The 143,138-nt window shown below is 46.4% G+C and overlaps 2 protein-coding genes and 2 long non-coding RNA genes across 27 annotated transcripts; 2 read left to right on the top strand and 2 right to left on the bottom strand.

Moving 5' to 3' along the window:
* Positions 1–35,232: 35,232 nt before the first annotated feature.
* On the bottom strand, positions 35,233–102,644 carry LOC113903214 (guanine nucleotide-binding protein G(s) subunit alpha isoforms short). Of its 15 annotated transcripts, XM_027559029.1 has the most exons (16): positions 102,427–102,639; positions 101,494–102,188; positions 83,821–83,858; positions 81,602–81,669; positions 49,859–49,931; positions 46,838–46,882; positions 42,388–42,442; positions 42,182–42,301; positions 40,316–40,413; positions 37,153–37,207; positions 36,948–37,021; positions 36,768–36,826; positions 36,539–36,659; positions 36,252–36,382; positions 35,969–36,036; positions 35,233–35,744 (listed from the first exon to the last, which is right to left on the bottom strand). In XM_027559029.1, the coding sequence occupies exons 5-16, from the start codon at positions 49,891–49,893 to the stop codon at positions 35,598–35,600; spliced, it is 1,008 nt and encodes a 335-aa protein (XP_027414830.1). In that variant the 5' UTR covers positions 49,894–49,931; positions 81,602–81,669; positions 83,821–83,858; positions 101,494–102,188; positions 102,427–102,639; the 3' UTR covers positions 35,233–35,597. The 15 variants fall into 15 exon arrangements, with proteins under 15 accessions (XP_027414830.1, XP_027414818.1, XP_027414819.1 ...); XM_027559017.1 differs by lacking the exons at positions 83,821–83,858; positions 101,494–102,188; positions 102,427–102,639 and adding exons at positions 87,057–87,138; positions 87,403–89,661 and having other exon boundaries at positions 42,388–42,445; XM_027559018.1 differs by lacking the exons at positions 83,821–83,858; positions 101,494–102,188; positions 102,427–102,639 and adding exons at positions 87,057–87,138; positions 87,403–89,661.
* Positions 56,642–72,060, top strand: LOC113903217. 5 transcript variants are annotated; one of them, XR_003514054.1, is made up of 4 exons: positions 56,642–56,727; positions 58,465–58,749; positions 68,515–68,662; positions 69,301–72,060. It is a non-coding gene; the product is annotated as an uncharacterized LOC113903217 (long non-coding RNA). The 5 variants fall into 5 exon arrangements; XR_003514055.1 differs by lacking the exon at positions 56,642–56,727 and having other exon boundaries at positions 58,427–58,749; positions 68,523–68,662; XR_003514053.1 differs by lacking the exon at positions 56,642–56,727 and having other exon boundaries at positions 58,427–58,749.
* On the bottom strand, positions 83,835–102,469 carry LOC113903215 (neuroendocrine secretory protein 55). The gene is made up of 2 exons (XM_027559034.1): positions 101,494–102,469; positions 83,835–83,858 (listed from the first exon to the last, which is right to left on the bottom strand). Exon 1 carries the CDS (start codon positions 102,259–102,261, stop codon positions 101,536–101,538), a length of 726 nt encoding a protein of 241 aa, XP_027414835.1. The 5' UTR covers positions 102,262–102,469; the 3' UTR covers positions 83,835–83,858; positions 101,494–101,535.
* On the top strand, positions 90,024–121,537 carry LOC113903216. Of its 6 annotated transcripts, none has more exons than XR_003514047.1 (6): positions 90,024–92,156; positions 93,725–94,801; positions 103,954–104,087; positions 118,540–118,637; positions 118,838–119,369; positions 119,462–121,537. It is a non-coding gene; the product is annotated as an uncharacterized LOC113903216 (long non-coding RNA). The 6 variants fall into 6 exon arrangements; XR_003514048.1 differs by having other exon boundaries at positions 90,024–93,909; positions 94,631–94,801; XR_003514050.1 differs by having other exon boundaries at positions 90,024–94,801; positions 118,838–118,931; positions 119,213–119,369.
* Positions 121,538–143,138: the final 21,601 nt, after the last annotated feature.

Genomic DNA, 143,138 nt, shown 5'->3' with positions numbered 1-143,138 from the left:
CCTATAGATTTCCTGTTTTCAACTTCATTTATTTCTGCTCAAATTCTTCATTTTCTTCTGCTCAGTGTCATTTCTTTCTTTTTTTCTCTATTTTCCTAATTTGGAAGCTAAGATGATTGATTTTAGATCTTCTGTATTTGCTAATGTATGTATTCAATGTTTTAAATTTCCCCCGAGCTCTGCTTTTGCTGCATCCCACAAATTTCGGTAAGCTGTGTTTTCATGTTCACATATTTCAAATTATCTGTTGAGATTTGTTCTTAGTCCCGTGTGTTATTTAGAAGTGTTTTGTTCAGTCACAGGGATTTTCCAGTCATCTTTCTGTTCTTGATGTCTAGTTTAATTCCATTGGGTTCTGAATGTCTTACTGTATGATTTCTCTTCAATTTGGGAAGATGTGTTTTATGTCCCACAATGGGGTCTCTCTTAATGAATGTTCCGTGAGAAATTGAGAAGGAACTACTGTTTTTGGATGATGTATGTAGTCTGAGGATGTCAGTTATATCCAGTTGATGGCTAGTGTTAAGTTCAGCTGTGTCTTTTCTGATTTTCTGTTGGCTGAATCTATTTCTCATACAGGGGTGTTAAGTCTCCAACTATGATAGTGGATTTATCTGTTTCTCTTTGTAGTTCTATTAGTTTTTTCCTCACATTGTTTGATGCTCTGTTGTTTGATACACATGTACATTGAGGACTGTTACATCTTCTTGGAGAATTGTATATCATTATGTAATACCCTTCCTTATCCCTGGTTTAGTTCAGTTCAGTTCAGTCACTCAGTCGTGTCCGACTCTTTGCGACCCCATGAATTGCAGCACGCCAGGCCTCCCTGTCCATCACCCACCCCTGGAGTTTACTCAAACTCATGTCCATCAAGTCAGTGATGCCATGCAGCCATCTCATTCTCTGTCGTCCCCTTCTCCTCCTGCCCCCAATCCCTCCCAGCATCAGGGTCTTTTCCAATGAGTCAACTCTTCGCATGAGGTGGCCAAAGTATTGGAGTTTCAGCTTTAGCATCAGTCCTTCCAATGCACTCAGGACTGATCTCCTTTAGGATGGACTGGTTGGATCTCCTTGCAGTCCAACGGACTCTCAAGAGTCTTCTCCAATACCACACTTCAAAAGCATCAATTCTTCGGCGCTCAGCTTTCTTCATTGTCCAACTCTCACATCCATACATGACCATTGGAAAAACCATAGCCTTGACTAGATGGACCTTTGTTGGCAAAGTAATGTCCCTGCTTTTCAATATGCTGTCTAGGTTGGTCATAACTTTCCTTCCAAGGAGTAAGTGTCTTTTAATTTCATGGCTGCAATCACCATCTGCAGTGATTTTGGAGCCCAAAAAAAGTCTGACACTGTTTCCACTGTTTCCCCATCTATTTGCCATGAAGTGATGGGACCAGATGCCATGATCTTAGTTTTCTGAATGTTGAGCTTTAGGCCAACTTTTTCACTCTCCTCTTTCACTTTCATCAAGAGGCTTTTTAGTTCCTCTTCACTTTCTACCATAAAGCTTTCTTTAAAGTCAGCTCTGTCTAAAACAAATATAGCTACTCCTGCTTTCTTTTGTTTGGTGTTGCTGCTAAGTCGCTTCAGTTGTGTCCGACTCTGTGCTACCCCATAGACGGCAGCCCACGGGGCGCCCCCGTCCCTGGGATTTTCCAGGCAAGAACACTGGAGTGGGTTGCCATTTCCTTCTCCAATGCATGAAAGTGAAAAGTGAAAGTGAAGTCACTCAGTCGTTTCCAACTCTTTGCGACCCCATGGACTGCAGCCTACCAGGCTCCTCCGTCCATGGGATTTTCCAGGCAAGAGTACTGGAGTGGGTGCCAATGTTTAGTGTTAGCATAGTATATTTTCCTTCATCCATTTACAGTTGACCCTTGAACAACTTGGGTATTGGGGAGCTGACCTTCTGTGCAGTCAAAAATCCAGGTACAACTTTCCAATTGACTCACCATATCAATGAATTCGAACAGCCCTGGATCATGCAGTACTGTAGTATATACTTTGTGAAAGAAATCTGCATGTAGTGGACCCATGAAGTTCAAGCCCATGTTGTTCAAGGGTCAACTGTACTTTAAATCTGTGTCTCTATGTTTAAAGAGGATCTCCTGTACGCAACATATACTTTGATCTGTTTGTTTGCTTTTACCCACTCTGACAATCTGTTTTTTATTGGTACAGTGAGACCACTAATGTTCAAAGTGATTACTGATATAATTGGATTAATATTTACTATATTCCTTAATGTCTTCTATTTGTTGCTTTTGTTTTTGTTCCTATTTTTGTGTGTCTTTTGTCAATTCAATTGAGTATTTAATTCCATTTTCTCTATTTTCTTAGCTTATCAATTGTACTTTTTTCCCCAACTGTTTTCTGTAGTGGTAATAGAGTTTGCAACATATGCAGGTTTGATCCCTGGGTCAGAAATATACCCTCGAGTAGGAAACGGCAACCCACTCCAGTATTCTTGCCTGGAAATTCCTGTGGACAGAGGGGCCTGGTAGGCTACAGTTACAACCAATCCAAATTGTTTTTCAAATAACATCATACCACTTCACAGGTAGTACGAATGCCTTATAATAAGAAACTATTCATGATTTCTTCCTCCTAACCCTGTATTACTGCTATCATTCATTTTGCTTATACCTAATCACATATAAGCATATATGCACATTAACAGATATAATCAAATATATTGTTGCTATTATTATTTTGAACAAAGTATTATCTGTTAGCTATACTAAGAACATCAAAAATAGAAGTTTTGTAACTTCCATGGCAGTCCAGTAGTTAAGACCCCATTCTTCCAATGCAGGAGTTAGAGTTCAATTCCTGGTTAGGGAACTAAGATCCCACATGTCTCGAGGCCCAGCCAAGTTAAAAAAAATAGAAAGTATTTATTTTCACTATTTCTACTTCAGTGCCCTTCCTTACTTTATGTAGACTACTTTATTTTCCTTCTTTTCAAAGAACTTTTAATAATTCTTCCAAGACAGGTCTACTGGCAACAGAGTTCCTTACTTTTTTTGTTTGCTTGTTTCTCTGAGAAAATCTTTTATTTCTCCTTAATTTTTTAAGGATGACGTCCCAGAATAAAGAATTGTAGGTTAGTGGGGTTTTCTCTTAACCCTTTAAATAATTCATTTCACTCTCTTCTTGCTTGCATGAGAAGTGAAATATAATTCTTACCTTTTTTTCCCTCTTTAGTTAAGATGGGCTTCCCCCCCACCGCCCAACCCCTTACCCACCTCTGGCTTTTTCAGGATTTTCTATGCATCTTTGATTTTCTGTAGTTTGAAAATGATCTATGTTGGTATAGGGGTTATCCGGAGTTGGGGTGGGGAGGAGGGTTGGCATTTATCCTAATTGGTGTTCTGAGCTTCCTGGATGGGTGGCCTGCTGACATTAATTTGGGGAAATTCTTGAAAGTATCATTTCAAAATATCTCTCTGCTCTTTTTTTTCCTTCTCCTGGTATTCCATGCACATTACACAACTACAGTCTTTGTTCTCTTTGCTTTTCGGGTTTTCAGGATTCTGCCTGTAAAAGAATCCACTAGCCAATGCAGGAGACACAGGTTTGATCCTTGAGTTGGGAAGATCCTATGGAGAAGGAAAGGGCAACCCACTCCAGTATTGTCACCTGGAAAAAAAACCCATGGACAGAGGAGACTCGTGGGCTACAGTTCCGGGGGTTGTGAAGAGCTGGACGTAACTTAGCCACTTAATACAACAAATTGGTACATCCTACAGCTCAGAGACTCTTCCTGGAATCATGTTGTCTTCCAGTGAGCCCATCATCAAAGGTATTCTTCATTTCTGTTACAGTTTTTTTTTTTTTTTTTTAAACTCTAGCATTTCTTTTTAGTTCTTTCTTAAGATTTGCATCTCTCTGCTGACATCCATCTGTTCTTCCCTACTGTCTACGTTATCCATTAGAGCTCTTAGTATATTAATTGCTTTACATTCCTGGTCTGATAATTCCAACATCTCTGCCATGTTTAGTTCTGATGCTTGCTCCATCTCTTCAGATTGTGATTTTTGCTACTTGGTATGCCTTTTAAAATTTTCTTTGCTGCAGGTGTTTCTTTTCTTGATAGGCATATATGATGTACTAGGTAAAAAAGAAATGCTGTAAATAGCCCTTTAGTAACATGGTGGTGAGGAGTAGGGGAGGGGAAGGGTCCTGTAATTAAGTCTTTCCTGAGCTTGTGTCTCTGGACTGTGAAGTTCACCCGTGTTTCTCCACACTTGAGCTCAGTTCAGTCACTCAGTCCATGGGATCACTCTTTGCAACCCCATGGACTGCCACATGCCAGGCTTCCCTGTCCATCACCAACTCCGGGAGCTTGCTCAAATTCATGTCCATTGAGTCAGTGATGCCATCCAACCATCTCATCCTCTGCCATCCCCTTCTCCTGCCTTCTTATCCCAACATAAGGGTCTTTTCCAATGAGTCAGCTCTTCACATCAGATGGCCAAAGTATTGGAGTTTCAGCTTCAGCATCAGTCCTTCCAGTAAACATTCAGGTCTGATTTCCTTTAGGATTGACTGGTTTGATCTCCTTACACTTAGGCGGAACCAAATGACTCCAATGGACTACAGTTGGGTGTTTCCCTTCCCCAGGTGCTGGTACTTGCTTCCCCTGAAGGTCAGGCCTTGTTAAGAAGAACAGATCGTTCTGAGTATTTAAAATGGTTCCTTCCCCCCTCTCCATGCTGGTAGTCTGAGGGGATTCTTCTCAGATACTTGTTAATACTAGGGGGAACTGGTGGAGCTACTGCTGGTAAACCTCATGATATTTGGGCCCCCACCACCACCACTGCTGAGCTCCTGCTGGTGAATCTCATGATATTTGGGGGTCCCTCTACCCCTGTGGTCTTAGGTTTTTAAGCTCAGAGTTATCCACACCGAGCCTCCAGCAGTCTTTCAATTACAGTTCAGCTTTTCTTGCCTGACATTGGTCCCCAGGGTTTTGACCTGTGAGTCTCACTCTGGTAAGTAGTGATTGCTGCATTTGCTTCTTGGTCTCTCCAGTCTCAAGGCAGAAGTTTGTTCTGTGTCCTCTTCCATCTTAGAGATCCAAGAAGAGTTGTTGGGTTTTCTTTGTTTTTAATAATCTGCCCAGCTTTTTACTTGTTAGGACGGAGTGACTGTTTCTAAGTTCTTTACATAGGGACTTGGAAACCAGAAGTGGTCCACATTTTCTCTTTTTTCACAGTACTCTTTCTCTTTTTGGGTGGGGAAAGTGGGGTAACTGTGCATCTTGTGAGTAGGAAATGGTAACCCACTCCAGTATTCTTGCCTGGGAAATCTCATGGACAGAGGAGCCTGGTGGGGTATAGTCCATCTGGTTTCAACGAGTTGAATACCACTGAAGTGACTGAGCATGGGCATCTTATGGATCTTTGTTCCCCAAGCCGGGTTAGATCCAGGCCCACGGCAGTGAAAGCCCCAAGTCTTAACTGCTGGACACCCAGGCACAAAGTTCTTTTCCACATAAATTTGTAGAAGTGGGAATGCTGAGTCAAAATGCCTCAGTTGCCCCAACCCGCCATAATTTCTGTACTTCTCCAGCTTAATTTTCATGCTGCATCATGTACAATCATTCTTTTGCTAAAGCCTTGATTCCACTGCCCTGTTATCTTATCACATGAGCTTTCAGAACCTCAGCCCTGGGTGACTCCACCATGCCTGCACCTGGGTAGATAATTCCTATAGAGAAAAAAAGCACATACCAGGATCACCTGATTTCCTAGAGATTCCTAATCACCAGCATCAAGTAAGCCACCGGTCCTCATGTCCTGCTGCTTTGTCTGGTCAACATATCCTCCCCTTCTTTGCAGAGATATTTCCAACTTTATCCCCAAACCTCTGACTTCACCCTCCCCACTCACATCCTCACAGAGAATAGAGCGGCTATCCCACAATTGCCCCACCACCTTCTCCACGTTACAGGTATAGCCTTGTGAACACCTGGTTCTCTCCTACAGCACACCCTTCCTACACCTGATAACAAGGAAGTGGTCCCTCTTCACAGGTGGGCTAGCCCTCCACCTGTGTTTAGAACCGCCTCCACTCTACCGCATCAGGAACCTTACCTTATGGACACAGCCTCTTTCATCTGAATATTCAAGTCTCCTTTTAAAAAAAATGTATTTTATTTATGTGTCTGTGATGGGTCTCCATTGCAGCATATGAGATCTTTAGTTGTGACATGCGGGATCTAGTTCCCTGGCAGGGATCAAACCCAATCCATTGAAAAACTTACCCATGGACTCGTCCTATTTCATTCGAATATTCAAGTCTCCTTTTTAAAAAATATGTTTGGCTGTGCTGGGTCTTAGTAGCAGCATGTAGGATCTTCAGTCTTCATTGCGGCCTGTGGGATCTAGTTCCCTCACCAGGAATTGAACCTGGGCCCCCCCTACATTCACAGCATGAAGTCTTAAGTCACTGACCACCAGGGAAATCACTCAAGTCTCCTCACATGGGTATTTCTTTCCCCTCAGTTGTAAAACACACTCAGATTGCTTCCAGCTTAAAGAAGCAAAACAAAGACCAGCTGTCCTTGACTTACCCTCCTTGGGTCACCCCCTTCCCCGAGTTTCCTCCTCTCCTTCACAAGAGAAACTGCTTGTAAGAATTACCTACTGTCCCAGTTACTGTGGCTACATAACAAATGACCCCCAAACTTAGTGACATGGATTATTCTCATGGTTTCTTTGGGTCAGGAATTCAGACTGAGCACAGTGGCGCTAGCTTGTTTCTGCTCCAGTGTCTGAACTTTGGCCAGTGGTCTCTGGAACAGGGGCTAGGGACCCAAGTGACCTCTTCATGAACTACTTCAGGCTTCTTCCCAGTAGGGCAGCTGGGTTCTGAGGATGAGCATACTAAAGAGAACCAGAGGTTGTTAAATGCACAGACACAGAAAATCACATGGTGGTTGCCAGGAGCTAGGGAGCTGGGACAGTGCGGGGTTAGTGTTTAATGGGGTCCGAGTTTTAGTTTTGCAAATTGATAACAGCTCTGGAGATGGGTGCACCATAAAGTGGAAGGAGAGACACACAAAGGGGCCCCAGGACCCCTCGTGCAGCAAGGCCGTAGTACCTTTTCCAGCTTCTCCACGTCACAGAAGGGACCTTCAATCACAAACATGTCCCTGTCACTTCAGTTCATCAGAAGAAGCCAGACTTACACCCTAACAATCAATTTAATCAATTCTCAGATGCATTTTTTTTTTTTACATTTTATCTGAAATCAGAACTATTCAGTCTGGGGCATAGTATAGCTGAATATCAGTGCTTTTTTCTTCTTTCTTAGTGTTATCTGAAATAATGGTAAAGCTTCCAGTAGGTGGCACCTTGGATGATGTAAAATCTAGTCTTGACACCACGTGTCTCCTCAACCCAGCCTGTCCCCAGAGCTCTGGACCTAGTCATCTGACTGCCTGCTTGGCATCCCTGCTCGGATGTCTCAAAGGCAATGAGCTCGATGTGTCTGTGGTCTCCTCTCCCCACTCCCTCCCCACCTCCCACCAAAGCTGAATCTTTGTCCAGCTCCCTGTCCCAATAGACTGCACCACTGCCCACCAGTAACAGGTGCCAGAAGCCTAAAAAGTGACCCCTGATCCCTTGCTCTCTCCAACCCCATATAGCATCCATGACCATGTTTGTCTCTCCTCCTCACTTTTTCCTGTTTTTCCAATGTAAACTGCCATCATCTCTGTTTTGAATTATGACAGCACTCTCCCAACCCTTCCCTCTTCTTCCTTTCTAATGTCACACCCATTCACCCCCTTGAAGCCAGAAGGATCTTCTAAAAACCCGAATTTATTCCTGTCCTTCTCTTTACCAAGAATCCTTTAGGAGGGCCTCCTGTTGCTCTTAGGATAATGTCCCTAATTCTAACCTGGCTCTCAAAAGCTCTGAATGATCCACCCCTTGAGCATCCAAGGGACCCGAAGCAAGAGTATAAACAGAGGTACCTGGGTCTGCACCTTCTTCCGTCCTTGTCTAGGTCCCACCCTGAAGGGACTGGACACGCATGTGTCAACACCCCAGCCCACATCTCCAAGCTCTGTCCACCCCCTTGGCCACTCCTCGGGCTCAGAGTGTGCACACCAGGACTCCATCTGCTTTTGGAGGGTGGGCCTGAAGGAGGTCTGAGCACATTCGTATTTCTACCCAGAGTTGGCAATTTTTTTAAACTTTTATCTTTTTTCCTATCTTTCAGACAGCTTTTGCACTTGCACCATCACTTTCTGAATTAATTCATGTCATTTTCTCAGCTTTCCATGCGGCTGTCCACCTTGTCTGAATCTCTTAAGCACTCTTTGGCACATATGGGATCCCAATACTTTGACGTGTGGGTTACAAATGTTTTCCTCTCAGTTTGTCAATAGTCTCTTGATCTTGCCTATGGAGAGTCTGATTGTTTTGTGTTTGTACTATGGAAGTTTAGAAGGCATCAGTCTTTGTCATCATAGTGTCTGATTTTAGTGTCTTGGTTGGAAGGGCATTTGCTGAGCCCCTAATTCTTTCAGTCACCAGTATTATATTCTCACTCTCCTGTGGTTTCTTCCCATTCGCCCCAGTCCTTGTCCATATGGAATGCATATTGATGTAAGGAATGAGGTAGAAATCTGGCCTGGATCTGGTACTTCTGGGTTCTGCTTGTGCAACATGTCATCTCTCTCCTTCTGGCACGAATTCTCTCCTTCTTTTCTATGGGGCACCCTCTCATTGTGTCTGAAGTGGCTTATCCATCATCTACCCTGACCCCATATCTGACCAATCAGGCAACGCCATCCCACTGGCCACAGTGATTGGTTTAGAAAAGGGTGTGTCTTGTAGGTTGGACCAATGAGAATTCCTCCCTATGATGTGTTTTTACCACAGAGATCAAGAAAAAACCACTTTATGCTGCTGTTGTTAAGGTTCTATGTGTGTCTGGCTGTTGGAGACAGCCTACCTTGGAGAGAGCTTATCAGAGAGATGGAATCAAAGACGGGGACTGAAGACATTATGGGAACACGTGGATCTAGCTGTCCCATCCACTGGACTTTCGAGTTACTTGAACCAGCACATCCTTTTTTTAAAGCTTAGTTTCAGTTGTTTCTGTCATTTGCAATCAAAAGGATCTTGATGGATGTATGGCCTTATTTTTTATATCAAATGCCGATCCAGGGATCATCTGTTGTTTTGTCTGCCCAAAAGAAGATCATCCTTCCCTTCCTCTCCCCCTCAACCCTCCCCTTTATTCTGGGAAATTTTTTTTCTTCTGTTCAACTTTGTGGTTTAAATAGAAGTTGTCACTGTATAAGTCTCACCTTCTCAGCCCACTTCAATTGGCTCAGGTATGGCTTCTGATTCAAGCCTGTTCTATCTTCCTTTCTTTAATTTTTTTTCCCCGCAAAGTGTTGGGAGATGATAGGTGAGCCATTAAAATAATATGTAACTTTCTGGGGGGACAGAAGTATATTCACGTTGTTTAAATCCAAAAGATATTGAAGGCCATACAGTAAAAAATTTCTACCAGGAACTCTTGAAAATCAACAATAGAACTATAGTAACCCTAATAGGAAAAAAAAATAAGAAAAAGTTATGAACAAGCACTTTATAGAAGAAGGCATCTAAAAGGCTGAAAAGTATATGAAAAGATGCTTTAACTCATTAGAAACAAGAGACCACATTAAGAACAATAGTAGCTATCCCTTTATCCCTATTTGACTGGCAAAATTTTGAAAGGTGGTTATTTCCTCCACATCAGAGGGATGTGGGGATAGACACACTTTTGTGCCTGCTTGTAGTTCGGACTGCAACAGCCGTCTGGAGAATCGCCTGGTACTCCTGAGGGAAATGAAATGTGTGCTGTGCTGCCCAGCAATCCCATGCCTGGGCGTATGCCTAAAACAGTGGCCATGGGCCTGTATGGAACAAGTACAGGTTTGTTTCACATGTTTATCATGCCATTGTTTGGGGGAACAGGGAGCTGAAGGCAGCCTGAGTGTCCCTGGTGGTCATTAGGACTGTCCACAAATACTCCAGCTTTCTCTTTCCATGACCACGTGATGGGACTGAACTTCCCTGCCATGTAAGGTAGGTGGGACCATGTGAAATAAAAGTGAAAGGTCCTGAGAATGTGGGCAGAGTGGATGTCAGCTGCAAATGGAAGTCAAGGGTCGGTGTTTTTATCTGCAGTGGACGTGCAACATCTATGAGAAATAAGCCTTTGTGGTTTTAAACTATTACACAGATATACCTCAGATGCTGCACTTTCAGTTCTAAGCCACAGCAATAAGGCAAATCACATGAATTTTTTTGGTTTCAGGGCGCATATACAAATATGTTTATACTGTAGTCTATTAAATGTGTATCATTGTGTTTTAAAAAAGCAATGTACATACCTTAATTTTAAAATACTTTATTGCTAAAAAGCATTAACGCCATCTGACAAGACAGGGTTGCTACAAACTTTCAATTTGTTTATTTAAAAAATGCAGTATCTGCAAAACACAATTAAGCAAAGTGCAATTAAACAAGATATGCCTGTAATCTGGGGAGTATTTGTTACTGCAGTGTAATCTACTCTGACTGACTGATACAGTGTAACCTACTCTAACTCACTGATACATGTACACAGTGGAAGCTGTGGACCAGGCACATACACAGCATTGGGGATAGATCTTAAAAACAGCTGTTCAGTCATTGTTCAGTCACTAAGTCATGTCCAGCTCTTTGCATGCCCATGAACTGCAGCATGCCAGGCTTCCCTGTCCTTCACTATACAGTCAAGACATGGAAACAGCTTGCATGTCCTTTGATAAGACGAATGGATAAAGCACACAAGAGTGTTCCGCACATATTCAAAAGAATGAAATACCATCTGCTGAAACATGGATGGACTAGAGATCATACTGAATGAAGTCAGAAAGAGACAAATACCATATGATGTCACTTATATGTGGAATCTTAAAATCGGACATAAATGAACCTACCTATGAAGCAGAAACAGACTTATGCACAGAGAGAACAGACTTGTGCTTGCCAAGGGGGAAGTGGTTGGGGGGGAGGAATGGGTTGGGAGTTTGGGATTAGCAGATGCAAACTAGTATGCACAGAGTGGACAAACAACGAGGTTCTATATAGCACAAGGAACTACGCTCAATATTCTGTGATAAGCCACAGTGGGAAAGAACATGACAGAGAATGCATATATAGGTATGACTAAATCACTCCTATAGAGCAGAAATCAACAACATTGTAAATCAACTATTACTTCAGTAAAATACTTTTTTAAAAGTGTTGGATGAGATAAAAAACTGAAGGAGATCTGTACCATAACACCATTTATATAAATTAAACATAACATACCCCATGTTGCTTAGTGGGGTCAGAAGCAAGAATCAGCATCACATCCTCATGTCAATATGTCAAGGGCAGCTCAGGATAAAGGGAAGTTCAGAGAGGGCAGTTCTGACAAGCTCCTGATGGAAAGATATTTGATCAACTATTCTTGGTCTGATGTGAAAGTTCTGTTGAAGGTTCCTGGAAATATGAAAAATGGAATTTGGATACTATGCTGCTTCTCAGCAGAGCAACCATCCTGTTTCTACAATGAGTAAAATTGAATGACTGAAGGGAGCAATATACCAGCACATATGCACTCAATATGTCAGCAAATTTGGAAAACTCAGCAGTGGCCACAGGACTGGAAAAGGTCAGTTTTCATTCCAATACCAGAGAAAGGCGATGCCAAAGAATGCTCAAACTACCACACAATTGCACTCATCTCACACGCTAGTAAAGCAATGCTCAAAATTCTCCAAGCCAGGCTTCAACAGTACATGAACCGTGAACTTCCAGATGTTCAAGTTGGATTTAGAAAAGGCAGAGGAACCAGAGATCAAATTGCCAACATCCGTTGGATCATCGAAAAAGCAAGAAAGTTCCATTAAAACATCTATTTCTGCTTTATTGACTATGACAAAGCCTTTGACTGTTGTGGATCACAACAAACTGTGCAAAATTCTTCAAGAGATGGGAATGCCAGACCACCTGACCTGCCTCTTGAGAAATCTGTATGCAGGTCAGGAGGCAACAGTTAAAACTAGACATGTAGCAACAGACTGGTTCCAAATTGGGAAAGGAGTATGCCAAGGCTGTATAATGTCACCCTGCTTATTTAATTTATATGCATAGTACATCATGAGAAATGCTGGGCTGGATGAAGCACAGGCTGGAATCAAGGTTGGTGGGAGAAATATCAATAACCTCAAATATGCAGCTGATACCACCCTTATGGCAGAAAGCAAAGAATAACTAAAGAACTTTTTGATGAAAGTGAAAGAGCAGAGTGAAAAAGTTGGCCTAAAGCTCAATATTCAGAAAAGTGGGATCATGGCATCTGGTCCCATCACTTCGTGGCAAATAGATGGGGAAACAATGGAAACAGTGACAGACTTTATTTTGGGGGGCTCCAAAATCACTACAGATGGTGATTGTAGCCATGAAATTAAAAGATGATTACTCCTTGAAAGAAAAGTTATGACCAACCTAGACAGCATATTAAAAAAGCAGACACATTACTTTGCCTACAAAGGTCTGTGGTTTTTCTAGTAGTCATGTATAAATAGGAGAGTTGGACTATAAAGAAAGCTGAGCGCTGAAGAATTGATGCTTTTGAACTGTGATGTTGGAGAAGGCTCTTGAGAGTCTTTTGGACTGCAAGGAAATCCAACCAGTCCATCCTAAAGGAAATCAGTCCTGAATATTCATTGAAGGGCTGATGCTGAAGCTGAAACTCCAATATTTTGACCATCTGATGCGAAGAGCTGACTCATTTGAAAAGACCATGATGCTGGGAAAGATTGAAGGCAGGAAGAGAAGGGGATGACAGAGGATGAGATGGTTGGATACATCACCGACTCAATGGACATGAGTTTGGGTAAACTCTGCGAGTTGGTGATGGACAGGGAGGCCTGGCGTGCTGCAGTCCATGGGGTTGCAAAGAGTCGGACACGACTGAGCGACTGAACTGAACAGAACGAAGCTGCTGCTTCTCAGCAGAGCAACCATCCTATTTCTACAATGAGTAAAATTGAATGACTGAAGGGAGCAATACTCAATATTTTGTAATAACCTGTAAGGGAAAAAAATCTAACTATATAAATATAAATGTATATTACTCTTTAGATTCGGATGTATATAACTGAATCACTGTTCTGCACACACGAAACTAACACAATATTGTAAATCAACTATACCTCAAGAAAAATCTTAAAAACATTTGACCTATCCAACATGCATGCATGCTAAGTTGCTTCAGTCATATCCGACTTTTTGGGACTCTATGGACCATAACCTGCCAGGCGGCTCTATCCCTGGAATTGTCCAGGCAAGAATACTGGAATGGATTGCCATGCCCTCCTTCAGGGATTCTTCCCGACCCAGGGATCGGGAAGTTCTGTCTTCTGTCTCCCGCATTAGCAGGAGGGTTTTTTTACCACGAGTGCCACCTGGGAAGCACCCAATCTATCCAAATCTTTTTTTTTTTTTTTTTTAATGAATGAAGATAGGCAAACAGAGCCTATTGGGATTATTGGAAACTGATGCACAGTGAACTGTGATCCCTGAAGGAGAATAAAAAAACCAGAATAGAAGATTAAAAGTGAAATCTGAAGGAATAATGAGTGGTGGGTGAAGTCTGTTATGTTTGTGGTTAGTTTGGTGGTTAATCTGAATCCAGATTTGTTGTTGCTGGTTGATCAGAGTACATGTTGCCATACACCATCTAATTTGGGGTGACTAATGAGATACCATAAGATAACTAGCATAGTAACTAACATATTTAATCCTAAAGACATCAACTTGTTTGATGTTGGCCTACATGTTTTCCACTTATTCTTAGAACGATCACATTTGTCAAATCCAAAGTTACAAACTCATTGGGAAGGAGAGGGTGGGATGAATTGAGGGAGTAGCACTGAAACACATGCGTGACCATATGTGGAATTAGAAGCCACTGGGAATTTACTGCCTGACACAGGAAGCTCAAATCTGGTGCTCTGTGATAGCCTAGAGGGATGGGGTGGGGTGGGAGGGAGACTAAAGAGAGAGGATACATATTGATATAGGCAGAAAACAATATAATATTGTAAACTGATTACCCTCCAATTAAAAATAAATTAAAAAAATGAAGTTACAAACTCACTGGACAAATGCAAACACTGAGCAAATGCATATATTCTCTTCCAAATATTGCAGATATATCTATTAAGAAGCATGTTCAATACTAACATGCAAATTCAAGATAAGTGGCTTCAAAGCCACAGCCAATCATTTATAAGAGTTTCATTCGGTGAAGGTGCATAAAATGCAGAATGGGTCCAAGTAAATGACATCTGATATGCTGCTTGCTGTGATTGCACTGTTTTAATATATAAACTTGCTTCATTTTTTTAAAAAATGTGCCCCCAGACAATTTACACATTTTCCCCAAGCACACACACACACCCCAAAGGGTTGGACATCTAACATCCTGGAATTGCTGGCAATGGTGGAAAGGGAAATTGCAGGTAAAAGGGAGTAAGTAGATCAATAAAACAAGATGCACTGGCACAGACCAGTGATAGCCAGGCTGTGACCTGGGGACCGTCCTTAACGCTTTTCCTGAGGCCCAGTGAAGGGAAAGTGATTCTCACCTTGCACCTGCTCCCCGGAGGCATCCAATACTTCCTGTTTACTATGCATCCTGCTGGAGTGGGCATAGTTTAAACATACGCAGATACACATGCTCCCCCAACACCACACGCACGCGTGCTTTTCATACAAATGGAAGCGTGTGTGAAGGTATGCCCTTGGTCTGTTGCTTGTTTCTTGTTTCTCAGTCAAGTTTTGATGGTGAGATTGGAAGAACTGGGCCATGGGACAGGGTTTTCGCCATATGGGGAAAAAAAAACTGGGAGGATAAATCCAAGATGCAGATATCCGCCCTTGATCTTCCTGTAGTGTTACGAATCTCCATCCAATCCCTGCTTTGCTTCAGCTATTTCATGTTGAGTTTCTGTTAACATGTAACTGACGAATCCTGACCAATGCATTCAAATACCACTTGGATCATATATGAGATTTCCAAATACTTTAGTCTCTTCTCTGGACTTGTGTTTTGTTCTAATGCTCCTTCTCTTTATCACATGGTTGTAATATTTAGATTATTATTTATATCTAGTTGGCAAGTCTCCTGTCCATAACCTTCATTTTCAGAATTTTATCTGCTTTTCTTTTGTATGATACAATCTCCAGGGTGAGCTACATAGCATAATTTAGCTGCTTTCAAAAAATCAGAGTAGGGAAAAAAAAATCAGGGTAAGAAATTTCCTAGAGGTCCGGTGGTTAGGACTCTGCCCTTCCATGGCAGGGGCCATGGGTTGGATTCCTGGTTGAGGAACCAAGATCCCACAAGCCACATGGAGCGACAAAAAAAAAAAAAAGTGTACTCTGAGGTTGTGTTACATTTAGAGGTTGGTTTAGAGAGAATTGTCATCTTTCAATGTGGAATCCTCCTAGCCAAGCACAAGGAAGGTGTTTTTTTTTTTTTTTTTTCCATTTATTCTAATTTTCTTTTCTGTATTTCAGTAAAGTTACAGTTTCATCTAATAAAAACCTGCGCTTGTTAAATTTGTTCTTAAATATTTTATAATTTTTCTTGTTGTGGTGGTTTGTACCTTTTTCTGGTTTTACTTTCTAAGAGGTTAGTATTGGTGTTGATACATGTGCTATAAACTCTGAGTGCGATTACTCTGTCCCCAACCATCAGGTGGTTTTCAGGGTGGGTCTAATTATTGACGGTAAACAATCTGCCTGCAATGCAGGAGACCGTGGTTTGAGAAGATCCCCTGGAGAAGGGAATGGCACCCCACTCCAGTCTTCTTGGCTGGAAAATTCCATGGACTTCTATGTCCGTGGGATCGCAGAGTCGGGCACGACTGAGCGACTAACACACACACCAATTATTGCAAGAAATATGTGTGTGTGCCCTCAGTTGCTTCAGTCGTGTCTGTCTCCTTGCAACTGCAAGGACTATAGCCCACCAGGCTCCTCTGTCCATGGAATTTTCCAGGCAAGAATACTGGAGTGGGTTGCCATGCCCTTCTCCAGGGAATCTTCCCAACCCAGGGACTGAACCTGTGTCTCTTAAATCTCCTGCACGGGCATGTGAGTTCTTTACTACTAGTGCCACCAAGAAATATAGACTCCCTGGAAGTAATCAAGGTGTGTGGGGGGGAGGGGAGGAAATGGAGTGGTGGCTGAGGGGAATGCAGACCACCCACAGAGGCAAGGACCTGGGAGGCTGGTGAGAGCCCAGAAGCTGCCCACCAGACCTTTCTCCTGGGTGTCTCCTCTGCTTACCTGCTTATCAGCTCCATTTGCCCAGCTCGGCCACCTGGCTCCTCCCACCAGTTCCTGGTTACCATTTCAGCTCCAAAGTGGTCCAGCTGCCGCTCCCCCAACATGCTTCCTCTGCAGCATCTGTCACCAGTGGTTCTTTCCTCACAATCCTGAGGGAAGAAATCCAATGGCCTTGCCTCCCTTTCTGTGTCCTGCACGCGCCCTGCCTTTCCATATGTTCCTCCCACCTTCAGTACCATGTAGCTGGGAGAATGGGGCCATTTGGAATTTTAAAATCACACATGACATGCTCATTGAGCTTTTGACCCTTGGCAGAAACATTAGGGCTTCCCTGGTGGCTGCTAAGGCACTTCAGTCGTGTCCGACTCTGTGCGACCCCACAGACGGCAGCCCACCAGGAAATGGTAAAGAATCCACCTTCCAATGCAGGAGATGCAAGAGTGTCTGTCTGTGCCTGTCTCTTTCCAGGCACAGAGCAGGTAGAGGTCCCCACAGTCAGTGGAGAGCTCAGCGGCGCCAGAGAGGGTGGCGGGGAGCGCACAGGTGAGGAGCAGGGGTTCTGGGGGCTTCCCTGTGGTCCGGTGGTTAGGACTAGGGCTGCCACTGCAGAGGGCACCAGTTCGATCACCAGTGTGGGAACTAAGATCCTGCATGCGCTGTGGCCCCCAGCGCAGCCAAAAATAAAGAGTGATTCTGGAGCCGGAGCAGAGTGGCATGGGAGTTCCAGGAGCCTCTCGACCTCAAATGAAGGATGCCTTCCTGTACCTCACTTTCCTCCTCCATAGATGGTGTGATTGAAAACATAATGTAGTATGATGTAGTTTAGTTATATATAACTTAATGTGTACAATTGTATCCATTATACACATGTAACTATGATATGAAATATATAACTATGTAGTAACGTAGCATATTGTTGTGTGTGCTCAGTCATATCTAACTCTTTGTGGCCCTATGGACTGTAGCCTGCCAGGCTCATCTGTTCACGGAATTTTCCAGGCGAGAATACTGGGGCGGGTTGCCATTCCCTTCTCCAGGGGACAGTCCCAATGCAGGGATCGAACCCGAGTCTCATGCATCTCCCGCTTTGGCACACAGGAGGCCCTAAATGTAACACACGAGTAGATATTAATCTATATAACAAAATATAGCATAATAAATTATATAATTGGTAATATATTACTTTATATATATGTAATTATAGCATGAGAAATGTTATATAAGTATGTACTAATGTAAAAATCTAACCATGACTAATTGGTAATAAAATTTATAATGCATAGTATAACACATTATATATAATTTAATAGATAATGTGTAAATTCACATATATGTGTAATTATAAGCTATGTTATATATGTAGTAACAACACATTTTTAATCTATAATATCATATGACACAAACAGGATTTAAAGCCTCTTACAATTGTCAAACGTATTGAAGTATTTTGACAAGGCCTAGCCCATAATAAACACTCAGTAAGTATAAAATTTTATTGCTATAGTTGTATAGTTTATGAGTAGCAAAGAATTAAACAGTGCCTGGCCCAGGGTAACGACTCCATAGATGTTATCTTCTACTGGTATGTAGCAGGTGAGTACTAAAGCACTTAGTGCCCAGTGCTCGTGTTAATTTCATACTGTAGTACACTCAGCAAGCTTTCTTTGGGATTTTCTTGCAAGCTTTCTTTGGGATTTTCTTGCAAGCTTTCTTTGGGATTTTCTTACATCATACAATCATCTCATCCACACAAAATGAGAATGGTACCTTCCACTTTCTCGTGTATTTAATTCCATTTGTTATTATTGTTTTGTCTAATTGTTCTAGAAGTGCAGTTTTCAGAACAAAATTATATAACAGTGATGAGAACAGAAATTTGTTGTTCCTGACTTCAAGAAGGTTGAGTATTGCTGGCTGTCGGATCCATTCTCACTCCCAGTGATGTTAAGGAAGTGTCCTTTTATTACTATTCTGCCAAGGCCTTTAAAAAAAATAAACGAACCAGGAAGAGACCTAGTGCTCTCAAATGCCTCTTCAATTCCCAATGAGTTACTGAAGGCTCTTCTCCTTTGTTCTATTAACTAGAGAAACATACTGGCTGATTTGTGATGCTCATCCTTTGCCTTCTGTCCCTAAACCCCACGTTCTGTGGTCTGGATCTTGTTTACTACAATTCAGTTCATCTCTTCATTTGTAAAGAGGTGCATCAAGCATCAGGGTCTGGAAACAAAGGATCAGTATCATTTGGGGGAAGAACTAAATGAGGCAGAAGTAAGCCCAAGGTAATAAGATTCCCCAGATGGCACCAACTGGTGGAACCAGCTTTGATGAACCTAAAGCCACAATGGAATGCAGAGGGAAACTGGCAGAATTGCTTATTTTGAGGACAAGGGCAGAAACTGACTCCTGAAACTCACCTGAATTTAAAATCTTACAATAAAGGTTTGAGTTGCTGCAGATTTGCTGAATCAAGCCTGGAAAAACTCTTATCATAGTCATATGTGAGGGTGAGTTAATTCCATGTCTGAATTTAAAACTCCTAATTGGGGGGTAAAAAGTGACGTAAGTTTAATTTTTCTCTTCAGTATGTAGATGTGAAACAAATCCTCTTTTATATAGAAAGAACAGTTTTACTTTGAAGACACGATGGATTTCATCAAGGGTTGAACCTTGATCGATTGAACTCATCACAGGCACATACCAGGGACCTCATTGTGTCTCTACTACTATTATTAATACTACTTAATAAAACTAAAAGCCATAAGGCAAAGGGTAAGCTACTACTACAACTTCGATTTATTGCTGAAACTATTATAAGAATATTTGAACCTCTATATGAAGAAAATGGAGATGTTTATAGTTGCAGAGAGAAGCAATTATGGAATTCTTTATGGGGTGATTTGTCAATGGATTGTATGATGAGTTATAATTTTATGGGTAAAGGTTTAATGCTTTGTTATCATGTACTATCATTTTGAATTTAACCTGGATTATCTACTGGTTTTTAGATTTCACAGTTACTAATTAAAGAAAGGTCCCTTCTCTTTTGCAATATGTATTCATTTCTGCAATATGTATTCATTGGATTCTGGTTCCTAGAGACAAATAAGAATTCTTCCAGCTACTTCAGTGACAATAATTCTTTTTTTTTCTTTTGAGAAGGCGAGAAAACTTGAAATTCTCCTTAAAACTTTCTGCACCAGTTTGATTTCCCCCTCACCTTTTTACCATTTTTTTCTTTTAGTTCAGTTCACGCTCAGTCGTGTCCGACTCTTTGCGACCCCATGAACTGCAGCACGCCAGGCCTCCCTGTCTATCACCAACTCCCGGAGTTCACTCAAACTCACGTCCATTGAGTCAGTGATGCCATCCAGCCATCTCATCCTCTGTTGTCCCCTTCTCCTCCTGCCCCCAATTCCTCCCAGCATCAGGGTCTTTTCCAATGAGTCAACTCTTCGCATGAGGTGGCCAAAGTACTGGAGTTTCAGCTTCAGCATCAGTCCTTCCAATGAACACCCAGGACTGATCTCCTTTAGGATGGACTGGTTGGATCTCCTTGCAGTCCAAGGGACTCTCAAGAGTCTTCTCCAACACCACAGTTCAAAAGCATCAATTCTTCGACGCTCAGCTTTCTTCACAGTCCAACTCTCACATCCATACATGACTACTAGAAAAACCATAGCCTTGACTAGATGGACCTTTGTTGGCAAAGTAATGTCTCTGCTTTTGAATACGCTATCTAGGTTGGTCATAACTTTTTTCTTTAGGAGCTTCTCTTTCTCTGATCTACAGCTTTTTAGTGGCCAGTCTATTTGCAATCTGGTACTAAAAACGTTTTTTTGGCTTGAAATTAAGGGGAAAATGCATCATCAAATCATCTGAATGAAACTACATTAAAGGGTTCATCAAACTCAAAGAACCTAAGGCATTAGAATCTTGAGAGCCATGAGAAAAATTTTGGTAGGTAGGGTCAGGGAGGTCTACATTCACATTTCTTTTATTGAAAGAGCCACCGTGATGATCTCATTAATTTCACGAGATGATTCATGGAAAGGCCCTCCTGTTTCTCCAGGTATTTCATCTTCAAACTCTTCATGACTTTGAATGACAAGTACTCTTCTGGGCTGTATGGTCAAGGCCGTTGATTCCAGATTCTTAGATGGAAGTATTTCTTTCTTTCACTCTTTTCCTAAACCTACTCCCAAGTGTGCCCTCCCAGCCAGAATCATGGCTCTCAGTTGGTATTTCTCACTTTAGAGAGGAAGAAATCTGGGATGCAAGGCTGGAGACCACCTACACAGCAAGACCCAAAGTCCCTAATTACAAAACCACATTTGTGTCTCAAAATATGTGCTCTAAAGACGTGGAGGGCATCCAGACTTCCTTGGGGTTGTGCTCAGCAGCTTGAGCTCCTTGCACATCATTTGGTCCAGCACAGGTCCACAGAGTGAATCAGTAATGGGGAAAGGATTTCCTGGACGGCATGTTGACTTCCCGGGGGGAGCAGTGGTAAAGATTCCACCTGCTAATGCAGGAGAGGCAAGAGACTTGGGTTCAATCCCTAGGTCGGGGAGATCCCCCGGAGAAGGAAATGGCAACCCCACTCCAGTATTCTTGCCTGGAGAGTTCCATGGACAGAGGGGCCTGGCGGGCTGGGTCACATAGAGTTGGATGCGACTGAGTACAGTACAACACATATTGACTGTCTTTCAGCAACATCACTGATTTATCTCCAATCCAACAAATTTGGGTGTGGAATCAAGTGTCTTAGGTCAGAGTTTAAAATCACAGGCTCTGGAGCCTGATTATCTGGATTTGAATCCCAGTACTACCCCTTATGGCCGCTTGATTGTAGACCAAGGAAGTTGTTCAGCTGTCTGGTTGTCGGGTTCCTTGTTTGTGAAACACGGATGACAATAGCCCCTTGGGTTATTCCTTGTAAAGCACTAAACAAGGTCAAGCAGGTAGTGGGCACTGAGTAATACCGTAGCTCTCACTTTTGTCGTTAATTTACTTTGTCAAGTCTCTCATGGACCACTGATGTGATTACATGTAATTCTTTTTTTTTTTTTTTTTTTCATAAACGTATTGATCTTTGGCTGCCCTGAGTCTTCCTTGCTGTGAGTTGGCCTTCTCAAGCGGCGGAGAATGGCTGCTACTCTCTAGCTGTGATGCATGGCTTCTCATTGCAGTGGCCTCTCTTGCTACTGGCTATGGGCTCTATCTAGAGCACACAGGCTCAGTTGTTGTGGCTCATGGGTTTAGTTGCTCCACGGCATGTTGGATCTTTGTGGACCAGGGGTCGAATCCATGTCCCCTGCACTGGCAGACAGATTTCTAACCACTGGACCATAAGGGAAGTCCTAATTCTTGTTTATAATTATTTGCAATGGCCACTCATTACCCTGGAAGTCTAAAAAAAACATAAAGTTTAATCTTGAGATTTAGGATTTTTCTTTCTTTTTTCTTGTTTTTAAAATTTTGATACAAAATGAGCATATACAGAATTAGATGGGGGTGTCATACAACACGATGACTATTATTAATAAGATTATTGTCTATTTGAAAGTTGCTGAGAGATCTTGAAAGTTCTCATCACAAAAAATTTTTAACTGTGTGGTGATGGATGGCTGTTAAATTTATTGTGGTGATCATTGTGCAATAAATAAATCATTACATTGCACACCTGAAGCAAATATAACATTGTATGTCAATTATGTCTCAATTTTTAAAATTAGAATAATTATTGAACCCTCAAGGACTCATCTTTCAGGTTCAACCAGGATGGACTCGAAGCTAATCTTGTTTGACCTCTGCCCGATACCAGTCATGTCCTGGAGCTGACTTGCTCTGCCTGCCAAGACCCAGTTCCATGTTCCATTCCAAGACCCAAGATTCTCTTCCCAATTCTGTGTTCAATGACACGCTGCTGGGAGTTTGCAGCCAACCATAGTGGGAGTATTTACATCATGGAAATTGGCAAGGGCTACAAATCAAGCCTTCTCCCCTGCTCCCACTGCTGTGCTGGAAGAGCCTGTTGTTAAGGAATTACCAGACTCCTGCTGCTACAACTCCCACCCCCAGCCCATTAGATTCCTTTGGAACGTCATATTATTTTGCTTTAGTGTGTACACCTAAAATATTACAGCTCCTTTAAAAATAAAACCATAATTCCCTCGTCACATATTAAAAAGTTAACACTAATTTTTACAATATTGTCAAATATCCATGTGTTCAGATTTCCCTGATAATTTCATTACTTTTTATATTTCTATTTTTACTTTTTTCATAATTGTTGTTTTGTTCAAATAAGAATTCCAAATAGGTCTGAACTGCAGGGTGGCAAAATCTAAACTAGGGAAAACTCTAGAGGACAAATAACCCTTTTCCTTCAACAACTAAATAAATTGTAATAAGAGTTGTTTGAAAAAAAAAAAAAGGAAGAGAGGGAGAAACCTATGAATTAGGCAAAATTTAATAGTTATGTACAAGGGAGAATGGATACATGTCTGTACATGGCTGAGTCCCTTTGCTGTCCAACTGAAACTACCACCATATTGTTAATTGGCTATGTGTGTGTGTGTGTTGCTCAGTCATGTCCGACCCTATCCAGCCCCATGGACTGTAGCCCACCAGGCTTCTCTGTCCATGGGATTCTCCAGGTAAGAATACTGGAGTGGATCACCCTGCCTTCCTCCAGGGGATCTTCCTGACCCAGGGATCGAAACCAGGTCTCCTGCGTTGCAAGCAGACTATTTACCATCTGAACCACAAGGGAAGCCCTGTGCTCCAATATAAAATTTAAAAAGTCATATAAATGAAATACAACTTGTGAGTCCTATCCAAGCAGTAGTTTCCCGTGTTTTCTCCTAAAAGCTTTGTTGTTTTACGTTTCACATGCTAATTGAATTTCCCCATTTTTACTGAGGTGTAATAGATAATGGAAGGACTTCCCTGGTAGTTCAGCTGGTAAAGAATCTGCCTACAATACAAGCAACTCTGGTTCAATTTCTGGGTTGGGAAGATCCTCTGGAGAAGTGATAGGCTACCAACTCCAGCATTCCTGGGCTTCCCTGGTTGCTCAGTTAGTAAAGAATCTGCCTGCAATGCAGGAGACCTGGGTTCAATCCCTGGGTTGGGGAGATTCTGCAACAGCTACCCACTCCAGTATTCTGGCTTGGAGAATTCCATGGACTATGGAAAATGTATGTATGTTTTGGTATATATATACGTTGTGAGACTATCACCATAATCAAGTTCATTAACATATTCATCATCTCACATAGTTATGTTTTCTTTTCTGTTTTTTCTTTGTAGTGAGAACACTTAGGGTCCACTCTCCTAGCAAATTCAAAGCACAGTGCAGTATTAACTACAGTCATATTGTGTACATCAGATCCCCAAACTTATTCATTTGCATAGCTGAAACTTTACCTCCTAAACTATCCCTCCCCTTCCCTGCATAACCCCAACTCCTGGCAACCACAAATCCTAACCCTCTGCTTCTATGAGTTTAACTCTGTTAGATCCCACACATAAGGAAGATCTCCCAGTACTTGCCTTTTTGTGTAGCTTATTTCACTTGGCATAATGTCACCTAGGTTCATTCATATTATCATAAATGACAGGATTTACTTCTTTTTTTAAAGGTTGGATAATATTCCATTGCATATACAGTATTTTCTTTTATCTATTTGTCCATAGACAGCTGTACACCTGAAACCAGCACAACATTGCAAATTAACTATACTTCAATATTAAAAATGGTAAAAAAAAAAACAATAAGTCAACTCAGAATAGATTAAAGACTTAAACATAAGACCTGAAGCCATAAAACTAATATAGGAAAACATAGGAAAAAAGTTTTTTATAATGGTCTGGGTGGTGATTCTTTGGATACTGAAAGCACAGGCAACAAAAGCAAAAATAGGTGAGTGAGACTGCATTTAACCAAAAAGGTTGAGCACAGAAACACTCAACAGAGGGAAAAGACAATGTAGGGAATAGAAGAATAGATGTGCATAAGTGGTTAATATGCAAAATTGGTAAGGAACTCATAAAACTCAAAAAAAGGAATTGAATAACCTGAATATAAAATAGGCAAAGGACATGAATAGATATTTCTCAAAAGTAGACACACACACAGCCAACAGTGTATGAAAACACATTCATTATCAATAATCATGTGGGAAATGCAAATCAAAACTACCATGAGATACTGCCTCACCCCTGTCTGAGTGACTATTATCAAAAAGGTAAAATGTAAGTGTTGGTGAGGATGTGGAGAATAGGGAACACTTACACACTAGAGTACTTTGGCCACCACATGTGAAGAGTTGACTCATTGGAAAAGACTCTGATGCTGGGAGGGATTGGGGGCAGGAGGAGAAGGGGACGACAGAGGATGAGATAGATGGCTGGATGGCATCACCGACCCGATGGACGTGAGTCTGAGTGAACTCCAGGAGTTGGTGATGGACAGGGAGGCCTGGCGTGCTGCGATTCATGGGGTCGCAAAGAGTCGGACACGACTGAGCGACTGAACTGAACTGAACACACTATTGATTGGGTATAAACTGGGGTGGCCATTATGGAAAACAGTATGGAGGTTCTTTGAAAAATTAAAAATAGAGCTACCATATGGTCCGGTAGTCCTACTTCTGGGTACTTGCCGAAAGAAATACAATCAGTGTCTTGAGATAACCCTCCCCCATTCACTGCAGCATTAGTCACAATAGCTAAGATATGGACACAATCTAAATTGATCTATTTACTGATGGATTTAAAAAAGATTGTATATGCAATGGAATATTATTCAGCTTAAAAAAAAAAGAAATAAATCCTGTTGTTTATGATAATGTGAATGAACCTGGATGACATTATGCTAACTGAAATAAGCTAGACACAAAAAGACAAGTACTGGGTGATCTCCCTTATGTGTGGGATCAATCTAACAGAGTGAAACTCATAGAAGCATAACCATAGATATGAAATACATATAATGTAAAATAAACAGTTATGTTATATGGGCATATATTATATAAAAATATAATTATATACATTATATAATATATATCAAATAAGTATGTATTACATAATTACATATCTATTACATATATATTACTGTTTTTATTACTGTAGCTTTGTAATGTGTTTTTTAGAATATTTATCTATTTGGCTGTGCAGGGTCTCAGTTGCAGCATGCAGGATCTTTGATCTTCTTGTTGCAGCTTGTGGGATTTAGTTCCCTGACCAGTGATCAAACTTAGGCCCCCTGCCTTAGGAGCACACAGTCTTACCATAGAGACCACCAGGAAGGTCCCTGCAGTGTATTTTTAAAAATAAAGTGTGTTACCCCCGTTTTGTTGATCTTATTCAAATTGTTTTTGCTATTTGGGGGTCTTTTGTTCCATGTTAATTTTAGGATTTTTTTTTCTATTTCTGTAAAGAATGTCTTTGGGGTTTTGATAGTGAATGTGCTGAATCTAGGAGAAGGCAATGGCACCCCACTCCAGTGCTCTTGCCTGGGAAATCCCATGGACGGAGGAGCCTGGTAGGCTACAGTCCATGGGGTTGCAAAGAGTCAGACTCGACTGAGCGACTTCACTTTCACTTTTCACTTTCATGCACTGGAGAAGAAAATGGCAACCCACTCCAATATTGTTGCCTGGAGAATCCCAGGGATGGGAGCCTGGTGGGCTGCCATCTATGGGGTCGCACAGAGTCGGACACGACTGACGTGACTTAGCAGCAGTGCTGAATCTATAGATCCGTTTTGGGTAGTACGCGCATTTTAATAATATTCTTCTAATCCATGAAAATAGGATGTCTTTCCACTCACCTATGTTTTCTTTAATTTCCTTCATCAGTGGTTTATAATTTTTAGTGTACCAGTCTTTCAACTCTTTGGTTTATTTCTAAGTTGTTGTTTTTTCCTTCTTGCTATTGTGATGGAATTGTTTTCTCTATTTCCTCGTAGGATAATGTGTTGCTTGTATAGAACTGAGACTCATTTTTAATATGTTTTTTATCTTGCAACTTTACTGAATCATACTAGTTCTAACAGTTTTTTTGTTTTTTGTTGAGTTTTGAGAATTTTCTACATATACTATCATGTCATCTGCAAACACAATTAATTTTGCTTCCTCCCTTCAGTCTGGATGACTTTTATTTCTTTTTCCTGTCCAATACTCTGGCCACAACTTCTAGTACTATGCTGAACAAAACAGATGAGAGTGGGCATCTTTGTTTTATACTGAATCTTAGAGGAAAAGCTTTCAGTTTTTCCCCATTTATTACGGTATTAGCTGTGTTTTCCTTGGTGGCCTCATTGTATTGAGGAAAGTTCTTTCTACACTGATTTTGTTGAGAGATTAAAAAAATATTTTTTATTTATCTATTTATGGCTGTACTGGGTCTCAGTTACTGCCCGGGCTTTTCTCTAGTTGCAATGAGCAGGGGCTACTCTTCACTGCAGTAGCCGGGCTTTCTTATTGCAGTGGTGTCTCTTTGCAGAGCACAGACGTGGGGCAGGTGGGCCTCCGTGGTTGTGGCACATGGGCTCAGTAGTTGTGATTCTTGGGCTCTAGAGCGCAGGCTCAGCAGTTGTGGCACACAGGCTTAGTTGCTGTGAGGTATGTGGGATCTTCCCGGACAAGGGATTGAACCCACATCTCCTGCATTGGCAGGCGGATTCTTTAGCACTGAGCCACCAGGGAAGCCCCTGATGAGAGTTTTAAATCATGAATGGATGTTGACATTTGTCAAATGTTTTTCTGCCTTGATTGAGATGGTCATGTGATTTTTACTCTTCATGCTGAACTATCTTTATATCCCAGGGATAAATCCCACTGGTTCATGGTATATGATCTTTTTAATGCATTATTAAATTTGGTTCATTAGTGTTTTGAGGATTTTTGCATCTATGTTCATCAGGGATATTGGTCTGTAGTTTTGGCTATGCCATGTGGCTTACAGGATCTTAGTTCTCTGACTATGGATTGAACCCAGGCCCTAGCAGTGAAAGCAGAATCCTACACTGGGGCACGAAGGAATTCTCTCTTTTGGTGTCTTTATCTGGGTTTGGTATCAGGGTATCAGATGCTGGCCTCATAAAATGAGTTTGGAAGTGTTCCTTCTTCCTCTGTTATTTTGGAAGAGTTTAAGAAGAATCGGTATGAATTTCTCTATGAATGTTTAGTAGAATTCATCCATGACACCATCTAGCCCTGGGCTTTTCTTTGTTGGCAAGGATTTGATTACTAATTCAATCTGCTTGATTTGTTATTCGTCTGTTCAGAATTTCTGTGTCTTCTAGATTTAGTTTTGGCGGGTTGTATGTTTCTAAGAATTTATATATTTCATCTAAGTTATCCAGTTTACTGTCATATAATTGTTCATAATAATCCCTTACTATCTTTTTAATAGCTGAGGCATCTGTTGTAATGGCTCCTCTTTCATTTCTGATTTTTAAAATTTGAGTCTTTTTTTCCTGTTAGTTTCACTAAGGGTTTGTTGGTTTTGTTTATATTTTCAAAAAACCAATTCCTAGTTTCCCCCCGTTTTTCTATTCTCTATTTGATTTGTGCCCTCTGTTTGATTTACTTCTGCTCTAATCATTATTGTATCTTTTCTTTTGGTAGCTTTCAGCTGAGTTTGTTCTTCCTCTAGTTCTTTGAGATGTGAAGTTCTGTTGTTTGTTTGAGGTCTCTCCTCTTTTTCAATGTTGGAATCCGTCATTATAAACACTCCTCTTGGTGCTGCTTTTACTGCATCCTGTAAGTTATGGCGTGTTATATTTTCATTTTTGTTTATCCCAACACAGTTTTAAAATTTCCTTTTAATTTTCTCTTTGACTCAATCATCGTTCAAGAATGTGTGTAGTGTCCACCTATTTGTGAATTTTCTCATTTTCTTACTGTTTTGATTTCTAGCTTCATTCCATTTTAGATGGAAAAGATACTTAGAATGATTTTAATGTTAAATTCATTGCGATATGTTTTATGACATGATTTATCCTGGAGAATATTTCATGTGCGTTTGAGAATGATATTTATTCAGTGGCACATATCTGTTAAGTCTTAGTGTCTATGTGTTTGTTATGTTGTTCAAGTCAGCTGTTGGGTAGATCATTCAGAAGGAAAATCAAATTTGAAAGGCTATTGATTTTTACATGTTCATCTTAGAACTCTGTTCTTTGCTAAATTCTCAATTTTTAGAAATTGTTTTTCTGTGAACTTTCTGGGGGAGTTAAGTTATTTAATTATATCATTTGTGTGTTACTTCTTTCCAATTCTCAGACCTCTAATTTTTTCTTGTGTCTAATTGAATTGGCTTATATGCTCAATAAAATGATATAGTATGGCAATGTGAGGCAAACTTGTCTTTTTTGATTCTTATTTCTGACATTGGTGGAAAAGTTTTAGATGTTCTTCATCAAGTAAATTGTTGAGTATTGGAGAAAAATATGTTTTATAGATGTATCATATATAATAATTTATCTATATATAACATTTACATAATATAATTAATGTTATGTATATGTTACATAAATTCATCATATTAAGGGGCATCCATTGATCACTGTTTTATTGGATTATTAAAAAATATAAATAGGTATTAAATTCTGGCAAATATTACTGCTTTGCCAATATTGAACCAACCTTGAATTCAAAGAATAAATCTTACCTAGGCATGATGTTTTATTTTTTTAATCTAATATTAGATTGGATAATATTGGATTCAGCTTGCTTATATTTTAAAGTTTTATGATTGATATTCTTAAATGAGATTGGTCTGTAATTTTATTTTTGGATGCAATCTTTGGCATGTTTTAGAATCAGTGTTTTACTTTATAAAAATAATTTTGAAAATTTTCCTTTGGTTATATGCTTGAATAATTTAAGTAGCATTGGAATCATTTGAACTTTAAAGGTTTAGTAGAATTCCCCTATATAACTACCTGGGTCTGCCTTTTTCCGTTTCCTCATTATATATAAAGAATCCTTTCTTCCCTTTCATCCTAGATTCTTTTTTTAAGTATACATTACTGAAAAAAAATCAAATCATAGGTAGATAGTTCTGTGAATTTTCTCAAATAGAATATGCTTGCTTAATCAGCATTTGTATCAAGAAACAGACACTGGCACCCCAGAAACCACTTTCATATTTTCTTGAACTCTCTAGCTTCCCACAAGAGCCTGAAGCCCTTTGGTCATAGTGTTCTCTAGGCTCTGTAATTTTTTTTTCTATGTTATATGGTCCACTTACGTCTTTTTTTTTGTTTATCTCCAGTCAATTTTGATTAACCAACGTTTTCTGGAAAATTATCTATTTCATCCAAGCTTTCAAACTGATTTACTGATTTATAATTTTGCAAGTTAGTCCTTTATGATTTGAATGCTTTACCTGTTGTATTCCCTAATCCTTAAAAACAACAGGTTCTGGGTGGAGATATTCCATTAAGGTCCGTGCAACAAAAGATTACAAATCCGTGTGTGTGTGTGTGTGTGCATGAATGTGCAATAGTGTTATTGAACAGATACTTTTATGGCTGGCTGGCTAGCTATTTATCTAGCCTTATAACCATCTTGCTATCCTGGTATCTCTGTATATTTCACATGGTAGAGAGAATGAAGGGCATCTACAAAGCATGTGCATTCCAGATGAAAAAGCTGATTGGGACATCCTGTTCTCCTTTCTGCTTAAGGCTAAGATATACCATTTTGCAACCAGGAGAGAGAAGCCAAGAGAATTGTGGAGGCATTGGCTCTGCGGTTTGATGAGCTGCTAAGATAAAACCAGGAAACACCTACCTCCAGAATTCTTGGTGAGAGATGTAAGCCTGTTTGTTCCACTCCAAGTCAGGTTCCGTTATGTGTGGCTGAATACATTCCTAACTGATACAGAGAACAAGACAGGCAAAATCAGATAACTGTTTTGTTCATAGTACATAAATGTTGATACACAGAAAAATTATAGTAGAGACACTAAATTTCCCAACTCTCTGTTAGCAACCTGAGTAGCAGTTACACTAATTAAGTGAATATTGCATGACCTTTATAGTATAACCAGTGTTAAAAGCATAGTTTGCATAAATTATTCACAATGTTTTAGATATATTTTACCTTTTTTTTTTGTTCAGTGGGATAACAGATTGTGCACATCTTACATGGATGATAGGGTACATCCTCCTAGGGTTTCAAAATGATTAAGTGGAATAAACCCTATAAAGGGCCTAGGACACTGTCTGGCACATAAAGTGCCAGTAAAGTGCTCCATAAATGCTAATAATATTTTAATAATCAATATCAATAAAGAAGAGTGATGTTTGCTACTGGTAACTCATACTTAAATGACTAGCTCCTTCTTATCCTTTGTATTCCAGTAAGAAAAGCCTCCTCCTCCAAAAAGCCCTCCCTGGCTATTCTATCTGAAGTGGAATCCCTCCAACCGTTCCCATTCCCCATTTCCCCCAACCTGCTTACTAGCCCAGAGGCCTTGTCTTCATCTGTAATTCAATTATTTATTTGGTAAATGCTTGTCTCCCTTGATAGACATAAACCCCGTGAGAGCTGAACTCCCAGTGGCTGCCATAGATTCTCTGCTCTCTATTTGTTGAATAAAAAGACCAAAAAATGTCCAAGAAACTATTATGATAAGAGAATACCATTTGACATAGAAGGGCTGTGCTGTGGTGGCCATTTCTTTGGGGATAATTTTGAAAGTGAAGATGGGTAAAAATTCTAGACCTTCAAACTAAAGCTTCATCAGGCCACTTAGTGGTTTATTATTAGTGGTAAAGAATCTGCCTGCAATGCAGGAGACATAGGAGATGCAGGTTCAATCCCTGGGTTGGGGGCGTGTGTCCAGTGCCACTCTGAGGGAGGAGGGCACTCCTCCCTTCCACTCTGCTGCCTACTCACGAATCTCCCTACCCCCATCACCACCGGCTATGGAATCCAATGGAGACCATGGGTCATGGTCTCCCCACAACTGACATCTGGAAAGACTAGCAGGAGACCCTCTCTCTTTTCCTGTATCTTCTAGAACTACAGGATATGATAGCAGCCAAGCAGTGGGCTTTGGCTACCTGAATTTGAAGCCCATCTTCCCTGCTTACTAATCTTTCTTGGGGCAAGTTACTTTGGCCTCTCTAGGCCGTGTTTAGTCATTGGTAAAAAAAAAGTGGACCCTGCCTGGTTAGGCGCTGATGGGTGCCTGGTGGATGCTGGATAACTGTGACTTTTATTACCATCCTTCTGGACGTCATCATAGTCTCTGCCAGTTTTGATCAGCAGGGCCTGGGGTTCTGGGATTGCATTTTTCACGTATACATGTTCTATAGCCTGAGAGTTTGTTTTCTAATTGTGATGGATATGTGGCCAGCGCTATAGCAACCTAATGTGGATTATTCCAAGAAGGTTCTAGAATCTCTGGATGGGTGGGGCCTCCGGCTGGCCATCTTGGAAGAGGGGCTTGGGAACTCTTCTCTGCCAGCACTTTACCTGGCTGGGTGTTTTTATGGTTGGGCTGGTCCTGTAATTGTTGCCCAGGGTTTAGTGTTTATTTGGGGTACTTTGGGGGATTATGCAAATTTAAGGGGTGGGTCTTTGGCTGTATCTGGATAGCAAGCACTCATGTCGATTGTGTGTTCATTTGGGCGGCTTTTGAGTGTCATTTTGTGATGAAATCTCGCTAGTAAGCACACAATTTGTATGTGGAATGAATGTTACATAGGAACTTTGGGAAGGTTAATGGATAGGGGGTGTTTGCTACTTTTCTTGCCCTCGGTGGCACACTCTTTGCTCACCTCTGCAGTACTGAGCTTAAGGATTAATTGGCTGGGATTAATTTGACCTGGAAAATAGAACAGGAAGTAGGGTTTGGGCCTGAGGTAGAGTCAACTTAACTGATGTCCCATTTGGCCTGTTTCAGAGGGTGCAATGGTTGATGCTGGGGGTGAGCTGGTCTCTCCCTCCCAACCTTCTAGGAAGCCACACCATGGGTGACCATGAGCTTAAGGGATGAGCCTGGGGATGAAGAACTATAGGGAGCCCAAGAGGATCTCAGGTCCAAGTCATGACCCGTCAAGGATTCAGTGAGTTTGGTGTGCGACCTATTGAGTGCTGGTGCCCATTCCCTCCCCCAGCAATGGTGCAAGATTTTTATTTGTATTTCACTTCATTATGAGTAAAGTTGCATGGTTTCCCCAATGTTAGTTGTACCTTTTTAGAAAGTAAAATTGCTTGTTCCTGTACCTTGCCCATTTTTGTGATGGGCTTGTTTATTCTTAAGAACTCTTTGCTTATTAGGGAAATTAACCTGTTGTTACAGATTTTTACCCAGTCTCCATCCCCACCCCCATTCATATTTAAGTTTTGCATTCTGCTCAGCCAACCCCCCTTAATGGTTTTTAAATCTTATGTCATGCTTATTACCTTCTATAAACCAACATTTTATCTTTAAGGTAGCCATTTTAAAGATATATTTTTATATTTAAATATGTTTTTGACCCACATTGAGTCCATTTGTGTATGGAATGAGGGTAGGGATAGTTATTTGTACCTTTTTAAAAAGTAAAATTGCTTGTTCATATACCTTGCCCATTTTTGTGATTGCTTGCTTATTAACTCTTAGGGGTTCTTTGCTTGTTAGGAAAATTAATCCTTTCTTACTTATTTTTACCCAGTTCCACTCCCACCCCCATTCATATTTGATCTTACGTTTTATACAGCCCTTTCCTACCCCATCCCCGACCCCCACTATACGTTTTTTAAATTTTAGGTAATGCTTAGATGGGCCATAAGATTTCAGTTGTAAAAATCACCATTCTAAAAGTACATGTTTGTATTTAAACATATGTGTTTGACCAACACAGAGTTCATTTGTGTATGGGATGATGTAGAGATAATTAGTTATTTGTACTTTTTTAAAAAGTAAAATTGCTTGTTCATGTATCTTGCCCATTTTTGTGATGGCTTATTAAATAAGAGCTCTTTGCTTATTAGGGAAATTAATCCTTTCTTACATATTTTTACCGTTTCCACCCCAACCCCGTTCTTATTTAAGTTTTGTATAGCCATCTCCCACCCCACCTCCCCACCCCCATTTTATATTTTTTTAATCTGAGGTCATGCTTAGAGGGGCCTTCTGTAAGATTTTAATTGTAAAAATTGCCATTTTAAAAGTACGTTTGTATTTAAACATGTATTTGACCAACACTGGGTTCATTTGTGTGTGGGATGAGGTAGAGATAGTTATTTGTACCTTTTTTAAAAGTAAAATTGCTTGTTCATGTATCTTGCCCATTTTTATGATGGCTTGCTTATTAATTCTTAAGAGCTCTTTGCTAATTAGGATAATTAATCTTTTCTTACATATTGTTACCCAATTTCCACCCCTACCCCCTCCCTGATCCATATTTTATGTACAGTCCTCTCCCATCTCCCCACCCGCTTTATATTTTGTAAACTTAGGTCACGCTTAGAGAGGTCTTCTATAAACTAAGATTTTAATTGTAAAAATCACCATTTTTTAAATCACCATTTTTTTAAAAGTACATTTTTATATTTAAACATATGTGTTTGACCCACTGAGTTCATCTGTGTATGAGATGAGGTGTAGAGGTAATTAGTTATTTGTACCTTAAAACAGTAAAATTGCTTGTTCATGTACCTTGCCCATTTTTGTGATGGGCTTGCTTATTAATGCTTAAGAGCTCTTTGCCTCTTAGGGAAATGAATCCTTTCTTACTTTTTACCCAGTCCCCACCCCTGCCCCCACTCATATTTAATTTTTTTACAGTCCTCCCCCCATTTAAATTTTTAAAATCTTAGGTCACACTTAGAAAGGCCATCTATAAACCAAGATTTTAATTGTAAAGATAGCCATTTTTAAAGTAACTTTATGTATTTAAACATACATGTTTGCTGCACATTGAGTTCATTTACATGTGGAATGAGATAGGGATCCAGCCTAATTTTCCCCCAAATCACTACACCATTTATTTTTAACTATTTGATAGCTTTGTACCAGGTTTATTCCTTCCCACCCCCTACCTCCCACACCCCTCCCATCATTTTTACTGAGTTATAATTGACAAATTTTAATATAGTGTGTACAGTGTGATGATTTAATATACATTGTACACTATTTCTTGAGTAAATCCACTTGATTTGAACCTGCATTACTAAATTACTCCCACCCAATTGAGATGCTGGACGGACAGAGAGCTGAAAAGCAGACACCTATTTTGGGGAGAGTAGGTACGTAGACACACCATGAGATAGTATATAAAGGTATAAATTGGTAGAATACTTGGATAGGGCAGCAATGATCAAAGTATAGAATTTTTTGATGGACCTTAGTGGTTTTCTTCAGGGCATGGGTTTGGGAGGAGGACAGGGTGAACATTTGATATTGTCTGAAAACCATTTTCAGAAACCCAAGATTAGGTCAACAAAAAGTATGGCAAGATTTTACACCCACTTATAACCTTGGGGCCTTGTCACCTAAATACGGGGGCCTCCTAACTTTTGATGTAGTCCAAACCCTGAACATGGGGTTGCGAAGAGTCGGACGTGATTGAGCGACTTCACTTTCACTTTTCCCTTTCATGCATTGGAGAAGGAAATGGCAACCCACTCCAGTGTTCTTGCCTGGAGAATCCCAGGGACGGGGGAGCCTGGTAGGCTGCTGTCTATGGGGTCGCACAGAGTCGGACACGACTGAAGTGACTTAGCAGTAGCAGCAAACCCTGAACAGTGTGTGTGTGTGCTTGAAACCGCAAATAATTCACAGGAGTCACATCTTTGCTCACATTTAATTTTTATTTTGATTTTTTTAATGCTGCACAACACGATATTTATTTCATTTGCTTCATTTATTTCATTTATTTATTTCTGTTTGCTGCTATTATTGTAGTTACTTAAAGAGAGAAGGGAACATTTGTGGCCTTTTTTTCTTAATCTTAATCTATAGGCCGCCTTAAGCTTTCTAAATTTGGAATATTTAAGCAAGCTGTAAGGTGAAGGGGGTTTCGCAAAATCACTTGAGGGAAAGGAAAGGTTGCTTTGTTAATCATGCCCTATGGTGGGTGATCAACTGCGTGTACAATTATATCTTACTTTTAATTAATTGCGCTTAAGGCCTTAATTAAATCTGGAGGTTCCCTTCTTAGAGCAGCTCATACTGACGGAGGTGCATGCGCTGGATGATGTCACGGCAGTCGTTGAACACACGGCGGATGTTCTCGGTGTCCACAGCGCAGGTGAAGTGAGGGTAGCAGTAGTGGCGCCCGTCTCCACTAGCAGTGCTGATTCTCTGTGGGGACAAAGGAACCGTGGTCAGTGCCCCCTCGCCAGTAACTCACCAGTGGATGTCATCTACCAAGCTCTGCCCACCCGTTATTGACATCATGTTGAAACAATCCCCAACTGAAGGGCACAAAGGCTAAGAGTCATGCTGGCTATCGGTGAAATAACATGGAGGGACTGGATGGTTTGATCCTCAGATTTAGAATTAAGTAAACAACAGTCTCTACTCACCAGAAATTCATCTCGAATGAAGTACTTGGCCCGGGTCACGCGTGGGTCCTCTCCGGGCTCGGGAGTCGCTGTAAAGAATATAAATATTTTGTTACTTAAGTAATTAGAATGAGATTCTTTTGTTCCCCCTATAGACCCCTTATAGTGTGGTGGTGGTGGCTCGGGAAGCAGAGTTCCATTCTTAGAGATCATTCATTTTTAAAATCAAGAACAGAAATCTTTAACATATGCAAGACCCTGTGGGACCAATGGGCACTAATCAACTGCAGAAGGCCATACGTACCATCCTCAGGAGTAGTGTAGCGAGCAAATTCTGGAAAGTAGTCCTCAATCTTCGATTTTCCAGCAAGGACTTTCTCAGCCAGCAGATCTTGCTTGTTGAGGAACAGAATCACAGAGATGGTGCGCAGCCATCTAAGAAAGAGGGAAGCGGGTTTATTGCCCAGGAAGAGAGTATTCTTTTTGCAAGTAGTTTGAGATGCTTGTACAAGAACTTGTACAAGATTCTTTTCTATTGACCTTGACATCAGTAGGGAGGAGATGGAGGTGGGCGGCGGGCACTGCACAAACCTGTTATTCCAGATGCTCTTGAAGAGGTTCAGAGCCTCCTGCAGGCGGTTGGTCTGGTTGTCCTCCCGAATGACCATGTTGTAGCTGCTGCTGGCAACCACGAAGATGATGGCAGTCACATCTTCAGCACAAGAAAGCAAACATAACGCATGTTAGCAGAGAAAGTGATCCTTAACAATTAGAAAAGCAAACTGTCCTTAGAGAGCAGAGAAGCCCATGGCTTCCGTACCATTGAAGCATTGGATCCATTTGCGGCGTTCATCGCGCTGGCCGCCCACGTCAAACATGCTGCAGGAGAGAAATGATACCTGGTCACTCCAAGGGCCAACGCTGGTCCACCGCTCTCCCTACCAGAGGGAAAGTCAAGATATCTTTTTTTTTTTTTTTTTAAAGGGAACCGTTTACTTACTGGAAGTTGACTTTGTCCACCTGGAACTTGGTCTCAAAGATTCCAGAAGTCAGGACACGGCAGCGGAGCAGATCCTAAAACAGAATCTTGGGTCAAGGGATCTCACCGAAACCAACTAAAACTCATTTATAATTGCCAATCTGGAGTTGCCAATTAGTTGGGACAGAGGGCTCCGAGTCCTCTGCTTGTGAGAACGTGTGCATACCTGGTCGCTGGGCACGTAGTCATCCTGCTTGATGACATCAATCTTGTCCAGGAAGCTGGGAGGAAAAGATGCACCAGGGTGACCACGTGCTCATGCCACTCTGCCCACCCACTATCCCTGCCTCTCTGCAAAGACCAGCTGATGGAAATGACCACCCCACAGTTACATGGCATTAAGTCGGTGGGAATTTTCTGTGTTCATTAAGCTTATGATTCCAAGCTTATGCTTTAGAGAGGTTAAAGCAAAGAGAATACAAGATAAATGTACTTGGCTGAGCAGTAGTAGGTCTAGGAATCCAGAACTAGGAGTGGGCTCTCCTGGCCTTGTTTTAATTTTAAAAGGCTGGTTCTGTGCAGATCAATCAGCTGATTGATTTTGTGCCATTTGATAATGACTGAGTTAAATTCAAATTGTTTGGCTTTGATTAAAATGGCAAGTAGGATGAAAATTGTACCCTTCCTGTCATGCAGAGTTTTAAAAAATGGAAAAAAAAAATGGCACATTTAAGAGCAGCAAGGATTTTTTTCCCTCCCAAGAGACTAATGAAAATGAGATTGTCTGAGTTACTCAGAAAGGGTATCCCTTCCTTCTACTTGTAAGAAGGGGCCGGGCCCTTACCACACTGAACAGGAAACAGACACAACGTTCCCTTCCGTTCTACTTCGTCTATGAAATAGCACAGTCCAGATATTAAACTTTAGCGTTTTCAAAAACCCTCAGAGCCACCCAGGTTAGGGGCCCTTATTCAGGCTGGGAGCCTGCACAGTAGAGGGGTGGAGATCTTAGGGGCCATCCTTAACGATGAGAAAGCTTTATAGGGGAAAAGCAGTGTTTTCTACCTCCCTTTCCACAGCTATACACTGTCCCCAAAGCAAAAAGTACCTTGCTTGTGTTGCCAGACTAGATAACACTGTTAGGAAAATAACTTTTAAAACACTAATTACTGTGTTAATGTTAAAACCAGCTTTTTTCTTTTTCCTCCTTGGGGGGAGGGGTCTGGAATTATTTTAAAGTGGGCTAATCAGAGAAGAAAAATCACAAAGAAAAGTCTATTTAAAGAAATTCTGTACCTTTTTTTTTTCTTCTTTCCTCCTTCCTTTTTACCAGTTTAAAGTTAGTCTGGCTTAGAGGATATACTAACTTGCCCAATCAGTCTTACATTACAGTACCAGTCCAGAAATAGCTCCCCAGCCGCCCTGGCCTCCAGCATGTTGCCATGGCAACAGAACCACAGTTCTAAAAATAGATCATCAGCACCAAATCTTGTGAGAGAGACATCTGGAGTGGGGCCAGCCAAACCCGGGCTCAACAAATAAAAACAGGCACCTTAAGAAATGGGCAAGATAGCAGTAGATCAACTTTTTAACATAAAGGCAGTGAAACCAGACACACACTGGTCACTGCAGGGCAGAGCTGCTTTCCAAGCATCGGGCTGGGGAAGACATTTTATAAAAGTTGAGCTGTGTTCTCTTTTTCTTAGAGTTGCCTTAAAACTTTCCATAAACTGCAAATGTTGCCTTTTTCAGATAAAGTTGCAGGAGTAATTGAGTGTTGCTTTAAAAAACAATAACAACAAAAAAAAACTTTTAAATGGTGTGAGATTAAAAAAAAAAAAAAGCTGGCTAAACTGTTAATTAATGAAGTTGTTACACCCTCCCCCCTCCCAGAGCACTCCAAACTGGGGTGGTTAAATCCTTCTAATCTTGTACCTGTACTTCTGACTTGGATCCAAACTACAAAAGGCAAACAATTCCAGGATTTCCATTTGTTTTGCCTTACTATAATTAGCACTTCCAGCTTTAAGCACAAACTTTTGAGAAAATCAGAGACTTTGTTGAAGAGGGGGGTGGGGGTTGGGGGGGGCGGTCACAGAGACTGGCCAAGATGGACTTTTTTTTTCTTACTTGTTGAAAAAATATACAGATTTGCTTGTATATGAAATCACAAAACAGCTATATGTGTGACAATTGAAAATAATCACATGCACTTCCAATGGGAAAGCAGGGTCAGGGAGAGAGAAATTAATAGGCTTCACAGCCCCTAACATAAGCTCTTGTGATGTGTAGATACAAGAATCTGGGGCCCTTGCTTTGTGTTTGCAGTTGGAGTGCTGTCACCTCTTCCTCCCTCCTGTTTATTCAAGTGGTTTTCATAAGTTCCTCAGGCGTGGGGCTCCTAAGTAATGCAATTTTAGCTTTTTGTGAGCCAGCCGGGTACCATGTTCCTGGTTACTTAATATTTTCAATAGCAAAATTGTGTGTTTCAGTTACTTACATAAGAGAGGCTGAAACATCACAAATATCTCTTGCCCTTCCCCCAGTCATAAAAGACAATCCAACTTGAGAATATATGATAACTGAGACCGCTGAGTACATTTGTGCAACATCAGCAAACAAACGATACCTTTAAAATATCTTTTATGGCTCTGAACATCACATATTTGCTATATTATGTACAGGATAAAGAAGGTCGTAAACTATTTAAAAGGCAACTTTCCAGCTGTGTTTATCACATCCACTGGAAGGAGCCCATGAAGGGACACAGCAAGGACCCCATGGGGGGAGCATCCTCAAATTAAGCCCAGTGTGAATGAATCAATAAGGATAGGAAATGGAATTCAACACAATACCCAACTCTAGATGAACTAGACATACTGGACTCTGGCAGCTACTACAGTCACGTCCCTGATAGAGGAAACAGCAAAGCAACGGACTGGCCATGAAGGAAGGGGGAGGCATATTTTTGCCACACTGTTCCTCTTTGTCATGTTTTAAATTACAGCAATAAAATATAATACTTCTACCTTATCCAAAGTGTGAAAGCTGTCCTATCTCCCCACATGCTTGGAGGTCAATTCAATTAATTACTTCAAGGTAATTAATTATGAACATCACTTTACTGCAGGTAATTATCATTTGCTCTACCAGGCATTACCTGTTTGTATAAAAATAATGTCACTGCACTAAAAAGTGCAATTAAGGGCTTTATAAAACCAGTGAATCAGACTAGAACTTTCAAACTGCAGGTGGGAATAACTGGCTGGCTTCTCTGAAAAGAAGTAACTTGAACAGTGTGAGTTGTGGTTTTTAGGATGTTCTCTATGCGTTTTTGTGTGTGTGTGCGCGCCCATGCGCGCAAGCTGCTGTGGAGACCGTGTACTTACTACTGGGCGCAGTCAATCAGCTGGTACTCGTTGGAGCGCTCATAGCAGGCACGCACCCCTTCATCCTCCCAGAGAGCCTTGGCATGCTCGTAGAATTCCTGGAAGTGAACAAGAGAGGGAATGTTTAGACACGGGGGCTGCTCCCAGTGAGACCAGAGTTCACCCTGCCACCAACCCTGGGTGCAATTATTCCCTGTTTCGAGGCAAACTAAGGAGTGAGTGTTCATAAAGAACTTCAACGTGCTACACATACTTGGAAATTGAGACCAGCTGATCTCTTATTGTGGATTACTGGTCTTGGGTAGTTTTCATCCTATACTTTTTGGGAATGGGATGAAGGGCCAAACTAAACTACTGAATAAGTTTCTTTCTTCACCCAATTGCTTACCTAGGAGGAATACAAGCTAATTAGGAAACTTTGCCAATAAATGATTTGATGTCATGGAGATAAGACGTCTCATTTATGAAGATGTGGTGAGACCGCAATTTTCCTTCCAGGAAAATGCGAATTTTAGCAAAAATATTATAATTGGGAGCCGTTGGCAAATCTGACCTTGTCAGTCAATGCCTATCAATCAAAGGAGCAAATGACCTCTGCCTGGTTTTAAAACTGCAATACGTCACAGTTCATATGTCATTTGAGTAAAAACATTTTTAATTATATGGGGGCAATCTCCCCTTACAAGGGAAGAAAAGGTTTTTCTGCAATGTGAATGCAGCAAGAAAAGGGTCAAAAGCTAAATGGGAGGACCCTTAAGAGTCACCATCGTAGTGCATTTTTAATGGGCTTCGTTTTTTCTGTTAGAGCTACAGAACCACAGAAAAGCCTGTGTTGGGCATTATGTATGCTGTGTTTACTGCTCGACTCTTCTTTTATTTTTTCCTATTTAAGAGAATTTACCTAGCCATACTTATTAATACTGCTTCCTGGATAGGAGAAGTTTGCAGCCAAACCCATTTAAAATATACAAACACAAATTCCCACGAAATCCTGACAAAAGGCGACAATAAGTCATTGTTTTTGCTGCAGACGAGTCTTTTCCTTCTGGACCTTATAAACTTGCCCATCTTTCCATTTTGTTTCCTGTTCCCCTCTTATAAACTATTCTTCCCTCACTAAGGGTCAAAACATATATGCTTAGGGCATGGGCAGTTCTCTGTTCCCTAAAAATAGTTCTTTACGGAGCCGACAAATCTGTGCAAAAAGTGTCCTGCACGTCAGCCAGGGAACACAGAAGACAATCCCTGTGTTATGACATTTAGGTGAGGGCCTTTTGTAATTTTTTTTTTAATTAATGAGAAAAGACTTCATTTAGCCCAAGGCAAGGACTGATTTTAGAAAAAATTAATAAAAGTTAAATGGCAAATTGTTTAAAATGAGAATATCTCCCATTTATAAATCTCAGAGCTGGCACTTCATCTCTCATTCCTTGGTATCTCAGAATAGTTTCAATCAGCTAGACGATTAGCATTTCTGTGCCATACTCAACATACAGTACTTTGTGACAAGATGTGTATACGGGAGTAATTAAGGCTGCCACAAGTCATGACTTTTTCTTCTGTGAAAATTTACAGTCCAGTGCAGTGGGAATGGCGGTATTGAACTGGGATGTTTACTTGTGGAGAGGAGTGAGTCAAGACTTACACACGGGGTGACAGGACTCTGCTCCTCCATCTTGACTAAAGCCCTAATGCTTACTGCTAGCTGTTGCTGTCATTTTAAGAATAAGGATTCTTAATGGGTTAACTGTTTCCTAACAGTGTCAAAGAACTAGGTTTTGCTGGCAGTGTGCAAACTGAGTTTTGTGGCAGAGTAGCGGAGGGGGGTCCCTGGTGGTGTGGGGAGGGGGTGCAGGCTTGGCTTACGGGAGGGAAATCAAAGTCCGGCACGTTCATCACGCTCAGAATGTAATCCACTCTGAACTGGTTCTCTGGGTTGGCCAGCTCCACAGGGGGCACCAGGTTGCTCATGGCGGCCACGATGGTCTGAAAATGATGGAGCAAAGGTCAGGGGGAGAGCGCTGTCTGAAAGGGAGGCTAAAAGAAAGGACAGAAAAGGACCAGGCACGTACTTCAATGGCCTCTTTCAGGTTGTTTTTGATGTCCTGCACTTTGGTGGCCTTCTCACTACAGTGGGATTGAAAAGAAAAAAAAAAATCATATTGCATCATGTTGACTCACAGTGTCGTCTCAACCACGACTTTCCAACTAAAATAGTATTCTGTTCTTGAAGGAGTGGTGGGTTCAGATCTGGGCTGAGGTTGGAGGTTCCCGAATAATGGTGGTTTCAAATGATAACCACCCATTGTGTCCTGAGGACACGCCCAAGTGGGGCAGAACCCCAAGCATCTAGATAAGGATTGTGGCTACTGTACCAGAAGTGTGGACTGGTTATTTACTATTCAGAGGGGCTTCCACCCTCTTGTGGCCCCCACTGCATACCAGCACTTCCTAAAAGTTCCTATTGGCCTTTATTAGCATCCCTATTGGAGGGTCAGTTGCTCAGTTGTGTCTGACTCTTTGCGACCCCATGGACTGCAGCACGCCAGGCATCCCTGTCCCGAAGCTTTTGGTGAGGGCAGGGAAGTGTTATTGCAGGGTTAAGGAGGTGGGGAAAGGTCATGGTGTGCCTTGCGGCTTCTTCAGTCACTGGATTAGCATAGGGACCAGCAGTGAATGAAAGGCAGGTGGTAGTGTTAATTACAGACTTAAGGGCCCCGTTTTTATTTATTGGAATAGTCACTGTCCCTCGATGCGGCCAGCAGCAGTGGACAATATTTCTAGTTGATGTTAATATACATTGATCCCTCAATGTGAACAGAGTAAAATGGAATTCTGCCACCCCTCCCTGGAAGTCTTTAAGATCTGGGACTTATGGGGGGAAGGGGAGGGAGGCGGTGTGGCCTATGCCCCACAGTTAGGTAGATGTTAGTGCCTTCATCAGTTTTTAATTGATTTTAACTTGCACACCTGGGAGGGCAGGTATGGTCTGTGTGGAACCAGCCACTTTCAGCGTCCCTGGGGACACAGGTAAAGGCCCTTTGACTCTGGGGAACCCTGTCATTGTGCTTATCCCCGTGTGTCTTCAGACACTGTCCATCATCAAACACAGCCAGGGAAGGTTCTTTGGGGCTGTGTTCTTGCCACAGTATTGCCCAGAGTGGGTCACCTGTGGGCTAGGGGATTGGACCACACCCACGACACACATACTGAGTATCAGGTCCTAGGGGGTGACAGTGGTGTCACAAAGATGGAAGGTGCTGTCCTCAGGGGAGGGGACGGAGGGTCCCGGTGACAGAGGCAGGAGGGGGACAGGGCTTATATTTTTCTTGCTGGGGGTTTTTTAAAGAAACCTCTGGAATCCAGTTGTTGATGTATTCACGGGGTTAATTCACCTAGAGTACTGGGATGGAGGTAATTAAACACGTAGCCCCTCAGGGGCAGGACACGACAAGACGTTAGCGTAGAGGACACGCGGGGAGGGGATGTTAACAAGAGCAGCTTAGCCCGGGAGGTCAGTGTGACGTGGGGAGGGGGAGGCGGCTCCTGGGCCGGGGGTGGGGTGGGGTGGGGTGTGTGGCCATGTGATCACCTGCAAAGCCCCACCCCCTGGAGAACTTGGCCTTTCACCCTTTCAAAATAATCCTTTTGCATATTCGTTTGAGCGGTGGGCCCTCGTTTTCCAAATGATCTCATTTCATCCCTTCCCCAGGGTGCAACTGGCCTCCGAGACCCTGCCCGTCTCGTATCTGAATGGGGGGAGCTAGTTTAGAGGTACTGCCCTCATCAGGGGCTGAAGAGGTGTATGTTTTGCGGGTGCAAGTCTACAGATGGTACCAGGAACCAACCCCCTCATGGCTCTTTAATAAAAGTGCTGCAAGGCGGGAGAACTCCAGGAGAGCTGTGCCGCCAACCAGGAGTGGAAGATTTGTGCCCCAAACCCGACTCTTAATGCAACCAGCATCAATATAAAGGGATCTCATCTTGAACCCCTCTGAGAGTTTGGTGAGTTTCTGAAATTCCTAATCGTGTCCCGACTTGGCGCTACGGCCTAAATCAGGTATTTAGATGTTGGAGTTTTAAACGGACTTGTGTTTGTTCCCAAGTTGCACACAGAAATTCAAAGTTAAAACCCCACAGGACAGTCCCATTCCCATTCATTAGAAAGAAGCTCCATTTCCATGGTAATGAGAGCCTTGGAGCTTTGGTTTTAAGGTCCCACAATAGTTAAAATTATTTATGTCTGGGTATTAATGCCCAAATGAGCCCAAAACAAGAGAAAAGTTATTTCCAGGAACCTGGTTCTTTCATTCAGTTTGATATTTTGGTCTAAGTAGTAGTATGGTAATTGGAAAACTTCCAGTCTTAAATACGGATATTCTGAGAATGTGCTCAGTATTCATCTACGTATGTGAATAGGTGTGGGAGTATATCAAGTATAAAACAGCTAAAATAGAAATCTGAAATCTAATTCGGGTGTGTAATACTAAAACAAAAATTCCTCCATTGAAGCAATTACTATGTAGATGGAGATATTATACTGGGGGTTGGCAGGTTTACTGTAATTTTTACTATCGCTTAATGAATTTAACATTGATTGTGACATTCTCTGATAAAGTTCTTCGTATGTCTTTGACGTAATGAAAGCCAAAATGTATATCAACTACATACAGAATTCTGATGGATGAAAAGTGGGGGCTGGAAGAACCGTTTGGATTTTGTAACTGCCCCTCCCCTCCAACATGTATAAAGCCTGAGATCAGGGCTGCTTTATATGCTGGGTTCAAATTTTAAGAGATGGTCACCCCCTCCCCCGTGTGTTAGGGGAAGGCTATGTTGTATACTGACTTCTATATCTTTTATCTTTATGCTTTTTTTTTTTTGGTGGGCAGACAGACGAAAGAAGAAAGACAGAAGACAGACGCAAGATACAGGGATTGCTGAGACATGCAGAGAATTTTTATTTATCACATTTGTTAATACTTAAGTTTTACTTGTAGAACAGAGTCACAGATAGAAGAGCAGGCCTAATACTTAAGTTTTACTTGTAGAACAGAGTCACAGATAGAAGAGCAGGCCTAATACTTAAGTTTTACTTGTAGAACAGAGTCACAGATAGAAGAGCAGGCCTAATACTTAAGTTTTACTTGTAGAACAGAGTCACAGATAGAAGAGCAGGCCGTTAGTAGGTATTAGTAGGATTCAGTCAGGGATGTAGCATAGCATCTAGGAAGTATACAGGAGGTGGTTCAATAGGGAAGTGGGTTCAATAGAGAAGGGTCATAGCTCTCAAATGCCAACTTTTGGTACAGTAAGCTGTCAATCACTGTTTATGTAGATGCTTTGGGTGGTTGATACACTACATATTTGTCAATTAGGGGTTACTTTTTTTGTTGCTTTTTGTTTGTTTTTTAAATTTTTTTTTTTTTTTTCAGTTATCTTTAGAGGTTAGGTGTTGGGGCCCCATCCCCCCACCCCCCCACAACAGAATAGTATTCTTATTAGAAGTTCCTAAGACGGGCAATTCCAGCATGCAAAGTGTGATAGGACATAGCCGGGAAGATGAGAAATTGAAGCCATCATCTAGGGGTTATATAGTCTAAAAAAAACAAATGAACAAACATGTGTCAGTTACTTGGTCCCGACCCCCCAGTCTCCTTTGCCCCTCCCCTCCCGAGCCACAGAAGCTATTTTTGAGGTGCCCTAGGCTAGGTCAGTTGGCTCTTCATGTTCTCAGGACAAAGAGCTGCTCCCTCACTGCATGCTGAATACGAAGAGCAGTGTTTGGAGAGGGTTACCTGGCATGCGTGTATGTATGTGTGCATGAGTGTGATGGGCAGTGCGGATGCAGGAAGTGCAGAAAAAAATAATTTGATAATGAGTGGAAAAAGATGGAGGCCATCACTAATTTCCTATCCACTGGATAAAATGACAGTTTTAAAAAGACCAGAGACTTTTCCAGATCATTCTCAACAATGACCTCCCTCCTCCTCAAGGTGCCAAGTATTTATCTCCCCCCGCCCAATTAAGGACGGTGCGGCACCACGTATTTTAATAGAGGTAAAAAAGATTTTTTTCCCCCCAAAGAGGTCTGAAATTTTAACATCAGACCAGCCACAGGGTAGACAGAATTTAGCAGGTTTAAAAACAAGTAGACAGTTTTTAAAACAAGTAGCCAATTCAAATGGAGAGCTGGGGGTGGGGGATAGAAACCATCAATTTTTGAAATCCTAAACTGACCGTCTTAATGCTGAAATCTATAGCTTTCCCCCAGCTGGATCTAATTATACTTTAAGGATGGCAAAAAAAAAAAAAAACAAAAACCACCCTGTTTTGCACTTCACTTGCTCTGAAATGACAAGAAATTGTGTTGTTTGCAGATGTATATACCAAGATGGCTGATGGCCCTTAAATGATTTTGGTTTTCTTCCCGGGTCTCTGTGTCCTGTTTCCCAGTATGAGCTTTGTGTGTGTCAGGTGTGTGTGTTAAAAAAAAGTTTTTCTGTTTTTGAATGTTCCTACCCATCGCTGTTGCTCCTTGCAGCCTGCGGGTCCTCTTCGCCGCCCCTTTTAAAGAGAGATTGAAAGCTCACCTAATCTGCAAGGCACCGCAATTTCACAAAAACCCCACACAGCCTCCCTACATTCCTACACAAACGGCCGCCATCCTCCCATTAATTCTTAGGTCGCCTTCCTGGCTAAATTGGCACCTCTACTGAGACTGCAGGCCATGGAGGGAAGAATTCCACACCTTCACTGCAGCATTAGCAGAACCCTCTGGAGACTTCGTCAGGTACAGGAGGGACGGATAATTATTTTCTTGTGCTTTCACTAAATGTACATGCATCAGGGAGCTAACACAGTGATTTATCTCACAGTTCTTTGGAGAATATAGCAGCGCGTAAGGCCCCTGATGGCTCCAGACCTCAGTCGCCGTGTTGTACTGAACACACAAAAGGTCCATGATTTTTGGCCCGTGATTTTCTGGTGCGTTATTAATTTCCTCCCTTCTTGGACTTGGGCAGCTACCTATGTTTTTATTTCTATGTAATTGTTCCCCACAAACTGTCATCAATTAAAAGTGTGCCTGGACTATGAGGCACACAGCAAAAAAAAAAAAAAAAGATTAAAAGAATAAAACCCACTACCACCAAGCCCCTCCCTCCCCAAACCCAATCTTCGTGATTGGCAGGAACTCCTCCTTAAAGGTGGGAGGGACAGGATGGCTTAAGCTGTCTACCAGGTTTTGTAATTGATTAGCTTATTAGCTCATCCAGTGTTAATGGCACTCCCCCCACCCCCAAATGTAACAGAGTTAGCTAGCATTGAGTTAGGAAAATCCGCATTTGACCTCTGTGTTTGTGAAGGTCAGATTAATATGCCATGGTTACTCTGCAGAGGTACTCGGCACAGCAGTCTGCGGACAGTTAAGGCAAATGTAATAGCTCAGCCCAGTCCTGACAAAGCGCACGTTTACGGAGCAAGGAGGCAGAGACCCTGAGCCACCACACAGAATCCCCTTGGGTGGACGGATGTCCTCACTTGGCAGGGAATTCCTAGTGGAGAAGGAAACCGCCTTTGTTGCAATACCGCAGCGAGGAAAAAGAAAAAAGGAGGCTCATTTGTATGAGATAAAAATAAGGTTTCTAGGCTCACATAAAGAATTCCCCTGTATGTCACTTTCACAGGCTAAATTTAACATCCTCAGAGATTACCTATGGTTTCCTCTGCAAACAGGCAAACTGGGAATGTCTCTTCCTCTTTTGGGAGGGGAGGGGGGCGGGGAGGACAAAAAAAAAAAAAACCCAGAAAAGAGAAGTGCTGGTTTAAATGCCTCGTCTGCATTACAGACAGGCTCACTTAGGGGGGAGAAACTTTTCTCTAAAAATTAAAAAAATTTACGGCAATCCACAGAGTAATAAAACTTTAAGTGAATTATTTCAAGGATGTCCTATCTTCTATTGGACCTGAGCTAAGGTAAACAGTGGCTGCTGCATCCTTTTAAAAATGCAGGCCACATCCAGTTTTAATCAAAATATTTATCTAGAGGGTACATGGTCAAATTATTTTTGCTTAACAAGCCTCCTGAAGCAGCGCTCCCCGGAAAGTTGCTGGGGGGAAAATTATGCAAGGTTTTTCTTTAAATTACAAAATCACAGCAAAAAGCCTATTTCAGGCTTTTTGTTTTAATTGAAAGATAACAGTCTCTGGTGGCAGGGCTTTACTGAAAGGTGTGTCAAATTAAGAATTTCAGAATTTGTTTGTGACATGTTAACGTGACTTAATCAACATGTAGTTAGTTGCATACCGTTAACTCATCGGGAGAGCCATTCATAAAACTGGTAAAAGAGCTCATCCCTCTGAATTTTAAACTTAAAAAGCATCCTAAACTAAATGTCCATTTGTATGGATGATGTCATCCTTTTCTCTACCTTCCCCCTCCATGATTATTTGATCTAAGAAATTCTGGAATTTTCCATAAAGAGCTGCCTCCTGCAGTTTTTACTTCTAACAGGTGATAAAATTCATCTGTTTCCCCTTGTGTAGTGCATAGGAGGAGACAGTAACTGGTCTTTATTAGTTCACTGGAGGGAGCAGTTGGTGCATAACTGAATTAAAACTATGCCCCTCTGACTCAGCCTCCCCTTTGGAAACTAAAGGGGAATGCAATTTTAAATTGAACCCAGATTTAAGAAAAATAGGACTGTTAACCAACTAGTTAACTACAAACTAGTGCCTGCAAGTGTCTGTAAGGTTAACTACCCTTACCAGCCCTCCCACCCTCGTGAAAGTAGAAGTGGGTCTGGGGAGACCTATGCCCCTTATTTGCATTCTTCTCCTATAGCTTACATCTTCATATACGCACTCTCTCTTTTCATCTTTATTCTCACTGCGGTATTGTCACATTGTCCTAAAGCAAGATGCCTTGAAGGACTTTTCAAAGGCAAAAGTGCCCCTAGGTCTGGCCAGAAGTACCTAACTCCCAGCCTTTCCATCATTTAAATATCTTTATCTTTTCTTTAGGCAAGATCATCGATTTTTAAAAAGGGAAATGATGATTTGCCCATGATAATTCCAAGGGGGGGGGGGGATGATGAATTACTAACAAGGGCTGACTCTTTCCACTTTGTTTTATGTGAGAATATTATTGAAACAATGTTTCCCTAATAGTTTAAAACATCCTGCACTGGTGCATTGCGCTGAAATGTGCTGGGGGTGGGGACCAGCTCTGCAGTGGTCAGCGTGGCTAGGCAAAGGGATGGCCAGGGCCGGTGTTAGCCACGTTGGAGACCCACTGCACCAAAACCTACCGCAGACCTGTCACGGGGCCAATGCAGGGGCTTTATAACTATTACTGTTTGTTGCTGCACCAAAGAGTAAAAAAGGAGGAAAACAGCCCCTAAAGAGCTCTTTCCTGATATGTAGGCTGAAAACATTAAGTGGACATTGGCTGCCCAGCCCCTAAAAGCTACCTAAACTTCCTAAAGGTTAGTATAAAATGTGGTACTCTGACCGTGCCCTTGGTACAGATTTGACACTTACTCTCCATTAAACCCATTAACATGCAGGATCCTCATTTGCTTCACAATGGTGCTTTTACCAGATTCTCCAGCACCTAGAAAATGAAAGTAAGTCTCAGGTTAAGAAAGAGACATTTTACACACTTTGGGCAAGGAGGAGAGAGAGGTGGGGGGGGAGAGAGAGAGAGAGAGAAAGACACTACTGCTGTTTTCTCCATAGAAGCAACACGCAAAACACAAGCAAAATACGAGACGTGCAAATTTCCTCGACATTTCGACGCAGAAAAAATGAAATAAACATCCAACTTTGTGTGTACCTGCAGTATTTCACCATCAGAACAACAAACAAGAATTAAAGGTTTTGGTTTGTTTAGGTGTTTTCTTTAGTTGTTTTAAAATTTGTGGGGTGGGCACAGAGAGAATGATGCAATTTTGTCATGGTGGGGAGAGGTAGGAAAATTAGTTATAACTATGAAACTGGATCTTTGAACTACGAGCATTCACTGGTAAAAACGTACACCTTAATGTATATGGGCACATTAATTCATTGTTTGTCAGCTGTTTCGTGGTTAAAATACCCCAGGGTTCACAGACAATGCCCAGACCCCTGTGGTGCCCCCAGATCTAAACTGACGCAGCAGCTCTCCAACATTTTCTTAAAGTAGCTGTTTTGTCTGCAGGGTTCTTGTCCCCTGGGCTACTTAAAAATCACCCCCTTAGCCCCACAATATGCCGTTTGATCCACTTCTCCACACCCCTCCCCCCTTTTACTGCAAACTTTATTTTTCTAAGGTAAACTCTCTCTGGATATAACAACCATTTGGGGGTGGGGGGGGGAGAGATGAAAGACCATCGATTTGCTGTCTTCTTGAAAAATATTTAAATACAGTGCTTGAGGACAACCCTATTAATAACATGTTAAAAAGGACAAGACTTGAATCATAAGGGAAAATATTCCTGAAAACGACTGAATTTTCTATGATTCCAAGCCCTTCACGACTAACAGAGCTAGAAAAAGGGCGTATGCCCCATTTGAAATCACCTTAAATTTGTAAAAACATGTTTTATGGAAAAAACATAGTTCCACCAAGCTAGGAGGAGGATTGCTAGTTTCTCGGCCTCTGTAAATGGATCCTCTCTCCAACAGATAATCCTGAGTGGACAATTTTTGTCCCCCTCCCACACAAACCTATTTGGTTTTTTAGCCCCTCTTCACTTTTTATTGTTTTGTTTTACTGCCCAGAGAGCCAAGCATTCCTCCTTCTCTTGCCTTTTCACAAGGCTGTAATCAATATCTGTAAAAAGTTAAAATTAGTTTCCACAGAAACATTGATTTCAAAGCAAACATTCTATCTTAATGAGCCTAACTCTCACAAATTAAAATATTAATGGTACATAATATTAATCAGAATCTCCAATATTCTTCTTTTGTGTTAAAATTCGTAGCACCTCTCTTTTACATGCACACAGAGGTCCGTGCCTCAGTTTCCACATTTAGGAAATCAGAGAAACTGAAAAACTACTGCAAGATCTTTTGTGGCTCTGTAATTCAAATTTTATTCCATTAAATTAAAAAAGATGATCCTCTTTTATGAAAAAGGACATCATCATGTTTCCTCTTTTTTTGGGTAAGGGGCATCACTCAGTGAGAATCACCATTTAAAGACGTAAAACGCATGGCACTGACCCGGGCTGCAGAGCCCCACGCCAGAGGCTTTCTATGATAATAGGACTAGGACACCTGGGGCAGGTTAGCTGAGTGATGCCAGGTGCATTCAGAGTCATCAGTCTCAAATTAAAGGGAGACTATGACCACTGTGCAAAGGTGTCAGAAATTTAAGGTACCATTCGCATCACACTTGTTTTAAATTATTCAGATAGCAAGAGTGTTCCTGGGGAAGATTCTAGACTTTTCTAGGCTTATACTTTGAAATCAAATTATACGCAATTAATATTCACACACCATAATTCCACTTTTAGAAGTTTTTGACAACAGCTCAACATATGTACCATTTAATTACTGTAATTGCAAATGCATAAACACCAAAGCGACTTATTTTCACTTAATTTTCTGCTTTACATAAATCTGGACCCAGGAGAACAAAGACATGACCCGTCCCCCAAAAGCAAAGGAGACACCACCACAACGGAAAAACAGCCCTTTACATTTTATTCTTTATAATCAAGCTGTTTTGTTGATATGTGACCCTGAACTAGGTCTTAACCTAGCAAATTCACTCAGATAGCCAAATTACTAAGGAAATGGAAAACTTCCATACTAATTAATGCTTGTGTAATTCTTCTGGTCATTTCAACAATTTCTTTTATGCTTCTTTTATTTATTTATTTTTCCAAATCAGCACCTTTAAGAAAAATGGGGGAAAGGCCATCTCCTTAGAGTTAACAGCCCACCCCCACGCCTTTTTTTTTTTTTTTGCCAAAGAGGAAAAACCGCAATCAAAAGAGAAAACCCAAACCAACCAACCAAATGTCACTTGACAAACAACTAATTCATGTATTCTCCTCTCCTTCCACCTGGAAAAAAAGTCTTTTCCTTCAAGTGCGCTGGATTCCCCCCCCCCCCCACCTTGAAAAGGACAAAAAAAAAAAAACCACGCCATTTCCAGACCAAGAAGCCATTTACAGACAAATGTCATTTTCCAGTTTTGATTTGTGCATGTCTTTTTTTTTTTTCCTTTTTTCACAAAGCGCTCTCAATGTGGCCGACTAACAGGAAAATGTGTGTGTGCTAATGGTTTATGGGGGGGGGGGGACGCTGCTGCGGGGGGGGTGGGCGGCAGCTGCTACAATTAATTCTCTTCTTTGCTTTTCAAAAAGCCTGCATATCTGGAAGGGGAAAAAAAGGTCATACTGTAAAATGACGTGTCATTTGGCTTCACTGGGCACTTCAGCGTACTAACTCCATTTTTTTTTTTTCGGCCTTATTTTATTCGATTCTCCTTCGCTTCCTTCCACGGCCCGGCCCGGCCCGGGACACGTCTGCTCCGCGCACACAGGGTGTCCTGCCCCAAACGCACCAAGTCGCGCCCAGCGCCCGCCGCGCAGCCTCCTCCCGCCCCCCGCCCCCCCCCTCGGCTCCGGCGCCACGACTCGCCCGCGCCCCCTCCCCCTCGCTGCACCACCTTTACCACCCGGAGCCCTTCCGAGGGGCTGATGTCACCCGCCCCCCCCGACTCTCCGCGGCCACTTCCCCCGCCGAACCTCCCCTCGACGATGCCCCCTCCGCCACCGCGGCGTTCCCCCCCCACCCCGCTGGCTGGCTTTTTCCCTGTCCCTCTCCCGACAAATCACACACCCCACGGAGGCGGGTCCCCCTCCCGTGGCCCGCCACCCCATTTCCTGTCCCCGAAACCCTCTTTTTGTCGCAGTCTCCCGAGCCCTGTGGGACTCCCCCTCCCCCTCCCCAACACGCACCCGAAGCCCCGGCGCCGTGTAGGCCTCGCGGAGAGAGAAAGAGAGAGAGGGGAGGGCGCGGGGAGGACGGGAGAGCGACCGGGAGCGGGCAGACAGGGCAGAGAGCCCCGCGCCCGCGTCGCCACGGCCCCCCGCCCCATTTCAGGCCCCCGCCCGGCCGAATGGCGCCCCGGGGTCCCCCTTCCGGCCTCGCCCCCCGGAGGCTGAGCCCGCGGGCGGGCGGCGGGCTCGGGAGCGCGCGCCCGGGGCGGGGGACGGGCTCGGCGCGCGCGGCCTGCGGGGCGCCCCGAGGGGCCCCCCCGGGCCGGGCCGGGGCCGGCGCCCCCCGCCCCGCCCTTACCCAGCAGCAGCAGACGGTGCGTGGCCCGGTAGACCTGCTTGTCCTTCTGCAGCTGCTTCTCGATCTTCTTGTTGGCCTCGCGCTGCGCCTTCTCCTCGTTGCGCTGGTCCTCGGTCTTGCTGTTTCCGAGACAGCCCATGGCGGCGGCGGCGGCGGCGGGGCCGGGCGCGGGCGGCCTCACGCGGGCCGAGAGGGCCGGGGCAGCGCCGGGCGGGCGGGCGGGCCGGGCGCGGACTCGGCTCCTCGGGGAGGAGCGCGCGGGGAGGGCGGTGTCGCTCTGCCTGAGCGGAGCGCGCAGCTCCCAGCCCCTCGAGCCTGAGCCCAAGGGTCTGATGGCCGCCGCGGAGCGAGGCGGACCTTAGACGGAGCTGCGGGCGCTGCTGCCGCCGCTGCCGCCGCCGCCGCTCTTATTGCCTCGGCCGGAGCCCCGCCGCCGCCCCGACCCAGAGCTCCGCGGCGGGCGGGGGGAGGCGGGGGGAGGCGGAGGCGGCGGCGGCGAGGGGGGTGGAAGGAGGAGGAGGAGGAGGGATGAGGAGCGGCCGCGGCGGCGGGGAGGGCGGGAGCTGGCGGAGGGAGGCGCCCCCCCGGGTACCCGGGGAGGGGGGTCCCTCCGCCCGCGTCCGGCCCGGGACGGGACAGGCCCGGGAGACGCCCCCTCGCCCCCCCTGGCTTGGGCCCCAAGCGGGGCCGGCCTCCGGGGGGAGAGGGGGCGTCTCCGAGCCGGTGACGACCCCTCGCACGACGCCAACGCTCCACCCCCCGGGCCGCGTCGCCCTGCGGCCCCCGAGGCCGAGCGCCCCCCTCCCCTCCCGCGGGCGCCGCCGAGGGGCCGGGGTGGGCGGAAGGGGAGGGAGTGCGAGCCAGAGCCCGGACTTAGGAAAATTTTCGAAAAGAAGTGAGAGACATAGAGAGAGCTAGAGAGCAGGGAAGTGTGGAAAAAGCGAGGCGAGCACGAACCAAAGGACAGAGCAACCGAAAAGGAAAATGTGTCCAAACACACATACACAAATACTCAATAAAACTCCACACTACACAGCGATGGTGGTGTCTGGGGGAGGGGGAGGGGGTCCGACTTAGATGAGCCGCTCCTCGCGCCCCCGGCGACGGGCGCCAGGGCGGGATCCGAAGGCACCCGAGGCCCCGGAGTGCCCTCGTTCTCTGCGCTTGGCCTTGGCCGGGCCGCCCACGAAGGAGAAGAAGGCGCAGCCCAGGAACATTCGGAAGCAGCAGGTCGCCCCAAAAAAGAAGCCGCAGCCGCGGCCCTCGTCCGGGCTTGGGTGCAGCAGAAAGTCCAGCACCCACGCGGGGTTGCGCACGGAGAAGACCAGGAAGGTCAGCAGCGGCAGGTGGGCGCTCAGCGCGCTCATCTCCAGCCGCCCGGACCCCCACACGGCGCTCCTGAAGCCTCGCAGGGCGTCGATCAAGTCGTCGTAGTCGTCGTCGTCCTCCTCGTCGTCGTAGTCGTCGTCCTCGTCACTCGAGTCCGTGTCCCACTCAATCCAGATCCTACTCGTGGCCCCGGCGCCGGCGCCCACGCCGACCCCGGCGGCGCCCTCCGCGGCGCCCTCGACGGCGGCGGCGGCGCCGGCTGCGGCGGCGACCTCCGGGCCTCGGGCCTCCTCCTGGGCTTCTAGCCCCTTCTTCTTCATCTTCTTCTGCATCTTCTCCAACTTCTTCCTCTCCTTCTCCTTCTTCTTCTCCTCTTTTCTTCTCTTCTCCAGCAGCTTCTTCTCCATCTTCCGCCTCTCTTTTTCGGTTAGCAACTTCTCGCCGGGCGCCTCTTGCTCCGACTTCTTCGGGGGCTTCTCGGCTACCCCTTTCTTCCGCGACGCGCGCTGCTCGGCCAGCGCTGCAGCCACCGCCGCAGCTTCGGCAGCCACCTCGGCCGCAGCCAACGCTGTCTTCCTCTCGCTCTCCAACGCTCGAGCTTTGAGTTTCATGGCCATCTTCAGCATGACGGCTCGGCCACCTCGGGGTGCCTGGCTCTCGCCTGGCCCGGGCGCCCTGTTTGCCCCCGGCCTCGGGCTGGCCGGACCCCGTGCGCCCCGTGTCGGGGGAGTCTGTTGCGATCCCCGCGGCTCTGTCCCGGGGGCCGCGGAGCGCGGCTGCTGGGTTTCGTCCGGGCTGCTGGGCTGGCTGCCTAAGAGTTAGCGCCAAAACGGATGAGCAAACGAAAAAGGGGTGAGAACAAACCAAAAAGCACCCAACAATACGAGAAATCAAAAAGCACCGAGAAATGTCAAACAACTCAAAAAAGAAAAAGTGCACAAGGCGCGATGGCACGAGTTTGCTGTTACCCTCAGGCGCTCCTTGGTTAGGCTCTTGGGCACGCCAATGGAGAAAAGAGAAGAGAAGAGAGAGAATTGGGGGGTGCCCCGAAGGCTCGGGCAGGGCGGTAGCGCCGAGGCGCCCCTGCCCTGTCCCGGCCCGGGTGGCTGTTGCCCCGCGCCGGGCGACTCGCACTTCCGCGGGAGGCCACGGTGCCCCCGGACTTACATGTGAGTGAGGTGCACTCACACGCAAGGCAGTGCCTGCCTGCCTGCCTGCCGGCCGCCCGCCGCCGCCCCGCGCCGGGAGGCTTCGCTCCAGCCACGGCGCCGCCGCCCGGAGCCGGAGAGCCAGCTAGCGAGCAGCGCGCCGGGCCGGCCACCTGACGCAGCCCGCTCCGCGGTGCCGACGCGACTGAGCGTGCAGCCGGAGAGCAGCGCTCCTAAGCGGCCCGATGACGCCCCAGCCTCTCTTCAGAGGACGGACCCACCGCGGCGGCCCCTATAAACCGAAGGGGAAGCCGAAAAATCGGCCCGCCGGGGACGTGCCCAAACGGGCTGCCGCGCACCCCGGGGGTGCGGGCGGGTGCGGGGGGCCACACAGGTGTGGGCGCGGGGCGTGGGGGATGCGGCGCTGGGGGGCTTGGGGGCGCCCAAGGCGGTGGGCGCCGGACCCCGCCTCCCAGACCTGCCTCCCAATTTTCGGTGAGTGGTGTAGCCCTGGGCGGCGTGCAAAGTGTGCGACGGCGGCGCTCGCCCGGCTGCGCGCCTCCTTACCTCCCGCTTCCCGGTTAGCGTGCGCGGGGCCGGCCACCCAGCCCTCCCTCCCAGCGGCGCGCACCCGCGGAGGTAGGTGTCGGCACTAATTAATCGCGGCGCGTGATAGGCGATGTGCGGTGTGATATGAGCGCGGAACGAGCATCATCGCCAGGTGAAGCCGGCGACGCGAGAGCCGAGCGCTGGTGGCCAGGTCACGGGGTCGGCGCCCTTGGAGTCCTCCCGGGTTGGCGAGGTGGTGGGCCAGGGTGTCCCAGTTATCCGTGGCTGGGCCCGCGGGCCGCGGTGGCTGGGGGTGTTCTGGAACAGATGGAAAAGTAGTTTATTGATCACGAATTTGTTTGAGAATTGTTTAAAAACTTTCAAGTGTTTCCCCCACCCCACCCCAGCACTGTCCCATTTAAGGATACTGCAGACCCAGCGCAGTGGGTTAAGGGCAGTGACACCGAGTCAGTCCTCAACGGCTGGGCGGTGGCTCACTTTTCCTGGGACCTTGGTTGAGTCGTTTGAAGTCAAGCGGGTGTCTGCTTGGGTACAATTCATTCATTCATTCAATAAATGTTTGGTCCCAGCAGCCCACCTGGTACCCAGGTGAGTCAAGAGTAGCCAGGACGTCCAGTCTAAGACCTTGGCAACTGCCTTTGGTGGTTCACGGGTCACCTGCCAATCAACCCAAATTCACAAGTAGTCACGACTACTACTCTCTCCGTTCTTTAATTTTCTTTCACTTTGAAACAGTCATTAAAACTTTGGATAAAAGTTGGGAGGATAAAAAGAGAAAAACAGTCTATTTGTAAATGGAAACACAGCTAACATACCTAGGGGGTGGGGTGATTGATTGGTTGGGTCAGAGGCCTTGAGTAAATTGTCCCTATAGTTTTTCTTTGAAAATAGAAAGGCACTGTTAATCATTCAACGGGACTGTTGAAATTCCCCCCTTCCCCCAGTTTGCTCAACTCAAAATAAGAAAAAGTGTGACAGATGAAGGTGCCCCCTATTATTTGTTGTTGACCCCATCAGGTACACCTCCAAACCCCACGCCCACCCCCCTTCTACAAGGCCTCACTTCGTGAACCTGAGAGATGGCAGGGCAATTCAAAGTCAGCAGAGAACACTCGGAATTAAGAACAGGAAGCGAAATCTTCACTCCAGACTCTCATGGTCTATCTATATCTGCTACCTCTCCTGACAGCGGGGCCCAGACATTGTCGGACTCTGCAGAAAAGTTGCTGTGTTTGCCCTTCCACCCCCATTCCCAAATCAGCCAGGTTCTGATCACGCTCTGGATATGTCCTCTCTTTCCACACAAATATACACCTTCTGTCGACAGAAACCTCAAAGGAACTGTCATCCACCAAAACAAAAACGGATAAAAATATTCACCCTATAGACCAGAATGTTCTCATAAATAAATTCCACAGTAAGGCTGCCTGAAACTATGACTTAGTCATTCACCAGCTAGATTAGAGACTACCTAAAGATTGAGTTTTTATCTTTACCTATTAAATAAAAACCTCTTGCTTGAATTTGATTAATTGATCGACTGTCATTTTTAAAAACTGGTGAAGGCTTATGAGGAGGAGGAACAGGCCAGATTTTAGTTAAGCTCCATTTGTTCCAAAGCATCTTCCTTTCCTGCTTCTAATGTGGCTGAAGAGCAAATACATTGTATTTAAGAGGAACAAGGTAAATAGTAACCAATACAACCTTGATACTTATGCCAGGAGCTACACATTACTACAAAGAATATAATGAAAAGTCTTCTTATTTGGAAATCCCTGAGTTGGGTTACCATCTCCCCCCTTTTAGATAAATATGCCGCCTGAACTTTGAAAGGAGTGAAGCTGTCCCATGTCATATGCTGACACATATTCCAGGCAAGTACAATCAAGACTATTGTCCTAGAATGTATAAAGCAAGGTCAGGCTTCAGCCATTTCAACTTCTAACCTGGCAGGCCATTCTTGGAAAAAAAAATTTTTTTTTTTCTTTTTTTTTAGTGTAGCTTTCACCTATATTATGACCAACCACTGATGAACAAATACAGCATTTACTTTGTAAATATATGACAGCAGGTGGAATCAATGGTTTACAGGTAAGCAAAGGCCACTAAGATCTCTGAAACACAAGCTCGTTTGTGGTCTGTTCGGCTGTCTGTTTTCACCCGACACAAAGTGAAAGATGAGATTTTACTTAATTGGCATGGTGAGCTGATACTGTCTACAGTTTTCACTCTAGCAGTTGACCTACCCAGGGCCTTAAAAGTTTTAATTTTAAAAAAATTTAAAAAAGGCTTTCAGGTTCAGAGGCCACCATGCATGACCTTTTCATATGAATTAGTGATTTATTTAATAGGTTGTTACCATTTTAAGTGCCTGGTTTATGCTTTGAGAGTGGAGCAATCCATTAGCATAATTCTTGGAACAGTCCAGACTGGAGAGTTTTCCAGTGGAAGGGGCCTCTTGTTTGGCTCAGGGAGAGATGGAAGTCGTGGAAATTTCAAGCTCTGAAGAGGGGCAAAGGGCCAGAATGTCCCGGGTGTAAAGTGCCTGGTTCAGGTGACCTGCTCCCTGCCAAAGCCAGCAAGTGGGGATAATAACATACCCGTAACCTAAACACTAGGTCACCCCCGGCTATGACTTTGTGAAACAGAGCGGGGGTCCCATGCTATACACACTGATCAACAGCTCCCTCCAGCAAAGCATACTTTACAACAATGGATGGATTGGCAAGGGGTTTCTTTTTCTTTTTTAGTGGTCTTGTAAACTTCATATTTATGGGTGGATGCGTTCCTTGGCTTTTTTGCATCTTCCTGTCTGAGAAAGAATGCCTCGTCTGCTTTTAGAAGCAATATACTCGCTATAGCTCAGAATCTTGAAAACGTTTTTACACTTAATGGTGTAATTAAGTTTTTGGACAAGCATGTGTTCTTCTTGGACTTTCATTAGATGGGTCATGTGAGGTTCCAGAGAAAATAAAATTATGATATTATTTTAATAGCCTAGGAAACAAATAGGTTTCCACCGAAACAGAAACCTTTTAGCTGTAAGTTTTTAATAATAATGTTTAGTACTTCAATGGTGCTTTCTGTCTTTTAAAGTACATTTTGCACTTTAACTAGAATGACTAGTTAGAAATTAGAACTAATTAGAAATTTGCAACAACTAGAAATTGTTGTTGCAAATGAATGTGACTTGAAACCTGTACTATACACATGATGAAGCAGGTATTGTAAAAAGCCTTCCTAGTTAATCCCTGATGAGAAGGTTCTGTTACTTAATCCCATAAAGTTCTTAAAAATCTAATGTACTGCTTATCTAGGGCATTTTTTTCCTTGTCACACTCACCAGTTAACAGTGACAACCACAAGGTAACCCTAAACTTGCATTCAAAGCTAAACATGGTGTTCAAGTTAGCAAAACTTCCTTTCAAAAGCTGATATCAAGGAACTAACTACAGGGCCACATGAAATTCCCCAATTTGATTCCTATTAATTCTAAAATAATTTATTTTTAACTTAGAATACACTCTAATCAAAACAAAATATGGAGGCACATTGGCCAATGTGTTTGGACCCAATTTTTTGAGCCAGTGGCTTTGGGATACGGATCAAACATTTTAAAAGCATGGTTCACAAAATGAGGGAAATTGGGTCTTTAGTGTCTTGATGGATCTTTCCTGACTCTGATGGATGGACACCATCAAAGAGAGGAATGTCCTGGTCTCTATGATGCCCAGTTCCCAAGACCCTTAGTGCCTTTCTCATGACATTCCCAGGACTGGACTTTTAACAAAGTCACCAAACACTTTGAAAGAGGGACACAATAAAGTAGAGTCTACACTGTTCCTTTTAAAAACTGAAACCTTAATAATGATACACATGATAGCCCTGCAAAGATTCAAGGTACATAATTTGGATGAGGGGCTTACTGACATCAACCACAGATCAACGGACCCTCTTACTGGAGGTCCTAATTGAGGGGTGAGTTATGTAAAACTGTTACCACTCTATAGCAGAAGAGTTAATTTTCCTAAACCAAATTAACTTTTGTTAGGTAATGGGAAAGCCTGTTGCTTCAAACTTTTAATTTGGCCTTTAGGATAGAAATTCATCCAGGATGGAAAATAATGCAGGGAGGACTAGTTAACAATAGGTACTGGGTCAGCTCACTTGTGTCTTTGTTCACAAGATGTCTTAGTTAAATGGCATTTTGATTCAACATCTTATTAAACAAGTACCAACAGGAAAAAACAAAAAGCAAGTTGGTGCAATCAAGAGAGCCCTAAAGTCCTAATAAGATAACTTTCTAAAAAGAAATCCTTTAATTGTTCTGATTTTAAAGATTTTGGGATTTTTTTTTTTCCCATTGCATTCAATTCTTCAAGTTTAGCCCCATATAATTAAGTGTTTAGAGCGTTAAATACTCTGGATGAATCAGGTAATAAATTTCCTTTAATTAAGTGCTGTTTTGTGTATAAAGGAAATAACTGCTAAATACAACTTTTACCATCTTGGTGTTTTTACTGTATTTACCTACCAACCAAGTGTAGATGACTGTTTTCAAACAGGCTTGCAATTAGTTACTAGCCTCAGTTTGGGACAAGTAATATTCTGATGGGGCTGTGGGTGTTACTTGCCTTCGACGCCCCCCACCACCAAACCCACTTCCATCTGTTGTTGGTAAACCCAGAATTAAGCAATTAATGGGACATAATTAGTCACACATTTATCTAAAACTGTGGATATATTTTCATCTTTCTGTGTTTGCCCACACATGTTGAAAATGAAATAGAAAAATGTGTAATTATAGTTTAGCTCCGCCTCCTTCCCTGGGTTTTTATTTTGAGGGGCACAAATGCTTGGTTCCCAGAGAAGCCCCAGCTTTGCCCCTCCCCCATCCATCTCTGTTTAGCCTCTGTTTGGTCACAACTCAGTATTTGCCCAGAGAGTGCCCTCGCCTCTGCCGGCGGTCCATGGAGGACTGGGCGGTGTGCACAGCCCTCTGCCTGATGAGCCAGGAGCTACTCAACTCAGCAAAGCCCAGATGCTACAGCAGCTCCTCAGGTCTTTGCCGACCTCTGGAAGTTATGAGGAAAAGAGAACTAGCCAGCTGAAACAACGGGCATTTGCAATCAGGCTGGAATCAGATGGAAAGGAGATGTTTTCACGAGCTACAGACCTCAGCTGTGCCCACAGCCACGTCCCAGGGTCTCTGCCTGCCGCCCAGAACTGGGAAGGCGGCCTCTGCCCGCTTTCTCGAACATTCCTGTTTCTTGGTCGCTGAAGTCTCTACTACCTTCTCAGATTACGGCTCCTTTTGTGCTAATTACACCGAAAAAATTGAAAGAATGTCGCTGACTTTACAAAGAACACAAAGCAGGCTTGCTTAAAAAACTAAATATAGCCATTTTCTTTCAGAAGGGGGACCACTCAGCCTTCAGAATGATTTGCACTGTTTGGATTAACTGCAGACGGACAATTCATTTATGAAGACCCAGGTGACAGAAAAGAGGATACATTTAAAATGTGGGTCGCTCTGGGGGGCCGTTCACATGAAATCCCAAGATCTGATTAATGATGAACTGCCCCCCACCCCACCCCCAACACACACACAGCGCTTAATTGTAAAATAAGACTTGCCAGTGATAGCAGGCTAATATAAGCTACCATGAAAAGAGGAAAGAAATGGAATGCCACTGTGTAGAAAGCTATGTACCACGCAGGTAAAAATATAAATGAGAGAAAAAGAAAGTCTAACTTCTCACCCCGGAAGGCTGCGCCTGCCACAAAGCAAGAGGATGCTGTTTTTGCAACTCCCTGTTCTCTATTATATAAGGAATGGTCTTTTAAAAGACAGAACTGGGAAGTGCATGTTGCTGGCCAAGAAGATTATGGATGGCATCCCCGTGCTCCTTCTATGAAATCCTCTAAGGGTTAATAGGTGAACAGTAGCTGCTTGGAATGATTTATTTTTCCAAGGAACATTAAATACTGAATTGCTCATGCTGAAATAATGCCACAGCTGTGACCCTTAGGGCTGCATTTTGGACACTGGTTCAAGTGACAGGTGTACTCGATGTATGCCCAGCTTGGCTGAAATTGTGAGGCCTAACTCAAGTTTTCCCCCTCGACTCGTTGGTGGCAACTCTGGAGCCAGCCAGGAAAGGGCCTTTTGCACATCGAAGACCATGTGTGCTCAGCCGTCAACAAGAACGCCAGCCTTGGGTGGGGAGGGGGTGGATGGGGCCCCTGCTCCCTGAATATAAAACGAGAAAATCAAGACAGAAGACGGGGAAGAGGAAGTGGGAGCTGAGAAGTCTGATTTGAAATCCTTCTAGGTTTTAAAGCAAACAGATCTGTCCTTGGAGGATTTTAGCAAATGAAGCCAGCCTGGGATTCTAGGAAATGTGTCACCAAAATTGGTATTACTAGAGGAAGTGGCACAAAGCTGGAAATTCGGAGTCTAATCTGTAACATACTAACTATACCTATTTTTATCCCAGGGTTGCAGTGACCTAACACCAAGAAATGAAAACTAGCCCTTCATCGATAGAAGACATGAACACCTTGAGAGTGGGGTGGCAGGGCAAAGGTTTCACTAGGTCCCTTCATCTGACCAGGGGTTAGACATCAGCAGTCACTCATGAAGGCAGCTGATTTTTGAGGAAAGCCAGTGAAGGCTCCAGACCAAACCTTGGGAGCTCTGGTGTGAAGTGAGCAACTCTGCATTGTCAAAAGTCTGGCCTGAGCAAAATGCCTATAGGGTGTCCTAGTAGTTTGGAGAGGGCAAGAAGAAGGCTGGGTAGTCAAGAAGGAGCCCAGATGAAGCTTTCTTTCGTCTTTGCCACCAGCCACAAAGGCATGGGGTCCCTATCTTTTGGCAAGATGGTGCCAGGTGGCTGATGAACAGAGAACCACCTCTAGAAGTTGACAAATGTCCCACTTTGGGGCCTGGTTCCAATAAGGATGCTTCTCATGAAGATGATGGTTGCAGCTGCTGCTCCCTTATTCTGAAAAGGTGAACCTCTACCTTCTGAGTACAGGATGCTTTCATAATTGGATTCCCTGGGAGCTGCTTCAAAAAGCTCGTGAAAGAATCTTTCAGAGGAAGCTGATATAAAACTTAGTTGGGATGCAGAGACATCTAATCTTCAAGCTAAATGGATACTGTTTACTCATAACCATTCAAAGCATCCTAAAGTCTAGAAAGACCTAACTCAAGTTCAGTTCAGTCGCTCAGTGGTGTGCGACCCCATGGACTGCAGCACGCCAGGTCTCCCTGTCCATCACCAACTCTCTGAGTTTACTCAAGACTGGGCACAAAGACCGACTAGTTAGCTGCAAATTCCTATCATGGTGTTATTATTAACCCAGACCTCAGGGGGGCGCTCCAGAGCAGGGGAACTGAAAGTCTCAGCCTTCAAAGTGAATTTCTTAAATAGTTTTGAGAAAAAATCAGTAATCAGCTTAAATACATTTTAGTGATCTGCCACAAGTTAGTTGAATGCAACAGGGGGAAAAAAAACCCCAAATTGTGAACTAACTAGGGTGATCCCCAAGGACACTTAATGTTTTCATCTCAGATATAAGATAACTTTATATTTCATTTGCCTTGCACATTCTTAAATGTGCTAAATAGATGTGTATTCCTCACCTTGGCATAACTATATATCCTCTAGATTTACTGAGGGTACAGAAGGCAGAGAAGGGAACTTTGTAAAAAAGAAGAAGAAAGCTAAAGAATAGAACTCTACAACAAAAATTTAATTTCTAAAATGGATGCCAAAGTAGAAGAGATAGTGAGAGAAAACTATATGCATTTTCAGTAAAACTACAAACACCAAAAAAGGTGCTAGCAACATGAAAACCCCAGGGAAACAAACAAAATCACTCTATAGGTGAACCCTTGCTGTACCTTCCTCCCAACACCTGAGTTCTGTGAAACCACCCAGCTGTCACTTTTTTCCTCTTAGCAATGTGACATTGATTTGTCATTATTAGAATTCAGAGGTCTGCTTAATGAACTCTTAATAAATGAAAGTTATCAATTCTTGACCTTTTCCCCCTGGAATTCTCGGTATGTGGTTAAACTGCTAAAAAAGTATCTTCAAGGTTCTGTGACTATAAAATAAAAATAAAAGATTAAGGCTGGGTGGCTTGGGAAGTCTGAGCAGATTTGGGTTCTGCCCTGCCTGCACCCCAGAGGGAAAATGAGTAAGATCGATTGGAAACAGCATCTGGGGGTGATAGCAATGCTCTGCTTTGGCTGAGCTGTCTGCAAATAGAACTACTCTGCCTGAGACTGAAGTCCAGGAGGGAGGGGTGCCAAGGAGCCCTTCCCCCTTCCTCTGCCCCCGCTAGCATCCCCTTCCTACCCCACCTGCCTGGCTATTGAAAGAAACTGAAGCCCAGAGAGTCTGAATCAGCTAGCCAAATGAGAAAGAAAGAGAAGAGATTGACGATCAAGTCCTAGTTTTGGTGACTGAGAATAAAGGATTGGGGGGGGGGGGCACTTTTTCAAGAAACTGAATCATGACCAATTTTTTTTTCCTATGAAAGCAATACTCCTCGTCCGTATTTTTCACTAGCTGCCCTGAGCTGGTGGTAATCTAAGACAAAATGAGGGCAGGTGGCTTCAGCCTCCTTTTCATGCTAAGGTGGCCACAGGCACCAGATAAATCTTGACCCTGACAATGGTGCTGCCAAGAGCCTAATCACAAAGACTGCCCTCTGTGTGCCTGCCTGTGAAGACTGGTGACCCTCTGCCCCTCTGCAGCAGACTCCAGGTGGCCACTGCAGAGAAAGCACGAGGGTCTCACGTCTTATTCATGCCCCTTCTAGTTCCTCATTCCTCAAAGAGCAGGCTGGCTTTCTAGGTCTGTCTCCTCTGATCCCTAAAAATAAGTCTACTTGTGGGGCGGGAGCGGGGGAGGAATGTCAGGGGAGGGGGTCAGATGAGCTGATCCTCAAATATTCCACAAACTGGCTGTCTGGGGACAAAACATCCAGATGCTTTTTCACAACTGGACTTTTGACCAAATTGATTGGATGCTTCAGTGTCAAGAACACAAAAAGTCAGAAGGGTCACCAGAAGAGGAAGTTTGTGGGCGACAAGAAAAAACATACTATAGTAGGAAGCGTTACATTTTTCGAGCAAGGAAAATCCGAGTTTTCAGGTTGTGCTAAATGACTCAAAGTTTGCCAGAGCGAAGACAGGGCAAAAAGAATGGATGTTGTAAAAGGTTATCAATATAACCTTTTTATATGGTCCTATTTATTTGGCTCTGGTGCCGTCATAAAATGGCTTGACGCCCACCCCCCCCCACCACCACCACTTTTAAGCACTCTGTAAAATGCAAATGGTCTAAATTAAGAAGCCATCTAATCTCAACCAATATTAATTTTGACATGAAAAATGAGACCAATTCTTCAGACAGGATTAAGATCACGGCCGCCTGGCATTAACCGATCACCCCCGTTTCTTAAAGAACAGGATATTTTCCTTTTCCAAAGTGCCTATTTATTTCTAAGAGAGACCCAAAATCCTCTCAGACGATTCTTATTCAGACACTGAAAAGGTACAATCTCCTAATGTGGCCTGCTTTGACCCCATAGACTCTATCTTATTTGTCTGTTTTTTCCCCCCTCCCAACTAAAATCCCTCTAAAATACCTACAGACCCCCAACACAGCGGAAGGTCAGGATGCTGCCCCTGTATCTTTCTCCATGCAGACCCAACTGCCAGCCCCTAATATTGTTTCCCAAGCAGAAAAGAGAAAACTGAGAAAAAGATTTGTTTTTCTCTCGTGTTTTCTCAACCGGTCCATTGAAATCAGCAGGATCACAGTTCCTCCATCTCTGCAGCAGGCAGAGTCGCCGAGCATCTAGATAAAGAATCTGCCTTTTGGCGGGGCTCAGTTGGGGACACTGCAGTTGTTCTAGAAAAAGGAGGCGTCTCTGCACCCTGAGACCACTGCCACCTCCCGTGAGATCCTGCGGGTGTTGCACTTGGCTTGTGAATTCTCTCGGCGAAGTGCAAGAAATAAAGTGGCTTCACTGGGAAACGCCCATTATTCTCCTGCCATAGAGCCCTAGGTCCCTGCTGTCTCACTACCCTCTGCCTGGTAATTGTCATCACAACCGGAAGGGTCTGTATCAGCCTGACGGTTCACAGAGGGGCAGAAGGGACCCTGGAAAAGTCATGGACTGTTTGGAAGAACCTGCTGGCGTAGAGCACCCCACCCCCGAGGGCTGGGGGAACTACGGCCCTGAGTGTTTACCGCAGCCTCCGGGGTGCTCTGCCTGCGTGTGTAACAGACACTGGGTAATTCAGAGGCACAAAGTCAGGGTCACAGCACGTCTCCTGCTTTGTGTAGTTCTGTCCTAGAGGCTCTCCAGCAGCCAGTACCTGGTGTCTGCAGGACATGAAAAGGTTCTAAAACGGAGGAGGGGGCTGAAATAATGCCCCACCACCTCCCTCCATTCCTGGGCCCCATGGGCAGGATCCCCATGGATCCATGTTGCTCTCTTCCTCACATTCCCAAGCCCAGGAGCTAAGGCTCTTTTCAGCTGAGAGTGAGTCTGGAATTCACTTTTCTTTTTCTCTAAATACTGCCAGTCTGAATCCCAGGGCCACCTTCAGGGGCTGGGGGGGTGGGTGGGGGAGGAGTTCCTGAGAGCTCAAGGTCGAAGGTCAAGGCAGGGTGGGTGGAAGGGGAAATGGGCCTTTTCCCTGATTCTTGCCAGAGCTGAAAGAAACTGATTAACATCTGCTTTCCACCTCTTTTCCCATTGCTACAGCTCGGGCCTCAGCCCTCAGACCTGCAGGGTTCTCTCTGGCCTCCTCTGCAGCTCCCAGGCCCTAGAACCTGACTTTAAAAAGAAAAAAAAAAAACCCCCACCATTTTCAACAATGAGATATGTGACCACTGAAAACCCCTCAGCTGCTTTAAAAGCCAGTGGAGCAGAACACTAGCGAGACTCCCCCAGCTCGAGGTTAAAGTCACAGTTCACTCCACAGAGGGGAAAGGAGAAGCCAGCACTCAGGAGGCACTGGCTAAGGCCTGTCCTGTGGGCTCTTCCCAGGCCAGGCTCAGCCCTGGCTACAAACAGCCGGCCTGACCAGCACAACTGGGGCAGGGACCCGGGACCACGGGCAGGGGGCTTCCCTCCCTCCTTCGGCGTATCCATCACTGTGCAGTGACAGCCCGCTTGGCACTCCCCTCATATCTCTTCAGAGCCCCCTCCCTTCCCCCCAGCACAAGCCTCCTTGGTTTAAAAAAAAAAAAAACAACCAAAACCCATCTTGTTCTTTCATCATAATTAAAGTGCTGTCAGGGAAAATGGCATGGCTGATTTTTGCCGCAGTTGAAATGACCCTCAGCTTTCCTCTCCTCTCATTTGCTAAAGTGGTCCTTTCTCTGCCTGAAATCAGGCCCTTTGGTGATGGAAATTTTAGCAGGAAGCGGCGAGTTCTAAGCAGAATCCTAACCTTGGGAGAGTGGGGAGAAAAATCGATGTTTTTGGAGCCGGCCTCTCTGCGGCAGCAGCCAAGGTGCTGTGAGGCCGTCTTCCCCGTCAGCAAGGGTGCCCTCAGCTCATCATGCCGGCTCCCTCCCTCCCAGGCGTTGTCAGGGGGTCGCAATGTAGCCACACTTGGAGGTCGATTCTCCCTGTTGACTTATCTAAGGGGCAGAAGGAAGCTGCTTGGAATGAAGACAAAATCCGAGCGCCTTCCTCGCCCAGAGGGAAAGCGTGACTGCGTATTTAATATCCTGGCTGGCCTGCATGTTTGTGTTTGAAATAAAGCTATAACTTCCACACATAATGAAATGCGCCCCCCTCCTCCTGCCTGCCGAGGGCTACAGAGCTCCGCCGGGTGACACTCCTGCCTGTCACAGCCACTGCAGTGCCCAGGGCCCTGTCTGGCAATCTCAGCTCCTCTCATTTTGTGAAGACGTCACCAGCCTGTGAGCTATCAGAGAACTTTCTGAAAAGGACATTTCAGGTGAGCAATGCAGTAACATTGGGCGGGGGGGGGGGGGGGGGGCAGAAAAAGGAAAGAAAGGAGATTAAAAAGAAAAGAAAAAAAAAAGAAGGCAGAGTAAGCCAGGGCCCTGAGTAGTTCTGAGCTGCACCTTTGGAAAACCATGTGTGGAAGCCATGACATATATTCAAACACTTATCATGTGAGGAATTCATAATATTCAATCCTAGCCTTCAACTACCTAGATATTAAGGAAACATGTCAGGCGCTTTCACAATTAGCTTAATTTCCTTTTCCTAAATATCAGGCATCTTGGAAAGGCCCCTTCTGAGTTTCACTGGGGAGCTTAATTGGAAGGTTCCGGGTTTCTAGAAGGGTATGCTAATATGTGGCAAGTCAAAATGGCAATCCAGGCCTCCCTCGATTGAATCATTAGTTGTTAATGCACCTCTGAGTAACTCCAAGCTCAGGTGTGAAACTAGCCCAAGTGTCACTACAGCACAGCTTCTTCCCTGGGCTGCAGCAAAGGATGGTGGGGCTGTTTATGTAACACACCAGCAATAAGCTTGTTTTTGCGGCATCATTATTTGCCGGCCTAGTCTCCTGCCTCCTTGCTCCTTTCTCCCTCCCCACCCCCGACTTTTCTTTTTTCTTTTTAGAGAAAGCAAAGCAGCTGTATAGTACTCGAATCTTTTACTTCCTGACTATTCTGTGTGTCAGAGAAGTGGACGCTGGAGAAAAACATGGGGCTTGTTATTACCGGCCTGAGCCGGAATGAGTCAGGCACCTGAAGCTTCGATGTGGACCTGACTCTGCCACTTGGATGAGGCCCCCTCCTACATCCGCTGAGCTGTACCTGGAGAGCTGGTGGGGGGGGGGGGGGGCGGTGCGGGGAGCAAGCCCTGGGGTCACGGGGCGGTGGGGGCAGGGAGCCAATTTGCTGAATTCACTGCTTGGGGGTGCACAGAGCTGGGGGTGGGGGAAGCATTCGGGTGTCAACTGCCCAAATGTTCCCTCCCCAGCCTCTTGTTAGAATTCTATTTCACTATTAAAAACGTGACTCTTTCAGCTCTCTGGCCTCAGAGAGCTCTTTATTAAAATGCAAATGTCCCTTAAGGGTAGCCCCGTAAGCCTTTGCTAGCTAATGGGATTAACTGACAGAACACAACCACCTGCAGGGGGGTGAGGAGGCCTGGGGCCAGAAGCCCCCTTCTCCAATTTGCTACAGGCTCACCCCTGAGCAGGAGGAAGCAAAATCCAGTCTTCTCAGCCTCAGCTGTCCAGATGTCCTTGAAAGGGACTCTGCAGCCGGGGGCCCCCGAGTCCCAGCAGTGGGACCATTTGCTCACTGCAGTTCTCGGCGCCCTGGTGGCCCCATCTCTTAACAATCAGTTCTCTCAGGATGGACAACGTTTTCAAGGTATCCTAGCAGAGTGGTCCGGATTCAAGAGAGCATCAGGCCGCGGTGGGGAAGTAATTGCACATAACTAATTCATTTACAGAGGCAGCCACTTGTAATAAAGGACGTTTTCAAAGTGACTTGGCAAACTGATTTTTTTTTTTTTCCCCCTGAGCTGGTAAACAAGCTTCACATTATGCCCTGAAAATGGGTTTTCATTCACATTGATTTCGCAGTGTGCCTCTCAGGTGAAAAGTATGAAAATGTCACAAACAAGGAGAAGCCCAAACTTATTAATTCTGTAAATCTGAATTTGACTCCTGAAATAAAACCAGTCCCTGTTGTCTGGGGAGTTCCTTCAGTTCAATTGCCTTCACAAAAGCACTTCCCTCCTCTTATATCTAAAATAAGAATTCTCTATTTACCTATCTGTATACACACACACGTATTTTTATAAAAACCGCATATCCTATGCTGAGTATTACAAGAGCCCTATAGATAAAACAACTCTTCCAAGGCTCTGAAGAGATGACTGAAAAGTATTTGTGAGAGAAAAGCTGGAAATTAAATTCTGCAATTAACTCTGCACTTTTCTTTCCGCAAAGACTGGGGGTTAATTATACTAACCTGAATAATGAGTATCTCTATTTCCATTAGGAAAATAGGAAAAAGAGTCCCAGAGCCCAGAAGCTAAGATGGAAGACAGAAGCTAGGATGGAGGGCAGGCCAGGACCTAAGATGGTGGACTGGAGCAAAAATGGAGGGCAGTTGAGGACCTAAAATGGAGGACTGACTAAAACCAAAATGGAGGGGATCCCAGAAGCTAAGATGGAGGACCCAAGCTAAGATGAAAACACTTCACAGTACCTCAGGACCTCTGGATGCAAACTGTGAATGCTTTTTCACCCGACCCCTCAGAATACAAATCCTAGACATAAACAGAAGATTCTAAGCTTAGGTGGAAGAATTTAAGGCTATCCCTTAAGAGGATTTTCAGTCCCAGAAGATCCTGAAAGGCTCAGGCTCCAGACAAATCAGAGAAGAGGGAAGGAGCTGGCTAAAGGAGCTGGATGAAGAAGGAGCTTCACTATCCCAGGGTCAGGCCTCTGGAGTCCCTTCTGAAAGCAAGTCCACCCCTCAGTTCGCCCAGCAAACCCCCAGCAACACCTCCTAAAGAAAGGCCTGGTTCGGTAGCTTCTCTGAGACCCACACTGGGCCTCGAGAAGGTCCCACCCCTGCTGTTTACCTACAACTGTTCAGTCCTGGACTGATGTGGAAATCTGAACCGTGTGCCTGTCGAATCTACACATGGACATCTGTTTTGATCCTTCTGGGTTTTCTACAGTCTCATTATCAGGACTCAACATATTTTATGTGACCATTGATTTGCTTTGCTCAACTCGATTGAGGAAGGGTTGGAAGGCCACCAACATCTGTGTTTTTTGACAACCTTTCTATCTTTTCTTACCTGCCGTGTCTATTTCCTATTTAATCACCCAGCAGCAATGGTGCATGGTTAACTTCCTGGGATTGTTTTGATTGTTAAGACCAAAGAGAGCAGCAATGCCTTATACCTTTGTCTTCCCCATGGGGAAGGGCACATTATTAGTGTATATTGAGTGAATGAATGAATAAACAAAAATGCCCAAATGAAGGCAAACTCACCGACCCAGCAAGGATTTCATGCTTCTGAGAGGCCTGGCAGACACATGCTTGGCTACTGCAACTTAAGAGATGCTACTAGAAAGGCAAAAAGGAAACACAGCCATTTCGACATCTCATTTAACCCCCCAATTAGGCAGTGACTTATCAGTGAGAGAAAATGGGAGCATTTGCACTGAGAACTGGGCAGTATTCCATGCTCTTTGCCAAGTTGGACACAGTCTACATATGAGGTAAACCTCAGATCTGCCAATAGTCAAAAATTAATTCGTGACAACTGTTTTCACTTGGAACCATGATTTCCTTCAATTAGGTGTGTCATTTTATGCTAAATTCCCATTAAACATTTCCCAACAAGCTTTTCTTTTCTTTTTTTTTTTGAAGAACAGCCATGATGACCCTTTACCCCTAAGGATTCTTTTCTCTCCCACACCACCGCTCCCCCCCACCAAAGATTCTTAAAGGTCACAGAAGGCCCATTCGATAAGCATATTGGTGGTGAGGCTGCTTTCTGGGCTATTAGGCTAGCAATTACATTTCCCCCCCTCTCGCCCCTTAATCGGCCATTCTGCTGGGTTTCAAAGCAATGCAAATTTAGCTCCAATCAATTAGTAACACGTTTCTAACTTGGGGGCTTGGGAAAAGGGTGAACTTTTCCTGGTGGAGGGAAGTTAAAACCTTGAGAACAAACGAATCCTGTTCAACCTAGCAAAAGTCTTCTGCCTCTGTGGACTATGTTTTTTGGTTGTTGATTTTTGCTTTAGGCCGAAACTGGGGAGACTGGGGTCCTACTACAACAAATTAGGATAAGATTTTAATTTAATTTTATTTTTTTTGCTTGAGCTAATGAATCAAGCACAGGACACAGAGGCAGCTGACGGAATATTTTCCCCAGTAATGCCAGGAAGCTAAAATCAGCCTTTGTGTGTGTGTGTTTTTTTTTTTTTAATAGCCTGAGAGATTTGCATCTGGGTGTGATATGCTTGAGGGCCCCCCCAGCTCAAAGCAATCAATCTTGTCTCCTCTTGCAGAAGCCCCCTCCGCCTTCCTCACAGAACAGAATTGTCTCCTCTCTCTAATGAACATACCCAGGAGAATAAAACTTGTTTTTCAAAAGTTTGGGGAAGGAAGAAAGGAAGGAAGGGAGGAAGGAAGGAAAAAAAAAGCACACAATGCCTATACTGGGTCTGGCAGGAGCCAAGTTCTGGAGGACACTAACCTATAAACTTCTGAGGATTTCCTCAACGTCTGAGAGGTATACGTAATATACAGGGTGTTCACTTTCAACTTGAAAATTTACTTTGCTTTGTTTTGAGTAGTTATCAAATCAAAGAACTCATAAAGATTGGCTTTTTTTTTTTTTTTTTTTAAGGTCAAAAAGGTCCAACGGGTGCCAGATTTCTTAAAAATCAAACCACTCAGTTGGGTAAGGCTTGTGAAAACACTCAGAAAATCAGGCTGTGCCAGAAGGGGGCTTATTACTAATTAAGGGGAAAAAAATAGAGGAATCATTTTAGGGTCAGGAGAATGTTCTAGCAAGTGAAAAAGGGCCAACTGTGGTAGAAAGAGTGGAGGTCACAGCTCAGGGGATGGTGGGGAAGGGAGGTAGGGGCATTGGTCTTGGCATTCGGCACCAGCCCCCAGTCCCTGTCCTACTGGGTGGGGGGGGGGGTCCTGAAGGGTGGTGGGATGGGGAGGGAGCGATGTGTTGTGTCGTTCCCCACCCGCCCTTTGGATTCCTGGGCCTGCACCCCAGGCCTTCAGTCAAGGGCAGCCTGGCCCCTCAGCTGCGCTGGCCGTTCAGCCTGGACTGACAGCGCTCCATCCTCGACCTAGTGCAGCTTCCATTCCTTGTAACCAGACCCCTCTCCTCCTCCTCCTCCCAGATTCTAAGTTCCTAGAGGGCAGGGACTATGGCTCCCGTTGAGAGCTACATTTCACAAAAGTACTTTTTCTTTCTTTCTCTTTCCCCTCTTTCCTTCTCTTTCAAACTTTTAATTTCATCTCTATGTTGCTCTCTCTCTTTCCTTTTGTACCTTCTTTTTCTCTCTTTCCTCTAGAAAGAACTGGCTTGGAGGGGAGCTGGTTTTTCCACTTCTGAGTTCACAAAAGTTCAGAAAAGAAAGGAATTCAGATTCCTTCCCCCCTTGTCCCACCCCAGGGGAAAGCGCTGAGCAAGTAAAAGAACCCTGAAAAGACACAATGGAGAATGTGGGAAATGCGCTCAGGAAGTCAGTGAGTGTTGGGTGGGGGGGTGAGTTAAAGGTGAAGTTGTTTGCGCACCGCCATCAGTACCCTCTTTAGAAACATCCATATGTCTGGGTAGAGAACAGGAGGAGATAAGGAGATATAAAACCCTGACAGGATAAGGGCAGGGCGGGGGGTGGATTTCCTGTAATATTATAATGTCATTTTAACAATAAGTACAACTTCTGGAAGAAAAAGGGAAAGGGGTCAGAGAAAGTGTGGGGTGTGGATTCCCAGTCCTGTGGGCAGCGAAAGTGGGTAGTTTGGCCCGATGTGGGAGACTGGGTTCTAAGAGGACATGGCCCCCCAGAAGGTAAAGATGTGTGTGCTGTCTAGGGGGGGAAAACTGGTAGAGAAACCCACCAAATGAATGGACCTAAGCTCCCTGTCTCCCTAAAGTACAAAATGGCAGCACTGGTGTTAAAACTAAACTCCCAGGGACCCAGAACAGGATGAGACCCTAATCTGAGGTACCTACCCCCTAAAACCTGGGGCTTTTTTCCGTAGGCCTTGCTACACTTCATCTAGAAAATTCTAAGTGATCCCACTTCCTGTGGGCATCCCAGTCATTCTGAGCTCTCTGCTGACCTCTGGTGGGGGAGAATTCTACTGGCCCGGAAAAGGTGTCTTTAACAGGGGAGCCCACCTGCCCTGCTTTCCAAGGGACCCCACATCCAGAGGAACCCCCATCTGGGGGAAGGGGAGAGCCTTGTTAACCTGCCTTGTCCAAAGTTCAGGGCTATGGATTGGAAGGTGGGGGCAGGAAAAAAAAAACTTTAAAGGAGCCCCAGGAAATTGGGAGTTTAAGAGAAACTTGTTGGCGTAGAGTCTATTTTATTCAGTTTCATTTATTTTTTTTCAGCTATAAAGGGGAAGGGGAGAGGGTGTATTTAAGAATGGTGTGTGGAGGGTAGGTTTTGTTGAACAGGAATGAACTCCTGTGACAGGATTTGGTAGGTCCTGGCATGGGAGGAAGTTCACGTGGCCCTTCTCAAATAGATGACCTCATGATTTTACAGCTGCTGCAGGGAGGGGAGAAGAGAAATGGAAGGGGTGCCCATTCTGTTGGAACCAAGGAAGTTGGCCCTGGACACCATCAGATCTCACTGTCTCTCCACGGGACTTGGCCTCATCATGACGGACGTGACCTTCCTTTAAGACCAGGGTTGGGCCTGAGATGGAGGGTGGGGGTCCTCAGCTGGGGAAAACTCTTCTTAGTAAGAATGCCCCTGAAAGCTCAACAGGCTTGCAGCCCTGAGAGGCAGAGAAAGGTCATAAAGGGGAGAAAAGAAAAACTAGCCCTGAAATCTCAGAGACCCTCAAAAACCCCAACCATTTTCTCGTGAATGGAAAAAACTGTAAGGATTTACCCTCAACCAGTATCTTCTCTATAAGACAGCACTGAGTATCTATCCCAAAATCTACTCCCTCATCTCCCAGCATCTTCCCATATTGTCTCAAATGCTAACTCCTCCAGGAACCTCCCAGGGTTTCTCTGATGGACAAAAGGACCTCTGCCACCTCTGAATTTCTTTTCTAGCCCTGGATTGGGGTGAGAAAGAATCCAACCCTCTTGTGCATCCTGCAGAAGTTCTCCCAATGACGGGTACCCAGAAATTATTAATTCGGTACCAAAGGGCAAAAGGCAGGCCTAATATTTCCTGTACAAGCTGCTATTTTGGAAAGGATGCTTTAAGAGAAAAGAGAGAAAGACGTGTGTGTGTGTGTGTGTGTGTGTGTGTGTGTGTAAGTGTGGTGGGGCAGGATGGTTATTTGGCATACCTGTCCTATTAAAACTTTTAAGAAGATAGTTAAAGAAGTTTAAAGTGAAAAGGACAGTCCTCTCCTTTTTCAGATGAGAAAAACTGGAACCCATAAGATAAGCAATTTGCCCAAGGTCTCAGAACTGGTTCCTGGAAGACCCAGGGCATGCAAAAGGGCTGGGAGGTTAGAGGTCACTGTGATAGTGTTTTTTTGCACGGGCCATGGTCTAACAGAACCACTAGTTAAAAGGGATATCTGTCCTTAGAGATCCATTGTTCCACTGGAAAACCTTAAAAAAAAAAAAGAAAATGATCCCTGGGCCTTGAGGGGCGGGGACTGTGACCCTGGAAAAGAGGATTAGGGGAGGGGGCTGCGGAATTCTGTCTTGGGCGCAAGCTCCCTATGAATTCTGGAAAGCCAGGCTCTCAATTGTAAAAGCCGAGCGCCATCTGCCAGCCAGATCTGAACAGCCTTGCTTTATTTTATTGTCTCCACTTCCCAGCCCTAAATAGTTGGTGTTCTGGCCCCTTTCCCTTAAAAAAAAGAAAGGAAAAAAAAGGTATTGCTTGCTCAGAAACCTCCCTAAAATAAGAATTTTTTTTTTTTTTTAATTTCAAAAGAGAGGAAGAGAAAACGAGAAAGCAAAGAAAAAATGAGGGAATCTCTTAAGAGGCTGATTTCTGACCCCAGGTTTGAGCTGGGCAGACCTCCGGGGAGAATAGGACAGCTCCCCCCTTCCCTGCCCTTCTCCAATGAAGCAGTCCTGGTGGCCTTTCCCCGACCCTTACTTCCTGGCAGAATGAAAGGTCAGCGCCCAGCTTGGAGCCTGCCTTAATATGGGAAGTCAGACCCTATCTCTGGGGAATCAAGGTTTTAGGGTCAGAAAGAATAAAAAGCGAGACCTGTGCCACCTGTCAACTTAAATCTCAGGATAAGACATCTGCAAGGTATTTGGCTTTGTCCCTTGGGTCATTACCTCTTTCTACATAAAGTTGAACACTGACAGATGCACCTCCTGGCTCTCTCTAGGACTGCCCACCAAGTTTAAGTATTTCCCCTGACCATGGCAGAATCTTCAGGACGAGGAAGCTTGTTCGTACTTTAAGAATCAAGTTTTGGCCTTTCCTGGCTGTCACTTGGCAAATTCATGGAATCCTTGAATAGAGCAGTGGAATCAACCAAGGTTCTGGAAATGAGAGCCTGCTAATGTTCACCCAGTGTACCCTTTCCATGATCCTGGGACCCTCCAGAGAAGCCAGGCCTTCTCTGCCCACCCCCTCCACAATCCGGGTAACTTGGGAGCATGGCAAAGGATGAACACAACAAGTCCACCCCGGACCAAACCTCCCAAGGATAAAGATCCCGAGAGCCCTCTGGAATCAGGAAACCCTCCAACTGGAAAAGAGAACCCTCCGTCAAGTGTCCATCTTAAAACTAGCCATTTGTTTGCAAAACAAAATAATCTTAATATGCTTCCCTTTTAGCAGCTAAAAAGGAAGAAATGAAATCACCTAAGTGTGGAATTATAAACAGCTATTAGTTTTATGACAATCCAACTTTTAAAATTTTTCCCCTAGCGTCTGGCATTTGTTTTGGGTTCTGCCCGGAGCCTTCTAAGCATTTCCTTGGAAAGATGTTGCACTTGGTCCCAGGCAAAAAGTCAAAATCAACATTCAAAAAAAAAACACGCCTTGGGTAATTTCGAGGATTCTGCAATAAGCAGATCTTAGTTAGAGAGCACTTTGCTTAACTAAACTTGGAACCTATTTTTTTTTTAAATGTCCAGTAGATAATTTATTAAACTACCAACCAGTTTTCACCCTTTATCCTAAAGTAATCTTAATAGTAAAAGCAAAAATCTAAGTTCTCATAGGTGTGTAGAATGGAGAGTAGGGTTTTTTTTTTTTTCCCTTCTAGACTTTGCAATTAACTTAAGGGCCCCAAATTCCAAGTTTGCTAAGGAAAATGAAAAAAAAAAATTCTTTAAAAATAATAAATCTCAAATGAATCTGTAATAGCTCTTTTGGAAGACCAGAAGGGGGCAAACATGTAAGTGTTTTAGGCTCAAAATATAATAAAGAAGCAAAAAGTCTCCTTCCGTAAGGGTTAATTGGGCGGGGAGGGGGGCTGGTTAGGCGCAAGCTGGGGGTTGCCAGACCACTATTTAAAAATAAAATGACTTATTCAACTATACTTGAGTAAAAAAATAATCTGTAAAAAATTTTAAAAATCACTTAGTCCTGTTATGATTATTCCAAGATATTGGTTATAGAATCTGCCCTAGCAATGGGGGTATGGACGGGTGGGTGCATCTACCATCTTACCAAAAACCAAGTGCAACTCTTGAACAGGAAACGTCCTTGGGTTCTCACTTCTGTTCACAAGTATGTCTTATTTCTAAAAGATCTTATTTTACCTTATTTTACCTTCATCAGTACAGTCATTCAGAGGCATTCCTTCCACTGCCCCCTACCCACCCCTACAACTTCCTGCCTTGAAATCTCAAGTCCTAATGGTTAGGGGTCACCCCCATGCGGTGGGCTGGTTCCCATAGGGCTAGGACTACAGTGACCCAGCTAGCAGGGCTTACACCCTATGGCTGCAGTGCACACATTACCAATCACAGGCTCCGTTTGTGTTTTTTTTGTGGGACACACACAGGTGGGGCCCCAGCCACCTAGAGCTGTTATGTGACCAGCAGCCATCTGAGTACCAGTCCTTACTATCCTGACCATACTCCTGTCTGATGCAGAGTGAATCAATTTATGCACATCAGATAGGGAGAATCCCATCCCCTGCCTGCTTCAGACAGAAGCCCCTAAAGAACCCCTAAGTGGTAGATGAGATCACTGAAGGGTTAAAATCTACTTATGCCCTGATCTACTATTGATTAGCTACAGAATGACTTGCGTAATCAGCAATCTTAGACCGATTCATTATTTCCTTCCCTGGAATAATTTCCTTTTCTCTTCCATTTAGGGTCATCTAGTGAACCTCCGGAGGTCACCTTCTTCTCAGAGATTTTTTGGAAATCAGTTCTACCAGATAATGTAGGATCACCCAGACTGGAATTAACATTTCTGAGTGGTTACTAGTAACTGAAGTTAGCAACTTTTTCTCTGAAGATAACAGCTTTCTTTTTAAGGTGGTCAGGTTATGATCTGTATGAGCTCTGCCTTTCCTAGGATTTGATGTTGATGTGAAGGCAGTGGTTCTCAACTGGGGGTGGTTTCTGCTCCCCTGCTTTCAGGGGACACTTGGCAATGATTGGAGGCAGTTCTGATTGTCACACTGTGTGTATGTGGTGGTGGTGGGTGGGGTGGGGGTGTGTGTGTGTGTGTCTGTGTGTGTGTCTGTAACTGTGTGTATGTTTGTGTGTATATGTATGTATGTGTGGGCTTCCCTGATAGCTCAGCGGTTAAAGCATCTGCCTGCAATGCTGGAGACCCGGGTTCGATCCCTTGGTTGGGAAGATCCCCTGGAGAAGGTATATATGTTAGTGTATATATATATATGTATGCATGTATGTATATGTGTGTGTCTCTGTGTACATGTATATTGTGTGTATATGTGTGTACATTTGTGTTTGTTTGTATATGTATGCATGTGTCTGTGTGCATGTTTGTATATGTGTACATTCATGTATATGTGTTTGTGTGTATGTGTATATGTTTGTGTGTATGTGTGTATGTTTATGTGTCTGTGTGTATGTGTGCATGTGTATTGTGTGTGTGTATGTGTATGTATTTTTGTGTATGTGTGTGTGTGTATTGTGTGTATGTGTGTATTGTGTGTATATGTGTGTTACTGGCATCTAGTAGGCAGAGGTTAGAGATGCTCCCACACATTCTACATTGCACAGGTTGGTCTCCATGGCAACATGTCAGTGGTCTGCCTGTGGAGGACCCCTCTGTTATACAGAGTCCCCTGAAAATGCTAAAATCCCAGCAGAGAGCCAGCAAGGAGAAGTCACAGTTTAAGAATAAGAGACTAGGTTTGACCAAAGCTCCAGGGCCTTACCATCCAAAGGGGTTTTGACCAGAACCTGGGCTTTGTCCTGGGGTGGGGCTGCAGGGAATAGGGACCCTCCTCTGTCTTGGCTGGTTCTCCTCTTCCCCTCTCGCTGTCACTACAGATGCAACACCTTTCTTCTGCCTGTACCACCTCACCATCTAGTGGTCACCTGAAATACCAACTCACTCCCACCATCTCTTGGCCCTTCTAGAGTCAGTCAGTAAAAAAAACAATTCATATTTGGGGGTGGGCAGTGGGTGGAAGGACCCCTGAATGACATATATGATTTTATGAATAAGTTAATGAAGTAGACTGTGGGCCTCCCAGACCTATCCAGAGAACACTGATTGAGAATTAACATGGACACTTTCTATAACTTCAGAAACTACAAAGGCCAAAAAGACTTAGGAGGTACCTTACGGAACCGCAGATAAACAAGCAGCATCTTCTTAAAACAGAGTGTCCATGTGCCCCAGCAATTTCAGTGGCTGTGTACCTCATAAGTGACACGGCCTATTTCAACAGGTTGGTTTGTTTTCTTTTTCAGATGGACCAGTTAGCTACTTGCATGGCTAAAGAAACAGAGGCCCAGGCCTGTGGTCCCCCAGGTCAGTGGGGCCTGGATGGAGACTTGCTGAGATGCAGGACCTCGCTCTGTATCCTTCAGCAGAGCCCTGGCAAGCAGCCTGTCTTGGCCATGGACTACATTACAGTGTGTGCTTTTAGTCTGTGTGCCTCATCACAGGAATTACTGTTTCTTTTAAAAAATCCCACAGCTATAAACTTACCTGAATGAAGGTTCCCTGTAAAAAAAAAAATGTATATATATATATCTTCACAGTCATTTGCAAATTAGCAATCAGTTTGAGGCAAGGCAAAACTGCTCAGAGAGGAAAGAGAAGTGAGGTGCTCTGGTCTTCTGATCAAAGGGAAGAGGTGAAAGCTGGATAAATCAAGTTCTTTTTCCCTTAGAAGAATTGGCGCTGTGTGCTGATATGGAGGTTGGGAAAGCTTGTCTGTGGCACGCCTTCAAAAGTGAGTACGAGAGTTCCCTTCCCATTATCAACTCATTAAGGGAAGTTTAAGGTACTCACTCTGTCCTACACACCAAGTGTGTGTGACAACTTCAGAAACATTGACTGACTCATAATAAATTTGGGATCCGATAACAATTTATGCCTTTATACCTCCCTCCTCGCCCCAATTTGAATCATTAAGAAACGTTCAGTAAGATCTCATGTTCAAGTTCTGTGGGCAGAACTCCACGAGTCAAAAGGCTTGAGAATTCTCCTGAGGTTTAACAAATTACCCTGCAGTGCATTCTTCCTCTAAGGCGGGATGGCAGCGCATGCTCCCTTACGTTCACTGCTCTGTCACAGATCAGTCCCCTACTGTCCTTCTCTGTTACAGCCCCCAGTTGCTGCCTGGGTGAAAGTACTCCAGGAATTCTGACTGGAGGGGGCTGCGCCTCTCAAGGGTTTGCTGTTTGTCAGAGACCAGAGCGTCTCAGGTCTCAGCTGAGCATGTCATCAGCAACCAGGAAAAGTCAAACGTGGGTATTTTTGCGTGTTGTTCCCTACCTCATTCTCGGAGGGTCTTCTCATCTTCCATTCCCAGTGGCTGGCCGCCTTCTCCATCTGGCTGTCGGAAGGAAAACTAGAGACAATCTTTTTTTTTTTTTTTGCATGTGTAATAAGCACAGAGCAATCAGTGCTCAGGACCCCGGGCTCAACCACAGTAGTGATAGGATTTATAGATAAGGGCTAATAAAGAGGAGGAGGTGGGGTGGCGGCAGCGGGGGATCCAAGAGGGGAGTAGATAATGCTTTCTCAGGACAGGTGAAAAATAAGCTCCCACCTCATCTTGTCACTCACCTAACAGTGACTCCACACCATCATAAATGTGTCGGTCTACTGCTTGGGTTGACTCTTGTTTATAAAACCTGTATAAAGAGTGTATTCGGAAATGTTGAGATGGGAAAGACAGGATGGGTGCCTAGGATTTTTAGAATTTTAAGTCTCACAGGGAATACCGTAGACAAAGAAAATAAGCAGTGACTTCCCTGGTGGCTCAGTGGTTAAGACTCTGCGTTGCCAATGCAGGGGGTGTGGATCCGATCCCCGGTAGGGGAACTAAGATCCCACAAGCCAAGAAAATATGAAGCAAACAAGCAAATAAAAACCCTCACTTGGACCAAGGAGAGAAAAACCCAGGAAGACAAGTAGACTCCTAAAAATAATGGCTGCCATTTATCGGACACTTATATGTGCCAAGCACTTAGTTAAAGGCTCCTCTCAGTTTTTAGTACCTGATGCCCATTTTAGACAATGAAGGAAAAGGACACATCCTTCTCTGATTCTTCTGGAAACACCCCTCCCCTCCCTTTTCACAGGCTCCTTGGCCTACGCCAATGGTCAGTTTGTATCTGGGGCTTCCCGTTAGCCTTCCCCAGTTCTATAAAGGCCACTTGGACTAGTTGACCCTTTAGAGGAATCCCAAAGAGAGACCCCGGCCCGACTTTCACCATCTCATGCCCCGCGTGACCATGGGCCAGAACAGGAATCTGATGGAACAAAGACTCTTTCAGTCTCATTCAATGAAATCTGTTGAGGTTGGTGTTAACAGGGCCAGAGTCTGAGTTCCTCTTCTTTGGGGGGGCCACCAGGGCTGGACAGGGTTAATTAGGCTGACCAGTGCTTGCAGTTTCCTCCTCAACTAACTTTTTTCATTGTTAGTGGGGACCCTGTCACATCAATTGGCCCTGCCCTTTCTATTTTGAAAATCCCTACACTTTCAGAGGAATTAGATTTTGAAGTGGACAATGGGCATGTTAATTTCACAGTCCATTAGGAAGGCCAAGAGGCACAAGGTGAGCTGGGATGAACTCCACCTCTGACACAGGTTAAAGAACCCAAGAAGTGTAGAGGACAGTTTGCTTTTGCAATCTACACATCTTCCCAAAATCACTTCATGGGGAGGGATTTGGAGGGTCACAGTTCTGCTGGGGGTGAGAGGTACGTTTCATAGGGTGGGGAAATCGACTCTAAAAAGATGCATGGTTGATATGGAGAATTTCAAATCTAGTCAGTTAGGTTACCTTCTCTAAAAAAGATTTCTTTTTTTCTTTTTTGCTTAATATCAACCTTCCTCCATAAAAGTCAAAGGTGATTTCTAAGATTATGCACTGACTCTCACTAAGAAGGAATTAACCCTGACTAAAAGGAAGGAATACTTTTTAAAAAATAATCACTATGAAGAATATTGAGCAAGAGTTATTTTAATAGGGTCATTAGATCCAGGCCAGGAGATTCTAAACAAGTCTATTACACTGGAACACTAAAAATGGAGGGGGCTAGGCATAAAAGCAACTATTTTTAAATGATGATGATGATGATATATATATATATATTTTTTTTTTTTAATAGAAACCTGAGTAAAGAGAAAAACTTTAGACCTCGCTAACGAATACTTCTGGGGAATTTTTAAAAGACTTTAAGGAAAACCTGCTTTTAAAAAAAGAAGTCCAACAAACAAACTAAGGCAGTGGTGTTGGCAGATGGGTTACAACAAATGTGGAAACAAAATACCACCAGAACAGTGACAGGTATTCCAGAAATGGGGAGGCTCACGTTTCACGGACACACAGTGGACATTTATAAGCAGGGATCTGTCTGGTTCTGGCTATAATTCAGGAAGCAGAAGACTGCTGGACACCTGTCATCCGACAAGGGAATTAGGGAACACACAGCACACTTACAAAACGACGCCTTGTAGCGTATCACCGCATTCTGGGGACAAGCAGTGAATTAGAAACTTGAGACTCCCTCACTGATCTTGCAGAGTTGAGCAAAAGTACCTGACATTTAATCACTAGGCTTTTGGTTTATTTGCCTATGAAATGGGGTCCCATCACATTTTTATTGCCCAAGACTGTTGCAAAGGCATTTTAAAAATACAGTAAGAATGTGCTATCATTATGCGTAATCATTACTATTACAGGTTACTAATAACTTTGAAGGCAGTGAAGCTGTTCCTTTTAAGCTGGGGGTGGGGAAGTAAGGAGGTGGGAGGAATAAACAAAAAAGTAACAAACCTTATTTTTTTTTGCTTAATACCAGTTTTCCAAGGTATCTGTAATGTAGGCAAATGATAAAAATTAACATAGCTATATAGAAAAATGGTTTTATTTGAAGGAGAATCTGTAGGAAATTGGATTTTAAAAGGCAAGGAAGAGATTTTTGGCCTGATAAGCCATGACTTTCTCACTGCAGCAAATGACTCAGTGGAGGCATTTTGAATAAGGAAAAAAGGGCTGAACTGAAAAAGGAAAAAAAAAAAAAAAAAAGGAAAGGGGTACTCTAGCAGGATGAGATGGAGCCCTCATTGTTGTGCTTGGTGGCATAAATGATCATACAATTGAGACTCACTGTATAAATAAAGTGTCATGGCAGAATAGCCATTATTATATATATAGCATTTACCTGCACAATTTTAATAAATGTAGTAGCTACTAAGAAATTCTAACTTAGCAGTCCCTTCAATTCTTAAAGGAAAATGACAGAATCACCCAAATTAGGTTTCCAAAAAAACATGTTTAAGCCACTGAAATTACTCAGAAAGGCAACAGAAACGTGGAAATAAACCTACCATTGGATAGTGTTGAGTAAGAAATGGGCTTCACTTTTTTTTAGCCATTCTAGAATTTCAGTCATGTTATCGACTATCTAACCATTTATCTTTTTAAGATTCTCTATAATGTGTTTAAGCTGTTTGGGCAATAAAAATGGGGAAGCTATATACACAGAATGCACACACATTGTTAAAGCAGCAGTTGAATCTGTATGTCACAAATTATCAAAAAGATGGTCATTTGGTCTGCATTTTCCGGGGTGGGCATGTACGGATGTCTTATGTGTTAGGATGTAAATATTAGTGAAAACGTTTGTCCTACATGTACATGGGTCTTCACCCTGCCTTCTCTCCCCGTCCCCAATCAGTCATTCAGATCCAGTGGGGTACCTCTCTTGTCACTTCAGCAAAAAAACAAAACAAAACAAAATCTTATCAGATCGCAGCCTGGCTCAACAAGCCACATGGACACGGCAGGCAACCTGGCTTTCTGAATTCAGGTTTTCCTGATAGACAGGGCTCAAGGCTCACTGGACTACACTGCATGCAAAGGTGCTCGACCTGGGTGTAGGGCCAGGGTGATGCAGGTGAGCCCAGCTAATCTTCTTTATAAGGCAAATTTTCTCCCCTGCATCAAAATAAGAGTAAGCAAGGGAAACTTCTAATGTTCTTTAAGGCTCAGCCTCAGACATGGACTGTTTGCTGCAGGGTAGATGTTTGTATAACCTATGGCAGAAGCCTCCAGTCTTGATTTAAGTGGATGATGCTCCCCACCCTAAAGCCCCAGAATAGGGGATTCCGGGAATGGAGCAAAGGAGAATTTAGTGAAGATCTGCTTGAAAGATTTTTACAAATGAGGCAACTGAGGCTGCAGCATGTGAGGGACACTGCCAACTAGGCGTCAAGTGCACACTGTGCCTTGGCTCTCCTGTCTGCCCCTAGTTATGGCCCCTCCCCATCACAGGTGTGCTACCCAGTGCTATGTTTGGAATGTTGACATGGAACTGTTGTGGCAAAATCAGCTGTCCGCAGGAGAAGAACACACTGTCGTTTGAGGCTCTGGGCCTTTAGTGCAGTTAGGGCATCTGAAGTGTAAAACTACCTCCCTCCTGGATGTTTTTGAGGGAAATGATGCTGTCCTTATTTCCCTGGGTGGGCAAGAATAAAATGACCATCACATTTAAAACTGTGACTTGTGAGAAGCACACATCACAATAGCACACAGTTATATGGCACATTACAAAATATTTAACAAATGTAGCACAGCCTGAAAAATTGTAACCTTTAAATTCCTTGAGAGGGCTTAGAGAATAAGCAAAATAAAGAAATTAGGATTGTGGAGTTTCACTTTTGAAATCTTCACTTAAGCCACACATTCAGATCTTTGCTAATTGCTGCTCTGATTAACTGTGGCACAGGAATCAAGACCCAGATTTGAGCTAAGGAGAATCTAGGGGAGGGGGAAGGAGGGAGGGGGACTGGGCGGGGCCAGGGAGGGACTGGGGAGATGCACCAGAGGGTCTTGTTGCGGGGGGAGGAGGAGGCTGTTGGAAAGGTGAGGGGAGGAGGAGGGCGGAGGCCAGGGCCGTCAACGGTATCCTCCCAATGGAATTATTAACAGATCTTTTAATGTTTTTGTATCCCAAGCCCATATGCAGAGGGTCTTACCTTTGAGCCTCTCTGCCCCCAGCTAAAGCTGCTTGAAAAAATTCACATGTAAACATTTACATGTCTCACAGTTTTTTCGCATTTTATCCACACACTTAAAATACACTGGAAGCATGTTTTAAAAAGTTTTATTTTAATTGCATTTCAAACACAAGATGGGCATTCAACTCCCAACGCATAACCTCTCTCTTAGAACCAAGCCCCTCCTACTGTATTTGGTAAACGGGTAAAGGATTGGCTTACCTCAGGCTCTTCCCTAGGTTAAAAAAAAAAATGATTTCATAGTTCTTAAACATAGCCACGCCCATCCCCTGGAACCAGTCCCGGTGTGGTTTGTAGGGTTTTTTTGCCCCTCCTCCCTTCATCCCCCACCAGGTAAGCTGAATGTGTGCAGAATACCAAATTTTTGCGCGCAGCCCCAGATACCTGCGTGTCTGGTTTTCAACCGTAAAGGCGGGAGGGTTTGGCGAACGAATAAGAAGTGAGGAAACGCTTAGCGCAAAGGGGAAAAAAGAGAGAAAGACAGACAGAAAATAGGTTATGGAGGCCGCCCGGAGGCGGCCCCCGCCCCCAGCTCAGCCAGCGGCCCCATATCCTCCCAGGCATCTCCCGCTACTTTCTCAGGCTTTTCGCGCCGCCAGTTTCGCGCCGCCCGCTGCAGAGCGCCAGCGCCAGCACACAGGTACCGCCGGAGTGTTGTGTGTTCACGGAAAGTTTTTGCCCGCGCAATGGCGCAAAACACAAGACAGCCCATTCCCCGGTACAAGTACACAGTCGGCGGGTAATTTAGGGGGTGCCAGGGATGGGGGTTGGAGAACACTTGAGGATACCATGCACAGGCGGACACAATGTGGACACCAATGCACACCCACAACAAGCTGTCTGATACCAGGAAGCTGAGCTGGGCGAGGCAGGGACGCACGTTCTCCATCAACCCCCAACCCACCGATGGCCCCAGCCAGCTAGCATGAGCGACCCCTGAGCGCCCCACCCCCCAGACACCACCACCCCGCCCCGCAGTTCCTGGCTCACCTGAAGCCCCCGCCTTTCTTGCCGTCCCCCACCCCACGACTCGCCGACGTGGTCTTACGATCGCTGGCACTGGTTTGTCCAGCTGGAAACGACCCTCAAGTGTTGTATTGCGCCATGTTTATCTCCCAAAGGGCACACACTCCCCCACCCAAGCCCACCCAAGATCCCTCCCGCTCCCAGGGCAAAGTTAGGGCCCCATGCTGGAACTTTCTGGCAGGTTCTTCCCGCCTCGGCCCAGACACCCCCCTCCCGCCGCCAGGCCCGGAGGCCCATCGGGCAGCCCTGCCACCCGCTCCCGGGGTTCCAGGGTGGCCCTGCTCCCCACGGGCAAAGTCCGCCGCATTACCTAGAAACAGCATGCGCTGCGTATGCGAGTTGTCCATCTTCTTGTTCTGGAGTTGCTTGGTGAACTGGCTGTGTCTCTTCTCGGACCACTTCTGGCCACGCTTCCCCGCGTTTTCCTTGCGGTCCTGTCTGCGCTTCTCCGCCAAGGCAACCTTCTTGACCTTGGGGCTGAAGGAGCCTCTGAACTGGGGGCTCTCGGATCCGAAGACGCAGCCTCGGAAGGCCCTGACGAGGAAGTTGGGGAGCAAGTTGCTCCGGGGCTTTCGGTGGCGGCGGTTTCGCTTGGACGAAAACCAGCGGCGGCATCCGAAGGTCCCATCGTCGGATTCGTCTTCGCTGTCGCTGCTGACCGATATCTGATCGTTGTAGAGGTAGCAGCAGCTGGGCTCTGACCTGCCCCGCCAGGCAGATGCGCGCGGAGGCTGCGGAACAGGCGGATCGGCAGCCTGGATCTCCGGGCTGGGGGGTCTAAGGAAACTGATCTCGGGTCGCGCTCCCGAGGTGGGCTTTGCCCAGGTGATAGGAGTGGCCCGGGGGACGGAGGCTGCCCGGGGGACGGAGGCTGCCCGGGGGACAGTGGCTGCCCGGGGGACAGTGGCTGCCCGGGGGACAGGAGCCGCCCGGCCAACAGGGGCTCCCCTGGTGACAAGAGCGGCTGGGGCTGCCCCAGCGGCAGGAGCGGCTGGGGCGGCAGGGGCGGCAGGAGCGGCTGGGGCAGCAGGAGCGGCAGGGGCTGCTCCGGCGGCAGGGGGTTCTGGAGCAGCCGAGGCTGCCTCGGCGGCTGGAGCGGCCAGTGCTGCCTCGGCGGCGGCGGCAGGGGCTCCGTTCCCGGGATCGGGGACCTTGCCTCCCTCTGCGGCTGTGGTGGCTGAGCCTCCCTCCATCTCGGCTGCTTCTCCCTCGGCTGGGGGTCTCTCTCCCTCTGCTTGCTCTCTCTCAACGGGAGCTCCGGAGACCTCGATGCGCAGATCATCAAGCGCGACTGGGGGGCTGTCCATGTCGCCGGGAGCGTCATCGACCCCAACGGGGGCGCTGCCAACCTCGCGCGGGGGTCTGGAGACCTCCATCGGGGGGCTGTCTCCCGCGAAGTGTGGAAGAGGTCTGACAGCCTCTCGAGATGGGCTGCCGATGATGCCGGGGACCCAGAGGGGGGGCTCGTTCGCGGCGGGAGTGAGGAGGATCGCACTCGAGAACGCGACTGTCGTGATCTGGCTGCCCCCACCGCCGTCGATCTGTGGGATAGCTCGGGGGAGCCCAGGAGGTGGGCTGTCGTTCCCCAAGGCTGCTCCATCAAACTCGAATGGCAGATCCTCCTCGAGGGGAGGGCTGCATCCTCCTCTGATGCCTGCGTTTTCAGGTCTGATGGCTCGGGGCTCCTCGGGAGGAGCCCTGAAGACCACCGAACCTGGGCCTCCTGGAGCAAGGTCTGAGACCTGCAAGGGAGGTTGGTTCTCTCCCTGGTCTGGCTGCTCAAACTCAAAAGGCATAGCTTCTTCTGGTGGAGGGCTGTAGCTTCCCAGGCTTGGAACGGCCTCAGGGGAGGCTCCGGGCTCCATGACCGGTGGGCTGAAGGCCTCAAGGCCTGCACTGGTCCCAGTGGTGTCTCCAGGATGCTCCAGGGTAGGCCAGAAGCTTCCCAAGCTGGCCTGCTCGACCTCGAAGGGCATGGCTTCCTCGGGAGGTGGGCTGTACCCTCCATGGGCTCCAGCTTCCTTGATGGCCTGGCCGAGGTCCTGGAAGTTGGGTCTGGAGACCTCTGGGGGTCCACAGGCTTCGCCTTCAGTCTCGATGGGGATGGGCTCGCTGTGAGGCGGTGGGGTCTCCATCTCTTCGGCTGGGCCAGGCCCAGCACCGGGGGCAGCTGCCCCTGGGGCCTCCAAAGGTGGTTGCTCGGGCTGTTCCCCGAGTTCAGGGGGGTTATTGCGTTGTCCTGACATATTATTGCCGTCGAGGCAGTTGCGCACGCCCATAACACGGTGGCGGCTTCTTAAAATAAACTTGGGGCCCCGTGAGACGGAGCACCCAACCGAACTAGGGTGAAAAAAATATTTTCAAAAAATTTAAATCAAAGTACCAGCTGGAAAGTTCTCCGACCTCACTTTCCAACCCTAGTGAGGTCTAGGGGTTCAGGGGTTCAAGGCCTTGAACCCCAGACCATGGCAAAAACAAGTCTATTTTTGCTGGTTGAGTCTTGGCTCCTTTCTGATCACTTTTTCTCCCCTCAGGCTGCTCCTGCCCCCCCCCCACCACCACCTTTGGCCTTACTTGTCCCCTTCTTTCTCTTTTGCTCAGTCCCAGGCCAGCCCCGCCTGCTTGGATCAGAGGAGCGCGCCGATTCGGTCCGAAAATCGCTCGTCGTGCTCTTTTTCGGCCACCAGAGGACGCAGGTTCAGTGTCGAGATGGCTCTGGGAGCCGGCGCCAGGCTCCGGGAGCCCCAGACTTTGGGTAAGGGGGCTGATGCGCGCAGGCCTCGCAGGGACGTTTTGGCTCCTTCCAGTCCTCTCCCTGACTGATTTGGAGTGTTTCTCCTCTCTTCTCCCCTGGTCAGAGAGAGCGCTCTCCTGCGTTGCAGGACACGTGACGCAAGACGTGGGCCCCGGGCTGCGGGAGCGCAGGAGCTGAACCCCTCCCTCCCAGACCCAACAGACTCTCCTCGGGGGGAGGGGGGACTGCAGGAGTGTTTCGTAACCCCAAACTACCCCTGAACCTCTGAGCCGCAGCCCCCAGCCCTGGGCATCTTCAGATCCTAAGTCCCGAGTCTGGAGCGCAAGGCTTCGGGCGCGTGCAAAGGGGGTGCAGGAGCGCGCGGGGATGCGACAGGTGGTCGTGAGCCCACCGGCGGAGCAGACAAGTGGCGAGGGCAAAGGGGCTGACGAGTGTGAGCATGCAATTTGTTTTTAAAATGTGTTGGGGGTACTTTACATCGCTTCTACGGCTTTTGTTTGCCGGTTGCCGAGGCTGGCTCCTATAAATTAGCACATCAATGTCCCCCATCCCCACCACATTCTGGGGTCTCTGCAGTGGCCTAGGGTGACGCAGGCAGGGTTCTTCCCCGTTCATGGGGACGACGATAAATACAAGGGAGTAAGAGGGTCTTGGGTATCTACTACCAAGACCCTCCCAAGCGGTAGCTGCCGCGGCACGGAACTGGGGGTTGCGGGACGCACACAGGGACCCCACAGACTGAAGGCCCCAGAGTTCCAGAGGTCCTGTTGTTCTGGGAAAGGGCTAAATGGAATTTCAGTTGAGATTTATGGCCGGTTTAAGGTGGTCTCGGAGACTGAAAAACCCCGTGCGCACCGAACCCAAAGATACAAACCGTGCCGTGCGGGCAGCTGCGACCGCTGTGCGCTTGTTCCCCGCTTCGGGCACCGGCTGCGGGGTTGATCAGTCAGCTCCTCTAGCCCCTCTCCAGCCCCCTTCAAGTTCTTCTCGTCTCACTATGGGTCCCCCAGAACAGCTGCTTTACTTTTCGAATGCCTGAGCCCGCTGAGGCGGCACTAAGTCCGGCCACAAACCCGGCACTCGTCCGGCTTGAGCTCCCATCGCCGTCGCTGTAGTGCGTGGTGGGCTCAGAGCCGGCAGGGATAAATGCAAACACCACCTGGGTGGGCTTGGCGTGTGCATGGACACAGATCAAGGTTTGGGGGTCTGCGGAGGGATTTGAGCCCCAGGAAAAATTTGCTGCGTGTGGTTCGTGTAAGACCCGGGACTCAAGCATATCTGTCTCGCCAGTGGGTGACATGGACCCATGAGCCACTTTTAGATGGAAGGTAGCTGGGCAAGAAGGAGGTGATCACTTGGCCTTAGGGCGTGGGGAGGGATGGCGGGGTACGTGCAAGGTGGGCTGCGGCAAGCGGGGCGCATCGCTTAGGTCGCATCGCCTGGATCGCTGTATCTACGAGCCACAGTCAGGCGAACCACGTACGCACACACACTGCCACCTCGCTAAACCTAACACATCCCTCTTTGAACGAGGGGGTCAGAGCCACCGCGCATCACTGCCCCCCCGTAAACCACCACCCATGCGGATGAGCTGTGCCGAGGAAAACTGACAAAGTCGGACCCCGGGTAACGTTTGGAGCCCCCCACCCCCACCCCAAGGGCGTATAATCTCAGCTCTTCGGGTCAACACACTTCCAAGTACCAACACTGAACTTTGGTCCAAACTTTGGACAACTACCCCCACACGTAACGGCTCAACCTTTTGAGCATCCACGGAATGTGCCAACTGGGTCGCAACAGTCAACTCACTCCCCTCCGACCCCAGTGCTGGGTCAGCCATTGGGCTGGGGTCACGCCAATCAAGGCTGCCTAGCGAATGAGCGGGGGGCGTCAGACCGGAAACCGGATATGAGTGGGAGGTCCAATAGGGGGCGCCGCGTTGGAACGCCCTAAGAGGTTGTGCCGCTGGGGTGGTTAAGAGCGGTTGGTGGGCGGGCGTATGGCGGCCAGGCCTGGGCTGCCACGAGGCCGGCTGGCGCTGTGGGGTCACTTCCTGATGCCCCAGGTCACCGAGGCTGAAAGGGGAGGTGGGGTCTCTCAGGGAGCAGCCCTCGTTCTCGCTGATGGCGGTGGGCAAACCCCTAAGAGGGATCCGCTGCCAGGGCGAGGCGAGGAGGCGGCGAAGGGCCTGCAGGTAGAGGGCCAAGACCCTGAGGAGAGAGGGGGCTCACTGCCCCGATGCAGAGGAACAGCCCCAGATGGATAAGGAGTTGAGGTCGTGGGGATGCTGAGCCCTGCCGAAGTGGAAGGTCAGTAGGCGTCGCGGTTTGGAGCCTCAAGGAGGCCGCGATGGGGGCCCTAAAGGGACGGTTTACACTCGCCAGGCCTCGCGCGCAGCCCACGTCACCGAGGCTCTTTCCTACAGCACCGTTCAACAGGAATGGGTGCAGAGTGTCTGTTCTGCATCCCCAGGAGCCTGTAGCACCTGGATTATTTGCCAGGAGAGCACACGCACTGATGGGATGAGGATCAGGCCGACAGTATCTTCCTTCCTAGAGGCTAAGCAACATAAAAATGAAAGAAAAGACCCCTCAACTGGGGCGGGGGCGGGGGGGACTTTGATGGAGAAAATGGAGTTGCAGATGGGCCTCCACGAAGGGATGGATGGCTAGGCTGTGAGCAAAAGTGGGGGGATGGGAGACTTCGGCCTACCACGAACAAAGATCCAATAGTAAGAAACGTGGCACACGGCTAGATAAAGAGAACAGGTCACCCGGCCGGGCCTGGGGGAACAGTGGGAGAGAGAAGCAGGGAATACTGATAGTGTTTCTCTGAGGATGCCATGGAATAGCAGGGCAAGCAGTTTGGAGGCTTCTTTGGTAGGAAATGGAACAGATATTGAACTTTTTTTTTTTTAATCCTCCAAGTGAGGATTTGAGCCTTGTTTTAGGGCGGGATTGGGGAAGTGTGGAGGATGGCCCTGCCGAAGAGAACAAAGGAGGCCCTGGCCGGTCATGACCTTTAAGGGAGAGAGAAACAGGCACAGTGAAGGAGGCAAGAAGACTGGAGGAAGGGACTCAGAGGGATCCCAGAGGACCCTCCAGCAACTCCCCGGTGCAACATGCAAGGGGCAGGGGAGCCCAGGTCTGGCACCTGGGATGGAGAAGTCAGGACCTGGAGAAAAGCTGGCATGGTGCCTAGCCAGTCTGGTTTTGGACCTGACAGAGGGGAGAAGGAGGTACAGTCTGGGTGGAGATTTCTTTCAGCCTATTATTTAGGAGGACGGGACCAAAGTCAAGACAAAACCCCAAATTCAAAGTGACAGTTATCCTTATTAGGATATGAAATCACTCGATCAGATAAAATCTTCAAGGGGAGAAATAAATTTGGTGATAGACTCTCAAACACTTGGAGCACTGGAGAGAAAAAGGGGGGACATAACAGGAAAGAGTGTTGGGCCTAGGAAGGGCCGGGTGGGAGCCGCCAGAGGGAAGAATTTAAGAATTGGTCAGCATAGCTCGTCTAGATGGCGGTTTCTCTGCCTTTACACAAGTTGCCTTCTGGGGCCAGGGAGTTCTGTGCTGTGGGGACTGTCCTGGGCACTGGAGGATGTCTAGGAGCATCCCTGGCCTCTACCCACTAGATGCCAGTAGCATCCCCTTCGTTGTAGCAACCAAAAATGTCTCTAAATTTTGCCAAGTGTCTTCTGGGAGGCAAAACCACCCCCAGTTGAAACCACTGCTGTGGGCTGAGAAAGGACCCTTAGACTCAAGTAGCAATTACCTTAATTTGAAGGTAAATTAGGATCAGGAAGAAAAGATTGCGGCATTTAATTCCAGTGTCCCCCTTTTGTCCACTCTTGTTTATTTCACTGTAGTGACTGGCTACCAGAATCTGAAAACCCCAAATCTCTTGGATGAGTGGGGATCAGAGCTGAAGCTTCATCACAAATCAGAAGTGGGACTTGAGAGACTAGCAGAAGAGTAGCCAGATGTTGGAAGAGCTGGCTAACCTGAAAGGCAGCTGGGTAGCCTCGCCACAGGGACCCAAGACACCCATATGGTAAGAGCTGGGGGTGATCAGCTGAGAGGGGCTAACTGGTGGCCACTCAGATTGGTGGGACTGTCTGGCGAGCCCATTCAGGGCTGGTGACCTTGTTGGCCAAGATAGAAACATGGCCTTGACCTGGATGGAGGTGGCCAGAGGGCACAGTTTTTAAGATCTGCCACTATGATTTTATAATTGCAAAGTATCACCTTAGGCATCGATTTCCAATTCTGAATGGATTTCTATCAGGGAAAAGGTAAATATTTTTAGAAATGAGCACGAAGGAGGAAGGAACATTAGTTAATGGGTTCATGTAGCCCAGAAGAGGAAGGCAGAGACTAGGGAGGGTGCCTGAAGAAAGACTGAACTGGGGTGAAGCTGCAGGCTGGGGTTTGGCGCCCACCCAGCAGGGCTTGTGCTAGGGTCTGCAGTGAAATGGTACTCTGAGAGGAGGAAAGCCTGGGCTGTCAGAAGCTAGCTGGAGGTTTCTTGAAAATTGTGTATCCTCAACTACTTAAAAGAATAGGGTTTCTACACTTCATGCATTGAGAAAGGATGGGAAATACTACACATGTTTCAGTCAAACACTGCGTTTCTAAGGAAGTCAGTCTGTTCAGACCTGACAGCCCAGGTGCCACAGGAGTGATGAGCTGGCTTTCTGTAAAGAAGTAACCCCAAATGGAAAGACAGTATTTCTTCACTGTTGACTCTTAAACGGCACCAATGTCACCTGCAGGGACGTGGCCCCCTTCCTTGGCGGCCCCACATGACTCCCTGCCCGCCCGCCCACCAACTCCGTCTTCTGCTCTATTGACGCCTCCATGGCAGCACACGTCATAATCAGTGAACGATCGTCAGTGTACTTACGTCTGGAAGTTCTTCTTCATTGCTAAAGCCTATCCAGACTGTAAGTAGCTGCCTATCAGCTTTCTGTTTTAGTTCATCCCTGTATCCAATAAAGAGAAAGCAAAGTGGAAAAGGGTCCCTTGAGAGGGAGGAGAGGTAGGCAAGAGAGAAGAGAGCAGAAACCAGGACAAATTAACGATCCCTCTTCCTCTGGTGGTGGCATTTCCTCCCGGAAGGTGGGGGGATGCTTGGCAGTGGGGCAGTTTGCAAAGCCTTCTCTGCAGCCCCCATGTGTCATTAGCTGGCAGTGGGTTACTGTCAGGTGAGGAAAGGAGAATCTTTTCACCAGTTGTGAGGAAAAGGCAAAGGCAGAAATGAAAGGACAAAGGGAAGAGAATTCAGGCAACGATTATGTTTCTCAGCCTCCCAGTGACAAATGTTTTCTGAGTGCTGACTGAGTAGCAATAAGACTTTGATGCTGTTCAATTAATTACTGTTCAATTAGGACTCGCTGTGCCCATCCTTTTACCTCCCAGCATCTCCTCTGCCAGCCTCAGCCGGTGGAGGCAGCAGCAGTCTACTGCTGTCTGCAGAAGGGTCTGCGTGACCAAGCTATTTCAGCAAATGCCAAGTGCAGGGAAAATGTCTCCAGTGGATGAGGCTCAGGAGCAGGCGCAGAGCGGATGTTACAGACAATGGCAGCCAGAGGTGTGAAAAGACTTGATCTCAGATTAAAAAGCCCCAGGGACCAAGGATTCCCACCAAGAATCCAGCCCTCTTCGTTCAGCTAGCCCCTTCGTTCAGCTCATTAGCTGTCCTTGGTGGCCCTGATCTTGGAACGGCCACCCCATTCTGCAGCCAGACACGAGGCTGGCACCTGACCCCCTTGGGCTTGTAGGGTGGGTCCAGACATTCTTTACAGCCACCTGGACGGAGCTGTGGATTCCTCCTCTAGGCTGGCTGACGGTGCAGCTGAGAATTCCAGGGGAGGAAGTGGCTATTCCAGATTAGAGGAACAATGTCACCCTGGAACGGGGACTAAGAGGGGCAAAAGTTGGGGGTAGGAATGGTGGGAGGAAATCCCAGAAGAGACATTTGGCTTTAGTGGAAGCTCTATTTGAAATTTCGGTAATTCTTGGTGGAAATTCCAGGCCCCGAGGGGCTTCTTGGCTGCATGAGTTATTCCTCTTGACTTTGTAAGGGGAATGGTATATTTCACCTTTGTGCACAACCTCAATTACCCAGAGCAAAGTCTCCTAATGAAATCTAATTGAGACAGCAACATAAGCCAGGGCACTCAGAAGCCGGCTCTTGCCTGGGGGAGGAGAAATTTGTCTTCTTCAGCTTGGGGGTGGGTGGGGGGCAGTCTTGGACTCTGTGATCCTCACACCCCTCAAGTTTGAGATTCAGGGACTCTCCCTGATCCAGAATCCAGGACTTAGGATTTAAACCATATAAAGCAAGGTTTCCTAGGTTGTAAATCTTCCCATTTGATTGAAGCATTTGAGGTGTATATATGACAGCTCGACTGCATCTATGAAATTGAAATTTCTGGGCCAGGCCTGTAAGAGACTCTCAGGGGGACAGTGACTGTAGGGTGACTAACCCACCGTCACCCTCAGCTGTGAAAAACGCTCTTCCTAATACTAAGCTGATGTTGAAGACTGCCATGGAGGCTCCTCTAAACCTTTTCCTCCCCAAATCTCTTGCTTCAGCCTGTTCTTTCTAGCCGTAACACAGGTTTTGTGATCCCCATCTCCAAACCTCAGCCTCCTTTCTTCTCAGGTGTCTCATCTCCCTCCATCTTTCCTTTTTCCTTTGACTTCCCCTACACTTTCCTTTTGTAGTCCTCAAATCTCCCACTGAATTACAGCACTGCATGCCCTGGAATGGGGAGGTGGGGGTGCTGCAGTGCCAGCTCCTCTCAGGTGTCCTGCATTTATTGGCTGGGTGCTTTCAGCAGGTGACAGTGGCCCCGCACTGCATACTCTTGGCCTTGGAAGAACTAAGTCACTAGGCTGTTCACTTGGACTTCTCTGCCATGTGAATTCACTAGCACCAGTATCGGGGGTCTTGGGGGAAAAAACATGAGATTTAAAGAAAACAAACATCAGTAAAATTCATGTTATATATAGCCTTGTAATACGTAGCCCCCCCCCAACAAGGTTAAAATACAGAACAAAAATGGGATGTTAAATCACTTAATTTGACATAAATTAGTTTTTCTTAAACACTTTTAAAAAAACAATCTCATGCATTTGCAACAGAGTTAAGATTGGTTTGGGGGAGAGTGCAAAAAAACCTTAGCTATTCCAGGAGCCCACAGTAGAGAGGCAGATACATGGTGTATCTCTGAATCTGTGGTATTCACATTTCATGAATGAGGACTAATTCAGGAAAAAAATGTCTGAAAAAGCTCCTGGGAGGGAACGATCATGGGGGGGGGGGGGGGGGAGAAGGTTGAAAGAAAACTGGTTTATCCTAATTAGCTGCAGCCTCTGAGCCAATTTTTCAGGTCAGTCCTCATCAGGACACTTTTAAGTGTTACTAGAACATATACTCTGCACTTGTGGTCAGTTTGAGGTTGGGAGTATTTGTCTGCTGTCTCCCCAAACGGCGAGCATCTCCAGGCTGCCTGCCCCCACCCTGAAAAGCCTATCTTCTGACCCTGCGATGAAGGAGGGCAGATGAGCAACAGCACACCTACAACAGACAGTAACTCTTAAGCTTAACAGCTGCTCTTCAGAAATCTAGGCACCCACCCCACCCCCCATCCTTGTTAGTAAGAGGTTGTGGTGGAATCCCGAATTCTCTAACCTGTCTGCCTGAATTCTCTAAATCCTATTTACGGATTTTTTTTTTTTTTTCTGACTTGCTTCTGCACCATTTTTGCCCCTAATGCAAAATCAGATTTGAGAAAATCAAATTAGACAAACACAAAAGAGAAAGAATTCTTCACAACTGGTGTTTTTATTTTATCAACCTTTCATTTGGGGAGGTGGGGCTCCTTTAGCATTAAAATCATTGATCTGAGTCAAACTGGGAAACTCTGGGCTTTACTTAGTCACCCTGCAGGTACTGGGAGCAGAAAGGGATGCTAGGACCCACTCTTCAGCTCCTTCATGTTCCATATGAAGAAACTGAGGCAGAGACCACTGGGCCTGACCTCAGCCTGCAGGCAGGTGTGGTCGATGAGCCTGAGGTCTTAGACCCAGCTGTCCAGCTCTGGGGCATCAGAATTTAGAAAACAGCGACATTAATGGCAAACCCGAAGAACAGGATGAGGAATTCCAGCCCTCATTCTAAAACGGGATTAAAGATGTAATTTGAGAATCTCATTGCCTTTTTGCTGGACAATTTTTAAGGGAAGGGCAGTCCTTGAGTTGGCATATGACATCACTCTGGAAGTTTGATTTGATTATAGTGATTTGTTTGTAATCTTTCTGTTAAGAGACATACTTTCCCAGCCACCAAGATTTTTGCTCAGTTTCCTCTCTGTAGCCTCCCTTTACCTGAAGCGCAGTGATAATATAGAAAAACTGAGTAAAATCCATGCATTTTTTTTTAAAGCTCATTTCTTACCAACCTTGACGTTTCAGCTTTCTTCCTCATTAAACCTTCTATCAAAACTGCTAAAACTGAGGCTAAAGAGTAAAGGGGTGATAGCAGTTCCAGGGGAAAAGTTTCTAGTGCATTAAACAGACATTATCTTAAAACAATTCCAAACTTTAAAATTCCCAATTCCCGAATTCTGATAAACACAGATTAAATGTTTTCTTTGCCAAACCTCAGAAATAAACCTGCATCAGATTGTTGACACCACACAGTATTTGAACACTGATGCATGATTTTCCAACTCAAGTTCACTTAAAAGAACACTTTTGTCCAAGAAAAAGCACATTTTTATTAAGCAAATGATTAATGTAGCAAAACAAAAAATCCTGAATATTGGAGCAGACCATTTAACCAGCTTTATTTTACTAGTTTTCCCTTCCTCTTCCTTTCTTCCTCTCCAGTTGAAACCTAGTAACTGGCTGGTAATTCACCCCTGTGGTCAACTCTAAGGGCTGCTTTTTGGGAGCCAATTTCCTAAATTGCAAGGGCAAATAAGGCCATTCAAATGCTAATACCTCAGTGCTGCAGGGCAAGACAAAGGGCTAGTTGGGAGACGAGAGAGTGGGGAATGCTTGGAGAACTTGCCAGAAACGCTTCTGGCAGAGAAAGGCAGCTAAACACCAGTGCCGTAGGTAGAAAGAGGGCTTTTTGAATCCTGTGTGTAGCAAAAGCCCCTCTCCGTGGGGTGGGGGTCCTCCTCACAGGGGTTTGGTATGTTCCTCAGGTGTTCTGTATGTTCCTAATGACTCTTCCACCCTGGAATCAGGATGGAAGGAGGGAGGGGGTGGGGGAAGGGAACTGAGTGGGGGGAGGGTAACAGGTTTTCTCTATCAGGTAGTTCATGGAGGAATGTCTGAAAGATGGCCCACAGTGCGTTCCTGGAAGGGGGGACCCAGCCGCCCCAACTAACCTGGTAAAATGCCTACAGTTAAGAAAGTCACCCTCTCCCGCGCAGGCTTCTGTTTAAAAAACAGCCCGAGACTGGGGTGACAGGTGTGGGCGTTGCACTGAAGACTTTTTTTTCAACTTTTATATGCTAAAGCAACATGTTTCTCTAATGGAAAACCCAGCTCTGCAGGAAAACAGTTCCCCTAGACTCCAACCTGGGAGGGCAGCCCCCACACTGAAAAGCCAAGGGCATCCTGACCGCAGCCGCCTATTCACCAGAGACCTTTTACTGGGTGAGCTCAGGCTTCCAAGACATCAACAGAGAAAAAGCCAGCACGTCCAATGCCTCCAATAGGAACACTGCGCCGCCGTTTTTACACTAAGTAGAAACGTTAGCTTTGGGGACCCCCATTTCACCTAGGTAGTTTAATGCTTTCAAGCCAAAGACAGGGCATGCCGGACCCCCAAGTCCTAGGCAGCCTCCAGACTTCTGGACACTTACCCCGCTGCCCAAGGAAGCCCCCTCGCCGCTGTTTACTAGGTAAGATCAGGGCAGCATCCAAGAGCTATTAGTCAGCGCCGCAGCCCACCAGAGCTAAGTTTTGGGGCTGCGCGACGCCTTCCCCCGGGCGGAGACCTGGAAGGAAGACCCCTTAAGATATGTTCTGAATATACGCCGAAACCTTATTTTAGGAGTCTAAGAACCCGACCCGCCTTTTCAAGTTTCCAAACGCCTCACTTTCCCCCCAAATTCTTCTCATCTGAATAGCTCAAACCGGCACCAAACGAGACGAACGCGCACCAAGAAAAAGATCAATTTCCAAATCGGGGGAGGTTTTGTAAATACATTTTCACTAACCAGTCTCTCCCCCCAGGATTGGCGAGAAAGGCACACTTTACGCACCGAAGATGCGTTACCGGATTGCGGCCGTTTCCGTGCTCCAGCTTTGCCTTCAGGTTACAGATTCCAAACTTAGCCCCACCCGAGCCAAAAATGGCCGGTACGTGCCGCCTGCCCTCCCCTCCCTGAGGCTGCCGTAGCCTCTGGCCCTTTCCTTCTCTCAACTAACTGCCCAGGGACTTGCGGCGGCTCCTACACCTTTCCCCAGCTCGGCGGGTGCTGCGCTCTTTCGGAATGCGCTCTTTGGCTATGCGCTCTTTACGGGTGCGTTGTGGGGTTCCCTGATGATAGGCGCGACTCCGTCTCCAGCCTGTTCCTTGTTCCGCTTTACCTTTCGGCTCGTGACCACCTCGCTGACTTTTTAGCTACTATCTAACATCCCCAGGCAGCTGCGCAAAAAGCCCGGGACCTCTCCAGCCAAGATGTATCCAGCGTCGCCATCAGACCAGCTGCGCCAAAAGGTTGGCGATACCGCGACACGACTGTGTCCGTGCCCCCAACCCGGGTAGCCCGTCGGGCACCTCCTGAGACTCCCGTACCTCCTCTGCTTGCCCTCCAAGCACAGGTGATTCGTGGGAAACCGCCGGCTGGCTCGGAGAGGTCGGCTACGAGGCGCACAGGCAGGTGCGCACGCTCTTTGCAGCGGTCTCTGGCCCCGCGAGCGCCCGGGGACGGGCTGTGGCGGCCAGGACTGGCGCACAGCCGCGAGGGGCACTGGCGCTGAGGTCCCGCGGCTCCAAATTGGCAGCAACGGGTCCTGGGCTCCAGGCTCCAAGTGCTTTAATCGCCGCGCGCGCGAGAGACTTTCCGGGAGCAGGCAACTCTCCGGAGTTCTCACCCAATCCCTGCCTGATTACTTTTCGCACATTGCAACAGTGTCGCTACAGCGCAGCGGCCCTGCTTTCCGAAAGTTGGCGCGAGCACTTCCGAACCACGTTTTTGGCACCCGCCATGGCCAACTGGTTTGAGACTAGTTTCTCTAGGAGGGAAAAATGCACGTAAAATAAGTGACTTACCCGTGCCTTCTGGGTGTGCAGCTCGAAACCTGGGGTGCGCCCGGGATTCAGTCGCGCGTCCTGGACACCAGCTCGGAGACCTCTGGCTGTTTCCAGAGGGGCGCAAAGACGCCCCACCGTCCAGCAAGCGTTTAGCCACCTGGGCGCCCACCGGCACCCTGGGGGAGGTCTGGGGAGCCCTTCCCAGTTGGCCCTGTGCCCCTGCCCCTCCCGGGCTGGCTCACTGAGCCCGCTCTCTTCCCGCTTTCCCTCTAACCTGCCTTTCCTCCCTCCCTTCCTCCCGCCGGTCCTGCACCGACCCCAGACTCGCCAGTTTAACGGTGGGCAACCAACCTGGGTCAAAGAACACAAGGAGAATCCGGGGCGCGTCTTCCATTAGTGACGCCGGATGGGGATTGCCCCCCTTTTGGAAGGGGACTCTGGGGATGGGTCACGGCGGGTGGGCTTCTTGGGCTTGCAGCGGTGCTGCTGCTGCTTCTCCTCCTCCTTGGGCTCCTCTGACTCTTCGGGGTCCCTCGGATCCTTGTCCTCGGGCTCCTCCCCTTGTCTGGGGCTCTCAGACTCCTGAGTACTGGGCGGCGCACGACTCGGGGAGGCGTCGGGGCTCCGCAGCCTCAGGGCGCTGAGACGCTCGGTGAGAGACTGGTGGAAGGTGGGGCGCTTGGGCACCGCGGGGCCCGGCTCGTCCTCGGGCTCGGTCTCCGGCTCAGTGGTGGGGGCGGTGTCAGACTCGGTCTCGAATTCGGTCTCGGACTCGATTTCAGACTCGGACTCGGTCTCGGATTCGTAGTCGAACTCTTCTTCCTGGTACTCTGGGCACTCGGGAAGGGAGGGCTCGAAATCTGTGTCCTCGTGGTCAGATTCAGGGGGCTCGGGGAATACCTGGGCTGCAGAGCGGTGGTGGGCGTTCAGGAAGGTCCGGCGCTGGGCAGCCGCGCGCTGCTGGGCGCGGGTGCTGGAGGTGGCAAGGGCGCGGAGGAGCGCGATGGAGCAGGAGAGCCAGAGGAGCGCGGTGGCTGCCCGGCGGCCTATGGGTGGGCACAGATCGTTGTAATTGTGGCGAGCTCGGCGCCCTAGCTGAGGTCGGGATCTACGATCCATCCTCACGCACACTCGGCGAATCCGACCCACCCTCTGGCTCTGCAGAGAGCAGCTCCGAAGCGCATCGGCCGCTAGAGCCGAAAAAGGTGCCCCTCGCGAGGGAAGAAGCTGGGTCCGGCGGTCCCAGCCCCACCTCGGCTCGAGGGGAAAAAGGGAAGCACCTACCTTCCTGACCACTCAACTTTCTAAAGCTCCGCGCCTCTGCTTGCCTCTCTGGGCATAAAGAAGGGATGGGAAAAGGGGTGGGAAAGTCCGTCTCCTCCGGGGCCCCTCTCTCTAAGTCTTAGACTCTGCAGCCTAAGACTCCGGAGAGGTGTCTCCGCTGGTCCTCTCGCCTGGGAGAGGAAAGAGGAGACTGAGGCGAAGACAGACGGGGCTGAGAGGTTCTGCAAAGTTGCGCGCCCGGACTTCTGCCGGGCATGTGCAGTAGGGAGGCGGGGGCGGGTCCCCGCGCGTTGCGCGGTGGCGCGGAGCCTCGGCTCAGACCCTAGTGGACCGGCAGGTGGCAGGAGGGAACCTTGTTTGAAAGGTTTTGGACGACGCGAGCGGTGGGGGGACCAGGCGGGTGCCATGGAGCAAGCGAGCCAGCCAGCCAGCGAGCCACAGGTTAGAGTGTGCGCGCAGCGGGGCATGGGTTCTCCATGGTGTCCGGACCCCTCCCCAGCTTCTCCAGGGTTATTGATAAATTGAACAAAGCCTGAAGCAGCTGAAAAATTTGCCGATATTCTGTCTTCTGGAGGAATGAGCGTCTGTACGTCACTATTAACTATCCAGTCCAGGGCATTTTCCAAGGGCTTAATATTATAGTTGGAAAAGGGTAATCTCAGGCAATCATTAATCGTGAGACACCTTTGGCAGATCTGGTCTAGAAACTGTAATTTGAGACGTTTCCAGATCCTTCCCCAATGCGGTCTGAAGCGACTAATTAATTACGGAATGGTTAGATAAGCATCTTCGCTAAGAAGGACGCCCACAGACAGACGAGGTGATGGTTTACACGTCCCCAAACCCGTTGGTGGGCCACCCTGAGCTCTAGCGCAGAACGAGGGCTGAAAGTCTCTCTTTGCCCAGAACATCCCTCAAGGAAGATCTGTGCTGATGGTTCAGTACGTGCAAACCAGTTCGCCGACCCTGGAGGGCGCTGCAGGGCGTTCGGCTATCAAGGAAACCGCAGGGTACCGTTCACAGCTCTTTTCATAAACAGGTTTTCAACAAAGTGCAGTCATTCAACAAATATTGAATGCCTAGCTCTTGCCAACCTCTGTTCTAGGTGCTGAAGGTGGTAGAGTAGGAAGAAGAGGAAAGGAAAGGCAATCTCATATTAAGGAGAGAATCTTTAGGACTAATCTTATGTTAATCAGAGCATTAAACCACTCAGGACTCACTCCTTACCCATCAGCATTGTTTGATTCAGTATGCATTCTACAATATGAGAAAATTTATTGGGTCAACCAGAGTATTAGGGCTACGGGACAGCTAGACCCCCTAGGTCATATCGTTGAACCCCAAAGGAGATGAGACCATCTCTTGGCCCTGGAAAATCAAACGAGGTCCACGTTCTCCTGGAGGGGGTCCCTGGAGTGGTCCTTGCTTAGGAAAGGGTAGTACTTTGGAAGCTCAAGGGTTCCAGTTGCAACTTGACTGCTGCTTCTGCCCACCTTATTCAGATACAGAGCATCCCTTTTGCCCTAGTGACAGGTCCACCCGTGGTACAACTCAGCAAAACCATCTTCCTCAAGTCTGCAAGTACCAACAAGCTTCCAAGTGGCACAGGTGGTTTTTCTTGTCTTTGAGTCAACGTGGCAGAGACTTCAAGAGTCCATGAGGTAATTCTTTTTCTTTTCTTTCTTTCTTTATGGCTCTGCTGGGTCTTTATTCCTGCACTTGGACTTTCTCTAGTTGTGGGAAGCGGGGGCTACTCTTTGTTATGGTGCTTGGGCGTCTCATTGAGGTGACTTCTGTTGCTCAGTGGTTGTAGCACACAGGCTTAGTTCCTCCATGCCACGTGGGATCTTCCCAAACCAGGGACTGAACCCGTGTCCCCTACATTGGCAGGCGGTTTCTTAACCACGGGACCATCAGGGTGGTCCCTCCTCTATGAGGTGATTCTGCTTTACCTTTTGTGGTAGTCCACAGTAGAGTGCCCTGCATCCACAGTGGTTCCTCAGCATGGTGGGGCACACACCCCTTTCCTTCCATGTTCGCCTTAGAGCTGTGAAGCCCAGAGTTAAGACCTTAGTGAGATCCTAGCCACTGTTGTGGACATGTGAAGGTTTTATATCTGCGTCTTGGCTGTGAATGGTCTTGAATGTTCCTGACCTGGCTTCTCAGCAGTGCCTGTCTTGTGTCTTGAGTTCATTGAGTTCATTTGTAGCATTAAAATACTGATCAGTCTAATAAAGTGGAATCGATTTGCAAACCTCGTCAAAGGGCACATGTCTGCATTCTTGTCGTGCTCTCTTCCTCCTCCTTGGTCCAGAGCGACCAAAAGGGGTTTACTGTCACAGATGCCTGGATCTGTGACATATGGATGTTATTACAGGACAGGGGACAGGGTCCTTTGGAGCTATAGATCTCAAATCCTGATCTCTCAGCCCCACCCTGAGACATTTCCAAAGGTTCTGCTCACGTTGACCCATCTGCTTTCTTTCTTTCAATCAGTGCAGCCCCCCTGACAGTGAGTGGAACATAAAGACATCACTCAAGTGGTTCTCAGGGCACATTGGGAAAAAATCAGGCAGATGTGGGTGCTGCTGAATGCCCTTTCAATGGAGACAAATGCCAGCTGTCAGCAATGAGGGGGATTATGATTCTTTAGTGGACATAAGAAAGTACTTCGTTTTGCAGGAGTGCTTTCTGCCTGTAATGGAGATGGCAGCTCAGAGCTGATCCACTAATACAGATACACGAGATTGCCTGCATTATTAAAAAATGTGCATTACATAATACATAGTTTTGGACTACAGTCTGCATTAGAAATGCACTTTCTTTGCAAGATGCATTTTAATCAACAAACGAACATTTAACAAAGCACCGCATTTAGAGCCCCAGTCATGTATAGTTACAGGTACGTTTCTGGCGTTCATTTGACACGGGCTCCGAGAGCAGGAGGACCACACTAAAATACTGTTCCATCTCGCACTTAGTGCCGAGGCCAAGCAAATGGCTCCGTGCAGAAAACGCTCTTTAAAATGCATTACGTGTATGACTTTAAAAGTGCTTGCTGCAGGATGAATTTCAAAAAGGAGCAAGTGGTGATGAACGACCTCGGGTTGTTACCAGGCTAAGGAGCGAGGGGCTGTCTGTCTGTGGTAAATAAAGTGTGGATGTATGTCACCTGCGGGGCTCGGCCGGAGGGTGGCCCCTGAGCCCATGGGATAGGGAAGTGCAGTTCCCAGTTCATTCTGAAGAGTATTGTCTCCAGCCCTTTACAGGATCATCCTGGGGAAGAGGCACTAAGATGTCTTTTATGTGGCTTGGGAGGGTAGAATTAGAACCTACGGAACATAGTTCCAGCAGGCTATGTCAGCTCAGCCCAAGGAAGAGTATTCAAACAATTAGGACTGTGAAATGCAACGGCTGTCAGGAGGTGGTTGGCTCTTTGTCAGGAGCAGCATTAAATCAAAAGACAGAGGACCACATATTGGAGATGTTTTCCCCAGGACTCCTGAGCCGGGTGGATTAGAACCCCACGCTCACTGAGTTCTTTTCAAGTCAGAATCTGATTTCATGAAAGGGGTCTGGAGGCCCTGGGAGAGGAGCTGAGGGCTCTATCAATGGACGTGTTCTTCCAACTCGGCTTCTATTTCAGAGGCATATGAAAGTGCAGGTGGCTCAATGGCAGGAAGGAATGTCTGGGTGGCAGTTTTAGGACGCAAGCAAACAGGTGTTAACTGGGAAGCCTCAGCCAGTGGTGGGTGGGCCTTTTGTAACCAAGGTGGGACTCTGTGGCTCTCTGCTCCACAACTCACTGGCAGAGAAATTAGCCGTCTGTCTATTCATTATATTGGGCCTCTTTGCCTCCCTGCCCTGAGCTGTCTCAGAAATTAAAAATGAAATTAGCTGTATAGCAATTGCACATTGAGTCACTTCTATGACCAGGACAGTCTTCCAGGCCTGTGGGGAGATGGAGGTGATTGAGAGGGGACCAAGCCCTGCCATTTGACAACATGCACGTCAGTGGGAAATGCCCCCAATTATTAGAGAGTGGATTGCCAACAGGTGGCAAATCCTCAATCCTTCCCAGATGGGCAAACCAGGGAGGGAAGCCAGCGGGCAGTGGTTATGTCAGGGAGTGTCCATCTGGTGGGTTTCTGCAGGAGGTGGGGTCTTCCCTCGTCTGACTTTGAGGCTTTCTTTTCTTTTCTTTTGTTTGGAGCCCATTAGAAGGCTTTCAACCCACGTGCCTACTGTGTGCAAAGCCCTGCTCTGGTACCTCTGGGGAGACAGATGACTCACAGGAATTCTCAGAAGGCTTGCTGGGGCATTGTCACAGGTCCCCTCAACACCAGTACATTTTCCAAGATGAGACGGAAGATAAAAGATCGGTTCTGCTCCTCCAGGCAAGTGGGTACAATCACTCTTGAACATATTTTTTGGACAATCATTCGAAAAGGTTATTTTTGAAGATGGAGAGCTTTTCAAACTTTCCTTTGGGTAGAAATGAATTCAGGGAGTTTGAAGTGCTACTCGCCCCTGACTGTGGCAATCAGCCAGAAGGCTCAACCCCTCCAGCCCTGGGAATTTGGCGTCAGCCCTCCTGCCTGCCCCCTACAGAGGTCTGGGTTTGTCTCGCTTCTCTGGGCACCATGTAACTTACTCAAGCAGTACCGGCATTGATTGGCTCTCACCAGTAGAAAGGGCCACAGGGCCAGGCCCCTGATTTTGTGATTTTGGGAGCACTCCCATCCAGAGCAGAAGCAGACAACAGGAGGAAGTCATCATCTTTTTGACCTGGCTGGCTTCTGTTGTTGGGATTGCGATTCTCTATTGTGTGTCCCCGTGCAGCGCTGCTGGTGTTGTCCTCTCACGAGTGGCCTTCGTTCGCCTTAGCTTTGTGCTCTCTCGAGGTTCTCCCACCAACCCTGCATCCACCCGCCTGCCCACCTGCTCCTGTCATGGGCGGAGCAATTTCTAGGCTACTGATCGAACAGAAAGTGTCTGGAAGGCCCTTCCCCCAGGCAGGGTGTAAGCTTGGGTGGCCAGGGCCTCCTGAGGCGGGACGCCTCCCTTTCTCTGTCTTGACTCTGGCTCTTAGCTTTCGTGTGGTGTGGTCCCAGGTTCACATTGGACTCTGGCTCTCTGCCTACTCTGTCCTGGAGAAATGAGGACTGGGCTCGGTCACCTGCCCTGCCCCAGCCTGCCTGGTGCTTTTCCATGGCCAGCGCTGCCCACGGCCCAGGTGATGTAGTGTGAGCTGCACCCTTTGCCCTCCGTGGCAGCCCCTCGTGGGGATGGTGGGCGGTGGGTGAAAGCGCTACTGATGGCAGAGGACGCTCAGCCGTCAGGAGTGTCCTCGGCACGCCGCTTTGCTTTTGTTCAGCTCACCCTGACTCCCACCTTGTCCCCTGGCCACTGGCATTAACAGAGAGCCTCCACGTTGTTTTTCTCTGCTCTGCTGAGGGTCTGACTCACCTCTCCAGGCTTGGTCCTGGCTGGGGGCGGGGTGAGGCAGTGGCGCGCCAGAGGGAGGGAGAGAGTCTGCTGGTGTCATGGTTCAGGCTGGCGCTCGGAGCCATCATTTGAGCCCAAGCTCTTCAAGATGTGATTAGACCAATTTTACACGCCTAGTCACTGAGGCTTGGGTAGATTGGGACTGTTTCTATATGGGCAAAGTGAAGTGGAGAATTGAGGCAATTATCTTCAGGCAAATGACGCTGGGCTCTGTAATCAGTCCGTTCTGATAACTAGGGAATCAGCCTCATTCATGGTGGTGGTGCTTGAGTTGAGGAGGATTCTAAGGTATTTGTTTGTTATTTGCACTTGGCTTTGTTTTTCCCCAAGGCAGTCAGGGGAGGGCCATCCTACTGACACAGATGCGAGTGTCTGTAGGCTGTGGGACCTGTCAGCCAGGCAGGGGTGGCAGGTGCTCTGGACCTGCCACCCCTATGAGCCACCCTATGAGCAGGTCCCCGGCCTGCTGGGGTCCGCCCTCTGCTTCCTGCTTCTGGTGGATACCTGCCTCCCCTTCTTCCCTTGTGCCTGCTCGTCCTGAGATGTTGGGCCAGAGGATGGACAAGGTCACTTCCAGGGCCAGGATTATACAGGTCTCAGCAGGCCCACAGTTAGACACGAACTGCTGGGGTTAATGAAAATGTCCCAGAACTGGAAGAATGAGAGAGCAGGTCTTCTTAGATCAGAAGTGAAAGCTCACTCTTGACTGGTGATGACTTCTGGGCCCTCTCACTTCCATCTGTTTTTTGTTTTGGGGTTTTTTTTTTTTTTGAGGGGGAAGCCTAAAATCATTGTAAATTGGGAGGTTTTCCCTTTGCTGGTCTAGAAATTTCTTCCTGAAAGAGCTGACATTTCCCTCCCAGCTCTTCACTGGTGAGAGAAGGAAAAACAAGACTTGTTTTCCAAATGGCTGAGTTTGATTGGTTTGTGGCAAGTGAGGACTTGGAGAATTCCTAATTACTTTCTGGAACAATCTGTGCAGCTGGGAAGTTGAGGGCTGCGTGGGGCCTGCTGGATGCCAGGCAGGTGGGCCAGGGCCCCTGACTAAAGAACTTGGAAAATTCTCTGGCGCCCGGTGCCAGCACCTCTGCCACCCCATCCTCACACTCACAGAGAACAAGATGAATCTAATGAATTTCAAATTGTGATTTGGACAGCCTAGGAATGAGGAGGTAGGGCTTGAGATGACCCTAGGGAAACACACAGGAATTCAAAAGGGTTTTTTTTAGATTGCCAAGAAATCTTCATCTTTGTCACTTTGAAATTTTCTGGTATTGCTTGGTTTGGTTTAGTCGCTAAGTCGTGTCCGACTCTTGCGACCTCATGGACCGTGTAGCCTGCCAGGCTCCTCTGTCCATGGATTCTCCAGGCAAGAATACTTAGAAACTCTAAAATGTCCTGTTCCAAATTGAGACAAGAAGGTTTTGAAAACTATCACTCTGTCTTCAGACTACGGGGACAGTAGTGGGGCCCGTGTATTTTTCTATTGGTAACGAATTTGATTCTGCTGTATTAAGTTGTGGTGTCTTTTCCCAGTGTTTTAGTTGGTTTATAGCCTTAACAATCATCATTTCATACTATAGTTCAGGATCTTCTGGGACAAGAATCTTCTGTGTGCTCTCAGAATCCTCTGATTGTTTTGCCCATTTATTTCTCTATAGAATTCAAGAATCATTCTTACCAAATTCTGTAATGACCTTGGTGATGCCTTGACTGGATTTTGAGTCAATCTATAAATTAAGTTGGGAAATAGCGTTGTTAAGCCTTCAGCCAGAAGTTTGGTCTCTTCTTCGTTTGAGTTTCTATTTCATACATTAAGGATTTGTGTTTTCTTTATATAATTCTAATATATCCTTTGTGGAGTTTGATATATGAATATGTATCAAGTATTTCCCAAGCATTTGATATGTTTGTTGCTATTGTGAGCAGAATCTGCTTTATCATTATATTCAGGCTGTTGATTATTGTTTATAGAAATGGTATTGATTTTTGTGCATCTTTCTCTTGTTTTGCTCCCTTTACAATTGCTTGGTTTATGAGGCATCCAGGAGCTGCTCCAGCAAACGCTGAGAGGTGGATGTGGGAAGGTTTGTAGAAGAGAATCCCGTACATAGGAGAGAGTCCTGCTAAGTCACTGGTTGCCAGATGCCAACGCACAGTGGAGTGAGAGAAATCAAGATGATGTCGTGGGGTTTCCGTCAGGTTAAGCGTATTCCGGGAAGGGGCTGTCCTTGAGATGGAGGCTGCAGAAGCTTCCTACCTTTCGGTATTTCAGTGTCATTTCTTTTTGGGTGACAATTGATAGCAACTTGGGGCTTTTTGTTGGAAGATATTAGAGGACTTTTTAGAAGTTTATTTAAAATTTGGTTTTTATTTAGTTTTTTAAATGACAGCATATTAAAAAAAAAAACCTCGTTGGCAACCTAGGTTGGCATTCCATAGTAATTTGAACATTTTAGCGTTTTCTGAAATGTCAAAATCAGGAACTTCCAACTCATGTTCTTTTGGACTTCACAGTTCTGTGTTATTTGGTAATTCTGGGCTTTCTTCTTAATTTAAAAATAAATTTTGGTTTATCCTTTTGTCTTCTTCTAGTTAGTCTTGTCATGTAGTTAGATTCATGTTTTTATTTCTTCCTTCCTTTTTTCCTGGCTTCTTTACCCTTCCTTTGTGTGTTGGCATGTTCCTGAGACTATGTGAGAGACAGGAGTCATTGCTCCTTTTCTAGAGGAGATGGGTGCAGTGGGGCATCCTCACTGTGCTTCTTTGTTTAAAGGGATTTTCTCAATGTCTTTTGTCTGAAGCTACTTAGGTGGGTTTTAAAAGGAAACAGGGACTTCCCTGGTGGTCTAGCGGTTAAGACTCTGAGCTTCCAATGCATCCCTGTTCAGGGGATTAAGAGCCCACATGCCGTGTGGCATGACCAAAAGTGTACAAAAATAATAATAAAATAAAAGGAAATAAGATGGTATCCTGTGAGAGGAACTCAACAGAAAGGCTAGGATGAGAGACAAGAAGCTGGATTGGGAACAGCTGGGGCTGGAGATACATCTTGCCTCCTGCTTCATAGCTAACCAGTGGCACTACCTGTCCCATCTTCTGCCTCCACAGTTGCAAAATAAGGTCCTTCTAGGGTCCAAAGAAACCTACCCTCCAGAGTTGTGAAGGTGATGAAATGAGGAAAGGAATTAGCAAGCAAACTGGTATTGAGCTGCTGAAATGATAGCTTAATTGACTGCAGCTCAGTTGGTGGTGGTGGTCAAGGTCAAGAAGCCAAGAAGGCGATTGTGCTTCCCCCAGAGAGGCAAGAAGAACCTAATGTAAAGTTGGGGCAGCCAGTCAAGTTGGGTCTTGTGTCTTAGTGGCCTCTTATGTACTGTATCTTTATCCATTCATCTCTTGAAGGAAACTTAGATTGCTTCCATGTCTTGGCTATTGTAAATAGTGTAACATGTATCTTTCCGAATTGGACTTCTTGTCTTTTCCTGATGTATGGCCAGGAGTGGGATTGCTGGGTCATATGGTGACTCTGTTTTCAGTGTTTTGAGGACACTTCATACTGTTATCCATAAGTGGCTGCATCAATGCACATTCCCACCAGCAGTGCAGTAGGAGGGTTCCCTTTTCTCCACATCCTCTCCGCATTTGTCATTTGTAGACTCTTTGGTGTGAGATGGTACTTCATTGTAGTTTTGTTTTGCATTTTCCTAACAGTGATGTTCAGAGAAGGCAATGGCACCCCACTCCAGTACTCTTGCCTGGAAAATCCCATGGCCGGAGGAGCCTGGTGGGCTGCAGTCCATGGGGTCACGAAGAGTCGGGCATGACTAAGCGATTTCACTTTCACTTTTCACTTTCATGCATTGGAGAAGGAAATGGCAACCCACTCCAGTGTTCTTGCCTGGAGAATCCCAGGGACGGGGGAGCCTGGTGGGCTGCCGTCTATGGGGTCACACAGAGTCGGACACGACTGAAGAGACTTAGCAGCAACAGTGATATTGGGTATCTTTTCATGTGCCTTGAGAGATGAAATCTTAGCTCCTTGGCAGTACAGGTTGGGAGACTTGAGGCTCAGAGGTGGGACCTGCTTGGAATGGCAAAGCCATCTCTTAGATGAGAACTTTTGTGATTCAGGTTTAGTTTATTGTTCATTCCGACAAGTGAGGCATCTTCCCTGAGACGTGGACTGTAAGCTGAGGGCTCGGATGTCAGCCCCTTGATGTCAGATCTACTTTCTGTGAGCATCCAAATGGACAGTTCCCAGCTTCGCATTCTTTTCTTGATCACTGTAGAACTGACATTCTGCCGGCTTTTTGTTAAAGAAAGAGCAGAGCAGGAACTGACCAGAAGTGGTTTGGAAGCTAGAAATAGAACTATACCTGCCCTTAGTAATCAAGCCTGGCAGAGTCCACCCAGCAGCCAGGAAAGGCTTGGGCAAGGTTAAAGTGAAGATAATTTGGTGACACTTATTTCTGCCGGTGGTTCAAAAATTCACCCAACTCCAAAAGCACCTGTTAACTACTTAAAGCTTGTCCCCCAAATATGGAAGTTAGGAACAAGAAAGACAAGTCAGTTTTCTCAAGATGTCTGCTTCATGAAACCTGTGACATAGCAGCAGCTCCTCTCTGGCATTACTTTGAGATATTTAATGTTTAATTACAAGTATAATATATGAACTAGTACATTACATAAGAAGTTTAAAATACTAACTAGAGCTAAAGGCCAAAGTCTGCCTTAATAACCCTCAACTTGTGACTGTCTCCATAACCCACCTCTCGAATGCCCCTGAGGTTACCAACTTCACATACTGGCCAGTTTCCACAGAAAAATTGCTTTAAAAAAAACAATGGAAGTAATGTCTATGCCACTTTGTGGCTTTTCACTTGGCCCTGTATCTTGGAGACCCTTAGCTGGGTCACGGAAGCTGCCTGGCTCTTAGATTGTCAGTCATCATCTCTGTCTGAAGAGAACATGCTGATAGTTCCACCCCACCCCCACCCCCGACCCCATGCACTTGGTCCCTGTTAGAAGACCATCGCCCCTGTCCTTTCAATCTGCTCCTATGTATGTGTTCACAGGGGCTTCTCTAGGGTTGCGACTGCTGAGGTAGATCTAACTGTCTACCTGGGTCACAGGTAGACACGGGGCCTTGGCTCAGCCGCCCTTCAATACAAGGCCACCAGTTTGATCCCCAGCAGCACATGTGACTCCACTCTCCACACCACCCTGTTCTTCTGGCTTGGAAAGCCCAGACCTCCCCAGGGTGGGAGTGAGGGCTTAGGGCTGGGTCTGTGGGGTCGTGACCTGGCCTTCATTATTCTTGTCTCTAATGGATCAAGAAAAAACACTGAATTTCAGTGAAGTTTATTTCAGAGTCTGCCACGAAGACAGAGGGTAGAAAAACCTCAATAAAAGATCTGAGAAGAGAGAGGCCGTGTATTCTGCGGTCAGGGCCACTTTTAGTTCTTCTTGAAGGTAACTGAGCTCCTGTAGAAATAGCACTGTTCACTCCGCTACCACGTGGCAGCTGATAGTTTTGAACCCAGGCGGTAGACCTCTTTTCCTAATCCTGGATCTGGACAGTTTAAGTTCGGAATGGCCGCAATTTAAACAATGCTCTTCGGCCTTTTGAATCTCTGTCCTCCCCCTGCTCCTACCCAGCCACTCATTGCAGGCATAGACAAGTTCGTCATGGAGCACAACTAGGGTGACTGTGTCGCTGTCATCCAAATGGGACATACTTGAGTGTGGAAGGAAGTGCTAATGAGGAGAAGGGTGCTGAGATGACAGGTGACCCCTGGCTTTCCCTTAATAGTATTAATAATGTGGCACTAAAATGCATAAGGGAGGTAATACAATTAATAATACAATTACTTTTAACGATGTTTAAAAGAAGTCATTCCCATCTCAAAGTATTTTTCAAATAGGCTTGTGTGTGATGAGAGAGGGTCTGTGGTTGAGAGCACTTGTGGAGTTGGGTGAACTGCCTGCATGAAGAGTAATGTGCTTGTCTGTTTCTTTCTGAAGTCACTATGGAAACTTGGGGCAAAGAGCAAACTCAGGAGAGAAAAACGGGAGCTTTCCAAGAGGTTCCTTGGGGCTCCTGACCAAGAGCTGAGCCCTGTTGTTGAGGGCTTCCTTCAGCAGCAGCTTTGGTGGGCGGTGGGCTCTGTGCTGGCAGAGCTGTGGAAATGCTCCAAAGCACAGGACGGGGAGCCGAGGAGGCTCAGTCCAGCCAGGTAGCTGCCTATTGTGTGGAATGGCCACTTCTAAGCAGATAACGTAGTCAGAACTTTCTGAGCTCAGTAGCAGCTTAGAAATTAGAGAAGCTTTTGCAGTCTCTTAGAAGTGTCGAGATCATTTGTGCTCAAACTTGTTGCTCTTGTAGCTTCATGATTTTGCCATATTGCCACACTCTAGCCATGGAATGGTTTTCTTTAGGTTCACTTGCTTTCTTTACATAAATGAGTTTGGTTTTAAAGGACAGTTATACCACCATCACTTAGCTCCTGGCTGAGTGTTTCTTAAATACATATATAATATGCCAAGATCATTGCATAGCTCTTAAAACAGATAGCGGTGGTCCTCGTCTCTGGAAATCAGCCCAGACGCTGCCTACATCCAGTCCAGCACCCTCCTTTCCCTGATAGATACTCATGTGGAACCCAGAGGGGTTATGAAGACAGGTGGTCTTCCTGTATCCCTCACCATCAAAGGGGACAGGTTAGATTTGACGCCAGAACCAGGGAAGGCCTCTCCTGGTGGACATGTGGTAAGAAGAGTTCTCCCACACTGCAGCGCCCTGTGGAGTCTCACCGGGACCCAGTGGCTGGGGCGGGTCTGCTTTCAGTGACACTTGCCTTCTCGTAATACATCGACAGACGCAGTTGTCTTGCTCTGCTTTTACCATGACATTTGCTGTCACTTCACATACTTCAGTTCCGTTTGCAGACACAGCCAAGAATGAGGCTTAACAGGGGGCTTCACCCCATGCCCTTGGCCTCAGCAGAGCTGCCTCACAAGCAGCGCCCCGGGCCTGGGAGGGCTGTGGCTGCCCTTCTCACTCAGGGGTTTAGTGGGGGAGCGGGTCTTCCATTGCGCTTTCTGTTTTTGACCGACTGCCAGAAAATGCCAGGAAAGAGAGCCTGTGCCTGAAAGGCCGTATTCAGACATAGTGAAGTTCAAAAGCAAGCAGTCTATGCATGATAAAGGCGAAGTGCTGTACATGAGCAGCACGTGGTCAACCCAGATCAACTCGCGTGACATCTTCACTGCCTCCATGAGAAGGTGGGCAGGGGAACAGGGGGTCCAGTTGATCAGGTTACCGCCTGTGCTTTCTTGGGTCAGCTGGAGGGTTACAAGGCTCATTGTGGTATTTTTAAACACTGAATTTAAAAGGTATGCGCCAGTGGAATGGGACATCTGACACCAATCCAGGGCACGCGAGGAGGGGACCCGATGTTCCGTCACCTGCCAGGCCTCACTCCCTTCTCTGCCAGAGAGTACCAGCACACACTAGGCCCTCAGCAAACTTCTGTTGAATACTTTTTTGACGTGTATATTTTTAAACTTGTTATGGAAGTTTCCAAGCGCCCCGAGGCAGAGAGGGGGCCAGGGCCCCAGCACGTCTGCATGGCCATCAGCCCCACTGCCCTGCTTCCCTCGATTGCCTCTACCTTTTCTCTGAGTGGACTTTAAAGGATCTCAATTCCAGAAATCATCTCATTTCACCCCTACTCTTTTTGAGTTCTTTTGGGGGCTGTTGAGGCCACCCTCTTCCTCCATTCCCCGGGGGTGAGCATGTCAGGTCATGAACCTGCTTTCCCTTCTTCTTCCCCACAAGATGTGTAACCACGGCACAGACCGAGGGGACCTGGCCTGAGGAGCAGACCTCACTCCTGCGAGCCCGAGTCTCCCAAAGCCACCACCCAACATCTGAGTTCCCTCTTAAAGGCCCCCAGTTGCTCACTGGAAATGTCCTCTGTTTCGCCAGCGAAGTGGACGCATTTCCAGTGAGCAGGCAGGTTGCAGCTGTGGTCTTTCCAAAAGAATGCACACATGGAGCCTACGGGGCCCAAATCAGCGTGATGTCAGTTGTCACCGTCCGTGTGGAAAGATTTTGCCCCCGCCAGCTGCCGGGCCCCCTTGTGCTCTATTAATCCCAGGGCCATGGGGCCCATCGGGGTCGGCAGCCAGGCAGAGGGACAGCTGTGGTGGATACCGCACCACACTCCAGGCATGTGCTCTGTGTCCCGGGCACACAGATGGCGCAGAGGCCCCCAGCCTGCGCCTGTCTTCTCCTTGTAGGGTCGGGAATGGGCTGGGCTGACAATACCCTTGACACAGGAGCCAAGTTAAGAGCTGTGAGATGGGGTGGAGGGCTTGGCCACCGCGTTCCAGGTCAGCTGACGTTTATTGGAAGCGGTGGCATGTGCCGGCCAGTGAGGCCCTGTATTCCAACAGCTGGGGGCACTGGGCTTTTATGTGCCAAGGCTGCACAGATATTTTTAATGTCCCAGGACACACGGAAGCCCAGTCATGGCAGGGTAGAGGGGCAGCAGGGTTTGGAGGCCGCCGCCTCACCATGGCCAGATATGGTCAGGAGAGCAGGGCAGGATTAGGTCTGGGAAGCAGCCCAGCATGTGAAGAGGTAGCGAGAAGGTCATGTGAGTGAGCTAAACGTCCTGGCAAGCGGAGGAGGGGCAGGTGAGGACTCTGAGCGGGTGCTGGGGACAGGGTACGGCCCACAAGGGACAGGTCTGGAGGTGGGAGGTCAGCAGGACCCATCCCCCAGCTCAGAGGGGAGTGGGGATACAGCTTTGGTTCAGGCCCTGGTTTTGGCTGTAGAACAGACCTGAGCACCTGCCTCAGCGCCCCACCAGTGCCCCCTGGGCAGCTGTTCCTCTGCCTAGGACCTTTCTCCCTTCCCGCACAGGCCCCGAAGTGCCACCGCTGTTATTAACAGCAGAAATTCATCTGTGGATGCCCACCACCCCAGAGGGGAGCTGGACGCTGCCCCCAGGCCTGAACCCACCCAGGATGTGTTTCATCCGCACAGATTTTTTTAAAGTCTGACTTCTGTTCGTCGCGAACGTTTCGATCATAGGAGATTTTCCCAAAAGCTTTGGAGATTTGACTTTTCTGGGCCTAAGGGAGCCTTTGGGTGTCTGGGGCCCACTGTCCACAGGCCCTGAAGCTGAGGGGCGGCCGCCCCCTGTCGGTGAGCCACAGACCCGCCACCACCTGGCCCCATCAGTCAAGGCTGAGCAGGCCTGGCCTCTGTAGGCATCTGCACTTGCCTCCTGCAGTAAAGTGGAGCTATTATTATCTCGGGAGGAATGAGGGCCATCAGAATTAGCCTCTGAGCGGCTGCCCAGGGCCTCCTTGACTTTGCCTTGACATTGGGCCAGGAGACCTGGGCTCATGGACCTGCCTGGAGTGGCCTGGCCTGGCGAGGAGGCAGTGGAAGAAGGGGGCAGTGAGCCCTCCCTGGGCCTTTGCTGAGCCCATGGGGCCAGCAAGGTGGCCTGGTTTTCTCCAGTGGCCGCTTAGCAGTCTGAACAGACTCCACAGGGCCAGGGTAGTGACCACAGCTACACCAACATCTGTGCAGCTCTGGGCCTCTCAGCTGTGGTTAGGAAGGCACCAAGGAGGCTGGGGCAAGGCTGAAGTCTGGGTGTGGCTCAAGGCACAGGGGAGGGAGAGGAGGAGGGCGCTGTGCTGGAGGGGGTCTCTTGGGGCCTTCAGGGCCTTGGCTGTGGGCAGCTCTCGAGTAATTCCTATTCCTGTGCAGAATTTACTCCTGGTCCTCTGTGGTTCCGACTTCACTATTGCTTGTCCAGGCCCCTGGGAAGAGCCACGGCAGCTGTGACTACTGCTAGGCCTTCAGGGACACCTTCCTGGGGGATTGGGAGGTCCTCTTTCCTTGAGGAGCTTGGCCTAGGGAAGCTCTCCTCCTGCCTTGTTTGTTCCCCTCTGATGAGTCTTTTCTCTGGTGGCTCAGCGGGTATAAGAATCTGCCTGCAATGCAGAAGACACGGGTTCAATCCCTGAGTCGGGAAGATCCCCTGGAGGAGGAAATGGCTACCCACTCCAGTATTCTTGCCTGAAAAATCCCATGGACAGAGGAGCCTGGGGGGCTCCAGTCCATGGGTGTCCCAGAGTCGGACACAAGTGAGCACACGCAACGAGCGGGGCCTTCTCCGTCCCAGGAGAATACGTTCATTCGTTCAATCTTCACAGTAGTCTCAGAGGGAAGCTGAGGCACAGAGAGGTCAAATAACTTTCCTGAGGCCACACAGGAGGAAAGTGGGAGAGCCCAGATTTGAACTCAGGTGGTGGGTCAGGCTGGAGCTGGGGTGGCTTCCAGAAGCCAGTGTCTGGGAGGCTTTCCCTCTGAGACCTTCTGTGGACTGTGTAGTAGAGGGTCTCTGCTGCTTCTGGGCCCTTCCTCAGCTCTTGGGGCTCAGTCTGTCCTGAGCTGGTTCCTTGGGGCCTGGAGCCCACATGGTGGGGAGGGTACCCCGCTGGCCTTACGGACACCAGCAGTGCCTCCCCTCCTCTGGCCCCCTTTGAGGAGGCCGCTCATCCTCATCTTCCAAACAGGGTGATACAGATTTTCCCGGGTTTTCTGACCAGTGAGGAAAGTGATCCTAGAGAGAGATCAGTACGAGCACCACCTCTAGTCCCAATGGGAACAGCAGGTACCTGGGGGTTAGCTGGGTGGGGGGCGGGGTGGGTGGGTGCCTGGTGCAGTGTGTCCATTATGATGGGGGCTCCTGGACACCCCCATGATCTCGCTGGAGCCCCACCCATAGTACTGATCTCTGGGTGATTGACCTTGCCAGGGTTACAGCCTTGGCACAAAGTGCCCCAGGCCTAACAGGTGGTGCCTCTTTCTTAGGAGACTCTCCAAGGTAGGTTCCTAGGCCCACCCACACTCTCCCACCCTGGACACTTCTTGGACCTGCTCTGGACCTGTGGCCCTGTGGTCTCAGGTAGGTGACGTGACCCATGTGGGTTTCCTTGTCTGCATGATGGTTGGGTGACGACGCATCATGGGTTCCACCAGCTTTTTCCCTCCCATTGTGAAGGAGGCCACGCCATACAGCTCCCCACCCCACCCCTGCTCTATAGCATCAGCAGGGCCTCACGACTCTGACTCCTTTCTCTGGCCAAGTAGAAGGATAAGGCCCGCAGGAGTTAACTTCACACAGGTGATCTGTCTGAGATCATGTTGGAGGCCTGGGAGAGCTCCACTTGGCCCATTTCATTACAGCCTGCTCGCGTTCACCTGAGAAAGGGGCCCGTTTTCAAAATCATGGCTACTTCTCTAAATCAGCAGACAGCAGCCTGAAGATCACCCGTAAATGTCTGCTGCACTGAGGGCTGTTTTGGCTAATGGAAAAAGGACACCAAGTTGAAGATCCATCCAGGTGTGACCTTGGGGGCTGTGGGCATGTTGTGGTGTGTGAGGGGGTTGCTTATCGTGTTAACCTTTTGCCCCCTTATCTCTCTCTCCCCCAAGCCTTTCTGCTTTCAGTGTCCTTGGAGCCATCAGCAGCTGTGTCCCCCACAAAGCCCTGACACTACTCTGTGTGGTACTACTGAGCCTCCTTAATGTCCCTCCTTGCTGTGAAATCTTAGTGCTTCAGCCTCTTCTTGATGGGTATCTCACCTTGCCCTTGAAGGAGAGCTTTGCTCAGAAAATAGAGTCCTGGGAGGTAAGGTGTGGTCTTCACCCTCCAATAGAACCCACCTATACTTAAGGGTCTCCATGTTGCAGGGTCTGCAGATATCAGTTAGACTGGGGTCCTGTCTGGGCCAGCAATGGGCCTCTTAGAAATACCTTATCACAGCTGACCTTAGGTTCACGACTGGGCTTCTCTAAGAGGCCTGATTAATTCATGGTGCCCCGTCACCCATAGCCACCCCGAGACACGAGGATTTACTGTACCAGTTTATTGCCAAGCTGTATTAGTTGATAAGCAGGAAACTCCAGACCATCTGTTTAAAAATAAAAAGTTAACAGCGGCACAGCCCTAGAGCTCACACTTTGTACTGCTGCATAGTAAACGAGCCCACTGGGTGCAGTGACCTCGGCTGAGGTGGCCACGGGCTTGTCCTCCACCCCTCTCACCCGGGGCGCCAGATTTGTGGAGGACAGAGCACCACCACACACCCCCTGCCACCCTGCCACAGCCAGCATCACTCGTCCTGGCTGCTCCCAGGCCCCTCGTCCAGGTCTGGCTGCGTTTGAGGGTTTCTAACTCTTCTTTAGACCCCAGAGACTGTTCCCAGCAGGATGTCCATCCCATCAGCTCAGAGTCCTCATGGTCAGTCTCATGGACCTGTCACGGAGGCCAGCCTGCAGGGCAGGACACAGGAGCACAGGCCGAAGAGGGCTTCCTGTGACTGCTAAGGACAAGCCTTTTGCTTGGCGCCTGGGTGAGCTGCCAGCCCCGTTTTCATTTGCAGCTTTTGTTGGATTCTGGGCAGGGTCTCTGTCCATCGCCATGGCACTGGGTGGTAGGGTGGGGGTTGGGCATGGCCATGGCCCTCTCTCTGGGGCCCCCTGTGCAGGACGACATTGTTAACACCACCCGTCATTCAGACCAAGGCAGTGCCAGAACCTTCGCAGAAAAGCCTTTGGAAGTGAAATGTTGAGGCCACGGCAGAGCCACGGTCAAGTTCTTCTGCTTCCCATGGTGCCCTGAGCCTGCTGCCAAGCCCACGTTCAAAGGCTGTTTCTTCAAAGTTAATGGTGCCGCCTTTGAGCTGGGAAGGGAAGCGGGCAGTTGGGAGGCCCGTTTCCATGTGCATGTTTGAAGGGGTGGTAGGGGTTCTTTGGTTTATGATGGTGTGAAAACTTGGGCTGGGGAGAGGGGTCCATGTCCACCTGGGCACTACCTGGCCCCACGTGGGCAGGGCTGGGAAGGGGCGTCAGGCACCGCCTTGTGGAAAGTGACCATGAAGGACCCTTCCGGAGGGCCCCCCCCAATCCTGTTGTGCTTGGTTCAGAGGGTTGGGCGGAGGCTTTCCTGAAGGGTCTGAGAGAGCAGCACCCACAGGCTGTGTACTCAGGAGCTAGGACGTGGGGGGTTGGATGAGGGGAAGGCCAGCCCGGCCTGGCCGCGTGTCTGCCTGCTTCCCTGATGGAGGCCCGACCTGGTCAACTGCCCTGTGGCGGCCAGTGAGCATCAAGATGAAAACCCAGGAGCGCAGGCCCCTGACCCCAGCCTTGGCCTTGAGCACCCACAGCTCCCTATTCTCCTCACATTCTTTAGCCTGCAGCTGTCGGCCGGTCTGCACCTGCCTGTGCACCCGCTTTTGGGGTCTTTCTCCCTCACCCCAACTGGACCCCTGGCCTGGCCAGCCCTCCCCACCCTTGGGAAGCCTCTCTCACCGTCCAGCCCTCCTTGGACATCACATCCCTTTCGTCTGATCTCTCTGGGGAAGCCTATTTGCTGTCCATGGCTTCTAGTTCTTCTGGATGAGCACCCAGGGGATGGCCAGAGCTGCTGTGCCGACTGAATGGCCCTCCAGCTTCTTTCTCCACACGTGGCACTCAGTAGGTGCCTAATAAACCTGTTTAGAATGAGTAGATGGGTCTCTTTCTCTTTATTCGTTGTGCATGGAGCGCAGCTCCACACATGGGAGCCCTGCAAGACCGCGTGCACACAGATCCTGGTCTGCCCTCCCGCAGGCGCTCCTGACTCGTGGAGCCTAACACTACATCCCAGAGCACACTTAGAGCAGAGTAGGCATTGAGGTGATGGTTGGATGAGGGGATGGGTGGGCAGATGAATGGAGGCACAGAACACAGACTCAGACACTTGAGGATGTGCAAGAGGCAGCGAAGTTGAAAAGTGCAGAGTGGCCTCCCAACAGCTGATGGGACGCTCTGGGCAGGGGCGGGAGGTGTGGGGGTGAGCGGTGGCCCAGGATGCAGCGATCTGAGCAGAGGCAGGAGGAGGACACCCTGTTCCCAGTATAGCAGATTAATTCCTCTGAGAAACTGACCGCTCCCCACCCCCCCACCCAATCACAACAGCAATTAGAGTTGATGTACAATTCCTGGGGCCCAGTGCCCATTCACAAACCTTGCTGGGTGTGGCCTGGCTCCACAGGCTGGGAAGGGGAGCTGAGGAGGAACTGTAGGAACAGTGCCAGGCCTCCAGTCACCTCATGTTGGGGGTTTGCCTGGGAGATGGCTGTCCCTCTTCTGCTCCAGCAGTTAATACCAACCAGGCTCAAGTGCCCCCACAGCAGGGTACCAGGCAGAAAGGCACTTGGGTGGACAGGACAGGGAGACCAGGGGTTCTGGGGCAGGTCAAGAGTAAGACTGAAGATAAGCCTCATTAGAAACTGATAAATTCTGCAGAAAAGTGAAGCAGCCTAAAAGAAACAAGAAAACAAGGTATGCAGAAACAAAATGAAAAGAAAACCTATAGACCAAGACAAAATATTTGCAAATGAGGCAACTGACAAGAGCTTAAATTCCAAATATACAGCTCAGGCAACTCAATATCATAAAAACAAAAACCCAATCAAAAAATGGGCAAAAGCCCTAAATCAGCATTTCTTCCAAATGTCTGTATGGAACACTTACTCCATACAGATGGTCAATAGGCACATGAAACGATGCTTCACATGGCTAATTCTGGAGAATGCGAATCAACTACAGTGAAGTAACACCTCCCACGGGTCAAAATGGCCACCATTGAAAAGTCTACAAACAATAAATGCTGGATCGTGTGGAGAAAGGGGAAATGTTCTCCTGTTGGTGGGAATGTAAGTTGGTGCAGCCACTATGGAGAACAGGATGGAAGTTCCTTAGAAAACCAGAAATAGAGCTACCATATGACCCTGAAATCCTACACGTGAGCATATATCCAGAGAAAAACATGATCCAAAAGGATACATGCACCCCAATGTGTGTAGCAGCACTACTTACAATAGCCAAGACATGGGAGTATCCTAAATGACCACCAACAGATGAACAGATAAGGAAGATGTGGTACATGTGTACAGTGGAGTATTAGCCATATAAAGGAATGAAATAATACCATTTACAGCAACATGGATGGACCTAGAGAGATCTTATTAAGTGAAGTCAGGAAAAGACAAATGTTATCACTTATATATGGAATCTAAAAAGAAGTGATACAGATGGGCTTATTTATAAACCGGAAACAGACTCAAAGATGTAGAAAAAAAATTAATGGTTACCAAAGGGGATGGGTAGGGGAAGGGACAAAAGGAGGTTGGGATTAATAAATACACTAGTGGTAAAGAATCCACCTGCAATGCAGGAGCTGTAGGTTCTATCACTGGGTCGAGAAGATCTCCAGGAGAAAGGAATGGCTACCCACTCCAGTATACTTGCCTGGAGAATCCCAGGGACAGGAGCCTGGCGGCCTACAGTCCATGGGGTCGCAAAGAGTTGGACATGACTGAAGTGACTTAGCATGCATGCATGTATAAAATAATCAACGAGGACCCACCGTATAGCACAGGGAACTCTACTCAAAACTATGAAATAACCTATATGGGAAAAGAATCTGAAAAGAAAGGATATATGTATAACTGAATCGCTTGGCTGTACCCTTGAAACTAAAACAACATTGTAAGTCAACTATACTACAATATAATATAAAATGTTTTTTAAAAAGCAAAAAAATGCACTCCAACGTTCACAGCAGCATCATTTACAATAACTAAGACACAGAAGCAACCTAAATGTCCACTGACAGATGAACAGATAAAGACGTGGTACATGTATATAATGGAATATTTTTGAACCATAAAGATGAAATAATGCCATCTGCAGCACCATAGATGGATTGTCATATTAACTGAAGAAAGACAACTATCACATGATATCATATGCGAGATGTAAAAAAAAAGACAGAATTACAGAACAGAAACAAATTCCCAGACATAGAAAAGCATAGAAAACAAACTTAGGGTTACCAAAGGGGATAGTGGGACTGGGGGCAGGGGAGAAATAGGAGTTTGGAATTAACATATACACAGTAGTATACAAAAATAGGTAAACAGCAAGGACTCTAGAGCACAGGGAACTATACTCACTATCTTGTAATAACCTATAAGGGAAAAGAATCTGAAAAGTGTGTAATTGACAATGTAGTGCTCGTTTCAAGTGTACAGCAAAGTCATTCATATATACATGAATTAACAAATTTAAAAAGTTTTTTTAAATATCACAAAAAAACACCCAATCAAAAAATGGGCAGAGGACTTAAATAGTTCTTCCAAATATGGTCTATATAGACCACATTGTCCATACACATAACCAAGAGACACATGAAAAGATGCTCCACTTTGCTAATTATTGGAGAAATGCAAATCAAAGCTACAATGAGGTATCGCTTCACACTGATTAGAATGGCCATCATCAAAAAGCCTACAAATAATAAATGCTGGAGAGTATAGAGAAAAGGGAACCCTCCTACACTGTTGGTGGGAATATAAACTGATGCAGCCGCTATGGAGGACAGTATGGAGGTTCCTTAAAAAACTAGAAGAGCTACAAGGGAAAGGCTACCCACTCCAGTGTTCTTGCCTGGAGAATTCCATGGCGAGAGGAGCCTCCAAAGAGTCAGACACGACTGAGCAACTAACACAACACGCATATGACCCTGCAGTCCCACACCTGAGCGTATATCCAGAGAAAAACATTATCCAAAAGGATACATGCACCCTAATGTTTGTAGCAGTACTACTTACAATAGCTAAGACATGGGAGTATCCTAAATGTCCACTAACAGATGAACAGATAAGGAAGATGTGGTACATGTGTACAGTGGAGTATTAGCCATAAAAAGGAATGAAATAATACCATTTACAGCAAATGGATGGACCTAGAGATGATCATACTAACTGAAGTCAGAAAAAGACAAATGTTTATCACTTACATGTGGAATCTAAAAAGAAATGATACAAATGGACTTATTTACAAACCAGAAACAGACTCAAAGACCTACGCAGGCCTACTCAAAGACCAAACCAAAAAAATTTATGGATACCAAAGGGGATGGGTAGGGGAAGGGACAAAAGGAGGTTGGGATTAATATATATATACTAGAGGGATTGGGGGCAGGAGGAGAAGGGGACGACAGAGGATGAGATGGCTGGATGGCATCACCGACTCGATGGACGTGAGTTTGAGTGAACTCCAGGAGTTCGTGGTGGACAGGGAGGCCTGGCGTGCTGCGATTCATGGGGTTGCAAAGAGTCGAACACGACTGAGCGACTGAACTGAACTGAAGTGGTAAAGAATCCACCTGCAATGCAGGAGCTGTAGGTTTGATCACTGGGTTGAGAAGATCTCCTGAAGGAAGGCATGGCTACCTACTCCAGTGTTCTTGCCTGGAGAATCCCATGGACAGAGGAGCTTGGTGGGCTAGACAGTCCACGGGGTCAAAAAAGTCAGACATGACTGAAGTAACTTAGCATGCAGGCGTATATAAAACAGATAATCAACAAGGACCTATTGTATAGCACAGGGAGCGCTACTCTGAAATAACCTGTATGGGAGAAGAATCTGAAAAAGAATGGATATATGTGTAACTGAATTGCTTTGCTGTACACCTGAAACTAAAACAACATTGTAAATCAGCTATATTGTTGGGGTTTAGTTGCTAAGTCATGTCCAACTCTTCTGCAACCTCAGGAACTGTAAGCCTTTCAGGCTCCTCTCTCCAAGGGCTTTCCCAGGCAAGAATAGTGGAGTGGGTTACCATTTCCTGCTCCAAAATAAACTGAAAGTGAAGGTGTTAGTTGCTCAGTCATGTCTGACTCTTTGCGACCCCATGGACTGTAGCCTGCCAGGCTCCTCTGTCCATGGGATTCTCCAGGCAAGCATACTGAGTGGGTAGCCATGCCCTCCTCCAGAGGATCTTTCTGATCCAGGGATCGAACCCGGGTCTCCTGCACTGTAGGCGGATTCTTTAGCATCTAAGCCACCAGGGAATTTCAAAATAAACTATACTACAATATAAATTTTTTTAAGTGAAAAAAACAAAAAAAAACCCATGCACTCCAATGTTCAAAGCACCATAGTTCACAATAGCTCAGACGTGGAGGCAACCTAAATGTCCACTGACAGATGAATGGATATAGAAGATATATTGCATATTTATATATATATATGTGTGTGTGTGTATATATATATAATGGAATACTTTTAAGCCATAAAAAATGAAATAATGTCACTTGCAGTAACACAGATGTACCTACGGATTATCATATTAAGTGAAAAAAGTCAGACAACTATCATATGATATCATACATGGAATCTAAAAAAAGGATTGAAATGAAATTATTTACAGAGCAGAAATAGACTCACAGCCATAGAAAAAAAAACTGACAGTTACCAAAGGGGGTAGCGGGGCTGGGGGTGGGGGGTAAACAGGAGTTTAGAATTAACATATACACACTTTTGTTGTTCAGTCGCTCAGTCATGTCCCACTCTTTCAAACCCATGGACGGCAGCATGCCAGGCTTCTCTGTTCTTCACCATCACCTGAAGCTTGCTCAAACTCATGTCCATTGAGTTAGTGATGCCATCCAGCCATCTCATCCTCTGTCATCCCCTTCTCCTCCTGCCCCCAATCCCTCCTAGCATCAGGGTCTTTTCCAATGAGTCAACTCTTTGCATCAGGTAGCCAAAGTATTGGAGTTTCAGCCTCAACATCAGTCCTTCCAATGAACACCCAGGACTGGTCTCCTTTAGGATGGACTGGTTGGATCTCCTTGCAGTCCAAGGGACTCTCAAGAGTCTTCTCCAGCACCATAGTTCAAAAGCATCAATTCTTCGGCACTCAGCTTTCTTCACAGTCCAACTCTCACATCCATACATGACCACTGGAAAAACCATAGCCTTGACTAGATGGACCTTTGTTGGCAAAGTAATATCTCTGCTTTTTAATATGCTACCTAGGTTGGTCATAAGTTTCCTTCCAAGGAGTAAGTGTCTTTTAATTTCATGGCTGCAATTGCCATCTGCAGTGATTTTGGAGCCCAAAAAAATAAAGTCTGACACTATTTCTACTGTTTCCCCGTCTATTTCCCATGATTACACACACTACTATATAAAAATAGGTAAACAGCAAGAGCCCACTGTGGACCATAGGGAACTATATTCAATATCTTGTAATAACCTATAAGGGAAAAGAGTCTGAAAAAATGTATATGTATTTTTTGATTTACAATGATTTACAATGATTTTTTTTACAAAATTTTACAAAATTTGATTTACAATTTACAATGATTACAATTGATTTACAATGTAGTGCTAGTTTCAAGTATATAATAAAGTGATATATATATGAATTTAAATTTTTTAAAAAGTTTTTTAAAATATAAAAAACAAGCCAATGAAAAAAATGGGCAGAAGGCCTAAACTGACATTTCTTCCAAATATAGTCTGTATGGAACACACAGTCCATACAGATCATCAACAGGCACATGAAAAGATGCTCCACGTTGTTAATTATTAGAGAAATGCAAATCAAAACTACAATAAGGTATCACCTCACACTGGTCCGAAAGGCCATCATCAAAAAAGTCTACGAACAGTAAATGCTGGAGACTGTGGAGGAAAGAGAAGCCTCTACACTGTTGGTACGGATGTAAATTGGTGTAGCTGCTCTGGAAAACCGTATGGAGTTTGCTTAAGAAACTAAAAATGGGGCTACCGTATAATCCAGCCTTCCCACTCGTGGGTATACATCCAAAAGGAGAAAACATTAGTTTGAACAGATACATGCACCCCACTGTTCACAGCAGCATTGTTTACAACAGCCAAGAAAAGGAAGCAACCTAAGTGTCCATCACCAGATGAATGCACAAGGAAGATGGTTATATATGTGTGTATGTAGGTAATGGAGTATTAGTCATAACACTGAATGAATTCTTGCCACTAGCCGCAACATGGATGGACCTAATGAAGTTAGAGAAAGATAAATATTATGCATCACATATTGTGGAATCTAAAAAAGTAATGTAATCAACTTATTTACAAATCAGAAACTGACCTACAGACATAGAAAATGAATTTATGGGTGAAAAGGGGGAGAGAGATAAATTATGAGTTTAGGATTAACAGCTACACACCACTGTATATAAAACAGATAACTCTAGGCCTTAGTGTCATCTTCTGAGAAACCTCCACGCCAAGAGGGTGAAGTGGAGGAAGAAGAGGATGTGCAGGCTGAAGCGCAAAAGAAGAAAGATGAGACAGAGGTGCAAGTACACTGATACACCCATGGGAGTCACAGAAGCGGAAACAAGGAGGTCAGAGGCGAGGGACACGGTACAAATTGCTGGACTGCGTACCTACTGTCTAGAACTTGTCTCAATGGGTCTGGAACATTTACGGCCATTCTGATCACCTCAACCACCTCTGCGAGATCCACCTGGCTTTGCCTTGGACCTGTGACAGTCCCATTCTTGACTAGTTCTCTTCTCAGTTGTGGTTGAATGTATATATACTATATGTATGTAATAAATCATCTCTCTTTGCAGTCTTAGTTAAAGGAAAAAATAGATAATAAGGGTTTACTGTATAGCAGAGGGAACTATATTCAATATCTTGTATTAACCTATAATGGAAAAGAATCTGAAAAAGAATATATATGTATAATTAATTTACAACGTGGTGTTATTTTCAAGTGTACAGCAAAGTGATTCATGTATCTATGTGAATAAAAATTTTTTTAATGTTTTAAAAAATATCATAAAGACAGCCCAATCAAAAAATGGGCAGAAGACCTAAACAGACATTTCTCCAAAGAAGACATGCAGATGGCCAAGAGGCACATGAAAAGATGCTCAGCATCACCACTTATTAGAGGCATGGCAAGCAAAACTACAGTGATGGGACTCCCTAGTGGTCTGGCAGTTAAGACTCAGTGCTCCACTGCAGAGGGCCCGGGTTTGACCCGGGTCAGGGGACTAGGTCCTGCGTGCTGCAACTAAGACCCGGCTCAAACAAATAAATGAACAAAACAAAACTACAGCGAGGTATCCCTGCACACTGGTCAGAGTGCCCATTATTAAAAGGTACAAATAAAAAATGCTGGAGAGGGTTTGGAGAAAAAAGAACCCTTCTACACTATTGGTGGGAATGTAAACTGGTACAGCCAGTGTGGAGAACGGTATGGAAATTCTTTAAGAAACTAAAAATAGAGCTACCCTATGATCCTGCAATCCCACTCCTGGGCATATATCCGGAGAAAAACTAGCAGTATTATTTACAATAGTCAAGACATGGGAGTAACCGAAATGTCTACTAACAGATGGATAGGGAAGATGTGGTACATGTACACAATGGAGTATTAGTCATAAAAAGGAATGAAATAATACCATTTACAGCAACATGGACGGACCTAGAGATGGCCATTCTAAGTGAAGTCGGAGGAAGACAAATGATATCACTTACATCAGAATCTAAAAAGAAATGATACAAATGGACTTATTTACAAACCAGAAGAAGACTCACAGACTTAGAAATTTATGGCTACCAAAGGGGATAGTTTTTTTGGGGGGGGGACAAATAAGGAGGTTAGGATTAGCATATTTGTTGTTGTTTAGTTGCTAAGTCACGTCAGACTCCTTTGCAACCCCATGCACTGCATTCGCAGGCAGATTCTTTACCACGGAACCACCAGGGAACCCCTGGGATTAACATACATGCACTATGATTTATAAATAGATAATCAAGAAGGACCTATTGCATAGCCCAGGGAACTCTATTCAATACTCTGAAATAACCTATATGGGAAAAGACTCTGAAAAAATGGATGTATGTATATGTATAAATGAATCACTTTGCTGTACAAGTTTGGGTGTGCTCAGCCATGTCGTCAACTCTTTGCAACCTCATGGACTGTAGCCCGCCAGGCTCCTCTGTCCATGGGATTCTCCAGCCAATAACACTGGAGTGGGTTGCCATTTCCTTCTCCAGGGGATCTTCCCGACCCAGGGATCGAACCCACGGCTCTCGAGTCTGCTGCATTGGCACTCAGGTTCTGGCCAGTACACCTGAAACTAAAACAACTTTGTAAACCAATTATACTATAATATAAAATAATTTTTTAAAAAAAGCAAAAACAAAAATGCACTTCAATGTTCATGGAAGTGAAAGTGCCATTCACTCAGTCATGTGCCACTCTTTGCCACCCCCATGGACTGTAACCTGCCAGGCTCTTCTGAATATGGAATTCTTCAGGCAAGAATACTGGAGTGGGTAGCCATTCCCTTTTCCAGGGGATCTTCTGGATCCAGGGATCGAACCCAGGTCTTCTGCATTACAGGCAGATTCTTCACCAATAGCAGAATAATTTACAATAGCTAAGACATGGAAGCAACCTAAATGTCCACTGACAGATGAATGGATAAAGAAGAAGATGTGGTACATGTATACAATGGAATATTTCTGAGCCATAAAAATTGAAATAATGCCATTTTTAGTAATGTGGATGGACCTAGAGATTATTATATTAAGTGAAGAAAGTCAGAAAGACAACTATTACTATCATATTATATGTGGAATCTAAAAAAATGATTGAAATGAAATTAACAGAACAGAAATAGACTCACAGACACAGAAAACAAACTTGTGGTTACCGAAGGGGATGGGGTGGGGTGGGAGATAAATAGGACTTTGAAATTAACACAGACACACTACTATATAAAAGTCGATAAAGAGCAGGACCTACTGTAGAACATAGGGAACTACATTTGGTATCTTGTAATAACATACAAGGGAAAAGAATCTGAAAAACATATAAGTTATTTACAATGTGCTAGTTTCAAGCGTACAGCAAAGTGATTCATATATATACAAATTTAAAAATTTTTTAAGTTTAAAAAAGTCATAAAAAACAACCAAATCGAAAGATGGGCAGAAGACCTAAATCGACATTTCTTCCAAATGTGGTTTGTATGGACCACATAGTTCATACAGATGGTCAACAGGCACATGAAAAGATGCTCCACATTGCTAATTATTGGAGAACGCAAATCACAACTACAGTGAGGTTATCACCTCACACTGGTCAGAAAGGCCATCATCAATATGTCTACGAACAATAAATGCTGGAGAGTGTGGAGAAAAGGGAACTCTCCTACACTGTTAGTGGGAATGTAAATTGGTGCAGCCACTACAGAAAACAGTATGGAATTTCCTTAAGAAACTAAAAATAGAGCTACCATATGATCCAGGATTCCCACTCCTGGGTATATACCCAGAAGAAGAAAACATGAGTTTGAAAAGATATACGCACTCCAATGTTCATCAGTTCAGTTATTCAGTTCAGTTCAGTTCAGTTGATCAGTCGTGTCTGACTCTTTGCAACCCCATGAATCACAGCACGCCAGGCCTCCCTGTCCATCACCAACTCCCGGAGTTCACCCAGACTCACGTCCATCGAGTCAGTGATGCCATCCAGCCATCTCATCCTCTGTCGTCCCCTTCTCCTCCTGCCCCCATTCCCTCCCAGCATCAGAGTCTTTTCCAATGAGTCAACTCTTCGCATGAGGTGGCCAAAGTACTGGAGTTTCAGCTTTAGCATCATTCCTTCCAAAGAAATCCCAGGGCTGATCTCCTTCAGAATGGACTGGTTGGATCTCCTTGCAGTCCAAGGGACTCTCAAGAGTCTTCTCCAACACCACAGTTTAAAAGCATCAATTCTTCGGCTATACCCCAATACAAAATAAAAAGTTGAAAAAAAATGCCCTTCAAGGGTCCTGATGATTGAGGATGTTTAGCTGAATGTAGAGACTGATGGATGAAGAGATGGTCCCAGAACAGTGTGTCTATAGGGGCTGGTGTGTCAACACAAGCTAGGGTACAAACACAGGTTTCCCAGCTCTATCCAGGACTCTGAGAAGTAATGACACCCAGCAGCAACAACCACACCCTACACTCAGATTTTGGCTTCTAATACCATTTTCCAATAAAAGGAACCAGGCACCTTGCAAAAAAGGGCTTATTCCTGGGCTGGGACCAGGACTGCAGGACAAGTGTGGAACCCAGACTAGGACCATCTGACTAGCCAAGTAGAACTGAGTCATAACCCAGTGTATAAAACCAACATCTACAAGGCCACACGGATGTTAGTAACACCAGAGAATTCATGCAGATGCCTCTTCAACTCCCCAGCCGTGAAGTCTGGGCAGGACAAGGGGACTTGCTCCCAGAGTCCATTGTAGAAAGGACGGGGAGGACCGTCACGATCCAAGCCGAGCCCCCCATCAGTGGCAGGGCCGCATTGGGAGCCTGGAACTGACGGGATATGATGAAAAGGCCTCCCCCAAACCCATGGCCCAGATGTCAGGGGTACCCTACACAACCTCTGCCAGCACCCCTGAAATGGTCATCAAAAACTAGGAAAATGCGAGAAAGTATCTCAGTCACGAGGAACCTAAGGAGACGCGACGGCTGAGTGTCATGTAGGGTCCCCCAGGAGATTCTGGAGCAGAAAAGGGGCATGAGTGAAAAACTAGTGAGATCAGAATAATGGGTGGAGTTCAGTTAATAATAATGTATCAGTATTGGCTCATTGTGTGTGTGTGTGTGTGTGTGTGTGTGTATGCGCGCGCACATGCGCACGCTCACTCCAGTTGTGTCCGACTCTTCGTGACCCCATGGACTGTAGTTCTTCGGGCTCCTCTGTCCATGGGATTCTCCAGGCAAGAATACTGGCGCGGGATGCCATGCCCTCCTCCAGGGGATCTTCTCAATCCAGGGATCGGACCCGCATCTCTCATGTCTCCTGCATTGGCAGGCGGGTTCTTTACCACTAGTGGGCAGCCCCACTGGCTCATTAGTTGTGATGAATTATTAATACCTTGGCACGTGACAGTGCAGAGCACACGCAGTGGCAGTTTCTCTGTAAGTCTAAAACTTTAGGTGTACGGGGAGCTCCCTAGTGGTCTGGTGATTAGGATTCTGGCCTTTCACTGTCACGGTCCTGGGTCAATCTCTGGTCCAGGAACTAAGATTCTGCAAACTGCACAGTGCAGTCAAATAAGATAAAATACAAGTGTACAGAAAACTACTAAACATTGAATGGATAAACAATAAGGTCCTACCATAGAGTACAGGGACTATATCCAATATCCTGTGATAAACCATAATGGAAAAGAATATACATACACATACATTCTTTTTCATATTCTTTTCCATTATATATCTATGTCTGAATAGCTTTGTTATATGGCAGAAATTAACACAACATTGTAAATCAACTACGATAGAGAAAAAAAGAAATATAGAGAGGCATGGATAAAGATGATGTGGTGAATATATACAATATATTCTGTGCTACAGCCTTTGACTATGTGGACCACAACAAACTGTGGAAAACTCTTAAAGAGATGGGAATACCAGACTACCTTATCTGCCTCCTGAGAAACCTGTATGCAGTTCCAAGAAGCAACCTGTATGTTGCTCAAGAAGCAACAGTTAGAACCAGACATGGAACAACAGGGTGGTTCCAAATTAGGAAAGAAGATGTTAAGGCTGTATATTTGTCACCCTGTTTGTTTCTCTTATACGCAGAGTACATCATGCAAAATGCCGGACTGGATGAATCACAAGCTGGAATCAAGACTGCAGGGAGAAATATCAGTAACCTCAGATATGCAGATGATAACACCCTAATGGGAGAAAGCGAAGAGGAACTAAAGAGCCTCTTGATGAAAGTGAAAGAGGAGAGTGAAAAGAGTGAAAAAAGTTGACTTAAAACTCAACATTCAAAAAACCAAGACCATGGTATCTGGTCCCATCACTTCATAGCAAGTAGATGAGGAAAAAGTGGAAAGAATGACACTTTCTTGAGCTCCAAAATTACTGTGGACTGTGACTGCAGCCATGAAATTAAAAGACACTTGTTCCTTGGAAGAAAAGCTATGACAAACCTAGACAGTATATTAAAAAGCAGAGACATCACTTTGCCAACAAAGGTCTGTAAAATCAAAGCTATGGTTTTTCCAAGTATCATGTACAGATGTAGATGAAGAAGGCTGAGCTCCGAAGAAGTGATGTTTTCAAACTATGGTGTTGGAGAAGACTCTTGAGAGTCCTTTGGACAGCCAGGAGACAAAACCACTCAGTCATAAAGGAAATCAACCCTGAATATATTCATTGAAAGGACTGATGCTGAAGCTGAAGCTCCAATACTTTAGCCACCTGATACAAAGAGCTGACTCGCTAGAGAAGACCCTGATGCTGGGAAAGATTGGGGGCATGAGGAGAAGTGGACAACAGAGGATGAGATGGTTGGATGGCGTAACCGACTCAATGGACATGAGTTTGAGCAGACTCCGGGAGTTGGTGATAGACAGGGAAGCCTGGTGTGCTGCAGTCCATGGGGTCATAAAGAGTCAGATATGACTTAGTGATTAAAAAAACAACAACAAATATATGTACCATGGAATACTACTTGGCCATAAAAAGAACGAAATAATGCCGTTTGCAGCAACATGAATGAACCTAGAGATGATCATATTAAGGGAAGTAAGCCAGACAGAGAAATGCAAATAGCATATGATATCACTCATGTAGAATCTAATTTTTAAAAAATGATACAAATGAACTTATTTACAAAACTGAAACAGACTTATAGGTATCGAAAACAAACTTCCCCAAAGGCAGAGGGACAAATCAGGAGCTTGGGATGAACACACACACACTACTATATATAAGGTAGATAAGCAACAAGGACCTGCTGTGGAGCACAGGGAACTCTACTCATGATTCTGTGATAACCTACATGAGAAAAGAATCTGCAAAAGAATGAACAGATGTATGCATCTAACTGAATGACTTTGCTGTGTACCTGGAACTAACACAACATTGTAAATCAATTATACTGTAATAAAACTTTAAGAAAAGATAAAGGCACTTCAAAATGTAAAAAAAAAAGAAAAGCAATACAGAAATAAAGATAGATGACACCATAATTTACATACATCCATATATATATATGGATATACATATAATATATATGGATATATATACATATGGAGATAATTTTGGGCCCAGCCTCATGAGAAAGAGTGACAAAGGACCAGGCCTTCCTGGACGGAGCCAGGCGCTGCAGAGAGAACCACCCGAGGCCCTCCGCCCACCCCCACTCCAATCAGCTCCTGCTGCTCTGTCTCTGCATCACACTTCAAAGTTCGCCTGTTTACAGGGCTTGGGGGTCCTTTTCCGCCAGGATGCAGGCTGCACGGTGGGGCTCAGCCCTGCTCGGCCCAAGTCCTAGGTGTACCGCCACCCAGCAGGTGCACAGCTGACATCCAGGTAGAAGAGGCGAGGGAGACAGTCCTTTACGAGGGGGTTTCTGTGGGTGAGAGTGGGAAGTCAGGGTACAGGAGGCACCTGGGGCTTCAGCACCAAAGACAGGCAGCGAGCAAATGAGGAGTGGTTGTTGGTTCTGTGTTTAAGGCACAGGACAGGTGTGGTGGGGTCTTGCACCCTGGCAGCTTCCAGGTGCCCCCAACATGCCCACCAGGACAGCCTGGGGGAAAGGCCACAACCTCACTGGGCCAGAACCACTAGTTGCAGAGCCTTCCTGGTCAGCTCCCTGGCAAAGCCTGCCCCATAGCCAGGACTCCATAGGGCCAGGCTTCCTGGCAGCTGGTCGGAGTTTCCACAAGATGAACAAAACTCAGAGCACACGCTTGGAAAAGGAAATTAGGAGAGGCCCTGTCTGCCTCCAACATCCCCCTTCCCCAAATTTTTCCCTTTCTCAAGAAGCAGGATGTTTTCATCACTGACTTGGGACTAATGACATCTGATAAAAAGAGGACGTGCCCCTATCCTGGGCACTCGCACCCACCTGCGGAAGTGGTCATCTGTGACCTATTCCTTCACATCTAAGCGGGATGTGAGGAAGGCTGGGGGGAAGGGTGTGGTGTGCTGCCAGGTGGAGGGGCTGTGATGGCAGGGCAGGGGGTGTCCATGTGAGCAAAGGCACCCCTCAACTTTCCTGAGAACCAGCTCCCTTCTGGGCAGAAGAAGAAGAGCGGGGTTGCCCAGCACCATCACCAGCTCTCTGTGGCCAATCACTACCCACCTCTCCCTGCAGACAGTGTGAAAAGACATAAGCACACCCACTGCAAGCCAGGCTCTGACTTGGGCCCCAGGGACACAGGGGAGGACAAGTTGGACACCAGCCTGTTCTCATGGAGGGTAGAGCCCAGGTGTGACACAGACCCTGGCCATGGTATAGCAGGGTCTTGGCCAGGAGAAAGCAAGGAGGGCTTCTTGAAGGAGGTGGCATGTACCTGAGATGAGGAGGTAGCCAGATGACTAGGTAGAAGGGAAGTGTGCCCATAGGGGAGGGGGCAGCGAGTGGAAGGGCCTTGACCTTGCAAAGCCGCTCCCTCTCCAAGTCCCACCCCAAGCTTGGATTAGACTGAGGGGGCAGGGAAGAAAGAACTACCCAAGTGCTTCAGACAAATGACAACCCATTTGCATTTTGGAAAGTTCCTTCTAGAAGGCCATTTCAGGCCAGAGGGGAAGCCGGGACACAAGTGGGGGGAGGAGCTGTTGGAGCTGCCCCTTGAGAGGTGGCAGCATCCAGCCAGGAGGAGGGGAGAGGAATGCAGAGACAGCACTGGGTGCAGGAGGCCCTGACGGTGGGGACTGCTGAGAGGGACCACCCAGGAGACAGCAGGGATGGGCGAGGTCGGGAAGGGTGCTTTGGGGCCAGACATCTGACAAGTTAAGAGTCTCCCTCTGGTCTTCGAGTCCTCACCTGTCAAATAGGGAGCTGGAAAGGCTACTGGCCACGTCCCCTCCGAGTCCAGGAGCCCGGGGATGGTGCTGATGTGCGGCTGTGGTCACCGAAAGGGGCTCGAGTCCCCACCCCCTCCCCCCAAACTTTAGGTACCAGGCAGCACAGTCTCTCCTTCCTCTGATTAAACATCCAGCCGTCCTCACCCGCAGCCCACGTCCACAGCCGCCGGTGCCCTTTCTGCATGGGTGACTCACTAGAATTAATGTTCATTTGATTTTTACTATAAATTACGCCTCACATAATTTCTCCATTACTGGCTAGGACGGCTCCCCGGGAAGGCGGGCGGCGGCGTGGACACCCGAGCCGGGAAGCGCTGAGTCATCGCTCCGCCCACGCGCCGGCTGGCGGCCGCCGGCCCTCGCAGGTGGCTTAATGGATGCGGCTCCCCATCACTAATGGGAGACGCTCACCTCGGGCCCAGGAGCCCTGGGGCACGGTGAGAGCTTATGTTACAAGTCCCACTTGAATGTGGAAAAGTGAGATGTTGAGGGTAAAAAAGAAAAATCTCTCTTTCAAAGATGCGAGGGTCACTTTCCCTCCTTCCAACTGTATTTACTGACTGTGCCCTGCATCGTGTGAAACGCTGGTGATGCCACAGAGAACAAAACTAGACGGGGAGGGGGGCGGTGCTTGTGTCCGAACCAGAGACAGACTAGTTGATCACAGAAGCACCTACCAAACTGCTGCACATGTGGGTGCATGCCAGGATGGTCCCCCAGACCCCACCCCACGAGGTGATTCGAGGCTGGGAGCTGGGATGCTCCGCCTGCAGAGCTGTGTGACAGCAGGTGCAAAGGCCCCTTGAGGGAGAACCCGGGGGCAGGCAGGGCTCACGGACAGCCAGGTGAGCTGGCAGAACAGTGGGCAGGGCTCAGAGTTCAAGGCTCTGGAGCCCTTGGAGAGGATGAGCTTAGTGTTCTGAAGGTAGAGGGTGCACTGATGCTAGAGGGAGTGGGTGGGCCACAATCAGGTCTGTCTGCGGGATCATTTTATGGACAAGGGAGGGGACACTAGTGTTAAGGAACCTGCCTGTCAACGCAGGAGACATAAGAGACGCAGGCTCGATCCCTGGGTTGGGAAGATCCCCTGGAGGAGGGCATGGCATCCCACTACACTATTCTTGCCTGGAGAATCTCATGGACAGTGGAGCCTAGTAGGCTATGGTCCATAGGGTAGCAAGGAGTTGGACATGACTGAAGGGACTTAGCACAACCATAGACCAGAGCAAGCAGAGGCCCAGCCAAGACCACTTGGGGTCGTGAAAGGAGGGTCCCGAAGGGCCCATGGGCTCAGGGCCTGATTTGCTGGCCCATAGGAGGCTGTGGGCCTCGTCTTCCTCATCAGCATGGAAACCATGCACTTCTTGGTAGGAATCCGACAAGTCTAGGATAGTGACTCATCCAGCCCAATTCCCCCGGCAGTGAAATAAACCAATTTGCTTAAACCTCCACTGATCTAGTACATTTGTCTTTTTTTTTTTTTAATATCTGAAGCTCAAAAGAAACCAAAGTTTACACGAAAAGAAAAAAACCTAGTATACTAGATTGAAGCAGACGTGCACTTATCTGTTTTCCAAAAGAATTGAATTAAAAAACAAAGCCCACAAACAGAACCTCACGACGCCGTCTGCGCCAGGCCCCTCACTGCTCCCCTCGCCTAGGTGCCTGCAATAAATCACCCTTCAGCCTGCCTCCCCCTCCTGGCCAGGGGCCAGCCTCCTTCTGGTCCTGGGGTCCCTGCGGCAGGAAGTGCAGGGAGAGGCATACACGGGACCAATCTGGGTGAGGTCTGTGGATGGGCCCCTCGAGATCACTCCTGGCACAATGTCCTATCCCTGTCCCAGTCTGCAGACCGGAAACTGAGGCTCAGAGAAGCCAGCTCATTTCCTAGAGCTCTTACCTCGTAAATACCAGAGCTGGACTTTGATGCCCAATTCTGACGCTAATGCCAAAGGACACGGAAGTCATAAACTTCACCATTTTCTCTCTCCCAACATTGTGTGTATGCCAAGTATCCCAACGCTTGGCATGGGATTCCACTGATATCCATGGTTTTTGACTCAGGGCAGTCTGGCTCCTTCTTGCCCCCGGGACATTTGATAATGTCTAGGGACAGTTCTGAGCTTCCCTCGTGGCTCAGATAGTAGAGAATCTGCCTGCAATGCGGAAGACCTGGGTTCCATTCCTGGATTGGGAAGAGCCCCTGGAGAAGGACATGGCAACCCACTCCAGTATTCTTGCCTGGAGAATTCCATGGACAGAGGAGCCTGGCAGGCTACAGTCCATGGGGTCAAAAAGAATCAGACAACTGAGTGACTAACACTTTAACTTTCAGGGACAGATTTGGTTGTCACTGCTCAGGGGTAGGGAGATGCCATTAGCATCTGGTGGCCAGGGATGTTGTTAAACATCCTACGATGTAGAGGACACCTCACAGCAGAGAATTATCCAGCCCAGAATGGCAGCAGCATCCAGGTGGGGAAACCCTGATGTGGGTAAAACAGTAAAAATATATGCCTATGCTCAGGCTCAGAGAAAGGGCTGGAAAGATAAGCACTAGAATGTCTACATTTGTTTATCTCTTGGTGAACAGGTTTGGGTAATTTTTTATTTTTCTTCCTCGTGTTTTTGGTACTGTCTGAGTTTTGTAAGGAACAAGGTGCATGTATCATTTTAATAATCCGAGAAGAACTGTTTTCATTTTGTTAAAAAAAAAAAAAAAAGGAAAAAGGGATCCAGGACTTATCGATTCTGATCCGGTTGCCTCACTAACTAGCTGTCAGGAACAGCTCTCTGGAAAATATGTCTATCTGGAAACTGAGAAGAACAATCCTTCCTGAGTGATATTGTAGGAATATAAAGTAACAGTGTCCTGGAAAGAGGCTCTCTGAGCTCAGAGGAGAAGAATTGTTGAGAGTGTTGAGTTATTGCTTTTCCCATGTATCCATCTTCCCTCTGATGTAATGTGTACATTTTTGCAGCCTAGAAATTCAGGAGACTGGCATTCAGGGAGGGTCTTCTATGTGCCCAGAACTGGGAACTAGAGTGGGGTCCACAATCTCTTATGCTCAGGGTGGGCAGAACTGGGGCTTCCACCTTCCCAAGGTAGCATTTAGCACTCAGATCATTTTGATTTCATCTCAAGGCCAGGCTAAGAGCTGGATTTCTCCACTGGGGCACTGTTGATGTTCAGGTGGGATATTCCCTGCTCTGAGGATGGAGGGGGCAGGCAGAGACACTGCTGGGTGTCTAGGAGCACCTGCAACCCCAGACTCTGCCCATGATGTACTAATAGCACCCACCCCTCCTTCCCCCAAGTCCGTGACAAATAGAAATGTCTCTAGCCAAGGCCAAATGGTGCAGTGGGGGAGCTGAAGATCACGCTGGTGCAGAGCCACTGGGCTGGCTAGGCATGCCTGGTGTTTTAACGAGAAGGCCTCAGAGCAGTGGTACAGGCTCCTGGCTCAGGAGGCTCGTCTGCTGCATTTCTGAGTCACTGCTTGTGTTTTCCATCTTCAAAAGTCTTCCCTTTGTGGCTATCCAATCTGAGACACAGCCCCTCACCCAAGCAGGGAACTCCCGATGGTCTGCGAGCCCCGGAGTCCCCTGGATGAGCCTCACCAGGAGGTGGTGAGGACTGGGGCTCCACTTTCTCAAAAAATAATGACAGGCGGGCAGGCTGTGCTCCAGCTGAGTGACCACAGGGCAAACCGGTGTTTGCTGGCCCTGCAAACAAAGCCCCCGACTAATTGGGACAGGGCCGGGACACAAGGGCTGTGGGACAAGGGCTGTGGCCACTTGGCACGCCAACACCTACACAAGAATCAGGAGATGAACTTTAAATTGAGTAAGATAAAACCAGTTTGGAAATTCAATATCTCACCTCCCTTTCTGTCTTTTTAAAAATCCATAATTCATAGAGAACCTAGTCAGGGGGTGTGCAGTTCAAATTGAATTATCCTTTCTTTTTTTTTTCCTCCAAAGACCTTGGCTGGGAGAGACAATTTCTTGAAATGGAGAAAATAAAAAGCAACTCTTGGGCCCTCATGTCCCCTGGTCTTGACCTCCCTGGCCCAGGTCTCCAATCCGCGGGGACGGAACATTACAAACACCTGCAAAACAGTGTTCTGAAACACATGCTAATTGCACTGCCAGGAATTTGTTCTGCCGCTGTCCTCTCGCTCGGGCTGGCGGTGATGAATAAACAGGTTTGTTCATTGAGGATCGGTTGGTAATAGCAACAGACTGGAAACCACGTAGATGCCCGCCATAGAGAACCAGTTAAAATAACCCCATTCCTCCCCTGCCCATGGAATTACCATGTTGCGCTAAAAACAGACCCGGAGATGCATTGCACAGTGAGAGGAGATGCGTCATCATGGCCACATTGTTGAGGCCCGGTGGGGAGCAGTGTTTACAGTGTGCTACCATCTGTGTTTATAAAGAAAGGAAAAAATATGCACGTGTGCGTTGGCTTGTGTACACCTAGTCTGTATAGACCAGTGGACCGGGCTGGCTGGGTCCCAGGAGGGGAAGGGGGAGGCCAGGAGGAGAGAGCCCACAGGACGTGCTGCCCGCACAGCCTTTTCTGTGTTTTGATTTTTTTGAACCAGAAATAAGTGCTCAGAAATAAATACATAAAATTAAGTTTCCTTTAAAAAGAGAAAACAACCACACACCATGCTAATTTGTTCTGAAAAACATATCACGCGGAAAGGATGATGAATTCCTATGAAACCGACTCCAGTGTATCGCCTTGGGCAAACCTGGGCCCCTCTCCGCATCTTGGAATTTTTCATTTTGCAGTTGTTTTCTAAGACACTTTGCTTTGCTAATATGCTGTGATCTTTGGTTGTCTTCAAATTACAACGTGTTGATGACAGCCTCTAGTCGTGGGTGGTGACTTGTTCTAGAACTCTTAAACCCCTTTAACCTGCTTCTGGCTGCTATGTTATGGCTAGGTTATTAGGCTGATATCTGGCTAGGTTATTAGGCTGATAAGCATGGACTTGTTTTTATGGATATTTCCTATGTGTGGCAAGTGGTATAGATTTTTCCATCCACTATGGGAGTGTCAAAGTTCCCTTTCAAATAATTTAAGTAACGCAAGAGCAAAACAGTATTGAGTGAACAATAGCACAGCTAAGCCTGCAGATAAGCACAAAGCACAGAGCTAGATCCCTGGGCACTGAAGCTGGGGACACACAGCTCTGTACAACACGGCCCCTTCTCCTCTGCAAATCTGTTTGACGTTTGATGACCTGGTCTCCTGGACTCTCATGCAATCAGATCAAGAAAGAAGGAAATAAACGGGCCTTTGTAGTGAGATTTTAATTACTGTGCTGAGGAGAAAATCCAGGTGTCTTGTGCTTAGGTGGGTGGGGCAGGCGCCCCAAAGTACACTGTGCTCTTTGGCTGGGTCTGTCCACCTCTGTTCAGAGACGATGACCCTCAGTTTCTATTCTGTTTTAGAAGGTACTTTCCATTCTGTCCTAGAACGTATTGTCCACTCTGATGTCTAAGTGCTGCAAATCTCCAGCTGATAAGGTAAGTCTATTGAACCTCCAGCATTCAGCTGGATCAACATTTGGTTGCAGCTCATTCTCAGAGACCATGCAGACAGCTAGGGTCAGACATGGGTCCTGAGACAAAGCTCCCCTCAGAAGATCTAAAAACTGGTTAACCAGTGAGATGGCAATACTGTTTTATAGGATCCTTAGATGCAAGTGAGCTCTAAATCACACTGTGGAAACACATGGAGGGCTCCAAGGGAGAAGGTCCTAAGGGTTTTTCCCGATTGGAATTTCAGCAGGGCGGGCTGAAAGTGCCAAGTGGAATTACTGCTTGGTGCATGTAAGCAGCGTCTCACAGGACCCCAGTCCACTGTCTACCTTCAGTATACCCCAAGTGCCCGCTCACTTGGAGCTGGTTACAGCATGGACCTTGTGCATGAGCTCATGGTCATCTCCTCACTGGTTGGTTATTTTCTTCTATCGAAAGCCTAGTTAATCCAATTGTGGTTCTAGAGGACTCTTGAGAGTCCCTTGGACAGCAAGGAGATCAAACCAGTCAATCCTGAAGGAAATAAACCCTGAATATTCATTGGAAGGACTGATGCTGAAGCTGAAGCTCCAGTACTTTGGCCACCTGATATGAAGAGTGGACCTATTGGAGAGGACCCTGGTGCCGGGAAAGATTGAGGGCCTAAGGAGAAGGGGGTAACGGAGGGTGAGCCAGTTGGATGTCATCACTGAGTCAATGCACATAAGTTTGAGCAAGCTCTGAGAGATAGTAAAAGACAATGAAGCCTGGTGTGCTGCAGTCCATGGGGTCACAAAGAGCTGGACACAACTTAGAGACTGAA

Source organism: Bos indicus x Bos taurus, chromosome 13 (genome assembly GCF_003369695.1).
Source record: "Bos indicus x Bos taurus breed Angus x Brahman F1 hybrid chromosome 13, Bos_hybrid_MaternalHap_v2.0, whole genome shotgun sequence".
NCBI classification, from domain to species: domain Eukaryota; kingdom Metazoa; phylum Chordata; class Mammalia; order Artiodactyla; family Bovidae; genus Bos; species Bos indicus x Bos taurus.
The sequence above is the reverse complement of the archived record's forward strand: the minus strand, read 5'-3'. Positions and strand labels throughout refer to the sequence as shown.

What these genes read in the sequence shown, in the direction of transcription:
- LOC113903214 (XM_027559017.1), bottom strand. Translation starts at nt 89,371, where the DNA reads ATGGGCGTGCGCAACTGCCTCGACGGCAATAATATGTCAGGACAACGC. An exon ending in AAGAGCATCTGGAATAACAG is followed by an intron (nt 36,383 to 36,538) that starts GTTTGTGCAGTG and finishes CCTCTTTCTTAG; the next exon opens with ATGGCTGCGCACCATCTCTG. An exon ending in CTACACTACTCCTGAGGATG is followed by an intron (nt 36,037 to 36,251) that starts GTACGTATGGCC and finishes TATTCTTTACAG; the next exon opens with CGACTCCCGAGCCCGGAGAG.
- LOC113903215 (XM_027559034.1), bottom strand. Translation starts at nt 102,261, where the DNA reads ATGGATCGTAGATCCCGACCTCAGCTAGGGCGCCGAGCTCGCCACAAT.